This window comes from Rhinoderma darwinii, chromosome 10 (assembly GCF_050947455.1).
Source record: "Rhinoderma darwinii isolate aRhiDar2 chromosome 10, aRhiDar2.hap1, whole genome shotgun sequence".
Lineage (NCBI taxonomy): Eukaryota > Metazoa > Chordata > Amphibia > Anura > Rhinodermatidae > Rhinoderma > Rhinoderma darwinii.
The window spans coordinates 79,937,794-80,081,972 of NC_134696.1; positions in this window are offsets into that span (position 1 = coordinate 79,937,794).

Below are 144,179 nucleotides of genomic sequence, written 5' to 3' on the forward strand. Positions count from 1 at the left end.
GTCGTAGGCTTAGATTCAGTTTAATGTGTGATACTGACTGTTATACCATGTATAGAAGCCTGCCGCGAAGTTGACTTAGATACAGGGCGCCAGCAGACAGTATCATACATGGCCATACATACATATATACAAACATACATACAAGCATGGACATATATACATGCAAATATACATACATGCAAACATACACACATATATACATGCAAACTATCATACATACATGCATACACACACACATGAAAACATACATACATACATACAAACAAACATGCAAAGATACATACATATATACAAGCATGCACAAATATACATGCAAACATAAATACATGCAAACATAATTACATACATGCACATATAAACATACATGCAAACATACATGCAAAAATAAAAACATGCAAACATACATACATGCACATATATACATACATACATGACAACATACATACAAACATACATGACAACATACATACATGCAAACATACATACATACATGCAAACATACATACACACATGCAAACATATATACATGCAAATATACATACAAACATGCACATGTATACATACATGCCAACATACATGCAAACATACATGCACATATATACATACATACATACATGACAACATACATACATGCAAATATATACATGCAAATATACATACATACACACATGCACATATATAAATACATGCCAACATACATACATACATACATGACAACATACATACATACATACATGACAACATACATACATACATACATACATATATATATATACACACATGCAAATATACATACAAACATGCATACATACATACATGCAAACATACATTCATGCAAACACACATACATGCAAACATACATACATTCATGCAAACATACATACATACATACATACATACATACAAATATACATACACACATGCACATACATACATACATACATACATACATACATACATACATGACAACATACATACATACATACATACATACATGACAACATACATGCAAAAATACATACATGCAAACATACACACATGCAAACATACATACATACATGCAAATATATACATGCAAATATACATACAAACATGCACATATATACATACATGCCAACATACATGCACAGATATACATACATACATACATGACAACATACATACATGCCAACATACATACATACATACATACATACATACATGCCAACATACATACATGCCAAAAAAAAATACGTTCATACTTACTTTCCTCCTGTCCGGCCTCCAGCGATGAAGTTTCATCCATGTCGCCGCTGCAGCCTGTGATTGGCTGCAGAGGCGGTCACGTGGGATGAAGCGTCATCCTGACGTGCGTGATCGCCACTACAGCCTGTGATTGGCTGCAGCGGCGAAAGGGATGAAACGTCATCGCTGGAGGCCGGACAGGAGGAAAGTAAGTACGAACGTATAATTTTTATTTTTTTATTACATTTAAATTGTATTTTCCGCGCGCCGAGCATGTACTGTGAAGGTTGCTGAAAGAGTTAGTGCAGCCCATTAACTCTATCAGCACCCCGGACAGTAGCATGCTCGGCGCACGGAAGTGACAGGTTCGGTCAGAACTAGTTCGGTCCGAACTAAACTTTTTTGTGAAATTCGGCGAACTAGCCGAACCGAACTTTTGATAAGTTCGCTCATCTCTAATAATAATAAAATACATAAAAATATAAATACAGTGTACCCATACAGATCTAACCAAATACATAAATACAAATATACCAATACAGATCTGGTAGAAGTTTTGATATTGATTACATGTAGATGTTGTTAGCTAAAAAAAAAGTAGGAGGTTACCTTGCAGGTATATCTTACAACGTTATATAGTTAATAAGGTTGAAAAAAAGACACAGATCCATCAAGTTAAACCTATAAACCTATCGTGTTGATCCAGAGTAAGGCAAAAACGCCCATGAGGTGCCAATTGCCTCACTAGAGGAAAAATAACTCCCTAATTCCAAATACGGCAATCAGAATAAATTTCTGGATAAACGTCCCATCTCCAGAATCCAATACTCATTAGTTGTAATATTTTATCATTCAAGAAAGGCATCAAGGCCTTTCTGGAACTTGACCAGAGAATCAACCATCACAACATCCTGTGTCAAAAAGTACCATAGTCTCACTTCCCTCACAGTAAAGAATCCCCATTTGTGATTAGGGTGAAACCTTTTTTCCTCTAGACGTAGAGGATGTCCCCTTGTCATTGTTACATGCCTAGATGTAAAAATATAATTAGAAAGATCTCTGTACTATCTAATTATACACAGTCGAGTCACATTATTATGACCACCAGCTAATATCCAGAGTAACCACCATGTGTAGCAAGGACAGCAGCTACAGGGGCTGGGAGTGACTCAATAAGGTGCTGGTAGGTTGTCCCAGGTTTCTGGAGCCATGCTGACTGCAGTGCATCCCTCATTTGCTGGAGGGTGCATGGGGAAGATTTCATAGAGCGAATAAGACCATCGAGGTGGTCCCACAAATGCTCAATTGGGTACAAGTCTTGCGAATTTGGGGGCCAGGGAAGTACTTGGAAGTCTTGGTCGTGCACTTCCAACCACTGTCGGACATTTCTAGCTGTTTGATGTGTCGCATTGTATTATTGGAGGATTCCATCTGCCCCAGGGAAGACAAACAGCATGTATGGGTGGACGTGATCTACATCGCTGGATTCATACTCAGATCGGTTCATGGTGCCTTCTACATGGATGAATGGTTCCAGAGAATGCCATGAAAAAATTCCCCAGACCACAACGCTGCCGCCACCAGCTTGTGTTCTTTCATCAATGGTTACAGGGTGTTTGTTCTCTGATGTTTCTCGCCTCACACGCCAAAGTCCATCCGTTCAAAGAAGCAGAAAATGTGACTCATCGGAGAAGGCAACCCTTTGCCAATCATCGGTGGTCCACTTCCGACACTACCGTGCAAATTAAAACAAAAATTTAAATTCACTTTTGTTAGCTTAGGAGCAGTGACCATCTGTCTGCTTCGGAGCCCCATACGCAGAAGGGTTAGCCAAACTGTTGTTTTAGACACATGCAGGGGTGGGATCCGGCCGGTTCGCCCTGGTTCTCCTGAAGCGGTTGCTAAAATGACAGCCGGTTCCCAGAAACGGGTGAATCGGGAAGCCGGAACCGGTCTCCTGCACTCAATTGTATCCACGTCCTTAGGATGCAGATACAATTGAGTTGACTAGCGCTGCCCTGGCAAGGCACGTGATGCCTCACCATTCATCGCTTTAGTGATGATGCAGTCGACGCGATGGCGATGACGTCATTGCGCCGCTGCATCGTTCCCATGGAGGAGGACTGACGTCGCTGGAGGATGGCACGGCAACGGGACATGTAAGAAAATGTGTTTTTTTCCTTCTACTGTGAGCACTATAGGGCACTACATAAGGGACTACACAGGGAACGAGAACTACAGAAGACTATAGGGAACCAACTACAGGGGACTATATATGGGGATATTCTAAAAAGAATGAAGAAAAAGAATGAGGAAAAATAATTAACATTATTACTAATGGGAAGAAAATATAAAAAAGGGCATAATGATTTTTTTATGTTTGGTAGACATGGCATGAACAGATTTTCTTTGTAGTTAATGAGGAAATAAACACAAATTCCATATAAACAGATGCCTTAGGAAATTACTGTGCTTGATAGACCTGGAATGACACGATATATGTGTAGTTTATAAAGGAATGTGTTCATTCCAGGTCTATCAAGCACAGGAAAATAATTATGCATCTGTTCCTATGGAATATGTGTTCATTCCCTTATAAACTGCACTTATATCCTGTTCATTCCAGGTCTATCAAGCACAGTAAACATTTTTACACATCTGTTTCTATGGAATTTGTTTTTATTTTCTCATTAACTACAAAGAAAATCTGTTCATTCCATGTTTTCGAAACATAAAAAACTCATATCGTTTTTTATATTTTCGCCCATTACTAATATTGTTCATTCTTTTTCTTCATTATTTTTCTTCATTCTTTTTAGTATGTCCCCTCCCTATATTGGGGCCCTTATCTACAGGGAACGCCTCAGGGGGCCCATATCAACATGGAATGCCACAGGTGGCCCTATCTACAGGGTAACGCCACATAGGGCCCCATGTTGCGTCCCCAGTAGATAGGGCCCCCTGTGGGGTTTCCTGTAGATAGAGACCCCTGTGGCATTCCCTGTAGATAGAGTGCCCTTTTGCGGTCCCTGTATATAGGGCCCCATGTGGCATTCCCTGTAGATAGGGCCCCATGTGGTGTTCCCTGTAGATAGGGCCCCATGTGGTGTTCCCTGCAGATAGGACCCCCTGTGGGGTTTCCTGTAGATAGAGCCCCCTGTGCCCCTGTGGTGGTCCCTGTAGATAGGGCCCCATGTGGTGTCCCTGTAGATAGGGCCCCATGTGGCATTCCCTGTAGATAGGGCCCCATCTACAGGGAATGCCACATGGAGCCCTATCTACAGGGACCGCCACAGGGGCACAGGGGGCTCTATCTACAGGGAACACCACACTATTATTACCACCTCCTACTTTCGACATTGGCAACATGGAGCCCATAAAGGCAGTGATGTGTCAGGCAAGAAACATCAGAGAACAAACACCCTGCAACCATTGCTGGAAGAACACAAGCTGGTGACGGCAGCATTGTGGTCTGGGGAATTTTTTCATGGCATTCTCTGGAACCATTCATCCATGTAGAAGGCACCATGAACTGATTTGAGTATGAATCCAGCGATGTAGATCACGTCCACCGATACATGCTGTTTGTCTTCCCTGGGGCAGATGGAATCCTCCAATAATACAATGCGACACATCAAACAGCTAGAAATGTCCAACAGTGGTTGGAACTGCACGACCAAGACTTCCAAGTACTTCCCTGGCCCCCAAATTCGCAAGACTTGTACCCAATTGAGCATTTGTGGGACCACCTCGATGGTCTTATTCGCTCTATGAAATCTTCCCCATGCACCCTCCAGCAAATGTGGGATGCACTGCAGTCAGCATAGCTCCAGATACCTGGGACAACCTACCAGCACCCTATTGAGTCACTCCCAGCCCCTGTAGCTGCTGTCCTTGCTACACATGGTGGTTACTCTGGATATTAGCTGGTGGTCATAATAATGTGACTCGACTGTGTATAATTAGATAGTACAGAGATCTTTCTAATTATATTTTTACATCTAGGCATGTAACAATGACAAGGGGACATCCTCTACGTCTAGAGGAAAAAAGGTTTCACCCTAATCACAAATGGGGATTCTTTACTGTGAGGGAAGTGAGACTATGGTACTTTTTGCCACAGGATGTTGTGATGGTTGATTCTCTGGTCAAGTTCCAGAAAGGCCTTGATGCCTTTCTTGAATGATAAAATATTACAACTAATGAGTATTGGATTCTGGAGATGGGACGTTTATCCAGAAATTTATTCTGATTGCCGTATTTGGAATTAGGGAGTTATTTTTCCTCTAGTGAGGAAATTGGCACCTCATGGGCGTTTTTGCCTTACTCTGGATCAACACGATAGGTTTATAGGTTTAACTTGATGGGTCTGTGTCTTTTTTTCAACCTTATTAACTATGTAACGTTGTAAGATATACCTGCAAGGTAACCTCCTACTTTTTTTTTAGCTACCAACATCTACATGTAATCAATATCAAAACTTCTACCAGATCTGTATTGGTATATTTGTATTTATGTATTTGGTTAGATCTGTATGGGTACACTGTATTTGTTTTTTTATGTATTTTATTATTATGGTAGAGGTTTTGATAATGGGTATATGCCTGTATTTGGAAGAATGGAAATACATTTGAATAACATGGTCTTGGAAGCAGAAATGAAGAAGGAACACGATTAATCAGATTCTGCAAATACAATTACCTTTATATCACCAATACATTCTTCAAGCGGCCAAAACAAAATCTTTACACCTGGATGTCGACTGATGGAGCTCACTAAAACCAAATAGATTACATTCTGTGTGGCAGAAGACGAAATAGCTCAATTTTAACAGCAAAAACATGGTCCGGAGCAGACTGTACAACAGATTACAAACTTACAATGTACAAACTCCAAATTAAGTAACAGAAAAACAACCAAAACATCAAAGTTACAAGATATGACTTGGAGAACATACTCAATGCGTTCAATGAAAATATAAGAAAACTTTTTCAGACTCTAGACCTCATTCATAGAAAACCAGAACAACTGTGGATGAAAGTTAAACAAATTCTCAAAAGAGGAATCAGAGAAAACCTTGGGGAAATGAAAAAAAACAAAGCAATCTAGGAAAAGTTGCAAAAAAGAGAAGACAAAACAAAGTAAAAAATTAGATCAATTTGAATAGTGAATTCCAATTAGCTGACAGGAGAGGTAAATATAAATTCTACAACAACATCTGTCAAGATGTTTAAGGTGGAATTGGAAACAAACAAGGATTGTTTTCTGGAAGATCAATTTGTATGCTGAAAGATGAAAATGGACAAAACTAGTTGAGACAAAGCTAAAGCAAAGGTGGAAGATAGTAAAACTTTACAGAATAGACATACAAAGTTTAATGACCAGCGGGATGTGGACTCACTGGGCTACTCCACCAGTGCGGGCAGTGGCTGGCAGCGGATAACAGGAAACAGGCAGGAACCTTGCCTAAATAACTAGGTTGTTCCAATATTACTAATATACCTGGTGATTGAAAGGGATAGGTTGGGGATGGATTTGGGTGTGTGCGCTGGCCCTATAAGATGTAGGAAGTGAGCGCGCACCCACCCTATGGTCAGACCCAGCAACACCAGCAACAAAAGGAAGTGCATGTGCAAGGCAGTGTGGAGATCCAGGAACCGTACAGCGTGTACCAAAGGTTACCTGGCTGTTGTGCATGCTGAGAGCGGTAGTCTCTAACATCTACCTTTATGAGAAAAGTGCTACAGGAGGAGGAAGGAAGATCAGGTACAGGCAAAAGAGACAGAGGACTGACAGTCTTGGATCCAGCAGAATTATTTTTGGTATCAGGTATACAGGATGAAACAACATCAAGAACCTCCTTAGACAGCTTTCACATGAACTTTGGTGAGACATCTGGATAAACAGCAAGGTCCCAACTGCAGTATTTGACCTGAGTCGCAATCAAAAATTTGGGCGTGCATGCGAAGCCAGGGTAAACCCAAGAGCAGAGGAAATACAGAATCTGGCAGGACGTACAGGGATATCTTCTCCAAGTGTGAAGCCCTCACTTGGAGTTCTAGGGGTGCCATGACAAATTGAACTGGTTCAGAGAGAGGTTGTTCATTGACAGAGGCCACCAGAACAGGTCTCTGCAAACGCACAGTAGGTATCTGATAACGATCAACTAGAGCTTGGTGTATGAAATTTCCATCAGAACCTGAGTCCAGGAAAGCCATTACAGGTACATGGGTTTTACCAGAAGACAGACTACAGGAAGAAATAGCTTTGGAGAGGGATCTTCTTCACCTAGAGTTAAGACCCCGATAACCGCCAGCCTCTGGGAGCTTGGCTTAAAGGGACAATTGCGGGCATAGTGTTTCTTGCCAACATAGTAGAGACACAGGTTGTTGTTGCATCTACGCTGGCATTCCACAGTTGAGAGTTTCAGACGATCAACATGCATGGGTTCCTCAGGGACTTCAGGAGCTGGGACCAGAAAAGAGTCTAGAAATGAGGATGCCACCCATGAGGATGTGGTACTAGTCAATACAGGTAGCCAGGGCAATGAGGACATTCAGGGTAACATGGATTTCTCTGCCAGGAAGTTTGTCTTTGATTTGACCAGCCAGACCCTCCCAGAAAGAAGCTACCTGGACTTCATTTTTCCAGGCCAGTTCAGAAGCCAATGTGCGGAACTGTATAGCATACCAGCCTACAGACAATTTTCCGTGGCGTAGACTGAGTAGGGCTGATGCAGCAGAGGATACATGGCCGGGTTCTCCAAAAACAGGATGAAAGGTAGCAAGAAAAGTCTGTAGGTTAGTGGTTACAGGATCATCTCATTCCCACAAGGGGTTAACCCAGTCCAAAGCTTCACCAGAAAGCAGAGCCACAATGAAAGCCACTTTAGCTTGGTTAGAAAGAAACAGACGTGCATGCAGGTTAAAGTGGATTATACACTGATTCAGGAAACCCGGCAGGATTTGGAGCTTCCATCATAACGAGGAGGCAGAGACAATTGGATACCAGAACTTCTGCAGTATGAACCAGTTGCGAGTGGTTGTACAGGCTGAGGAGTTGCTGGAGAAGGATTAAAGCCTATGTTCACCTTCGATAGTGATTATATATATGATGTGATTTATTTGGATTTTGCAAAAGCATTTGATACTGTTCAACACAACAGTCTTGTTCTGAAGCTACAGACACAGGGACTGGGGGACCGTGGATGCAAGTGGGTAAACAATTGGTTTAGGGACAGAAAACGAGTCGTTATAAATGGAACTTACTCAAAATGGGTTGAAGTCAGCAGTGAGGTACCACAAGGATTGGTATTAGGCCCAATTATTTTTAATGTCTTTATTAATGACCTTGTGGATGTGAGTGATAGCAAGGTGTCCGTTTTTGCTGACGATACAAAACTTTGTAGGATACTTAAACTCAGCTTGACTTTAAAATATTACAGAAAGACCTGGATAAGCTGGCAGCATGGGCAAAAACATGGCAGATTAAATTTAATGTTAAAAAATGGAAAGTAATGTACTTAGGACGCAATAATAGCATTAATTCATATACATTAAATGGAATAAAACTTGGGATAATGGATCAAGAAAAGGACCTGTGTATTCTGGTAACAAATAAGCTGCAATGTCAGGCAGCAGCTGCAAAAGCAAATAGGATTTTAGGGTGTATAAAAAGAGAGATAAAAACCCGGGATTCAAATGTAATATTACCACTCTATAAATCCCTTGTAAGGCCACATCTAGAATATGGAATTCAGTTTTGGGCTTCACATTGTAAAAAGTGTGGTCAATACAAAGAACTAGCACATGATCTGTTCCTTCCAAGGTCTCTACAAAGAACCAGGGGACACCCATTGCGTGTGGAAGAAAGACATTTCAGACATCAATATAGAAAAGGGTTCTTTACCGTTAGAGTGGTCAAGCTATGGAATGCCCTTCCCCAAGAGGTAATGATGGCAAATACTATGCCAATATTTAAAAAAAGGTTAGATGCTTATTAATTTACGAATGGCATTGAGGGTTATAGTAAATCAAGCAAAGAATGACGGGTAATTTATTGAGAAAGGTTGAACCTGATGCACCTATGTATTTTTTCAACCTATGTAACTATGTAACATATATATGTCATTCGGTGTGCTTGGTGCAACTTTCAAATTAGTTTTTATTAACAATTATTTTTACTTTTTGAGATACAGCTGCTCTGTATCCTGTATACAGAGCAGCTGTATCGTTCGCTGAATCCTGTACCCGTCAGGTCCGCGGGACACGCAGAGCCGGTTTTAAATTAACCCTTCAGTCCTGCGGACCTGATGGGTACAGGATTCAGCGAACAATACAACTATACAGGATACAGAGCAGCTGTATCTCAAAATGTAAAAGGAATTTTTCATAAAAACTAATTTGAAAGTTGCAACAAACATACTGATTGACATATTTATATATTTAAAAAAAATCACTTTCAAAGGCTTAAATAGCCTTTAACCACTTTTTGTGCAGACAAAGTGTTCATAAACTGCAGAATTTGATCTTGACGATAGCTGATTTCCTTGATGGCATCATAGAACACCTGTACTGTAGATTTGGGATTGCCAGCAGGTTCCATGGCCTGAGCAAACGAACGACCAGCGGGATGTGGACCCACTATTCCACCAGTGAGAGTAGAGGCTGCCAGCGGATAAAAGGACACAGGCAGGTAGCGAGTAGCTGGACACATGTGTAAAGCAGGTAACTGGATACAGGCTAGTAGCAGATCACAGATATCAAAAGCAGACAGGATATAGACTTATTAAGGACAATTGGATACAGGCTTATAACTGTTAGGAATAGCAGACAGAATACAGGCTGATAATTGATAGCAATAACAGACAGGATACAGGCTGACAACTGGTAGCAACAAAAGACAGGCTGATAACTGGTAGCAACAGCAGACAGGATCAGGTGCATACAGGAACCTTAGCTAGATAATTCTAGGTTGTTCCCTGAGGCAGGGTGTGTCCAGTGAAGCAGACTAATATACCTGGTGATTGACAGGGATAGGCTGGGGACGGATTTGGGTGCAAGCGCATAAGATGCAGCAAGAGAGCAAGCAACCGCACAATGTAGCCTTTGTAAAATATAAAGAGCTTAATAAAATCTGTAAAAATGTAATAAAATTAGCAAAAATACAAAATGAAAGGCAGGTGGCCAGGGATAGTAAAACAAATCCCAAAAAATTCTTCAAGCATATAAATGCAAAAAAGCCCAGGTCTGAACATGTAGGACCCCTAGATAATGGTAATGGGGAGTTGATCACAGGGGATCAAGAGAAGGCAGAGTTACTAAATGGGTTCTTTAGCTCTGTATATACAACTGAAGAAGGAGCAGCTGATGTAGCCGGTGCCAGTGCTGTTAATATATCAGTTGATATACTGAATTGGATGAATGTAGAGATGGTCCAAGCTAAATAAAATAAAATAAATGTGCACAAGGCCCCGGGACCAGATGGGTTACACCCTAGAATTCTTAAAGAGCTTAGTTCAGTTATTTCTGTCCCCCTTTTCATAATATTCAGAGAATCTCTAGTGACTGGTATAGTGCCAAGGGACTGGCGCAGGGCAAATGTGGTGCCTATTTTCAAAAAGGGCTCTAGGTCTTCCCCGGGTAATTATAGACCAGTAAGCTTAACATCCATCGTGGGGAAAATGTTTGAGGGGCTATTGAGGGACTATATACAGGATTATGTGACAATAAATAGCATTATAAGTGACAGCCAGCACGGTTTTACTAAGGACAGAAGTTGTCAAACTAACCTAATCTGTTTTTATGAAGAGGTGAGCAGAAGTCTAGACAGAGGGGCCGCTGTGGATTTAGTGTTTTTGGACTTTGCAAAGGCATTTGACACTGTCCCCCATAGACGCCTAATGGGGAAATTAAGGACTATAGGTTTAGAAAATATAGTTTGTAATTGGATTGAGAATTGGCTCAAGGACCGTATCCAGAGAGTTGTGGTCAATGATTCCTTCTCTGAATGGTCCCCAGTTATAAGTGGTGTACCCCAGTGTTCAGTGCTGGGACCACTATTATTCAACTTATTTATTAATGATATAGAGGATGGGATTAATAGCACTATTTCTATTTTTGCAGATGACACCAAGCTATGTAATATAGTTCAGACTATGGAAGATGTTCATGAATTACAGGCAGATTTAAACAAACTAAGTGTTTGGGCGTCCACTTGGCAGATGAAGTTTAATGTAGATAAATGTAAAGTTATGCATCTGGGTACCAACAACCTGCATGCATCATATGTCCTAGGGGGAGCTACACTGGCGGATTCACTTGTTGAGAAGGATCTGGGTGTACTTGTAAATCATAAACTCAATAACAGCATGCAGTGTCAATCAGCTGCTTCAAAGGCCAGCAGGATATTGTCGTGTATTAAAAGAGGCATGGACTCGCGGGACAGGGATGTAATATTACCACTTTACAAAGCATTAGTGAGGCCTCATCTAGAATATGCAGTCCAGTTCTGGGCTCCAGTTCATAGAAAGGATGCCCTGGAGTTGGAAAAAATACAAAGAAGAGCAACGAAGCTAATTAGGGGCATGGAGAATTTAAGTTATGAGGAAAGATTGAAAGAATTAAACCTATTTAGCCTTGAAAAAAGAAGACTAAGGGGGGACATGATTAACTTATATAAATATATTAATGGCACATACAAAAAATATGGTGAAATCCTGTTCCTTGTAAAACCCCCTCAAAAACCAAGGGGGCACTCCCTCCGTCTGGAGAAAAAAAGGTTCAAGCTGCAGAGGCGACAAGGCTTCTTTACAGTAAGAACGGTGAATTTATGGAATAGTCTACTGCAGGAGCTGGTCACAGCAGGGACAGTAGATGGCTTTAAAAAAGGGTTAGATAATTTCCTAGAACAAAAAAATATTAGCTCCTATGTGTAGAAATTTTTCCTTCCCTTTTCCCTTCCCTTGGTTGAACTTGATGGACATGTGTCTTTTTTCAGCCATACAAACTATGTAACTATGTAACTATGTAACAATAGTAAGATACAGGACAAGCTTCAGGTTTATGTAGTTACACCGCCTCCTAGACAGCGGCTCCCTCTAGAAGCAGAATCCCTGGCAAGACTCTGGCCGGGGATTCTACTCCTGGAGGAGCCATGACGGCAGCATCAGCACCCGGCGGCCGAGTTGGCCCCCCCAAGGGTAGTGGGTCCTGGCACTTGCCCGGGTTCACTGGGTGCTGACGCCGGCCCTGGTTAGACCCAGCAACACCAGCAGCAGAAGTGTGGAGAAGTGTGGAGACCCCGGAACCGTACAGCGTGTACCAAAGGTAACCTGGCTGTTGTGCTTTCTGGGAGTGGTAGTACAACAACGAGCGCAGTGTGCCGGCGTTACACAAAGCGACCACTTAATGATATCAGCTACAATGATATCTGTGTTGGAAGATGTAGTCAGAATGGCTCTGAATTCTTAGCCATAAAGAAAAGCCACTGGAGATAACATTGCAGCAGATCTACTCCAAGCAACTGAAGAAGAATCAAGCAAAGTGCTGGCAAAATATGGCAACAAATCTGAAATAGAATAGAAGAAGTCCATTTATATCTCGATTCCAAAAAAAGTGGACTCGAAAAAATGTGCAAACTGCCGTATGATCTCACTCATATCACAGCAGACCGGAACCATACATTGAATGGGTATATACAATACACCTCACCAATCTACGTTGTCCAGATAATTGAAACAGATCAATTTCATGTGAGAAGTTGTGCTCCTAATACCACAAAGTGAAAGCAAAGTATCTCAGTTATAACACAATATTGCAATGGTTATGGTGATCTTTATAATTCTACTTTTGGAAATGTAAGGGGATTCACAAATCTCCACTCTGCAAACAGCAGACAGGATCTAAAAGCCACAATATTGCAAAGATTATTCTAATCTTCGTGGTTTTCTTTAGAGAAATGCCAAAGAGTGAGACAGTACCAGAACAATGAATAAGGAAGTGCACAAATGGCCCCTGGGATTTGGCAATAGAGTATTGTGTCCAGTCATGAGGACATCGGGCTGAGTTTCTAAGAACAGTCGAGTGAAATGTGGACGATTGGCTGATCTCATGGGGTGGCTTTGATACATAGCAACTCCAAAAATTAACAGCGACCACAGACTGAAGGACCCTTTTATGGACACACAGCCCCTAAAGAGTTGAACAAAGATGCTAATACAAGGGACTGAGCTTTAGGAGGGCACCATTTAGACATGTAAAAGGGTATGTATACCTTGGTTGTAAACAGCAAATCCTATAGATGTGATCATCGGGAGTCTAGGCTTCTCTCTGAATTTATCTGTCACGATGGGTGTGTGGCCCTATTGGGTCATACCGCTGTAGCGGGATAGCAGCTGGTCAACAGGATACCAAGTCAAAGTCTATAGTCCGGATAAGGGTACCTGTAGTAACTTCAGACAGTAGCGATGGTAGGCTCGGATGGGACCTTGGCAGCAGACAGACACAAGATGCGGTGTAACACGGAATGCGTAGTATACAGTACAACACGACTCCAACTCTTTATGGCAAAGGAACAAGGTAGCACGGGATACAGGTAGCAGGAACGGGAACACTGGGAACTGGAAAACACTAAGGGACCATTTGCAAAGACTTACACAACAAAGCTCAGGTAATGAAGGAAGGGGCAGGGCCCTTCTTATTATCCAGGGTGATCATGGGAGCAATCAGACAATCTAAAACATGTGTGTGCTCTGGCTCATTAAAGAGGCTCTGTCACCAGATTTTGCAACCCCTATCTGCTATTGCAGCAGATAGGCGCTGCAATGTAGATTACAGTAACGTTTTTATTTTTAAAAAACGAGCATTTTTGGCCAAGTTATGACCATTTTCGTATTTATGCAAATGAGGCTTGCAAAAGTACAACTGGGCGTGTTGAAAAGTAAAAGTACAACTGGGCGTGTATTATGTGCGTACATCGGGGCGTGTTTACTACTTTTACTAGCTGGGCGCTCTGATGAGAAGTATCATCCACTTCTCTTCACAACGCCCAGCTTCTGGCAGTGCAGCACTGTGACGTCACTCACAGGTCCTGCATCGTGTCGGCACCAGAGGCTACAGATGATTCTGCAGCAGCATCGGCGTTTGCAGGTAAGTCGATGTAGCTACTTACCTGCAAATGCTGATGCTGCTGCAGAATCAAGTGTAGCCTCTGGTGCCGACACGATGCAGGACCTGTGAGTGACGTCACAGTGCTGCACTGCCAGAAGCTGGGCGTTGTGAAGAGAAGTGGATGACACTTCTATACACAACGCCCAGCTAGTAATAGTAGTAAACACGCCCCGATGTACGCACATAATACACGCCCAGTTGTACTTTTACTTTTCAACACGCCCAGTTGTACTTTTGCAAGCCTCATTTGCATAAATACGAAAATGGTCATAACTTGGCCAAAAATGCTCGTTTTTTAAAAATAAAAACGTTACTGTAATCTACATTGCAGCGCCTATCTGCTGCAATAGCAGATAGGGGCTGCAAAATCTGGTGACAGAGCTTCTTTAAGGCCAGGAATGAGCTTGAGTGCGCACCCTAGTGGTCACTGCAGGACAGGACGGCCGCATGTTCTGACATCTCTGGGGAGGAAGACGTCTGCAGGATGAAAGGAGTTTGCGGTCTGCGACCGCGGATGTTACATTATCCTCAAGTGGCTCCAAGTAATGTTTGCACATTGTAATGAGCATCTACAATCGAGTGCAGAAAGTTTTCTATCATATAACTGCACCAAAGTGCATCCTTTGAAAAGTATTTAATTGGTCAACATATTGCAAAATAGCAATTTTACAAGCAAATTGGAAAAATATCTGTCATTTGTGATTATTATAGTTGTTATTATTACCACAATATACTGTATACATTCACTTAACCCCTTAATGACCGGGCCTGTTTGGGCCTTAATGTCCAAGCCAGATTTGTTAAATCTGGTATGTGTGACTTTATCAGAGAATATCTCTGCGAAAGTTTTGAATATCCAAGTAATTCTGACATTGTTTTTTCGTCACATGTTGTACTTTATTTTAGTGGTAAAAGTAGACTGATACGATTTGCGGAAATTAATAAAAAAATAGAAAAAATGAAGAAATTTTGTAAAAATTATAATTTTTCCCTATTTTTAACGGCAATATGTCACATATGTACATACATACAATACAATTTTTTTTATTAAATATATATTTCCATCTCTTTACTCTATTTTGGCAGCACTTTTGAAAAAAAAAAATTTTTTTTGGAGCAATTTAGAAGACTTACAAGTTTAGTAATAATTTGATACATTTTGAAGTACATTTGGTTTTCCTGCACCAAGCCAGGTTTTCAGAGGCTCATAGGTGACAGAATGGTGGAAACCCCCACAAGTGAACCCATTTTGCAAACTACACCCCTTAAGGTATTTATTAAGGGGTGTTGTAAGTATTTTGACCCCACAGTTTTTTTGTAAGAATTCATGCAAAGCAGGCGTAAAAAAATATAATCTCACTTTTTTCATAAAAGTATCACTTTGAAGACCGATTTCTTTGTAAAGCGACCATGAGAATGAAGAAACACACCCCAAAATCTATCACCCTGTTTCTCCGGTTTTCAAAAATGCCCACATTGTGACCCTAATGCATTGCCTGGACACACGGCAGGGCCCGAAAGGAAGGGAACACCTGGAGACTTTCAGGTCTCATATTTTGCTTGAAAATGTTTTAGGCCCCACTGTATATTTGGAGAGGTTTTGAACTACCAGAACGATAGAAACTCCCCATAAACGACCCCATTTAGAAAACTAGACCCCTTAAGGTATTTATCTAGGGGTGTACTGAGTATTTTGACCCCACAGTTTTTTGCTAAATTTAATGCATAGCAGGTGAAAAAAAATAAAAAATCACTTTTTCCATAAAAGTATCACTTTGAAGACCGATTTCTGTGTAAAGCGACCATAAGAATGAAGAAACACATGCCAAAATCTATCACCCTGTTTCTCCTGTTTTCAAAAATGCCCCCATTGTGACCCTAATGTGTTGCCTGGACACACAGCAGGGCCCGAAAGAAAGGGAGCACCCGGAGGCTTTCAGGACTCCTATTTTGCTTGAAAATGTTTTAGGCCCCAATGTACATTTGAGAGGTTTTGAGCTGGCAGAACGATAGAAACTCCCCATAAACGACCCCATTTAGAAAACTAGACCCCTTAAGGTATTTATCTAGGGGTATAGTAAGTATTTTGACCCCACAGTTTTTTGCTAAATTTAATGCATAGCAGGTGAAAAAAAATTAAACTTCACTTTTTTCATAAAAGTATCAGTTTGAAGACCGATTTCTTTGTAAAGCGAGCATGAAAATGAAGAAACACACCCCAAAATCTATCACCCGGTTTCTCCTGTTTTCAAAAATACTCTCATTGTTGCCCCAATCTGCTTATTAGACGTGTGGCTGGGCCAAAAAGAGAGGGAGCACCCTTTGGCTTTCAGGGCACAATTGAATAAATTCTAGGCCCCATATCATGCATTTAGAGGCATTGAGCAGCCTGAACAAAAAAAAAAACCACGCAGAAATGACCCCATTTTAAAAACTAAACCCCTAAAGGTATTCATCTAGTGGTGTAGTGGGCATGCGGAGCAAAAAATTTTTAAAGGAGGAAATAATGGGTATCATTTCGGACACTATGGGTATATAATGTTTTCTTCAAATTCTTATTACGTTTCCAGATAAAATAGAGGAGACGTGGTAGAAGGTTATTTTGTTAGAAATCTGCCACATTAATAAATTTGTGCGGCATACAGAAGAGAAGTGAAGCCATGTATTCATAATGGATACATGTCGCTATAGACGTATTTGCCTGTACTTATGACTATGTCTTGCTGAAGAAGCAGTTGGTGCCATTATGATGTCATTGTGGACAGAATTCTGTCCTAATATAAAATCAGTCAGAGAGGAAAAAATAAACTGTACTGGAGTGACGGGCAATATCTTCAAACAAATGGAGGAAAATGTATCCAACTATGTTGCAAACTCGAGTCTGTTCACTAGATAGAAGAACACCTGCAGGGCTGCCATGACAAGGTTTTTTTTTTCAGTGACTGGTTGTACAACGTCTCTTTAGCTCCATCAATCCTTATGAGGGACGAATGTGCCAAGTGACGCGGTACACCATAACAGGCCCCTGCCCGGCAAGGTAGAAACCGCTATGTGCACAAAACAACCAATCACCTACAGAATATATAAAGGGACAGTGTCCAAAACCATCTATAGGAACAGTAAAGGATCACTGATCCCCAAAATGATGTCAGTATTTCCAGAAGAACTGTAACAAAGCCCATGGTGTATTGATAAGGAACAGCTCGATTATTAGAGATCCTCCAAAAAAAAAATATCATGCCCGTATCACGGTACAGAATTAGGAATGTAACAGCTGTATGTGGCAGGACATAGTCATAAGAAAAAGGAAATACATCCCCAATTTATTCTTGTAACCATTGCTAAAATGCACGACTTCCACTAATTCAGGGGCGGCACGGGCCGCAGGTGTTGGATTTATCTACTAATAAATGCAATGCCCACATTTATTTTTTATTTCAAGAACACTTGTGGGGTCCATGTTCTGAATAGACAGATGTGGGCTCCTGCACAATAAACAGTATTCATTTTTAAGTGATCAAGTCCTGGATTTAATTGTCCAAGAAATGTATAAAAAAAAAAAAAAAAAAGGGGAAAATTTGTTTTACAGTCTGAAATTAATAATTTACTACCTCCCCGTGAGAATCCCTCCCTCCCTTGGAAAGCTCAGAAACGAAAAATAAAATATGAATAAATGAAATTGACTCCCTAAAAAGAATCCCCCACCCCACCCTTTTTGGTGTTTCCTAAATTATAGATAAAATTAATAATTAGAAACGGTGTGGTAGGTCTCAAAACAGGGGTAGTTGCACAGGCCTGGATTTGAAGGGCACATGGGGCAGTAAAACCGGGTATCCCTCCTCCTTCCGTGTTTACTGCACACCCGGCATCTCCTTTGGGGGTATTCCTTACTCTCAGTGGCAGGGACGGGGTGAAGGAAGTGGCGCTCAGTGAGCCTTTTGACATTCTCTGACTCAAAGGAGTCTCCAGGTGCGGGGGAGTCAAACAGGAGGTGCTCTATAATTTTCTCCTCATACTGGAGGAAACTGAGCGTTCCCTGGGTCTTGTACAGCACATAGCTGTTGTAAGTGGCCATCTGGATAAGGTAGATCGCTACCTTTTTATACCAGGCCCTAGTTTTGCGCTTGACCAGGTACGGTTGTAGGACCTGGTCAGATAGATTGACTCCCCCCATGAACTTGTTATAGTCCACCACGCAGACCGGTTTCCTCTTATCAGAGGTAGCGCCCCTCTCTCTCACTGCCACTGTGGTGTCCTCGTGCACGGTGGAGAGCATGTACACGTCCTTTTTGTCACTCCATTTGATTGCGAGCAACTGGTCACTGGTGAATGAGAGTGACGCACCCCTTACTAGTCGCCTGGACACCAGTTGTTGAGGGAAGCCGACTCTATTTTTTCGTACCGTCCCACAGGACCCTGTATTCGCAGCATGGAGGGACTTATACAGGGGGACACTGGTGTAGTAATTGTCGGTGTACACATGGTACCCTTTCTGTAGGAATGGCACCATGAGTTCCCAGACAATTTTCCCACTAATGCCAATATCCTCTGGGTATCCTGGGGGATTAAGGTGGCGGTCCCTGCCCTCATATATAAAAAAGGCACAGGTGTAGCCCGTTGTGCTCTCGCACACCTTATAGAGTTTCACTCCGTATCGGGCTCTTTTGGAGGGGATATATTGGCAAAACGATAGACGGCCCTTGAAGGACATAAGGGACTCGTCTACCGCTATTTTTTGGCCTGGGGTGTACAAATTTAGAAAAGACTCAGATAGGAGGGAGATGAGGGGTCTCAACTTGTTGAGGCGATCATGGCCTGTGTCACTTCTTGGGGGGATTTGGGAGTTGTCCGAGAAGTGCATGAAGCGCATTAGTGTCTCATAGCGCGTTCGGGCCATGACAGCAGCAAATACAGGGGTGCTATGGATAGCGCTAGTAGCCCAGTAAGGCTATGTTCACACGGGGTCTTTTGCCGAGTTTATTGACGCGGAAACCGCGTCGCAAAACTCGGCAGAAACGGCCCGAGAACGCCTCCCATTGATTTCAATGGGAGGCGTCGGCGTCTTTTTCCCGCGAGCAGTAAAACTGCCTCGCGGGAAAAAGAAGCGACATGCCCTATCTTCGGGCGCTTCCGCCTCCGACCTCCCATTGACTTCAATGGGAGGCAGGAGAAAGCGTGTTTTCTGCCCGCGGCGCTCAATGGCCGCGGGCGAAAAACGGCGCGATCATTGCTATTCACACGGAGTATTTTGGGGGAGGAATATCTGCCTCAAAATTCCGTTTGGAGCTTTGAGGCAGATATTCCTCCCCCAAAATACTCCGTGTGAACATAGCCTAAGAGCGGATAGAAGGTTTTTTTACTATCCCCATATTTAGTGTAATTCCCCCAAAAAATTTCATTTCACAGACGGTTGTGGGGATCCATCCTCTGGAATAGTAAGAACTGGGATTTTGGGTGACAAATTGCCTGGCGTATAAATTCGTCTGCTGGACGATTAGTTCCAGGACCTGATCGCCTATAAACAAATAAAAAAAATTATAGTGGGTAAAATTTGTGACATCAGAGTTGATGCCTGGAGTCGCTGTAAATGGCGGAATTTGGGGGGAGAAAGAAACTGCAGGATCCCACATTGCGGGAGGGACTGCAGTACTAGGCCCGGCTCCTGACGCTTCACCGGTGACCGCTGCGTCCACCACCATAGGGCTGGGGGGTCCAGTGGCAGAAGCAGAACTTGTGTCGCTTTCTGAGCCAAGTTCTGCTTCTGACGCAGTGTCCGTATCACTGCCGGAACCGCTAGAGCATAGCATGGCGTATGCCTGCTCTGCAGAGAACATTCTGCGGCTTCTGCGGTTCATAATTTTCTAACACTAAACTAACAAGTAAATTTTTTTTTTTGGTATTTTACATTTTTTGGGGATTTTTTTTTTTTTATATAATATAGACACAACACTAACCGAAAAATTTAAAAAAATACGGTAAACCGCAGTTAATTACAGCAACTAAAACTAATTCAGCGGAAAAAAAAGAATTACGGAGATAACAAGTAATTACCGGTAATCTGGCGTGATTACGGGTAATCTGGGGTAATTACGGACAATATCGGAACACTGGCGAGTAAGTATGTGGTGTATTTTACATTATAATACAGCACAAGATTTCTATAGTATTTCTCTCTCTCCTCTCACAGATCAACTACAGTGAGAGGAGGGAGGGAAAGAACACAAATTTTGTGCTGTATTGTGAAAATATGGGACTATGGTCACTGTGATAGGTATATCACAGTGACCATCTGATCAGGGACCAATTATCAGGGTCCCTGATCAGTTTCTATTTACAGGCAGAATAGCTGCCTTAGACTCACAGCGCATGCGTGCACCATTTTTATTTTTTTCCCGGCAGTTAGGGACGGATGGGGCATGGGGGGGGGGGCACGGGGGACACGATCGGTGGCAGCAGGGGGCCTAAAAAGCAGTTTTTTTATCTCCTCTCACCAAAACATACATTGTGAGAGGAGATAAAATCATCATTTGCTGAGGCACATTTATTGTAACGGCGGTCGCCGGTATGGGGACCGCAAACAGCGGTCCCCAGTCACTGCTCCAAGCCCTCAGCTACCTCCGGCAGCTGAGAGCAGGGAGGTAAACCTCCCCCCGGCGGCGCTATTTTATTCCGATGCCGCAACGTAAAAAGTCTATGGCATCGGAATAAAGCCCGTTAGTAACCGACGTAGAAACACGATGGGCCGGTTACTAACGGGTTAATTAGATAATGTGAACCCTCCTCTAAAAAATCATCCTCCATCTAGACCAGAATTTTCTGTGAAAGATTTTCAATTCCCCTATATTCTGTGTATATTGGCCCTCTACTTTGAAAGGACCACCCTCGAAAAGACAATTCTTCTCTTCAATTTTGGGTGGTCGGCTCAAAAAAGTTTCACTGTATTTATCTACATATGAAGAACAAATATTGTTCAATGGTTAGTGATATCAATGAGATAAACGTTAAAATACGCAGTACTGTATATAGAAAGTACATTTATAAAATATATTGTAGATAGTCTTTAGTTGCTTGTTTAGTTGTTGGAGCAATATAGAATTTAAAAGCACACAAATTCGTGAGTGAATATATTTTACTATTTGTATGTGGGCTTTGCCATTTACTTTGGAAGGGAATGTGGAGATCAAAGCATGTTCAGAAGATCTATTGTTGCTCTATGTCATAACAAAAGCTCTGTCCCTGAGAGCTTGAGGTAAGTGACAGTCACGAAGACAAAGACATCTTATCGTTCAAACACGGATCAAAAGAAAAGTGTCAGTGACCCCAAAAAGATACTATGAGCACTCAGAATAATCGACGACTAAAATGATATTTTAAAGATACTATTACATATGAAAGAATATAACAAAAGCCTTGTGACCACTATTAAGTTCTGACCTTGAATTTTTCATACTTTGAAAGTTGCATTTTTATTTGAGAATCATATCAAGAAAATATGAATCTAAGAACTTTAGAAGAATCGACAAAATAATTAATGTGAGCTATGTATGTGGTGAGCAGAAATAGAGATCAGATTAGTCTATTGGCTGTGCTGGACTGATAAATAATGAGACTGATGTTGCCATGCAGCAACACGTTTATGTGATTAAACAGACTATTTTAATTAAATGGCGAAGAGAGATGAACAAACAAGATTTTCAAAGGAAACGCTTCCAACTTTCCATCATAGAATACAACGAATATGTCTATTCTTCATTTTCTGTGTTATATGGACACAAATACTATTACTCTGTAACCCATGGCAGCATACTCTGCTATTTGGTAAGTTCTCTGAACCTCAGCTACCAGTGGTGTATCAGTAGTGGGTGCAGAGTTTGCTATTTGACATGGGAAATTCCAGGGGGCTACATGCTAGACCAGTACCTTAAAGGGTCTTTCCCACAAACACATTTATGCCCTTTCCACAGGATAGGTGATACATGTGTGATCGCTGAGGGTCCGACCGCTGGGAACCCCAGTGATGAGGAGAAGAGAAAACTGAAAGTCCCCCATGAGAATGGAGGGCTGGTGCTCATGCTCTACTAGTGCTTCATTGATTTCCATGGAGCTGCCGGAGACAGCAGTTCCAGAAGTCCCATTAAATGGATGGAGCGCTGGCCGAAGAGGTACACCAGCGCACAATTCTCATGGAGCACTTCGGGGATATTCTGTCCCCCTCATCGGTGGGGGTCCCAGCGGTTGGACTCCCAGCGATCACACATGGATTCCCTATCCTGAGGATAGGGGATACATGTGTTTTATGGGAAAACCACTTTTAGTGAATATGAGCACTATTATTGGGCGTTCCAAAGACTTAAAGAGGTTGTCTCACCATAGACAATCCCTTTCAGATGGGAGCCGCACAGAGATTAGGTGATCTCTACAGGCACCCACAGCAAATAGCTGACAAGCCATAAATTCCCCCTACAGTGACTAGTTTTAATTACAGGGGTAATTCGGTTTCAGTGAATAGATGTTATTTTTTGTATAATTAAGTTATAGAATTTTCAATAAATTATGATTTACAAACTCACTTCTAGCTGTCTTGCTTTTTTGCTTAAACCAGAATACCCCTTTAAAGGAACAGTGTCACGAAAAAAATAATTTTTACATCAGTTTGATTTTAGTGTTTTATTAAAAACTTTTAGATTTATTTGTGTGTTTGTGTTTTACTTTTTTTTATTTTTTCACTTTTTCTTCCCTATGGGGGCTGCCATTTTTTTTTCCATTTCTGTATGTGTCGATTAACGACACATACAGACATGGAATATGGCAGCTACAGTCCCATAGTGAATGCAAACAGGGCCCGTTCCATCCACTATGCTGTACGCCGTCTGTGTGGGAACGGCGCATGCGCCACTCCCACACAGTCCAAGTTGAACTGTGCGCCGTCCGGCGCCATTTTCCTGTAGACCGGAAGTCGCGGCCGGACAGTAAGATTACTACTTCCGGTCGCGGCTTCCGGACTTGTGCACTTGGAGCGGCGGTAGCAGACGGAGCAGACGGACCGAAGGGAGCGATGGCGACTGGCGCAGGTAAGTTATTTCTGTGTATGTAAGTGTTTTACTGTGTGTTTACTAGTGTATGTAAACCTACTACACTGTGTGTTAGCTAAAAAATGGCGACACACAGTGTAGGAGGTTTGACCGTTCAATCCCCTCGTTTCTCCCGGCACTAGCCAGGATAAAGGAGGGGGGATTCTGAGAGCTCACTAGAGCGAGTGAGTTTTCTCAAATTTTGCAGCATAAAGCAATGTGGTTGCTTTACCACATGCAATGCTGCAATTTTGGGAATTGCTCCATCTAGTGACCAGCACTGGGAAATATTATAAATTAGAATCTAATTTATAATATTTCCTGACTCGTGAAAAAAATTAAAAAAATTAGAACAGTGTTTAATCACCTATACACTAATTGTTTAACTAAAAAAAAAATACATTTTTTTCTAGCGTCACATTCCCTTTAAGCCTGCAGTCACTTTAAAGGGAATGAGTCATCAGAAAATGACATATTGTTTAAATAAACATTTTATGTTAAACGTATATTTTAAGAATTTTTTGTGTTTTTTTTTTTTTTTAAATGAAACATCAGATTTTTTTTGTATGCAGATGGAAAACAAGGTTTACAAGAATGATTCTATAGCAAAAATTACAGTTCACTTAAACTGATAATTTTAAAATAGCATATTTTGTAAAACTTTGTATCATGGAGTTTCACCAATGTGTCTGGTGGAGGGTTAATCCTTTACAATAATCTTATTGAGAGGAGAATCCAGCCATACAGACCAATTTTTTTTTTATAAATAGTGTTTTTGTTGAGAGAAAGTGCGATCATTTTTCCATATAGGCAATTTTCATTAAGCATGTTAACAATTTCTGCTAAAGGAGGTGGTGGGGGGGTCTTTTCAATGTTTTGCTATCTTATTTCTTGCCGCAATGATAGTGTGAGCTATCACTTTTCTATGCTCAGAAATGAAAAGATCCAGCGAGAAGAGGCTTTGTTCGGCAGATAGCTTAACGCCTTCCCCCTGCATGCATTCTGGGTCCTAACGACTACATTTTTTTTACGTTTTTCCATTCTCAAATTCAAAGAGCTATAACTTTCTTATTTTCACGTGGACATGGCTGTATGAGATCTTGTTTTTTGCAGAACGAGTTGTATTTTTCAATGGCATCATTTTCGGGTATATAGAATTTTTTGTTAACTTTTATTAACTTTTTTTGTGGGGATATAAAAAACCCACAATTTAGCCATCGTCCTATTTATTTTACATTTACGCCGTTTACCTTGTGGCATAAATATCATGTTACCTTTATTCTATGGGTCGGTAAGATTACGATGATACCCCACATGTATAGTTTTTTTTATGTTCTACTACTTTTGCAGAATAAAAACTCTTTTTAACTTAAATAATTTTATTTTGTATCGCCGCTTTCCAAGAGCCGTTTTATTTTTCCGTTAATGTCGCCATATGAGGGCTTGTTTTTTGCGGGACTTCATTGCTATCATTTTGGGTGCATGGGACTTATTGATTAACCTTTTATAAATAAATTTGGGGGGAATGGAAAAATATAGCAATTTTGCCATTGTTTTTTTGCATCTTTTTTTTAACGCCATTTACCTTGCGGTTTAAATAATACACTAACTTTATTTTTTGGGACATTATGATTGTGGGGATATCATATATGTGTAGGTTTTATTTTATTTTTACGCTTTTACTAAATAAAACCTTTTTTAATGGGGAAAAAATGGTTTTATTTTTTTTAATGTGTGCCGTTTTATTTATTTTTATTTCACATTATTTTTTCAGTCCCACTAGGGTACTTCACTATGCGATCTTTATATCGCAGATATAATGCTTTGGTATACTTCGTATACCAGAGCATTATTGCCCGTCAGTGTAAAACTGACAGGCATCTATTAGGACGTGCCTCTGGCACATCCTAATAGGTGTATAGCCAGGGCAGACCTGGGGTCCTTTATTAGGCCCCCAACTGACATTACACCCCATCGGAGGCCCGCAATTGCATTTGTGAGCCGCCGATGTGTGGGAGAAGGAGCCCCGTCCCTCTGTAAACACCTCAAACGCAGCGGTTGCTAATGACCACGGCATTTGAGGGTTTAAACGGTCACGATCGAAGTAGACTTAGATCGCTACCGCTGGAGCAAGAGCCCGGCTGTCATCGGACAGCTGAGCCCCAGCTCCAGCTTGCATGGGACACCTGTGCAGGTCGTTTATTAGGCCACCGTGAAAAGACGACGGCCTAGAATAAAGCCCATTAATGACCGTTAAAAGGCGTATCGGCGGTCATTGCGGGGGTTAATTGGGTATTTGCACATTTGAGATAGGAGAGTTCCTATGGCTGTCCATAATGCATTAATCACTTTACAATCCCACCAAATATGTTTTATACCTGCATAATGAGCCTTGCAGCCTTTAGATGATGCATTCTCGCAAATTTTTGATCATTTAAGTGGGGTGAGATACCACCTATCTATAATTTTCCTTGTATTTTCAAGGTGGTTAGAACATTTGGAAATCTTAGAAATAGTGCGAAATGACTCATTCCATTGATCAGTAGAGATGAATACTCCCAACTCTTCCTCCCACTTTGGAGAGAAAGATAGCGAGGATGGAACATGGGCCTCAATTAGTGTATGGTATATTTTAGAAATACCTTTAAGTTGGGGTGAGGCGTTGTGTAGTAATTTAGATAGTATAGTGAGGGTACAGGTATTTGGGAGTTGTAATTATGAGAGTGCTTGTCTAATTCGCAAGCATTTGTAAAATTCTTTATGTGGAATATCAAAATCTTCCTTTACTGAAGAAAATAAATTTAACCCACCTTGGTCAAATAGATTAGCTAAATTCAATATACCATGCTGTTTCCACACTTTCAGATTCAAATTAGGAATGTGCATTTCTAATTTGCTTAATGGAATATGAAAGAGTGAGAAATGTATCAATAATCTCTTGGATGTGTACAGTTTCCATCTATTCAGTGCTGCCTCGATTGTGGGGGGGGGGGGGGTGTAGATTTGTCTTTGAAGATAGTGTTAGAATATATGTAAGACGAGAAGGTTTCAGCGTCAAGAAGAAGATTTTCTATTTGATCCCAATGTATAGTGGAGTCACCATTCCAGAAGTATCTAATTTGGTCTAGGATGCAGGCTCTGTAGTATTGATCTGTAGAAGGAAGTACCATTCCGCCTTTCAAGATTGGTTGGAAGAGGAATTCTGCCTGATCATCCTAGGATGTTTGTCCATCCAAATAAATTTAGAGATGGCAGATAGCATTTCTTTAAAATATTTGATTGGGAATCTAATCGGAAGATTCTGAAATAGATACAATAACTGTGGGGCAATCATCATTTTGACCCCAGCAAGAAATTCCAAATTGTTTCATGTACAGAAGATCTTTTTTTGAACTTGTTTAAGGTGATGGAGTAATTTGTGCTTAATAATTCTGAAATAGGAAATGTCAGGTGTACACCAAGATAAAGGGGCAGATTAAGGGTACCATGGGCCCCGGACACTTTTTTTAAGTCTGCCCCCCCAAACTCTTAAGACAGAACTCTGATGACACTGTACAGTATATATTTGCAGATTTCTGTTTAGATGGCCACAGATCTGGCACGGTTTTGAATTTGCTGTAAAAGCAGAATGAGCCTTTCAGAAGAGAGAAAGAGACCCTAAAGAGGTCAGGAGCTTTAAATTGTTTGTGGTTTCCGGGAAAAAAAAAATCTGCTGTGCGTGAATATAACCTTAAAGAACCTGTCTCTGTTGTTTAAACCCTTAAAGTCCAAGTAATTTGCCATTTTTCACACGCCGCCTTCCTAGAGCCATAACCCTTATCTTGACTTTTTCAATGACTGTTCAGTGGCTTTTGTTGTGTGATATCATGCTGCAATAATCATGTTAAAGATGGCTGCATCAGTAATAGCACCATACTCTGTCCCCATTAATTAAATTGTGTCAAACACTGTAAAGTAAAACACCACACACACTAACAATGCCCACTGTAGATAGCACCAGTTGCAATGCCCTCTGTAGATGATGCCAGTCACAATGCCCTCTGTAGATAGCGCCAGTCACAATGCCCCCTATATGTAGCGAGAGTCACAATGCCCTGTGTAAATAGCGCCAGTCACAATGCCCTCTGTAGATAATGCCAGTCTCAATGCCACCTGTAGATATTGCCCAGTGTAAATAGCGCCCCTATAGATATTGCCCCCAACGCTGTCCACAGAAAAAAATAATTCTCACATGTCCTTGTGCCCGTGCCTTCCTCCAGCGACATAGCATTGGTCAGCAAGCAGGCAGCATCATCCGGGGGTAACTGCGCAGTCGGTGTGATGAGGTCATCACGCCAACCGCGTCATTGTTAAAGTGCCGAATGGCGAGGCGGGAACTGATAGTTCTCATCTCGCCTGCGCAATAGTAATCAATTGTATCCGCGTCCGAAGCACGCGGATACAATTGGCTGAGGGGTCCCGCTTCACCCCAGTTCTCTGAACTGGCTGTAATTTTAACCACCGGTTCGGGAGAACCGTGTCGAACTAGGCCCCCCTCTCAGCCTCGGGCCCGGGCACATGCCCAGATTGCCCTCATTGTGATCTGCCCCTGCCAGGATGCATAATGGATATGTTTCCCCATTGGAAAGGAAATTCTTTACGTAGTAGATTGGGAGATATACCCATTTTCAAAACTTGGCACTTAGCGGAGTTGAACTTGTAAAAGGACACTTTCCTAAAATTTTGCAAGACTTGCATAACTGCCTGAGGAGATTTTATAGGGTTAGAGATTGCCAAGACAATGTCGTCAGCAAAAAGTCCTATTTTATGGTCTGTGTGCCCAATTTTAATTCCTGAGCTCATTGAATGAGTTCTTATACTTTTAGCTAAAGTTTCCACCATGAGAGAAAAAATTAATGGAGATAATGAGCACCCCTGTCTTGTTCCATTCCTAATGAAAAACTGGTTGGAGAGCATTTCCGATGCAAGAACCTTAGCTGAGGGTAATGTATACAATGCTGATATTGAACCGTATATATTCCCCACAAATCCAAATTCAGTTAAAACGGCCCGCAAGTAACCCCAATGCACCAGATCGAACGCCTTCTCCACATCCAAGGAAAGGAGCAGAGAAAGCGATTTTCTTTGTCATTTATTATGTCATTATCTATATTAAAAAATAATCTTAAAATCTTGACGTTTTCACTCTGGCCACTGAGCCTGACAATAGACTGATCCTACCCGTTCTGTAGAATTCGTGTCTCAGCAGTCATCTCATTATCGTCACAGGAAGAATTACAATAACAGGTAACGCCTCTATATAGATAACACAGGATCCACCATTCATAATATATTGACCCTCCCTGTGCTGTAGAGATCACTTCTCAGAAGTCATCTCCTTTATCATCACAGGCAGGATTACAATGACAGGTAAACCTATATATAGATAACACAGGATTCACCATTCATAATAGATGGACTCTTCCTGTTCTGTAGAGATCACTTCTCAGCAGTCATCTCATCATCACAGACAGAATTACAATGACAGGTAACACCTATATATAGATAGCAAAGGATCCACCATTCATTATAGAGGGACTCTTCCTGTTCTATAGAGATCACTTCTCAGCAGTCATCTTATTATCATCACAGTCAGGATTACACTGACAGGTAACACCTATATATAGATAACACAGGATCCACCATTCATTATAGAGGGACTCTTCCTGTTCTATAGAGATCACTTCTCAGCAGTCATCTTATTATCATCACAGTCAGGATTACAATGAAAGGTAACACCTCTATGAATCTAACATAGGTTCCACCATTCATAATTGACTGATCCATCCTGTTCTGTAGAGATCACCTCTCAGCAGTCATCATATTATCATCACAGGCAGGTTACAATGAAAGGTAACACCTATATATAGATAACACAGGATCCACCCATGACAATAGGTGATGTACACAGCTCCCCTCCTAACCCTTCCTGCACAATGACCTCTGCACGGGTCACAGAGCATGACTAGAAAACATTCCCATAGAAGTCAATGGGTCCCCTCCTGTTCACAGCTTCCTATGGTCCATGTGGCTGCTGTAAAGCATATTTCTAAATGCTGTTAACAGCAGGTTAGGCAATATGGCTGTCACCATTAGAATATAGAACAATGAAATCTACAATCAAAAAATAAAAACAGATCAGGAAAAATAATTATGTTTCACTATCTGGTTTTAGTTTGGAAAATAATATATAGGTAATACATTACCTTCAAGTTTTCCAGGAGAGCAGGGTGTGCATGCAAGTTATCTTCCTATCAAAATATATGGAAGTTAAGAAAATAGCTGAATAAAAACAGTGGGTAAACTTTTACATGTGTTCAAATAACCCCTATGGTTTCAATACACAATTAACTCTAGAGAATATAATTATTGTAATCTGAGCAGTTTTCATTATTCTATGTCCTTATGGGGTCTTATAAAATGTAAATTATAAACATAATTAAATATTTCAGTGAAACTATACTGGCTGTCAGGTCTACACAGGTAAAATCCCATTCTGAGTGACCTCTAGTTCTCTTTTCCTGTAAGCATTTCTTGATGTATTACTGACCTGCCATTCATACCCCTGTGTTCACATACTTTACACAGAAAGTCTATATTTTTACTCAGGGAACATGAGTATTAATATTTTACTGTACTTGTTTCTTAGTGCACAGGGGAGCTGACGCAATTGGGAAATTTTTTCTCCCTGTTTCTTCCACCTTTATATTTCTCTGCTTGTCCTTCTGCTGCATGTTGACATTGATTAATGAGACAATCCACAGCTAATCACAATTTCTGCCCGGGTAAGCAAAATTTGTGGATCAGCTTAGAACAAGGCAAACATGCACATTAACAGAAATAAAACGAAAGTATCTATTGGCTATTGAAGAAATGTTATTAGAAAGACCTTAATTAGCTAGAACGAAAAATATTTTCTTGCATTTTTGTCAAATACTGTACTTCAGAGTTAAAATTAATCATTCTATTTATATGAGTGTCTTGTATAAAGAGATGGTAAAGTTAAAGTATTTTAAGATATCAATATCCACTAAACATCATGAAACAAGCTTATTAGTGAACGCATAGTACCGGAGCTGAAGAACTTTTTTCTAGAAGTAATAACGGGGCAAAAAGGTGATTAGTAGCAAAATGTAAAATGCCATTGTATCCCAATATTGTATAATGTGTACCTAAACACATTGTCACGATCTTGGGGTATGTGGATCCACTAGGTTGCTCTGCCGTAGCGGAGAGGCAGCTGGCCAAGTCACAGTCTATGCAAAGTCTATACAAAAGGGTACCTGAGATAACCCTCAGAAGGGTACCTGAGGTAATATGAGGGTATATGAGATAGTCCAGATAGTAGCAGAGGCATAGGCATGGATGGGGCTAGATGTGGCAGGTTGCGCAAGACATGGAGAATGATACCTGGGATGGCAGATGACACCAGACGTGGTGTATACCAGCAGGCATGGCAGGTTGCGCCAGATGTGGCGGATGATACCAGGAGTCGCAAATGACACCAGACATGTTGTGTATAACAGCAGGCGGCACAACACGAATCCAACATCAGACAGGCTCAGGAACCAAACACAGCACGGGATACAGGAAACAGGTAGGAGGGCACGGGAAACACTGGAAGCAGGATAACACTAAGGGACCATTTGCAATACAAACATTGGAAAACGACAACAATGCTCCGGCAAGGAGTGAAAGGGCAGAACCCTTTGTATAGTCCATGTGCGTGCGCTGGCCCTTTAAGGCCGGGCAAGAGCACGCGCACGCACACTACAGGACACTACAGAGCGGAGTGGAAGTGAGTGCTGGTGTCTCCTAGGAAGGAGATGCTGGCCAGCACTCACAAGTCCATGACCGCGGACATTGAGGGGTGTGTAGGAACGACGGTCCGTGGCCGTGGACTTTATACATATTAGTTGTTTTCTATCGAAGACAAATAAATATTTATTTTTATGCAGCATTTGCAGGATTAAATTTGTGTAAACCAAACAAATATGTTGTTTTCATTTCTTAATTTATATGCTGTACATAAAAGAAATAGATTTTTTGTTTTTACATATTAGGTAGTTGTGGAAAAATGCTGCAAAGTGAGAATGATTTAAAAAATAGAAGTGTTAATAGTTTTTTTTTATCAATTAACAAATACAAAGTGAATGAACAGAAGAGAAATTCAATTAAAATCAATATTTGATGTGACCACCCGTTTCCTTCAAAACAGCATTAACCCCTTCCCGATATTTGATGTATGGGTAAGCCATGAAAAACTAGTGCTTCCCGCATTTTGCCGTATCCATACTCCAAATGCTTGGCACCGGCTCAGAAGCTGAGTCGGTGCCATCATCGCCGGATGTCAGCGGTATCTTACAGCTGACATCCGGCTGTAATGGCGGGGACCGAAATGAGCTTCGATCGCGATCGCTGCATTTAAGGTGTTTGCAGTTTATCGGAACCCCAGCAATGAAATTGTCGGGGTTCCGGTGGCTGCAATGGCAACCGGAGGCCTAATACTGGCCCCCCGGACTGCCTAGCATGGAAAACTTCAAGCCACGCGCCCGGCGGAGGAGCATGAACGACTTCTGTAGCCGCCGGCAAGATGGCGCCGGCTCAGGAGCTGATCCGGCGTCATCAGCGGTGGAAGTCAGCTGTATGTTACAGCTGACATCCACCTGTAATGGCAGGAACCGGAGCTAGCTCCGATCCCTGCCATTAACCTCTTGATGCCTACCTAGGCTGCGTAATGTATTAGAAAAAAAAAATGTGACAGTTGGACCTTCAAGTCCCCTAGTGGTACTTGAAGAAAAGTGTATAATTTTGAAAACATAATAATAATAAACCATGCGTATTTTGTATCTCCAAGGCCGTAACGACCTGAGGTATAAAAATATTATATTATTTATTGCACGCGGTGAATAGCGTAAAAAAGACCCATAAAAAACTATACCAGAGTTTTCTGTTTTTTGGTCACTTTGCCCTATAAATATTGGAATAAAAAATGATCAAAAAGTTGCACGTTTCCAAAAATTGTACCTATAAAAACTATAGCTCGTCTCGCAAAAAACAAGCCCTCATATAGCTCTGTCGGCGAAAAAGTTAAAAAGTTATGGTTCTCACAACTTGGCAACAGAAAAAATACATTATTTTTACAAAAGTAATTTTATTGTGCAAAACATTGTAAAACATAAAAATGTGCTAGAAAATATGTATTGCCGGAATCATACTGACCCGCAGAATAAAGGTAACATGTAGCTTATAATGCATGGTGAACACTGTTTCAAAAAAAAAAAAAAAACTATGCCAGAATGGCGGTTTTTTGGTTATCTGGCCTCCCAAAAAATAGGATAAAAGGTGATCAAAAAGTCGCATGTACCCCAAAATGGTACCAATAAAAACTACAGCTCGTCCTGCAAAAAAACAGCCCTCATACCACTACGTCTATGAAAAAATAAAATTAGTTAAGGCTCCAATAAGTCAGGAAATAAAAAATATGCAGTTGTGCAGCCCGAGGGGAACATTTCTTCTGTTTCAAGAGGCGATTTATCAAGGCCCTAAAATTCGGGAACCAGGAAGGGGAGAGCCCAAACATATCTGCTGGAAGTGAGGGTGCCCGTATTATACCAGGACACAGGGTGCCGGCCGCCATGCTGTAAGGGGGGCACCAGCGGGTACGAGCCACACATTAGTGAGGAGAAATGTTCCTTCCTCTCCACTGCTGTGTGAAGTGAGCGCTAATTGGCGGAGCAGCAGGGACCTCTGTCTGCTCCACCAATCAGCACAGCCTGTACTGCACAGTGACACAGACTCAGAGCCTCACGTAGCTCCTTCCTGCTGTGCTGCTGCCACAGTGAAGACTCCTCCACGGAGCTCCGGTGTCAGGTAAGAGCAGCAGCTTTAGGTTAATCCATGTTTATTTATGTGCTGTGTGAGGGAGGAGGAAAGAGGGAGCTTTAAGTGATGTGTAACAGGATGTTTTTTGTTTTTTTTGCAAAGATCGATTTTGTGGGGGAGGGGAGACCAGGTTATATAGGTGCTTTGTGTGTGTGTATTTTTTACAGATCGATTTTGAAGGTGAGGGGACATTGCCCTAAATGCTATAGGAAAGTGGGGGGATTCTTTATAAATGTATTTTGTGAGGAGGGGGACTTCTGTATAGTTTATTTTGTGGTGTAGGAGCTTATTATGAATCATGGGGGAGGGGAACTTGGCATTATGTATGGGGAGAAAGGATTCTTTAGGGTACGGCCACACGGAGCGGCCCTCACACTATCGCAACACGGCCAACAACCGCGCTGGCACTATGTAGGAGCGGCTGTCAAATACCTCGTTATAGGGTATTCCGGTCCCATTCGCATGCGCCCTGCCGCTCTATTCATTCTCTAAGGGAGCGCCAGAGATAGCCGAGTGCAGTGTTCTGCTTTTTCCGGCGCTCCCATAGAGAATGAATAGGGGGTAAGTTGTTGTAATTTGCAAAATCGTGCGGCCATAAAGGATGTATTAATTCATGGCCGCACGTTAACGCGGGTAAACTGTCCCTTTATCTGCCAAATAGTGCGGCCATTAATTAATACACCCTTTATGGGCGCACGATTTTGAAAATTACAACAGCTTACCCCCTATCCATTCTCTTTGGGAGCGCCGGAAAAAGCCGAACACTGCACTCGGCTGTCTCCGGTGCTCCCATAGAGAATGAATGGAGCGGCAGTGCGCATTCGAATGTAACTGGAATACGTGCGGCCACTAACAGGCTGTTTGACAGCCGAACCGAACATGGTGCCGGTGTGGTTGTTAGCTGCGTTGCGACCGTGACAGGTCTGCACCGTGTGGCCTTACCCTTAGAGATAATATTTGTCGGGGAGAGCAACTTGATTATAATGGTAGGAACACACAGGGTGGATACTTAAAACTACACAGTGTATACGTCCTGAGAACAGCAGGGAATTTAACCTGAAAAACGGCACCAAATTTTGGTGCTGTTTTTTGGACGGAAAGGCTGCAGAAATAAATTTTAAAAAAAGCTAATACTCCCAGCCGTAGTCCCTCTCTCCCTCTGAGCGTAGCCCGGCCTCCTGCGATGACGCTGTAGTCCATGTGTCAGCTGCAGCCTTTGATTGGCTGCAGCTGTCACATGGGATGCATCATCATCCCTGGAGGCCGGGCTACGCTCAGAACAGAATACGCATCGCTATGACTACGGCCGGGTGTATTACCTTTTTTTTTTCTCATTTGAGATTAACGATAAGCAAAGTTTTCATCATTGATCTTCCCCTTTGTTAACACTGACCAAATATCATTATAATTGGTCAGACACTAGCGAATCATGATGATAATTGGCTAAACTAAATAGGCCTTTAATGGGGGTATATTCAGGGTTAGTGCCTAGGGCAAGCGTGAGTTGTAAATACGGCCCTGCTAAAGACGCAGATACTATTGAACACTATAGCAGAGCAGGGAGGTATCTCCCTGCTCTGGGATCTACTAGGCTGGTGGTTCCCAACATGAGGTTCCCATGAGAACCCTCCAGGGGTGCCGCGACACTCCTCTGGACAACTGCCACGGAAGTGCTTTCTCTCCTCCTCCTCATAGCGCGAAGTGGATGTGAGGAGGAGGAGATTTTTTTGCGGAACCCCTGTAGATAGCACCCCCCGACTAAATGGACAGAGAGGTGGAATCCCCGGTCACAGCGTCGGCAACGCTGTGGACAGGGATTCCGCTTCAGGAGTTAGTTGCCCCTGATGTCACTGTTCATATATGGACAGAGACATCAAGCACTCCGTCAAGGAGCGGAATCCCCAGCCACAGGGAGCTACTGTGGCGCTATCTACAGGAAGGGAGTGCTGTCTACACGGGGCTGTGTGGCACTACCTACAAGGGGGTGTGTGGCACTACCTACAAGGGGGTGTGTGGCACTACAAGAGATCTGTGTGGCACTACCTACAAGGGGGCTGTGCGGCAAGGGGGGGGATTTGTGGCACTACTTACTAGGGATGCACAATTCATCGAAACTTCGATACTGTTTCGATACTGTGCATCCCCAAATGGTTCGATACCATTGTTTCATGTATTTCGATATTAAGCTGTGCGGCCACACATCTAAGTATAGTAATACATGATGAATGAGAGCGGGGCTGCGCTGTGTAATACATGTGTAATACAGCCATTGCCCTGCTCCTGAGTCCTGACAAGTGCGCGCCGTCAGAATGATGCGATGCAGCCAGCGCTGCACTAATGAGCGGCGGCACTGAAGACAAAACATGGCGGCCGCACCCCCGTGTTCTGTCTTCGGTGTCTGCGCCGCCGCTCATTAGTGCAGCGCCGGCAGCATCACCTCATGCTGACCGCGCGTGCACTTAATGTCAGGAGCGGGGCAATGACTGTATTACACATCCGCAGCCCCGCTCTATAACGGCGGAGATCAGAAAAACCTCTTATCTCCGCCGCTATTCTCCTGAATGCTGCGATCAAAGCTGACTGCAGCATTCAGGGGAATGTGAGGAGGGGGGATGACCTTGGATCACGTCACAGGGAATTCCTGTGACGCGATTGAGGGACATACCATATATGGGCAGACAGCCCAGGGCTGTCTTACCATATTTCCTGTTGTTAGGGCATACTTAGGTATGTCCTAACAACTGCCTGTGTACTATCCATACACAGGCTAATGTACTGGCATGTATCTGATATATTCCAGTATATTAAAGTTTAAAAATAAAGTAAAAACTTAAAGTAATATTAAATTTAAAAAAATACACATATCCTTTTTTTTTACAATAAACATTAAAATAAGTCTCAATATATAAAATATACACATATTTGGTATTGGCGCAATCGTAATAACCTGTACAACATTTCTTTTGCATAATTTATGATGTGTACGCTGTAAAAAAAATAAAATAAAAACTTCTTTAAGTTATTAATGTGAGGCACAAGGTGTGATGAATTTAACCTCCATGTGCCTCACATTAATAATAATTAACCCCATCATGTACCTCACACATTAACCCATTATGACTAAGAAACATGGGGTTAATTACTATTAATGTGAGGCAAATGGAGGTTAAATTCAGCATCACACCACGCGCCTCACATCAGAAAATTGAAGAATTTTTTTTTTATTACTGTTGGCAAAGTATCGTTTTGGTATAGAAATCGCAAATACTACACAAAGTATCGGTATCGAAGTCCAAATTCAGGTATCGTGACATCCCTACTACCTACAAAGGGACTGTGTTGCACGACCTACAGGGGGCTGTGTGGCACGACCTACAGGGGGCTGTGTGGCACGACCTACAAGAGGGCTGTGTGGCACGACCTACAAGGGGGCCTTGTGGCACTACCTACAGGGGGCTGTGTTGCACTACCTACTAGGGGGCTGTGCAGCAAGGGGGGATTTGTGGCACTACCTACAAGGGGGTTGTGTGGCACGACCTACAGGGGGCTGTGTGGCATGACCTACAGGGGCTGTGTGGCACGACCTACAGGGGGGCTGTATGGCACGACCTACAGGGGGCTGTGTGACACTATCTGCAGGGGGCATCTGTGAGTGGCACTACCTTCAAGGGGGCTGGGTGGCACTATCTACAGGGGGCATCTGTGAGTGGCGGGCTGATGGTAATTTTCCTGTGAGTGGGGGCTTATGGTCGTTTTACTGTGAGTGGGGAGCTGATGGTTGTTTTACTGTGAGTGGGGGGCTAATGGTCATTTTACTGTGAGTGGAGGGGCTGATGGTCACTTTACTGTGAGTGAAGGGGCTGATGGTCATTTTACTGTGAGTGGAGGGGCTGATGGTCATTTTACTGTGAGTGGTGGGCTGATGGTTATTTCACTGTGAGTGGGGGGGGGCTGATGGTCTTCAAGTGGTTTCCACCTCTGACCTCCAAATTAAATTAATAGTAGGAAGAAAACAGCTGTGGCGCTCGTTTGGAGCTTTGTTTGCTGCGTCTTTTGCATTCGCTTCAACGGCTTAAAAAAAACGCAAAAAAAAACCCATCAAATAACGCTGACAATTCAAAAGCAGATTTTTTTCTGCCTTACAAAAAACGCTGTGTAAACATACCCTAAGAATGTAGTGCTTATTTTTAGCTATTTTCTGTCTTTCTCTAAACAATTTTTGGTAGGGGAGCCCTGAGGATTTTTTTTTTTCATGGGGTGCCTCAAGTTCGAAAAGGTTGGGAAACTCTGTACCAGGCTACAGAGGCGCCTGCAGCCAATGAGGCGCAGGGACAGGATCCCTGCGCAGTCGGCATGATGACATCTCTGGATCAAGCCAGCCTACGCAAGGATCCTGTCATTGGCATTGTGTATCAGCTCCATTCGTCGTGGGAACGGGGCCTAGATGAGTAAAAATTTTTTGTTTGGGGGGGCACTGTCTACAAAGGAGAGGTGGGGGCTGTATGGCACCATCTACAAGGAGGTGGGGCTGTATGGCACTGTCTACAAGGGGGAGGTGGGGGCTGTATGGCACTGTCTACAAGGAGGTGGGGGCAGTATGGCACTGTCTACAAGGGGGATGTGGGGGCTGTATGTCACTCTCTACAAGGGGGAGGTGGGGGGCACTGTGTACAAGAGGGAGGTGGGGCTGTATGACACTCTACAAGGGGCAGGTGGGGGCTGTATGGCACTGTCTACAAGGAGGAGGTGGGGTATTATGGCACTGTCTACATGGAGGCTGTACAGCACAATCTACAGGGGGCACTTTCTACAAGGGGGGCTGTGGGGGCATTATACTCTGTGGAGGCAACTAAGCGGACATCATACTGTGTGGGGGCACTACAGGGGGCAATATAAAGTGTGTGGCACTTAGGGGGCATAACACTGTGTGGGCACAATTAGAGGACAAAATACTGTGTCCTTGAAGGCGTTATAATATATTACATTATTAAATATTATTATACTGAGTGTGGGGCACTAAAGGGGCATTACACTGTGAGGGGGCACTATATAGGGCATTATACTGTGGGGAGGAGTTATGCTTTTTTATGGGGCATTTTTTAAAATGGTGTGGGGCGCCGAAAGATAATTTCGCACGGGGCACCATCTACCCTAAGGCTGGCCCTGCCAGGACAACACTTCCCAGCAAAATTCCCAAAACTGCAAAGATGCGGAATTTGGACCAAACGGGGCAAAAGAAAGGACGCCATGTATCAGTACGACACTGGCCTGTGCAGCAAGGATTGCTTCACAGAGTAACACACATCTATGGATCATTTTATTGTTTTTTTGCCCCATTATTATACCACCTAACTCTGCCCAGCTTACATATGCCCCACATTATAAACGGAAACACCAGCAATTCTCAAACATATCTACTAGCAAGCAAAATCTGCCCTCCAGAAGCCAAATGGCGTTCCCTCCTCTCTGAATCCTACAGAGTGCCCAAACAGCAGTTTACTTCCACATATATTGCATCGCCATGCCCGGGAGAGCCCTTTTAACAATTTTTGGGGTGTGTGTCTCCAGTGGCATAAGCTGGGCACGGCATATTTGCCACTGAAATGGCATATCTAGGGAAAAATATTTATTTTTAATTTGCACCATCTGCAGCGCATTCATTTATGGAAAAGACCAGTTGGGTGAAAATTCTCACTACACCTCTTAATAAATGCCTTGAGGGGTGTAGTTTCCAAAATGGGGTCACTTTTTTTATTATTTCACATCAGAGCCTCTGCAATTGTGAACCAATACTTTGTAAATCGCCAAATTAGGCCTCAATTTTACATGGTACTCTTTCACTCCTGAGCCTGGTCGAACGTCCAGGCAAAAGATTAGGGTCACATGTAGAGTGTTTCTAAAACAGGGAAACACTGTATAATAATTAGAGAGCTGTCTTGTTATGGTGGTACAAGCTGGGCACCACATGTTGGCATATCTATGGAAAAAATCCCATTTTCACTCTGAAACATCGAGTGCACACTAATTTTTCCAAACACCTGCAGGGTTAACATGCTCACTACACCCCTAGGTGAATGCATTGAGGGATGTCGTTTCCAAAATGTGGTCACTTCTGGGGTGTTTCCACTGTGTTGGTCCCACAAGCACGCAATTTATGACCACATATGGGGTATTGCCATACTCAGGAGAAATTTCTTTACAAATGTTGGGTTTCTTTTTTTCCTTTATTTGTTGAGAAAATGAAAAATTTGAGCTAAAGCTAAGTCTTATTGAAAAAAAAAGGATTGTTTTTATTTTCACTGCCCAATTCTAATAAATTCTATGAAACATCTGTGGGGTCAAAATGCTCACTACACCCCTAGATTAATTCTTCAAGGGCTGTAGTTTCCTAAATGGAGTCACTTTTTGGGCGTTTTCATTGTTTTGTCCCCTCAGAGGCTTTACAAATGCGACATGGCATCCGCAAACCATTCCTGCTTAATGTGATCTCCAAAAGCCAAATAGCGCTCCATCCCTTCTAAGCCCTCACGTGTGTTCGAACAGTCGTTTATGACCACATGTGGGGTATTATTTTACTCGGGAGAAACTGCTTTCCAAATTTTGTGGTGCTTTTTCTCCTTTAGTCTTTGTGGAAATGAGAAAAAACTAGCTAAACCTACATTTTCTTTGAAAAAAATTTAGATTTTAATTTTCACGCCCGAATTCCAATAATTTCTGCAAAAAACCTGTGGGGTCAAAATGCTCACTATACCCCTAGATAATTTCCTCAATGGGTGTAGTTTTCAAAATGAGGTCACTTGTGGGGGTTTCCGCTGTTTTGTGTCATGGCCTCCGCAAACCATTCCTGCTAAATTTGAGCTCCAAAAGCCAAATAGCGCTCTTTCCCTTCTAAGCCCTGCCCTGTGTCCAAACAGCCATTTATGACCACATGTGGGGTATTGTTTTACTTGGGAGAAATAGCTTTACAAATTTTGTGGTGCTTTTTCTCCTTTAGTCCTTGTGGAAATGAGAAAAAAAATCGCTAAACCTACATTTTCTTTGAAAAAATGTCGATTTTAATTTTCACGGCCTAAATCCAATAATTTCTGTAAAAAAATCTGTGTGGTCAAAATGCTCATTATACCCCTAGATAATTTCCTTATGGTGTGTAGTTTCCCAAATGGAGTCAGTTTTGGGGGATTTCCACTGTTTTGGCACCGCAAGGGCCCATCAAACCTGACATGGTGCCTAAAATATATTCTAAGGAAAATAAGGCCCCAAAATCCACTAGGTTCTCCTTTGCTTCTGAGGCCGGTGCTTCAGTCCAGTTGCACGCTAGGGCCACATTGGGGATATTTCTAAAAACTGCAGAATCTGGGCAATAAATATTGATTTGCATTTTTCTGGTCAAACAATGTGTTACAATTTTTTTTTAATAAATATGAATTTCTGCAAAAAAACAACTACATTTGTTAATTTCACTTCTACATTGCTTTAATTCCTGTGAAACGTCTGAAGGGTTAAGAAACTTTCTAAATGCTATTTTGAATACTTTGAGGGATGCAGTTTTTAAAACGGGGTGACTTATTGGGGATTTTAATATATAAGGCCCTCAAAGCCGTTTCACAACTGAACTGGCCCTTGAAAAAATAGTCTTTTGAAATTTTCTTGAAAATTTGAGAAATTGCAGCTAAAGTTCTAAGCTTTGTAACGTCCTAGAAAAATAAAAGGATGTTCAAAAAATGATGCCAAACTAAAGTAGAAATATGGGGGATGTTAACAATTGTGTGTGGTATAACTGCCTGTCTTACAAGCAGATACATTTAAATTGAGAAAAATAAAAACATTTGCAATTTTTCGCTAAAATTTGGTGTTTTTTACAATTAAATACTGAACATATCGAGCAAATTTTGCCACTAACATAAAGTCCAATGTGTCACAAGTAAAAAAATCTCAGAATCGCTTGGATAGGTGAAAGCATTCCTACGTTATTACCACATAAAGTGAAACATGTCAGATTTGAAAAATGAGGCTCTGTCAGGAAGGTCAAAAGTGGCTAAAGAGGGAAGGGGTTAATTCTTGTAGGTACACTTGCATACAGTTTGTGAAGGAACTCGGCAGGGTTGTTCCAAACATCTTGGAGAACTAACCACAGATCTTATGTAGATGTAGGCTTCCTCAAATCCTTCTGTCTCTTCATGTAATCACAAACAGTTTCGATGATGTTAAGTTCAGGGCTCTGTGGGGGCCGGATCATCACTTCCAGTGCTCCTTGTTCTTCTTTACGCTGAAGATAGTTCTTAATGGCATTGGCTGTATGTTTGGAGTTGTTTTCCTGCTGCAAAATAAATTTGGAGCCAATCAGATGCCTTCCTAATGGTATTGCATGATGGATAAGTATCCGCCTTTCTTCAACCATTAATCCTGAACAAATCTCAAACTCCATTTGTTGAAATGCAGCCCCAAACTTGCAAGGAGCCTCCACCATGCTTTACTCTTGCCTGCAGACACTTATTATTGTACCGCTCTCCAGCCCTTCGGCGGACAAACTGCCTTCTGTTACAGCCAAAATGTCAAATTTTGACTCTTAAGTCCAGAGCACCTGCGGCGGCCATTTTTCTGCACCCTAGTTAATATGTTTGCATGCATAGTTGAGTCGCTTGGCCTAGTTTCCACATCAAAGGTATGGCTTTTTGTCTGCAATTCTTCCATGAAGAACACTGCTGTCCAGACTACTCTGAACAGTAGATGGCTGTACCTGGGCCCCACTGGTTTCTGCCTGTTCTGAACTGACAGCACTACAAGACAGCTTCTGATTTCAAAGGGAAATAAGCATGATTGATCTGCTGCACTCAGTTTCTTTGGCCGACCACATCGTCTACAGTCCTCAATATTGCCCATTTATTTGTGCTTCTTCATAAAAGCTTGAACAGCACATCTTAAAACCCCAGTCTGCTTTGAAGTTTTTGCCTGGGAGAGACCGTGCTGATGCTGACACTACCTTGTGTCTTCTTGCTGTAGTGGACCTGTGACATAAAACTGTCTTCTACAACCTCACCTTTGTAGCAGAGTATTGCTGTTTCTCATCCAGTTTTAAGCCTCCTACACAGCTGTTGTTTTTTTACAGTTAATGACTGTGTTTCAACATACTTGTGAAAATTATGATCATCACCTATTTGGCATGATTGGTTAATCTGACTATAATCCTACAAAATCCATTACTTTGTGGAAGTGTACCTAGAAGAATTGATTTTGTTTTGAAGGCAAAGGGTGGTCATACCAAATATTGATTTGATTTAGATTCCTCTTCTGTTCATTCACTTTGTATTTTATTAATTGATTTAAAAAAAACACTAACACTATTTTTTTAAACCATTCTTACCTTGCAGCATTTTACTACAACTGCCTAAAACTTATTCACAGTACTGTATGTAAGTATATAAATATAATAATTTTATATATACATATATATATATATATATATATATATATATATATATATATATATATATATATATATATATATAAATATATATATATATATATATATATATATATATATATATATATATATATATATATATATATATATATATATTATAGTGCAAACAATCAGTGGGTGAAGTAGTTGATGGCAGATGTGTGTCATTGAGGCTTCCTGTCTCAGAGGTGTAAGTAACTGGAGTTTGGGTCCTGGTTTTATGGGTGACTGAATATGTAAGAAGGTCGCTCCATACTCCATGCCTGGTGTTGTCTACCTGAACCTGGAGTCCAGGTGTATCGAGAGAGACTAATAAAGAAGACTGCCAGAGAATAGTGTGTGCAGAAAGACCAGACTGGGAGTGAAAAGCCTGAATTTACCAGGGTGCAAAGAGCAAGCACATTTGAACTGAACCTACAAAGCTTAGTGAGAAGCACTGAACTTGAGTTGTATGTTGTCCTGAAATTAAGGACCTTTTATTTTCTACATTTCCTGCTAAAGCAACCCTGTTTAAATTGCTGTTTGTGACTGTGCACAATAAACTCTGGGCAACTGTACATGTAAATCTGCCAGTTTCTGCCTGTTCATTTGGCTTTCCAAAGTGATGAAAGAATTATGTAAAATCCTTAAGATCAAGCAGTTAAGAACTTCTGTGTACCATCCGCAAACGGACAGGCTGGTAGAAAGGTTAAAAAAAAGCTGTTGAAAAAGATGGTAAAGATTGATATTGTCTTCTGCCGTATTTGTTATTCTCAATCAGGGAAGTTCCACAGGCCTCTACAGGGTTTTCCCCATTTGAGTTGCTATATTGTAGGCACCCTTGTGGTTTGCTTAATGTAGCTAAGGAGACATGGGAGTCTAAAGCCACCCCATAAAAAAGTGTAATTGATCATATTGCACAAATGCAGGAAAGTATTTCTAAGGTGATGCCAATAGTAAAGGAACACCTACATAGCGCGCAAGAAGCTCAACGAAGTATATACAATGGCTCTATTAGAGGGTTCAAGCCAGGTGACCGGGTCTTAATACTAGTGCCTACCGTTGAGAGCAAGTCCTTAGCTAAGTGGCAGGGACCTTTTGAGATCCTCAAAAAAGTTGGAGGTGTCAATTATAGAGTGCATCAGCCAGGAAAAAGGAAACCAGTACAAATATATCATGCAAACTTGATTAAAGCTTGGAGAGAAAGGGAGTCACTGCCGGCACTAGATTGCTCTGCCCCCGGTCCTGACACAGAATTCCATATGGTGAAAATTTCTGATACTTTGTCTTGTTCTCAAAAACAGGAGAGTAAGAAATTTTTGCAACACATTAAGGACATGTTCTCTAGCTTGCCGGGTTGCACTAATGTTATTGAACATGATATCATTACTGAGCCATATGTAAAAGTGAAGGTAAAACCATACAGAATTCCAGAAGCCCGTAGGGGGGCTATCTCACAAGAAATCCAGAGAATGTTAACGTTACAGGTAATTGAAAAATCCAAAAGTGAATGGTCTAGCCCAAATGTATTAGTCCCTAAACCAAATGGAAGCTGGCACTTCTGTAATGATTTTCAGAAACTCAATGAGATGTCAAAAATGGATGCCTACCCTATGCCCCGGGTGGACGAACTAATTGAAAGCTTCGGACCGGCTAGATACATAACAACTCTAGACCTCACAATAGAGTATTGGCAAATACCTTTGGCAAAAGAGGCTCGAGAAAAAAATGCTTTTTCTACTCCTGATGGGTGTTTTCAGTATGTCAGGATGCCTTTTGGGTTGAAAGGAGCTCCTTCCACGTTTCATAGGGCAATAGATGAAATATTGATTCCACACAAGGAATTTGCAATGGCCTACTTAAATGACATTGTGATCTTTAGCCTAGATTGGAAAAGCCATTTAAGTAAGGTTCAGGCTGTGTTAGATTCACTTAGAAATGCGGGGTTTACTGCCAACCCAGAAAAGTGTGACATTGGCCTGGAACAGGTGAAGTACTTGGGCTACATTGTAGGAAGAGGTATGAATAAACCAAGTCAATAGGGTAGAGGCAATACAAGCTTGGCCACGTCCTCTTACAATAAAGCAAGTGAGGGCTTTCTTGGGCATTGTTGGATATTACCGACGGTTTATTCCTAACTTCGCCAGTATAGCAGCTCCTTTGTCTGATCTTACAAAACGTAAAAAGTTGGTAAGGATACAATGGTCTGCTGAGGCAGAAAAAGCATTTAGAGAGTTGAAAATGGCATTATGTAGACAGCCAGTGTTGACAGTACCAGATTTTTCAAAAAAGTTTATAATACAAACCGATGCATCAGAGGTTGGGTTAGGGGCTGTTATGTCTCAGAAAATTAATGGAGAAGAGCATCCAGTCATGTACATGAGCAGAAAACTCAACTCGTGAGAAAAATTACTCTATTGTAAAAAGAGAGTGTCTGGCAATCAAGTGGGCACTAGACTTTTTAACCCCTTCCCGACTTTTCTCGTATGGGTACGCCATGGAAAATTATGACTTCCCGCAAATTGCTGTATCCATACGCCAAATGCAGAAGGGGTTACAGTGTCAAAAATAAAAGTTACAAAGTTAAGATGGCTGCTGTTCATAACAGCAGGCCATCTTTACACGAGGGCTAGGGGGGAGTCTCACCCGTCCCGCATCGGTGATCGCTGCAATTGGCCGGTCAATTTAGACCGGCCAATTGCGGCCGTTTGCGGCTTGCGCCAATCACTGTGCCACAGGGCACAGTGATATGGTGGTGATTGGTGCTGCCTAGGACAGCACCAATCCCTGCCATGTAGTGATGATGAGTTGGCAGTCATGCCATCCTCCCGATCGCTACGATTGGTCGGTCTGCACCGACCGACCAATCGCAGCCATCAGCAGCCATCCCACCTCATTCCGGTTAGGAACGGTGAGCAGAGATGGTGTGACCGTCTGTGAAGCCATACATACCGATTCTGAGGCCTTCTGTGCTGCGATCTGTCTGTGACGTCTTCATCCGACTGCTTCCTGCAGAAGAGTGAACCGTCATCATCATCATTTGTGCTGCTGCTGAGTTGTTTTTTTTTAGCAGCAGCACTTGTTTTTTTCTTAAACTTCTTATCCCTGTACCCTTCCCCCCCATCCCCCCTTTCCCTTTTTATGTCCTGCGGCCGCTGAGTGCGGATCAGTGACCGCCATCACTAACCGCCAATTTTTGGCACAAGACTTTTCTTTTTTTGTATTTTTGCACCTCCCTGTGTGCACCCTGCGGCCAGTGAGTGCTGATCAGTGACCGCCATCACTGATCAGCATCCGTGGTAATTTTTTTGGGCGCAAGTTTTTTTATTTTTTGGCCTTTTTTATTACTGCATCTTTTTTTTGCGTGCGCCCTGCGGCCACTGAGTGCTGAGTCTAATAATCAGCCTTTGGTAAATTGTTTACGCAGGTTTTTTTTGGCCTTTTTTTTTTTTCTTATAAAACTGTAAAAAAAAAAAAAGAGTAGCATTAGAGTAGTGGACGTTTACTGACGTCTGTTTTGTAAAAAAAATATATGGCAGAAGTTATAGCTATATATTTTTTATACAGTTTGAATAAATTTACATCTTCTAGTTGGCATCCATTTAGTGACGGACATTCAGGTTTTATTTAACTGAAGTTCGGTCACTAAATTTTAGCGACAGTTAGTATAAATTTATATCGTTATAGTCAGCGTCCGTTTAGTGATGGACATTCTGTTTTTTTTTACTGAAGTTCGTTCACTAAGTTTTTGATAGCGTAGCGACAGTTAGTATAAATTTATAGCGTTATAGTCAGTGTCCGTTTAGTGACAGACATTCAGTTTATTTTAACTTGAAATTTGTTCACTAAATTTTTCATAGCGTAGCGACACAGTTGTAGCTCAATTTTTTTGACAGTTCTATATTGAACGTTCAATAAAAAATGTTCTCCTAAATTTTTCTTATTCTTCTCTTCTTTTTCATATTACACGTGTAAAAGCACAACATACACAGCCACCTCTATAAGGAGTATTACACGTGTTGAAGCACTACATACCCCCTAATAAAAATGTCCCAATCATCTCAAAGGGTCTACTCAACTGAGGAGGCATACGCCATCCTGGCCTCTGACACTGAATCGGCCAGCGAGGGAGAAGAGGAAATGGCACCATTCCTCTTGACCTCATCATCATCATCCAGTGATGAGGAACCCCCGCAAAGACGCCCCAGGACCTCAGCTGAGGCAACCACCCAAATGAGTGAGACCCTGTGGAATCCACCCCCTGATAATTATAAGCCTCACATTCCAGATTTCACAGGGAGCTCAGGAATTCGATTTGAGACTGTAGGCCTCGCAGAAATTGACTATTTCAAGCTCTTTTTCTCTGAGGATTTTGTTAATTTCATGGCGGCCCAGACAAATTTATATGCCCAACAATTTTTAGCCCAAAACCCCACGTCATCATTTGCTAGGTGGACCCCCATAGAGGCAGCGGAGATGATTCAATTTTGGGGCCTTGTCCTACATATAGGCCTAGTAAAAAAAACAGAGATTAGGCAATACTGGAGTGGGGACATTTTATACAGCACCCCATTATACCGCATGGCAATGACCCGGACACGTTTTGAAATTATTATGAAATTTTTGCATTATAATGATAATGCACAGTGCCTGCCCCGTGATTACCCCACATACGACCGCGTATTCAAAATCAGGCTAATGATTGATTACTTCTGCACTAAATTTCAGGAAGTGTACACCCCCGAAAAGAACATAGCAATAGACGAGTCCCTTGTACATGTTAAGGGGAGACTAACATTCCGCCAATACCTGCCAAGCAAGAGGGCGAGGTATGGAATTAAAATGTACAAGCTGTGCGAGAGCAGCTTAGGGTACACTTACAAGTTTGGGGTTTATGAAGGGAAGGACACCAGGATAGAACCTCCAGAATGCCCCCCTGTCCTGGGAGTTAGTGGAAAAATAGTGTGGGACTTAGTGTACCCACTGCTGGACCAGGGTTATCACCTTTACGTCGATAACTTCTATACCAGCATACCACTATTTAAATGCCTCTCCACCAGAAGTACTGTAGCATGCGGCACCGTGCGCAAACATCAGAGAGGCCTCTCTAAAAATCTGATTGGGCAACCCCTAAGAAAAGGAGAAAGCAGGGCGCTACACAGCGATAACATGTTGCTGGTTATGTTGACCACAATACACGGTAGTGGCAGCACCCCTGTCCCTGTCCGAGGTAGCACCACAATGAGCCCCAAGCCAGACTGCAACCTTGGCTACAATTAGTACATGGGAGGGGTTGATCTCTCTAATCAAGTACTGAAGCCGTACAGTGCCATGCGTAAAACAAAGGTGTGGTACAAAAAGCTGGCCGTGCACATGGTTCAAATGGCATTGTATAACTCTTACGTGCTATACCAATGTGCAGGCTGGACAGGGACATTTCTTCAGTTTCAAGAAGCGTTTATCAAGGCCCTTGTATTTGGGAACCAGGAAGGGGAGGGCCCCAGTACTTCTAGATGCGATGGTCCACGTATTGTACCAAGGCAACACTTTCGTGGCGAAATCCCCTCCACTGGTACAAAGGGAAGGAGCCAAAAAAGGTGTAAAGTGTGTTACAAAAGGGGGAGAAGACTAGACACAACTTATCATTGTGAAACCTGCCCCGACAAACCTGGCCTGTGCATAAAGGAGTGCTTCAAAGTTTATCACACATCCATGGATTTTTAATTGAAACATTTTTTTAAATGCTCACTATACCCCTAGATAAATTCCTTGAGGGATGTAGTTTCCCACATGGAGTCACTCTTGGGGGTTTCCACTGTTTTGACCACTCAGGGGCTTTGCAAATGTGACATGGCCACCGCAAACCATTCCAGTTACATTTGAACTCCAAATGGTGTTCTTTCCATTCTGAGCCCTGCCGTGTGTCCAAACAGCCGTTTATAACCACATGTGGGGTACTGTTTTACTCAGGAGAAACTGCTCTACAAATGTTGTGGTGCTTTTTCTCCTTTAGTCCTTGTGGGAATGAAAAAAAATTAGCTAAACCTACGTTTTATTGGTTAAAATTTAGATTTTCATTTTCGCGGCCTACTTCCAATAAATTCTGCAAAAAGTCTGTGGGGTCAAAATGCTCACTATACCTCTAGATAAATTCCTTGAGGGGTGTAGTTTCCCACATGGAGTCACTCTTTGGGGGTTTCCACTGTTTTGACCACTCAGGGGCTTTGCAAATGTGACATGGCCACCGCAAACCATTCCAGTTACATTTGAATTCCAAATGGTGTGCTTTCCCTTCTGAGCCCTGCCGTGTATCCAAACAGCCTTTTATGACCACATGTGGGGTACTGTTTTACTCGGGAGAAACTTCTCTACAACTGTTGTGGTGCTCTTTCTGATTTAGTCCTTGTGGGAATGAAAAACAATTAGCTAAACCTACGTTTTATTGGGAAAAATGTAGATTTTCATTTTCACGCCCTACTTCCAATAATTTCCGCAAAAAACCTATGGGGTCAAAATCCTCATTATATCCCTAGATAATTTCCTCAAGGGGTTTAGTTTCCAAAATGGGGTCACTTGTGGGGGGTTTCTACTGTTTTGTCCCCTCAGGGGCTTTGCAAATGCGACATGGCCTCCGCAAACCAATGTTGCTAAATTTGAGCTCCAAAAGACAAATGGCACTCCTTCCCTTCTAAGGCCTGCCGTGTGTCAAACAGCAGTCTATGACCACATGTGGGGTATCGTTTTACTCGGGACAAACTGCTCTACCAATTTGGTGGTGCTTTTTCTCCTTTAGTCCTTGTGGGAATGAAATAAAATTAGCTAAACTTACATTTTATTGGGAAAAATGTAGATTTTAATTTTCACGTCCTACTTCCAATAATTTCTGCAAAAAACCTGTGGGATAAAAATGCTCACTATACCCCTAGATAATTTCCTCAAGGGGTATAGTTTCCAAAATGGGGTCACTTGTGGGGGGTTTCTACTGTTTTGGCACCGCAAGAGTCCTTCAAACCTGATATGGTGCCTAAAATATATTTTAATAAAAACAAGGCCCCAAAATCCTCTAGGTGCTCCTTTGCTTCTGAGGCTGGTGCTTCAGTCCATAAGCACACTAGGGCCACGTAAATATTGAGTTGCATTTTTCTGGTGAAACTTTCTGTGTTACAAAAAAAATGGATTCAAAATGAATTTCTGCAAAAAAACACGAAGTACAGTAAAAAATTGTGTAGTACCGTGTTAGCCAGAGACAATATGAAATGTTAAATACTTTTGTGTCAAAAAAGACAAAAGTATAATAGGTATGATACCTTTATTGGCTAACCATAAAAGTTCTATATGCAAGCTTGCATATAGAACTTTTATGGTTAGCCAATAAAGGTATCATACCTATTATACTTTTGTCTTTTTTGACACAAAAGTATTTAACATTTCATATTGCAAAAAAACACGAAATTTGTAAATTTCCCCTCTACTTTGCTTTAATTCCTGTGAAACGTCTAAAGGGTTAAGAAACTTTCTAAATGCTGTTTTGAATTCTTTGAGGGGTGCAGTTTTTAAAATGGGGTGATTTATTGGGGGTTTCTAATATATAAGGCCCTCAAAGCCACTTCAGAACTGAACTGCCCCCTGTAAAAATAGCCTTTTGAAATTTTCTTGAAAATGTGAGAAATTGCTGCTAAAGTTCTAAGCCTTGTAACGTCCTAGAAAAATAAAAGGATGTTCAAAAAATGATACCAAACTAAAGTAGACATATGGGGGATGTTAGTTAGCAACAATTTTGTGTGTTATAACTGCCTGTCTTACAAGCAGATACATTTAAATTGATAAAAATGCTAATTTTTGCAATTTTTCACTACATTTTGGTGTTTTTCACAATTAAATACTGAATGTATCGACCAAATTTGACCACTATCTTAAAGTCCAATGTGTCACGAGAAAATAATCTCAGAATCGCTTGGATAGGTAAAAGTATTCCGACGTTATTACCACATAAATTGAAACATGTCAGATGTGAAAAATGAGGCTCTGTTAGGAAGGTCAAAAGTGGCTAAAGAGGGAAGGGGTTAAGATATTACTTGGCAGAAAGTTCAGGCTTGTCTCAATCCATGCACCATTGAAGTGGATGGGCAAAATAAGGGAAATAATGCTGGGGTGACACATTGGTTCCTAGCATTACAGGACTTTGATTTTGGGGTGGTACATAGGCCAGGTAAATTACATGTAAATGCAGATGCACTGTCAAGGGTCCACTGTTTGTTTGCAGCAGGTGTCGAGCCCCGTGGCTACCGGCAGAGGGGGGGATATGTAAACAATCAGTGGGTAAAGTAGTTGTTGGCAGATATGTATCATTGAGGCTCCTTGTCTCAGTAATGTAAGTAACTGGAGTTTGGGTCCTGGTTTTATGGGTGACTGAATATGTAAGAAGGTCGCTCCATACTCCATGCCTGGTGTTGTCTACCTGAACCTGGAGTCCAGGTGTGTCGAGAGAGACAAATAAAGAAGACTGCCAGAGAATAGTGTGTGCAGAAAGACCAGACTGGGAGTGAAAAGCCTGAATTTACCAGGGTGCAAAGAGCAAGCACATTTGGACTGAACCTACAAAGCTTAGTGAGAAGCACTGAACTTGAGTTGTATGTTGTCCTGAAACTAAGGACCTTTTATTTTCTACATTTCCTGCTAAAGCAAGCCTGTTTAAATTGCTGTTTGTGACTGTGCACAATAAACTCTGGACAACTGTACATGTAAATCTGCCTGATTGTTTGGCTACAAGACTGACTGGAAGGTCCCGTTTTACAATATATATATATATATATATATATATATATATATATATATATATATATATATTGTGATGCTTCAGGGAAACTCCTTTTGTTTTACTTATACTGGAAATCCAGGAATTTGCAATGCGGGTGGTGTGGCCATATACTATGTAACTTAAAATATTAAATATTTAACTTTGTAAAATCAATTCTGAAACTAATGACCACAAATATGACTAGTTTGTTTTTAATTTTTCATTTCTAAATTATTTAATTTACAGGAGTCTGCAGTTTGAATTTTTTTACAGTAATTGTTGCTAGCTGGTATAATGGGAGTAGTAGTTGTGCTCATAAAAATATCTCTTAGTTATAGCTCTCTGTTGAATTATCGTGCAGTCCAAATAAAATGTAATTAGGTATTATGTCAAGCTTTGTATGCAAGTGTTAATACATTAATAAAATTAGATAACAATATATAGTCCCCATAATATAATTTTTATAATGATTATTTTTATAATAATTTTTACCTCCATGCATTTTAATTAAAAATACAGAGGATATAATGTGTTTTTCCATTTGCAACAACTCTTACCGTGCTCTAGAAGGCAATTTTCGCTCACTGTCTTGTAAAACCCATTAGAATTGCCAGCCGTATTAACATATATATCATTTTAATGAAGGCAGAATACACTATCAAGCTCCTTGTTAAATTAAAATCATGACCTACTAGTCCGATCTCACAATTGGGTGTAAATTTGCTGATTAACTATCCTGAAGAAAAAATATTTACAAAAAACCCTCAGAGACTGATTGTTAATGATGAATCACTTCAGCAGAGAGAATCATAATACTGTATATGTAATGGTCTATAAGTTCTGCTGGTTGTAGCATTATACACAGTAATGTTGTTATAGTCAGAATACCATGAGAAGATAATCTCAATTTCAAATGCAAGAAATATATCCAGGGCATACTAGATTCAATGGGGGGAATTTATTAAGCACACTATGGCATTTTTGTTGCGTAGAAAAGTCAGGTCTGTTGCCCACGACCATGGTGATTTTTTTGGTGTGCAAAACATTGGATTCGTTGTCTTTTTATCTGTGGTCTATTTGTCTGCAAAAAAACCTTCTGGAGTATATGCGTGTGTCATCAGCATTCATGGATCCGCAAAAAAAAAGGAAGGCTGGAATTGATGTCACCAGTTTGTCCCAACCCCCTGACTAGGTCACATGATCCGCAAATGCGGACAGTAAAATGACATGTCCTGAGGTTTTGCGGCCCGGACATTATAGCCCTCTGCATGCCTCCAATTTGATACAGTGCCAAACAGCGGTTTTTCATCCAGATTCTGTATGAATCTAGCAAAAAAAAAAAAGAAAAAGTGCTCCATCGGAATTTGTATAACATACTGTATGTATCTTCTTGAGTAGAACATTTCTGTAATTTTGCGCTCTGCAGAAGCATCATATGGCAACACACAGACTGCTTAAAGGGGTACTCATGGCATTTTAGTTTGATGAACTATCCTTAGGATAGGCCATCAATATCAGATCAGTAGGGTTACGACTCCGACTGACTGCAGGGGCCGTGGCATTCCTTGCCGCAACGTCTTCAGTATTTACCAGGTACAGCTCCGTACACAAACGTAGCGGCTGTGCCTTGGATTGCTTCTTGAATGCCGCAGCCCTATAAATCGCTGATGGCAATCCAAATTACCCAGAAAATCCCTTTAAAGCTCCATAGACTGGAGCCACAGGGACTCTGTGAGACTCTGTAAAGTCTTTGTGCAATGTGCATTAGACCTAAGTCTTATTTTACACCAGGGGTCTTAAACTCGGCCAGGTAAGTGGGCCACATATAGAAAAAATGTTAAGTTGATGGGCCGCATTACTTGCAAATTTGATACAACACAAAATTATCGTTAATAAATTAGTTATTTGAACTACTATAACAATACTACATTACTATAATAATACTGCATTACTATAACAATACTACATTATATAATAATACTGCTAGGTTTAAACTTAGCGAGTTTTCTCCACGTGCTTCTTTTAATAATCCAGTTTTCCAGTTTAAGGGTCGCTAAATACAGTCTGGTAGCTCAGTTGGCAGCTTTTGGCAGACTCACGAATGTCAGCCCCTTTTTAGGTAGTGCCACAGAGCCCTCTGTAGATAATGCCACAGAGCCCTCTGTAGATAATACCACAGAGCCCTCTGTAAATAATGCCACAGTGCCCTCTGTAGATAATGCCACACCCCCTAGGTAATGCCACAGTGAACTCTGTAGATACTGCCACAGTGCCCCTGTTTATAATGCCACATACCCCTTGTAGATAGTGCCACACCCCTCCCCTCCATTAGGGCTCCCTTTAGGAGTGGAATCCCAGCTAGAGCGCTGACACTTTGGCCGGGGATTCCTCTGCTGGAGGAGCTCCTGACATCACTGTCCATAGATAGTGAAGTTAGGGGTTCCTCCTGGACCAGAAAGTGATGTCAGGGGCGTGCCCAGAGCTGGAGTCCAGGAACAGAGCCGCTTCTAGCACTCTGTCTGGGATTCTAACTCTGCTCCTGTCATCACTGTCCAAATATTGACAGTGATGTCAGGGCAACCCCAGACCCGGAGTCCCAGGTAGAGCGTTACTAGTGCTCTGCCTGGGACTCCAGCTCTGCTTCTGACATCTGTCCATATATATGCACAGTGATGTCACGGGCAACCCCAGAGCCAGAGTCCTGGGCTAATAGCACTCTGCTCTGGGACTCTGGCTCTGGGGAAGCCCCTAACATCACTGTCCATATATGGGAGTCCCGGAGCATAGCCTGTACTAGCGGCTCTGTGTCCCGCGGGCCGCAGATGACGGCCGCATGCGGCCCGTGGGCGGCATGTTTGGGGCCCCTGTTTTACACTATATAGAATCTGCTTACAAAAGATGAATTTAAAAATATTTTGCATGAAACCCATAGATCTTAATCTTCCTCATCCTCAGACATTATTTAGATCTTAATTTTAGTGGTTAAGACGCATTGTGTCAGATCCCATCCCCAGACTTGCAATGGGGTTCCGCTTATCACATACCTACTAGCAATTTCCTGTTTAAACATATACTATTCGCAAGTACCTATTATTTACTTATCCCAAAAATATACCAATCTATTCATCCCCACTGGAACATACTTAATAGAGCATATGTCCATACTGTAGAATTTCAATTCTTACCGCTACTTTGTCATAAATGCCCCTGCAATTTAAGATGACATTGGTAGTCTAACAAAAAGAAGTCACTAGAAGTTATGACTTGTTCTTACTTGCATTGTGCTCAATGCTCAGATATTATCTGTGATACATTTTACCGCACATAAAAGCATTTTCTACCTGTAACTTATCCTTTGTCAAATGTCCGCACAGTTTCGTAAATGTCAGGGAAACCACCCAACACATACAAGAAAGCAATTTACATCACAAGTGTTGATAAAAAAAAAAAAAAAATAGACTTCCTATATAATGACATTTTCAAAAGACTGAACACCAATATATAATTTTCAACAGGCACAATGCATAATATGCAAGGCCTTTGTTAAGGCCTTGTACACACCGATTTTCAAACGATCTGAGGTTTAAAAAAACAATTGAGGATCTGATGGATGTTTCCATTATTACTATCCTTCTACTGGCCCAACGAGGAGCAACCGCAATGGCTCTTGAGGGAGCTGTGCACTAGCCAGCAATAGCTTGTATAAACCTGAATGTCACTGAGCAACATTTACAGATCAGGCAACCGATAAATTCATATATTTTTTTTTTTTTTTTTATAGTTGATTTTCTGCTGTAGTCACACTGGGCAATTATTGTTATGATTGCTCAGAAATGAGAAAATGTTCTCAATATATTTTTATACCGGTAAAAGCTTGCTTTTTCATATACAGAGCTCCAAAGAGATAACATACTGGCTACTGGCAGCCGCCACTAGAGGAGCTTACTGCATATTGTCTCATCATTGAGTTCAATGCATAACAGTTTGTAGTAAACTTCTAGGCTTCCTCCTTATCTCTATCTATGCAGGGCATTTGGAGCTCTGTATCAGAATAACAAAGCCATGACCACTATAAAAACGTATCAGAACTTTAAAAGGGTTGTCCAGTCCCTAAAAATTTAAGGCCTATCCCTAGGGGTCCGACTCTCAGGCCCACCTGCCGATCAGCGGATTTGAAGGGGCGGTAGTGCTCATACGAGTGCTGCTCCCCCTTCATTCCTGATCTACTCGTACTGTGAATCGCCAAGTCTCACTTTTAGCGGCAGTTCACAGTACTACAGCCTTCTCCCATTGAAGTGAATAAGAGAAGGCTGGAAGCGGCGGTCCACATTATTACAAAAGACCGATCAGATATTGATGTGACCTATCCTGAGGAAAGGCCATCAATTTTTAGGGACTGGACATCTCCTTTAATCAGCCAAAAATTTTGAGCCTATTTAGATTTAAAAAAAACAAAACACAATGATATTCAAGGGAGGAAATTCACTTTATATGGTTAAACAAGTATTAATAGGAAAGGTGCAAATTATTTCAAGACAAATTTGAAGACATGATCAATAGTTGGCCTTGATTAACCCCTTAATGACCAGCCTATTTTAGACGTTAATGACCAAGCTTTTTTTTAAGTTTTTCCATCGTCGCATTCCAAGAGCTATAACCTTTTTATTTTTGCGTCGACATAGCTGTATAAGGTCTTTTTTTTTGCGGGACAAGTTGTATTTTTTAATAGCACCATTTTGAGGTACATATTATTTATTGATTAACTTTTATTAACTTTTTTTTGGGGGGGAATAGAAAAAAATCTGTAATTTCGCCACTCTTTTTTGCGTCCTAAATCTACGCCGTTTACCGTGTGCTATAAATAACACAATAAATTTATTCAGCGGGTTGTTACGATTGCAACGATACCAAATTTGCATAGTTTTTGTATGTTTTACTACTTTTACACAGTAAAAACGCTTTTTTTTCAAAATTATTTGTTCTTGCGTCTCCATATTTGAGGAGCCGTAACGTTTTTATTTTTTTGCTGATGCAGTTGTGTGAGGGCTTTTTTCTTGCGGGACGACTTGTAGTTTTTATTGGTACCATTTTTGAGTAGATGCGACTTCTTGATCACTTTTTAATCACATTTTTTTAAAGTCAGGACTCACAGAAAACAGCAATTTTTCCATCTTTTTTTATTTATTTTTTTACGGTGTTCACCGTGCGGGTTAAGTAATGTAATAGCTTTATAGTCGGGGTCGTTACGGATGTGGCGATACCAAATATGTGTAACTTTTTTACTTTATTTTGTTTTTTTAATACTGAAGCAGTTTGTAAGGGGAAAAAGTGGGTTTTTAATTTTTTTTTTCAAATTTTTTTTTAAATTAACTTTATTAAACTTTTTTTTTAACTTTTTTACTAGTCCCACTAGGGGACTTTGATATGCGATTCTGCGATCGCTATTATAATACACTGCAATACTTCTGTATTGCAGTGTATTATGCCTGTCCGTTTAAAACGGACAGGCATCTGCTAGGTCATGCCAGAGGCATGATCTAGCAGGCATTCGCTCCAGGCAGACCTGGGGGCCTTTATTAGGCCCTCGGCTGCCATCGGACACACTGACACTCGGCGATCTTATCACCGGGTGTCGGTGGGATGAGAGGGAGCTCCCTCTCTCTGTCCAAAACTACTCAGATGCGGTGCTCGCTATTGCGCACCGCATCTGAGGGGTTAAACGGGTGAGATCGATACTAATATCGATCTCACCCGGCAGAGCAGGGACGCCCCCAGCCCTCAGCTGCCTCTGGCAGCTGAGAGCAGGGAGATTTGACAGCTCCCTGCTCTGTTTACTTATTCCGATGCCGCGACGTAAAAAGTCTATGGCATCGGAATAAGGCCCGTTAGTGACCGACGTAAAAAGACTATGGGCCGGTCACTAACGGGTTAAACAATAGCTAGTATACAGTCACACTTATTCCAGAAAGCAAAGTATCACGTGTTCACTAACATTTTATGATTTTTATGATCATTACATGAATAAAAAAGTAAAATATTTAGCATTATTTGATATATCAGGTTCTCTATATTTTCATGATTTAGATTTAGAAAATCTTGTTCTGCATGTATTGGACAAGATTAATAAAAATAAGGATATAAAGGTACAGTGTAATATCATTTTATTCTTGGTTGGGTCAATCCTCAATTTGGATGAATGTTTCTACATTTAAATAGAAGAATATCTAATTAGAAACATAAAATACAGTGTTTAAATTCATGGCAAATGTTTACAAGCTAAAAAAAAAGGTGTTTTTTTAACTTTTCCCACTGATTTTAAAAGTTTTATCCACTCTTTATTGCCTCACGGACAAAAGACAAGCTGGATGGCAAAATAAGGATGATAAAATGTTCCCCAACTCATTCGCCCCCACAAAGTATGTAGCTTAAAATAGCAGTAGTAATTTACGACATTCAACATGAGATTCCTGGTATTCGAGGATAAATGTAATATCTAGCTGCTCGTAATAGAACATGTCAGTGGTTTATTTAGTTTCTAGATAATGATGATCAGTGTTAAATTCAGCATCTCATAACTAATGGTCAATGCAGGGACATGTCACGTATGCAATCTTTACAGATGCAAAGGGGCCCAGTGGGTAAGGCCAGGTTCCCACGGGTCGGATACACTGCATAAAACTACTCAGCGTATTCGACCAAGAACCCACAAGAAATTCCGCCAGAAAAATCACACCAAATTGTGGTGCAGGTTTTCGGGCAATATCTCCACTGCAGAAAGGAGTGGCAAAAATAACACCACTCCTACTTACACCTGGCGGGTACATCTGTTCTAAGTGCAGCCCAGCCTCCTGGGATAAAGCTGCAGCCCATGTGACCGCTGCAGCCTGTGATTAACCGCAGGAGCCACATGGGATGAAACACCACCCCAGGAGGTTGGGCTACACTTGTCAGGTCCGTATTTCAGGGTAGCTTCCTTCTCCATGTTATTTCACACCGAATAACCACCTCTGTAAATTGAGAGCTGAAGGCATGCCTGGAAAGAAGTAAACCAGCCAGAGATGTTGGCACACAGCTTTCCCCAGATCAGACAGGAAGAGAACTGAACTTTATTCAGAACAAAGAAACACAGAAAAAGACACATGCCCCCTCCCTAGAGATGTGGGACTTGCTTAAGCCCCCATTGGCTCCTCAGCTGTAAGTTCTCCTGTACATTCTTCTGCACACTCCTCTTGCATTCCAGGGGGCGGTGTCTTCCATAGGCGTGTTATGCAGGCTCTTTGTGCTCCATGAATCCAATCTCTTTGTGTAATATACTGAATATATATATAAGGATAATATTTTTCAAACAATATACATGGTAATGATCCCTGACAGTCCCCCCTAAAAATATTATTACTCTATCCCTGAGTCTTGCCTATCAACCTACCACTGACCACTCGAACCAGGCGGGTAGGGGTTTTGATTTCTTCACCAGCTTGAGACGAGCTACTCCTGATGAGTAATCCCCCTTTGTACCTGGACTTCCAAGGTTTCGGAGTGGTCCTGACTGTCCCTATTCTCCTCAGGATACAGGATGGTTGTCTTGGTATAATCTACAAACAGCTGCTGGTTGTAATATATATATATAATTAATCCAGTCTACATTTTTGTTAATGGTAATAATTGTCGCACTGTCACTTACTGTCCTAATGGGACTTTTACCCCTGCAGATATAACAGGTCATGGGCAGCACAGTGACCTTCACCTCACACCTTCACATAAACTCCTCAGATTGTAATTTGCAGCACCGTGGCATATTTACACACATTATAATTATAAACCTCAGACATTATAAACAATAGGTATTAACCAACAATTTAAAAACAGGGTTTACTGCAAGGAAAAAGACCCTAGTAAAAAAGGTTAGGAGCGGTTACTGATGTATTTTACATTTGAAATGAGTAGTAGCAAAGCTGTCCACTAGTCAAATATAATAAATAATACAGACTTTAATTATACGAATTCCCCTTCAAAATCTAGATAAGTCCATTAGATAGAGAGACTACTAAATCTAGATTTAGCATACAAGTGATCAGAGAAAAAGTTCTAAATAAAGTGCTAGTGCAATTGATTCGCAAAAATAAATGACAGCAGCTTACCCATAGTAGATATGATAGTTCTCAGTGTTCGCTCCAACACAATGACCCCAACGCGCGTTTCGCTGGTAAATTGCTTCCTCAGGGGGAGATGTGTGACCCCTTGAAAAAGCCATCCACGCGAAACGCGCGTCGGGGTTTCTCGTCACTTGGAAAGCTACTAGATCGTAGGAACCACATGGGTTAGTAATTTTACTTGCTGCGCTCTACATTAATCTACTTAGTTCCCACACCTATATTTATACTCTGGGAATATCTATGTGCCTTACTTAGGTTTAGTGACTTTTTGAACTTGCTATTTAGTGCTTTGTATACAAGCAAGCATGACTGTTGTTATTGATAATGTCTAGTTTATACTTTGCTTCTTACCAACGTTACTATAAGCCTGACTGTGGCGGTTATGCGATCTACTTAAATACCGTATTCTGGCCTCCTGCTTCTGCTTTATTCATTGCCACTTAACTTTTGTCTCAGCAACAGTTCACACTATATCTTTTGTTGGAAGTTTTCTTCCTTTTACTGTGCTATATAGAAGTGGTTCCTCCTTGTTCTCCTACGTTATTTGGAGGTATACAGTTGTCTGATTTGTAGTCTACTTTTTAATCTATATGTAACCTGTATTGTCAAATAAAATTTATTTTTCTATGCCTTTGGCAAATTATATTCTAATAGTGCATGACTCCTTATTCTCTGTGTTTTCTAATACTAATGTATTGCAGTATATTGTTGTTTTTACAGGCTTCTGAAACAGCACGATCGCTGTTCCTGTCAGTTAGTCCCGGGTGTCAGCTTAGCACGTGAGCCCGCTCCATACATCAAGCCCCGCACCTTGACGTGCTATTAAGTCATAGTGCGCAAAGGGGTTAATGCACAGACGATGGTGCAAAGTGAAAATTGCAATTTTCCAGTGATATGCCATTTTAGTGCATAATGTGCTGTGCCCAGTTTGTGCCACTGAAGACAAATACCTCATAAAACGTTAAGCGGGTTCTCCCAAGTAGGGCGATGCTATATATGTGGATGCAAACTGCTGTTTAGGCACGCTGCAGGGATCAGAAGGGGGGGGGGCGCCATTTGGCTTTTGGAGAGCAGATTTTGCTTGGTGGTTGTTCTGTTTGGGGTTTTACTGGTATTTCATTTTATAATGTGGGGGCATATGTAATCTGTGCGGGGTACATCAGGGTATATGTAATCTGTGCGGAGAACATCAGGGTATATGTAGGCTGTGCGGAGAACATCAGGGCATAAGAGGGTACCATAATGCGGTAAATAAATAATTCTTAGATATGTGGCCAGTGTCGTACTGATAAATGACGCCCGATCTTATCCGCTTTTGGAACACTGCACATTTTGTATCGCCATATTCTGAGCGCCAGAACTTTTGTATTTTTTCACCGATGGAGGGAGCTTTGTGAGGGTTAATTTGTTGCGGTACGATCTGTAGTTTTCATTGGTACCATTTTGGGGCACATGTTGTTTTTTTTTTTATTACATTTTTTTGCAAGCCAGGTGACCAAAAACAAGCATTTGTGCTAATGATTTTTAGTTTATTATTTTTTTTTTTTTTTACAGCGTTCACCATGCGCTATAAATGCCAATTTTACTTTATTCTGCGGATCGGTACGATTATGGCGATTCCTTATGTATATCGTTTTTTTATGTTTTGCCGTGTTTGCACAGTAACATCACTTTTTTATAAAATAATTTATTTTCTGTATCACCCTATTCTGAGAGCCATACTTTTTTTTATTTTCTCAGTCAAAAGAAGCTGTGTAAGGGCATGTTTTTTTTTTGCAAGACGGGTTGTAGGTTTTATTGGTATTATTCTAGGGCACATGCGACTTTTTGATCACTTTTTATTCTATATTTTAGGAGGGTTGGTGACCCAAAAATATAGATTCTGGCACAGATTTTTATAGATTTTTTTTTTTTGTTTGCGGTGATCACCGTGCGGGAAAAATAACATAGTTTTATAGTTTGGGTCGTTACAATGGTGGTGATTCCAAATATGTGTACTTTTTTAATGTTTTTATTATTTTACTATAATAAGACTTATTATAGGAAAAAAATAAGTTCTTGTTTTTTTAACATAACTTTTATTTTTACACTTTTATTAACTTGTTTTTACTTATTTTTTTTTGGCCCACTAGGGGACTTGCAACTCTGATCGCTGCTAGAATACATTACACTACCTAAGTAGTGTAATGTATTCTAACTGTCATTGTGACGTGACCGTCACTCTGACAGGAAGCCTAGGAGGAGTAGCCTCCGGCTGCTCCTCCTAGGCTTCCGTACATGGCAACCCGGAGGCCATTGTCTGGCCTCCGGTGCCATGACGAGCATCAGCAGCCCCCCTTAAGCACTGATCACCCTTGTAAATAATGTTGCTGCAAAATGTTTACCCCTCTCTGTATTTTATTGTATTGATAATGTGTGCCCTAAATTATTAAATGCACACCTGCAAGGAGGAAAGCTATACTGCAATACATCCTTCTTGGTGAACATAAGAAATGCTTTGTTAATACCAGTGGTGTTCAAATGTGAAATGGTAATGTGTCACAGACTTCTCTTCCCTGCTCTGTTTCATGGAGAACTTAGAAAATCATAAAATAATTGCATTTAAAAAAACAAAACAAAAATACAGGCACTCAAAAAAACATCCCTTCTCAATTTTACACTAAATATTTCCATAAAAATAAATATTGCTCTGAAAATAAGTATTCTACTTACTATGGGAAGCAGGTCCGAATGGTCTGTAAAAGGATTAATGTTCAGATACTGTAAAATATAAAAAAGAAAGTCCGATACCCTTGCCACATAGTGTAGTAATAGGCCTCAAATATCATCCGGTTTAGTTCACCTGTCTAGGCGATCTTCTGGTGCTATTTGATTCCACTAGCGTGTCTATCAGGTCTTGAACTTATTTCACATTAGGGAGGACACTCAATTGCATGTTTTGTCAGCATTCAAAAAAAGGCTAGATGCTTATCTAATGGCAATTGGCATTAAGGGTTAAAAATAATTTAGCAATGAATGATGTATGATTGACCTGAGAGAGGTTGTACTTGATGAACATGTATTTTTTTAGCCTACGGTAAGTAACTAGTTCATGGCCCACTTTGTTCCTCTGACCGGTCTTCCTTCTGCTCCTCAGTTGGCCAAGTTATTTATCCAACACATCTTCTGCCTGCACAGCTTGCCGCAGCATATTGTGTCTGATCGGGGGGTTCAGTTTACCTCGAGGTTCTGGAGAGCCCTCTGCTGACTTCTTGGCGTGAAGTTGGACTTTTCCTCTGCCTAACATCCTCAGTCTAATGGTCAGGTTGAGAGGATCAACCAGATTTTGGAGAACTACCTACGCCACTTCATCTCCAAGCAGCATGATGACTGGGTGCAGCTGCTTCCATGGACAGAGTTCTCCTACAATAATCACACCAGCAAGTCTACTAGGAATACACCAATCTGCATTGTCTACGGCCAGCACCAACGAATTCCTTTCCTGGTGCCTGATACTTCCTGCAGCTGACTCCACGTTTAGAGACTATTTGCAGATATGGCAGCAGACTCGATCCTCCATCCTAATGGCAGTGGACCGCATGAAACGGATGGCTGACACAAGGAGAAGAGAGCCTCCTTGGTTTCTTCCTGGCAATAAGGTCTGGCTGTCATCCAGGAATATCCGACTGTGGGTGCCGTTATGTCAATTTTCCCCCAGGTTCCTCGGACCGTTCGAGGTCCTGCAGCAGATCAACCCTGTCGCCTACAAGCTTCGGCTGCCTCCTACCCTCACGATTCCCAACTCCTTCCATGTCTCCCTCCTGAAACCTGTGATCCTGAACCGCTATTCCAAGACTCCCAGCCCTGCGGTTGCCTCCAGCGACCCTTCGGAGATCTTGGACACCAAGAGAGTGAGAGGAAAGACTGGATAGAAGGGGGTTTGGCCCTGAAGAGAAGTCCTGGGAGCCAGAGTAGAATCTCAATGCCCCTACTCTTCTGAAGAAGTTTCTCTCTCGCTCTGGTCCCAAGAAGAGGGGGCGTAAGAGGGGGGATACTGTAATGTCCGTGACTGAAGGCTACAGCTACAATCCCCCCTGACAGCCGCAGCCACGAGTCGGCAAGTGCTGGCCCCAGCCTCCTCAGGAGACGCCAGCGCTCGCGTCCACTCACCTCAGCCGGATCCCGTAGGGTGTGCGCGCACACTCATGTCCGCTCTTATAGGGGCAGCGCGCGCACCGGACCTCATTGATTAACTTTGACCCGTGAGTACCCTGGACTATAAGAGGGGTCCAGCCCCCTAGTTCTATGCTTGAGTGTTGTTGTGTTCCCTAGTTTGTCTATGTGATGGCCTCCTAGTGTGTTTCCTGTTCCAGTCCCTGTACCTATACCTGTTTCCAGTTCCTGTTCCTAGCAAACCATATATCCCTGGTTTAGCACTGAGCTGTGCCAAAGTTGTGCTGTGCTGCAACCACGTCTGACCTGCTCCACCTCGCCTGACGTCCGCCTGCTATCTAGTCCCAGCCGAGCCTGTCCTGCTGCTGTCTGAGCTGCCACAGGTACCTATAGTCCTATAGACTCTCACCTGCTCCCTGTTGGCCAGCTGCCTTACCTCCAAGGTGGTAAGGCCCAGTGGGTCCACAGACCCTTCGTGACAGGAGTCTTGAGTGTATTCATGCATATGTCGAGGGCTCCCTGTGAAGCTGGAAGGCAAGATAACCATCTGACCAACATTGCTTGTGTTTCCAACGTTGACGACAGCATCTCGAAGGTGGATATAGCTTTCAGTACAAAGTGCATTCTGATTGAAACTGATGAAGCGAAGTCGATCCGTTTCGATTTTGCCATACATATCAACCAAAAACTGATGGAAAAGATTTAGGCACATCAACAGGTGATTTGAATGGCTCGCCCGCATCATAATTCGATAGGCGTGGAAGGCCATGCACAAAACTTTTTTCCCGGCGGTAACATTTCCGGTACTTGGATTTTTTTGGAAGATTTAAATATCGTATCTGTCTTCGCCTTGACAAAAGATCAGTGGGTACTGAAGTGCGTCATATGATCGATGGGTTACAGAAACTCTGCAGTTGATTATAACGCTTCTGCAGCACAATATCCCAATTTTCAAATTCCCCAACGATCACGACAGCAACTTCATTGACAGTTGGTGCGTTGTATTGCCGCTCATGCTCTGCTGTTGGCCTTCGGTCAGCCTTGATGACCACCTTTGTAGTTATCCGAAGTCATCATTTCCAAAGAGCTCTTTAATATCTTGACATAACAGTGATGTTCGTGAAGCATCTGCTGCAGTTCCAGCAAAATGTCGGCCCCAGTTCCAAGGATGTTGCTCGGTGTTTGCTGAACTTGAAGCTTTTCATCACCCATTAAATAAATCTGCAGAAACTTTGGTGGTTCATTGGGCAATAGCAGGAGAAATCCAAGTCAATGGCAAACTTGACCCTGAGTTTTGAAGGTGGGCATGAAGCCTCTCTCTCGAATTTCGTTCACACCAAATGAAGTCATCTGAAAGCAAGAGTTGTAGCGCCTCAAATTTCCCAGAAAGTGCTTTGGTTTTGGGAGTGTTCGCAGTCATCAGTAACTTGAGTGGTTCTGGTGGTGCAGTAAGTGGGGGTAGTTGAACCTTGCCAGCAGAACAGCACACGACAGGTGGCTCTGACTTCCACTTCTGGGCTTCACAATGTTCACAGGTCGTGTCCATGTTTCCACTATTGACCAAGTTGTGCAGATCATATTCAATTGTTGGGTCGTATTGCATAGCAGCTTTGTTCATGCAATCCCAAGATGTTTGTCGAGAAACAATATTTCTTGCGCCTTGTGCTCAAACCTGACGATCAGTCGCTTGAGGTGTTTCTTCAGCTCTTGCGGTCGCTTGTCGCAATCTTTGATCTTCAAGCCGAGCATTGGTCATTTCTGGCGTTTCTGCTGCTTGACGTATTCTTTGAGCCACGCGTCGACCTTCTCTTTGTTCAGGAGTTTTTATTTTTGTAGCCATGGTCAGTGAAAAGTAAATTTCAGTAAAAGTGGCTTTTAAACCAACCAAAAGTGGCAAAAAGAGGCAAACTTTGTGAAATGTTCAATCCAATAAAAAATCACGATCAGGCAAGTGTGCACGTCGATGCAAATTGAAAAGTGAATGGCAGTGAAAAGTACATTTCAGTAAAAGTGACTTTCAGTAAAGCGATTTTTAATCCAATCAAAAATCGCAAAAGGAGGAAAACTTTGTTCAATGTCCAATCAAAAATAGCTATTCCCTGATTTTAAACCAATGAAAAATCGGGCTTTACACAAACTTGATATATTTCTATCCAGTACCTTTTGACTGTAACAAGATGACCGCTGTCACCATAGTAACCAGCACAGCACATTGAGCTGCATTTATTAAAACTGTTTAATAGAAAAACATATCCTGTGGCCCATAGCAACCAATCAAAGCTGCACTTTCATTTTTTTTTTCTTCCACTGCGCTGGAAATATGAAAGCTGCACTGTGATTTGTTGCTATGGTCAACAAATCCAGTTTTTCTATTAGACAGTTGTGTTAAATGAGGTTCAATCTTCTCCCATAAGTTCCAAGATGTCTGCCATTGCAACCAGCACAAAACATTGTTCTCATACAAGGCACAAGATGGCTGGTATCACCATAGCAACCAGCACAACACATTCTTCTCATATAAACTACAGTGGCTCTCATTATGAGACATGTATAACATTGTAATTTTCAGTAAATACTAACATTGAAAGTCTAATTTATATCAATAATCAAAAGAATTGTCTTTAACATGGATATAAAAATGAACGTTATCGATTGTGTCCATAATAAATCTGGAGACATTTCCATTACAGAGACGTCCCGTTACTGCACAGAGCGTTAGTGTGTGGATGAACAAATAGGTTATAATCTCACTCATACCCCTCCCCCATACTATTTATAGTAGCAAAGCATTGATGACTGACACCCTTTCTGCCTGAAAACACAACTTTGCATAAACACCACCTTTCCTAACCCAGCTTGCTGGACTACATAATGTGATCTGCGCTGCAATGTAGACTATAGCAGTGTTTTTTATTTAGAAAAATAGTCATTTTTGACGCGGAGTTATGACCTATTTTAGCTTTATGCTAATGACTTTCTTAATGGACGTGTTTTACTTTTTGACCAAGTGGGCGTTGTGGGGAGAAGTGTATGACGCTGACCAATCAGTGACCAATCAGCGTCATACACTTCTCTCCATTCATTTAAACAGCACATAGTGATCTCGCTAGATCATTATGTCAGTCACATACTCATACATTAATGTTACTGAAGTGTCCTGACAGCGTATAGACATCACTTCCAGCCAGGACGGGATGTCTATTCAGAATCCTGACACTTCGGTAACGTTTGTGTGAGATTTACAGCACAGCAAGCGTAATCTCGTTTTAAATGACAGTTTACAGCGTAATCTGGCGAGATTACGCTTGCTGTGCTGTAAATCTCACACAAACGTTACCGAAGTGTCAGGATTCTGAATAGGCATCACGTCCTGGCTGGTCGTGATAGCAATTAGGCCTATAGCATGAAACTATTGTAATTCAGATCGAAAAACAGTTTAATATACTAATAGAAAATACATTTAAAAACATGTTACTCACCAAGTCGATATCCACGTTGGCTCAAACTTAAAAAGAGTTATGTGATCCATTTTTTCAAACTGATAGACAATTTAAACAGAAAGAGAAAGACGGAGCATGAGAGCCGTATATATAAAAAATATAACAATTTTTATTGATCACATAAATGAGACAGACATAATTGTAAAAAGTACAAAATGGATAAGAAGACTCTATAATATTCCAGTTTAAACATGAAAGGCAGACTTCCTATATCTTTATAGCAATATATTCTGCATCCTGAGGGCGGATTCAGACGAACGTGAGCGTTTTGCGCGTGTGGCAGCAGCGTGTCAGCTCCGTGTGTCCTGTTCATATGGATGCGCGGCTGCGTGCTTTTCGCGCAGCCACCATCATTATGACACTCCGTTTGGATGTTTGTAAACCGAAAAGCACATGGTGCTTTTCTGTTTATATTCATTCTTTTATAGCAGTTGCGCGAATAACGCTTGTCCCACGGAAGTGCTTCCGTGGGGCATGCGTGATTTGCACGCACCCATTGACTTCAATGGGTGCGTGAGGCTCGAAAAACGCCTAAATATAGAACATGTCGTGAGTTTTACGCAGCGGACTCACGCTGCGCAAAACTCACGGACTATCTGCACTGCCCCATAGACTTGTTTAGGTCCATGTGACCCGCGTGAATACCATGCGGGCTGCACGGACGGAAATCACGTTCGTCTGAATCCGCCTTAAGAGTAGGGATATAAGGAATGGGTGGTAGGAGACTCGGTAATCACTAAATCTTCATAAAATGCTGATCAAGTGTAGACATAATGGTCATAGATAATTTTTTGAAAGATTTATAAGAAAAACGAGTAGTCACAGAAGAATTTCCAAGAACCTTACCCATATTGGTACTCATGGAAGTCTGGATACCGTGTAAAAGACCCCAACGCACGTTTCGTGGTGTGTGCTTCCTCAGGGGCTGCATAGTGTCTGAATGCAGTCATGACTTAAATAGAGCCAGACCCAGGTGTACTTAGTTGTTTTCTCTGCCCAGCGAGATTCCGGCGCACATCCGCTGTCGCAACCGGAAGTGAGGCATGCCCCACTTCCAGCCTCCAGCGCCGTAGAGCACATCCGGATCCCCGACGCGTACAGGGATCCCGAACATGCGCAGTGCGCTAAAGGAGGCAGGAACGGGGCAGGCCAAACACCGGCAACGCACAGACGGACTGCGCTCCTCATTGGGCAGCCAAAACAGGGAGGATACAGGTAAGTATTTGTCCCGATCGTCACATATAATGTTTGTCACCAATTTCAAAATATAAAAAAAAAAAATGAAGGTTATAAAACCAAAAATAGACTAGCAAAAGTGTGGCAATTTAAAACGAGTGTTATATGCATTCCTATACGTTTATGTATTCGAAAGGAAACACACACAAGGAAGACTAAGGCCTCATTCACACGAGCGTGGCGTTTTTGGGCACGCAAAAACGCGGCATTTTGCGTGCGCAAAAGCCACTTAACAGCTCCGTGGGGCAGCAACATATGATGTAGTCGATGTAGCTACTTACCTGCAAACGCTGATGCTGCTGCAGAATCAACTGTAGCCTCTGGTGCCGATGTGTCCTCACTCGTCCGACACGATGCAGGACCTGGGGCAGGAAGTGACGTCACAGCGTGATCTCTCGAGAACACGCTGTGTGTCTGTGCACTGCCAGAAGCTGGGTGGTAACGAAGAGAAGTGGATGATGCCGATTCGTCAGCATCATACACTTCTATTCACAATGCCCAGCTAGTAAAAGAAGTAAAAACGCCCAGATGTACATACACAATACACGCCCAGTTGTACTTTAACTTTAAACACGCCCAGTTGTACTTTAGAAAGCCTCATTTGCATAAATATAAAAATGGTCATAACTTGGCCAAAAATGCTCATTTAAAAAAAAACAAAAACGTTACTCTTATCTACATTGCAGCGCCGATCTGCTTCAATAGGAGATAGGGGTTGCAAAATCTGGTGACAGAGCCTCTTTAAAGTGTCTCCTGGATTAAATTCTGGTTTTGGCTTGAAAATGCAAGCAAAATTTGTAGCAATTCTGCACTGTATGAACCAGGCCTAAAGCTCATGAGCCGATGACCAACCAGTAAAACCCTGATACACTTGGTTTATGTTATTACATTGCATTTGAGGAGCACTTATCACTTGCTTTTTTCTCCATTTTATTTTGTTGCAAAAAAAAAGGGCTTTGGACCTTCACATACTGCCCTTATGTCTGAATGTTGAGTTTGCCCCTGGCTTGTAGTTTTACTGTATAATAGATTATTTTTTTCAGTTTGATTGCTTAGCAAGTTTTTGTTCTACCTTCCAAGGAGAACATAAGAATTGCAGTGTTTCTCTTCTTCCAACAGAATACTAATGATGTAAAAAGCTGTATGGCACCTGACTGATTCATTGTTGCTTTTTCGTTTTGCCAGCGTAGACACATGTCTTCCTCAGGTCTTTATGTCCCGTTGTTCTATTATTATTATAGTCATACTATAGTCTTAAACTACTGTCAAATGCTCCATGCAACATGAAAGCAAAATCAACACAATAAGAACTGGTTTTATTACATTCTCCAGCTTTAAAAGACACAGATGTTTGTGCATTATGTTTGTAATATCTTAATTGGTATACATTTTATATGACCTAAGACCGGTAACTAACCTACTACAAACCATTAAATATATAAATAACCAATTTGTACACATGCAGCAACAGTATGATCACTAGCCCAATGGAAACAGTGTATATATCTCTTTTATGTGTAAAACAGTCTAATGGTATGTGTATAACCGAGACTATATACCGTTGGAAGATCATACAAGTAAACCAAGTGTAACTTGGTACTTTGAGCGAACACATACAGAACAACCTATAGAGGAAATGGTCAAGTACAACTCAAGCATAATATGTAATAGAAAAAACATCTTTATTAATGGACAGATACAAGAAGAAATTAAAAAATAAGTCATACAATGTAAAAAGGCGTCAGACCATGCAGGATATATGAAATACTAATGGGACATGAACATCTATAGAAAGACCCAATTAAATGGATGCTGATGTTAAAAGTAGTAGGCTAAATACACATGACTTGTAGAAAACGATATGTATATAAAGTGCTAGTGCGCAAAGGCAATGTGCTTCCTATAGAAAGGACACAATACATTTGTGTCAAAGTGTAGCAAGTAAATGCAGGTTACATAGCAATAAATGCAAAGGGCTCATATGCACAAGATATAGCCTAAATGCAGTCAATAAGCAGCCAAGAGTCAGATAACAAGAATGATGGTACGTACCCAGATTCATATCACCGCATGGGGGAGACGCCAGACCCGACGCGCGTTTCGGCAGCCTGCATTCGGTAACCTGCATTTACTTGCTACACTTTGACACAAATGTATTGTGTCCTTTCTATAGGAAGCACATTGCCTTTGCGCACTAGCACTTTATATACATATCGTTTTCTACAAGTCATGTGTATTTAGCCTACTACTTTTAACATCAGCATCCATTTAATTGGGTCTTTCTATAGATGTTCATGTCCCATTAGTATTTCATATATCCTGCATGGGCTGACGCCTTTTTACATTGTATGACTCATTTTTTAATATGTTCTTTATCTGTCCATTAATAAAGATGTTTTTTCTATTACATATTATACTTGAGTTGTACTTGACCATTTCCTCTATAGGTTGTTCATTAAATATATAAGCCAGGCTGGTTCAACCTGATGGAAAGTGCCAGTAACTCAAATAACTATGTATTATAAGAGAACTATGCAGAAGAGCATCTATGAATGCAGAGCACATCAATTCTCAAAGACGGGGTAGAGATACCAGGCTCCACAATTGTGAGCAGCGGTAGAAAACTTGGACAACAGTGGGCACAGGCCAACCAAACTGGTAGATAAAGATAGGAGAACATTGCCTGGCCTCATGAATTTTGATTTCTGCTGCACCACGCAGATAATAGAATCATAATTTGCCATAAATCTTATGAATCCATGGTCCTTCCTGCCATGTTTTAATGGTTTAAAAGGGTTGTCCAGGATTAGAAAAACATGACTGTTATTTTTTTTTCAGAAACAGTGCCACACCTGTCTATGCATTTTGTCTGGTATTGCAGTTCCTCTCCATTGAAAAGAATAGTGATGAGCTGCAATATCACAAACCACCTGTAGAAATGTGTGCCACTGTTTCTGGAAGAGAGCAGCCATGTTTTTTTAATCCTGTACAGCTCTTTTAAAAACAGTAATTACACTTTCATCAAACTTTTTGAATTATTTGGACAGTGACACAAGTTTTGTCATTTTAGCTGTTTACCACATCCTCTGTAAAACATGGTGGAGGCGGTGTGATGGCATGGTGGAGGCAGTGTGATAGCATGGGCATACATGGCTGCCAAAGGCACCGGGTCACTAGTGTTTATTGATGATGTGACTGAAGACAGAAGCAGCCGGATGAATTCTGAAGTGTTCAGGGATTTACTTTCTGCTCAGATTCAACCAAATGCAGCAAGGTTGATTGGACGTCGCTTCACAGGACAGATGGACAATGACCCAAAACATACTGCGAAAGCAACCCAGGAGTTTTTTAAGGCAAAGGAGTGGAATTTTCTGCAATGGCCAAGTCAATCACCAGATCTCAACCCGATCGAGCTGCATTTCACTTGCTTAAGACAAAACTTAAGGCAGAAGGACCCACAAACAAGCGACAACTGAAGACAGCTGCAGTAAAGGCCGGGCAAAGCATCACAAAGGAGGAAACCCAGCGTTTGGTGATGCCCATGGGTTCCAGACTTCAGGCAGTCATTGCCTGCAAAGGATTCTCTACAAAGTATTAAAAAACCCATTTTATTTATGGTAATGTTAATTTGCCCAATTACTTCTGAGCCCCTGAAATGAGGAGGCTGTGTAGAAAAATGGTTGCAATTCCTAAACGTTTCACAGGATATTTTTGTTCAACCCCTTGAATTAAACCTGAAAGTCTACACTTCAATTGCATCTCAGTTGTTTCATTTCAAATCCAATGTGGTGATAGCAGAGCCCGAATCATGAAGATTGTGTCACTGTCCAAATAATTCTGGACCTAACTTTATGCTGAGACTCCCAATGAGTGCTTCTGCACCTTTTGTTTTAGCAAAAGTGGGGGTCTCAGCACCCGGACCCCCACCAATCCAAACTTTTAATATGTTTCAATGACATATCAAAAGTTTGACAGGCCCGTATACCCATGTGCCCGCTGCAGCAAATAAGTTGCCTCAAACGTCTTGTGCTATACACCGATAAGGTGTAAGCTTTTTTTATTTGTCATTTTCTACATGCATGTTTTTCTGGTGTTTAAAGTACTATTGAGTAACCTATGAATAAAATAGCTTAAAACGCCATACCTTCATCATTCTGCATTCTTATAAAAACACCACTTACCCTAAAAACACCACTAAAACACCACAAGCCAAAACGATGTGTGTGCAGACCTTTTTATATTTTACTAAAGACTTTCAACTAACATCTGGCCACAGTGTTTTAGCCCAAGAAACAAACCGTAAAAAAAAATGCTGTGAATTTTTTGGGGAAAATACCAAATATGTGGGTGTTTTATTTTCTGTAAGTTCGATCACATAAAATATATTATATTTTATTAATTTTTATTATGCGAGACTTTTCTTACTTTCATTATTTTCCAAAGAAGGGACTTTAATTTTATACTTTCTTTTTAATATACACTATATGCATGATAGTACATTATGTCTGTGCATTTACAAGAGTCATACCCAAAAATGTTGTCAGGTCCTAGACTGTCTCCATAGTGATGTCAGCCCTGGCAATCATTTCACCAGTACTGGCAATCACTGGTGCACGGGGGTCCATGATCGATCAGTATCACAGCTGTACTAATACCTAATAGTTTGTCAAGGCGCACAAACTACCTCAGGCCCTTGACGCATTGTCATGATGAAGGATAGGTTTAACCCCTTAATGACCAGCCTATTTTAAACCTTAATGACCAAGCTATTTTTCACGTTTTTCCATAGTCTCAGTCCAAGAGCTATACTTAATTTTTTATTTTTGCGTCGACATAGCTGTATTAGGACTTGTTTTTTGTGGTCAAGTTGTATTTATTAATAGCACCATTTTGGGGTACATATAATTTATTGATTAACTATTATTAAGTTGTTTAGGGGGTAATAGAAAAAAACAGCAATTTTGACGGTCTGTTTTTTTGCGTCCTTAATTGACACCATTTACCGTGTGGTATAAATAACATAACTTTATTCAGCGGGTGGTTATGATTGCGGTGATACCAAATTTATATAGGTTTTTTATGTTTTCCTACTTTTACACAGTAAAAACAGTTTTTTCAAAATTATTTGTTTTTTTGTCTCCATATTTGAAGAGCTATAACTTTTCTATTTTTCCGCCGATGCAGCTGTATGAGGGCTTTTGTTTTGCGGGACGACTTGTAGTTTTCATCGGTATAATTTAGGAGTACATGTGACTTTTTGATCACATTTTATCACATCTTTTTGAAGGCAGGATGCACAGAAAACAGCAATTCTGGCATTGTTTTTATTTTATTTTTACAGCGTTTGCTGAGCGGGTTAAATAACATAAAAGCTTTATAGTTGGGGTCATTACAGATGCGACCATACCAAATATGTGTAACTTTTTAACCCCTTAAGGACGCAGCCTAGTTTGGGCCTTAAGGCTCAGAGCCCATTTTTCAAATCTGACATATTTCAATTTATGTGGTAATAACGTCGGAATGCTTAAACCTATCCAAGCGATTCCGAGATTGTTTTCTCATGACACTTTGGGCTTCATGTTCGTGGTAAAATTTGGTCGATATATTCAGTCTTTATTTAAGAAAAATTGCAAAATTTAGAGAAAATTTAGAAAAAATAGCATTTTTTAGAATTTAAATGCATCTGCTTGAAAAACAGACGGTTATACCACCCAAAATAGTTACTAGTTCACATTTCCCATATGTCTACTTTAGATTGGCATCGTTTTTTGAACATTATTTTATTTTTCTTGGACGTTACAAGGCTTAGAACATAAACAGCAATTTCTCATATTTTTAAGAAAATTTCAAAAGCCTTTTTTTTAAGGTACCAGTTCAGTTCTGAAGAGGCTTTGAGGGGCCTATGTATTATAAACCCCCATAAAGCACCCCATTTTAAAAACTAGACCCCTCAAAGTATTCAAAACAGCATTTAGAAAGTTTTTTAACCCTTCAGGCATTTCACAGGAATTAAAGCAAAGTGGAGGTGAAATTTGCAAATTTCATTTTTCTTTCTGAATTTCAATTTTATTCTATTTTTTTTCTGTAACAAAGAAGGTTTTATCAGAGAAACACTACTAAATATGTATTGTCCAGATTCTTCAGTTTTTAGAAATGTCCCACATGTGGCTCTAGTGCGCTCGTGGACTAAAACACAAGCCCCAGAAGCAAAGAAGCACCTAGTGCATTTTGGTGGTGCTTTTTTATTAGCATATATTTTAGGCAGCATGCCAGGTTTGGAGAGGTGTTGAAGTGCCAAAACAGTAGGAATCCCCCAAAACTGACCCCATTTTGGAAACTGCACCCCTCAAGGAATTAATTTATGGTTACCATTTTGACCCCGTAGTTTTTTCACAGCGCGTATTTGAATTGGGCTGTGAAATTAAAAGAATGACAATTTTTCCAATAAGATGTCATTTTTTATCAGAATTTCTTATTTTCACAGGGAACAAAATGCCCCATTTTGTTGCCCAATTTGTCCTGAGTGCGGCAATACCCCATTTGTGGTGATAAACTGCTGTTTGGGCCCATGGGAGGCCTCAGAAGGAAAGGAGCGCTGTGTGTTCTTAGGAGTCCAGATTTTGCTGGACTGGTTTTCGGGTGCCATGTCGCATTTGCAGAGCCCCAAAGGTATCAAAGCAATGGAAACCCACCAGAAGTGACCCCATTTTGGAAACTACACCCCTCAAGGAATTCATTTATTGGTGTTGTGACCATTTAGACTCCACAGTTTTTTCACAGAATTTATTTGAATTGGGCTGTGAATTCAAAAAAATGTATTTTTTTCCAATAAGAGGTAGTTTTGGCTCAAAATTTCTTATTTTCACAAGGAATAAAATACCCCAATTTGTTGCCCAATTTGTCCTGAGTGCGGCAATACCCCATTTGTGGTGATAAACTGCCGTTTGGGCCTATGGGAGGCCTCAGAAGGAAAGGAACGCTATGTGTTCTTTGGAGCCCAGATTTTGCTGGATTGGTTTTCGGGTGCCATGTCGCATTTGCAGAGCCCCAAAGGTATCAAAGCAATGGTAAACCCACCAGAAGTCACCCCATTTTGTAAACTACACCCCTCAAAGAATTTATTTATGGGTGTTGTGACCATTTAGACCCCACAGTTTTTTCACAGAATTTATTTGAATTGGGCTGTGAATTAAAAAAAATATTATTTTTTCCAATAAGAGGTAGTTTTGGCTCAAAATTTCTTATTTTCACAAGGAATAAAATACCGCATTTTGTTGCCCAATTTGTCCTGAGTGTGGCAATACCCTATTTGTGGTGATAAACTGCCGTTTGGGTCCATGGGAGGGCTCAGAAGGAAAGGACCACCATGTGGCCTACTGGGAATTTTCTGGTGCTAAGTCGTGTGTGCAGAAGCCCCTGAGGTATCAGTACAGTTGAAACCCCCGAGAAGTGACCCCGTTTTAAAAACGACACCCCTTAAGGAATTCATCTAGAGGTGTAGTGAGCATTTTGACCCCACAGGTATTGTGTAAAAGATAATGCGCAGCAGATGGTGCAGAGTGAGATTTGCAATTTTCTATATATATGCCATGTCAGTGTCCGATATATTGTGCCCAGCATGTGCCACCGGAGACATACACCCCATAAACTGTAATGTGGGCTCTCCCGGGTACGGCAATACCCTACATGTGGCTGTTATTAGCTGCCTGGGCACACGGCAGGGCTCAGAAGGAAAGGACCACCATTTGGCCTACTGGAGCTTTTCTGGTGCTAAGTCTTGTACGCAGAAGCCCCTAAGGTACCAGTACAGTTGAAACCCCCAAGAAGTGACCCTGTTTTAAAATCTACACCCCTTAAGGCATTCATCTAGAGGTGTAGTGAGCATTTTGACCCCACAGGTATTGTGTAAAAGATAATGTGCAGCAGTTGGTGTAGAGTGAAATTTGCAATTTTCTATACATATATGCCGATTCAGTGTCCGATATATTGTGCCCAGCATGCGCCACCGGAGATATACACCTCATAAACTGTAATGTTGGCTCTCCCGGGTACGGCAATACCCTACATGTGGCTGTTATCAGCTGCCTGGGCACACAGCAGGGCTCAGAGGGGAAAGATGAGGAGGGGTAAGCTGTGCGAAGTGGATCAGAGCGAGTAAAACTGGGGTAAATTAAAAATAAAGGGATGGATGATAAATTTTAAAACACTCTTTCATACAGAGCTCTGGTTTTTCGGGACACGCGTCACATTGATATATTGTGTCCTTCCTTATCCCCCTCTTATAGCAGACTCTGCACCTCTTTTGACTTTTTCCCTTCTTGCCAGTTTGGGGAACTTCTCCTAAAAAGTGTTGCCCTGGTACGATGCCTGTGGCCCCGCTTCCAGAAGTACTGTAAGGCTTCAGGACTTGATCTGACAAGTCCACCCCTCCCATGTACCTATTGTAGTCCAGGATGCAGTCTAGTTTGGGGGTCCCTGTACTGGTACCTTGTACAGGTACATGGGTACTGGTGTGGCATCTCCCTGGTCTTGTACTTGACACACAATATGTTGCTGCTAGATTGTGCCCTGCTCTTACCCCTTCTGAGTGTTTGCCCAAGCAGAGTCTCTCAGGTTTCTTCTAGCAGTGCCGCATGCCGCAGGACTTCTGGAAGCGAGGCAGTTGAAGAGTGGGACGCTGGTATAAAAATTATCCAGGTAGAGGTGGTAACCCTGGTCCAGCAGTGGGTGCACCAAATCCCACACAATTTTTGTATTAACTCCCAGTAAGGGGGGGCATTCTGGGGGCTGAGTACTGGTGTCCTTCCCTTTATATATCCTAAATTTGTAGGTATACCATGATGCACTCTAGCACAGCTTAGACATCTTCACGCCATACCTTGCCCTCTTACCTGGCAGGTACTCGCGGAATTGAAGCCTCCCTTTCAAATGTACCAGGGATTCATCTATAGAAATACACTTCTCGGGGGTGAATGCTGGGAAAATACAAACGGTCAAAACTGGGGTCATCTCGGGGTGGGCACGGCTAATTATCAGTATAATGTAAGAAGCGAAGTATTGCCTCATTTTTATTTTATTTTTTAGTTTCCAGCTCAGTTCTGAAGTTGCTTTGAGGGGCCTATATATTAGAAACCCCTATCAAACACCCCATTTCAGAAACTAGACCCCTCAAAGTATTCACAACAGCATTTAAAAAGTTTATTAACTCTTTAGGTGTTTCACAGGAATTTAGAGCAAAGTAGAGGTGACATTTAATTAATTTAATTTAATTTATTAGGCACCATGTCCGGTTTGAAGAGGTCTTGTGGTGCTAAAACAGTGGAAACCCCCCAAAAGTGACCCCTTTTTGGAAACTAGAGACCTTGAGGAATCCATTGTAGCTTTCTTGGGGTGCATGCGACTTTTTGATCAGTTTTTATTCTATTTTTAGGTGGCGTGGTGACTAAAAAAACAGCAATTCTACTATTGTTTTTTATTCAAATTTTTTTACAGCGTTCACCGTGCGTTATAAATGACATATTCACTTTATTCTGCGCGGCGATACGATTACGGCGATACCAGATGTTTATAGTTTTATTTTATGTCTTATGGCGTTTGCACAATAAAACACATTTTGTAAAATATAATTTACTTTTTGTGTTTCCTTATTCTAAGAGCCATAACTGTTTTATTTTTCCATCAGGAAAGTCGTGTGAGGACTTATTTTTTGCGTAACGAACTGTAGTTTCGATCAGTACCATTTTTAGGTACATGCGACTTTTTGATCTCTTTTTATTCCATTTTTTGGGAGGTGAAGTGACCAAACAATTGTGATTGTGGTACGGTTTATTATTATTTTCTCTTACGGCGTTCACCGCGCGGGATAAATAATGACATCGTTTTGTTGTTCAGGACGTTACAGACGCGGCGATACCAATTATGTATAGTTTATTTGTTTATTTATATATTTTTATTAATAATAAAGAACTGATAAGGGAAAAAGGGGGACTTTTACTTTTATTACTTTTAAATCTTTTATTTTCTTATTTTTACACAACTTTTTTTTACTTTTTCACACTTTATTTACTTTGTCCCACTAGGGGACATGAGGGCAGGAGGCTCTGATCGCTATTCTAATACACTGCACTACTTACGTAGTGCAGTGTATTAGAGCTGTCAGCTGTTCGCTGACAGCAAGCATAGTGGGTCCTGATTTTGTCGGGACCCACTAGGCTTTTTGTCGATGGCGTAGCCAGAGTCCATTGTTAGGATTCTGGTTGCCATCGTAGCCATCACGGCCCGCTATCGTGTAGCAGGCCGGCGATGGCAGCTTAACCCCTAAGAAGCCGCGATCGCTATTGAACGCGGCTTCTAAGGGGTTAATCGGCGGGGACCACCGCGATCAGTCCCTGCACACTAAGCTGTGATAGCCTGCTGTCAGAAACAGCAGTTATCACAGCTCAAACACGCGCCGGGATTAAATGGCGCCGTGTTTACTCAGGTCAGTAATAGTACTGACCTGAGCGCGAACGTTCTACTTAGCAGGACGTACTATTACTGACCTGAGCGCGAAGGGGTTAACATCAATTTTTTTTCTTTAATAAAGCATTTTGTAAGGGAAATTTTTTTTTTTCATGTTTTTTTCTTTAGGGTTTCTATTTATTTAACTTTATTAAAGTTTTTTTTTTACTTTTTTTATTAGTCCCATTAGGGGACTATTCTATGCGATTGTTTGATCGCTTTTATAATTCACTGCAATACTTCTGTATTGCAGTGTATTATTGTTTTTCAGTGTAAAACTGACAGACACCTTCTAGGTCATGCCTCTAGCATGAGCTATCAGGCATTAACTAAAGGCAGACCTGGGGGCTTTTCTAAGGCCCCAGCTGCCATATAAATTTCGATCCGCCAGCTACCAGATGTAGCTGAGTGCATGGAGTTTTTTCTTATCAAATTATTCTTGTATGTGTCACGAGGCGGGTGTGGACAAACTGGGCCATACCGCGTAGCAGGATGGCAGCTGGCCAAACAGGTATGGTACAGAGTCTAGAGTCCAGAAAGTGTACCTGAGGCAATGTAGACAGTAGCAAGGCAGGCTCGGCTGGGACCAGGCAGCGGGTAGACGACAGGCATGGAGTAGTAAAACAGGCGTGGAGATGCAGCAAAACACAACAACAGCTCAGCACGGCAGTAGACCAGGATGGTACTGGATAGCACGGGAAACAGGATACAGGTAGCTGGGAAGCTGGAAGACACTTAAGAGACCATTTGCAAGACAGACTTTGGGAAACAACAACAACGCTCAGGCGAGGATAAGAAGGGCGGTGACCTTCTTAGGGTATGTGCACACACACTAATTACGTCCGTAATTGACGGACGTATTTCGGCCGCAAGTCCCGGACCGAACACAGTGCAGGGAGCCGGGCTCCTAGCATCATAGTTATGTACGATGCTAGGAGTCCCTGCCTCTCCGTGGAACTACTGTCCCGTACTGAAAACATGATTACAGTACGGGACAGTTGTCCTGCAGAGAGGCAGGGACTCCTAGCGTCGTACATAAGTATGATGCTAGGAGCCCGGCTCCCTGCACTGTGTTCGGTCCGGTACTTGCGGCCGAAATACGTCCGTCAATTACGGACGTAATTAGTGTGTGTGCACATACCCTAATAGTCCAGGAATTCATGAGTTGATGATGATGAATTTCATGTGCGCGGGCACGAGCACGCGCGCAGCCTCGAAGAGACAGGCTCGATACACGGAAGTGAGTGCTGGCGCCTTACAGGGGGACGACGTAGCAAAGCAGCAGGACGTCCATGGCCGCGGTCATCGAGGGGTAAGTTAGAGCGACAGACCGCGGCCATAGACGTTACAGTATGTTTCAGAATAAAGCTTGTTAGTGGCCGCGGTTAAAAGGTGCATTGGTGGTCAATAATGGGTTAATGGTGAGAAAACACGGTGTCAGCATCACGTGGCTGAAAACACACTGACATGCGCTGGCGAATGTCCTGCATAATTTTACTGGTAACACAACGTTTTTACTGACAAAATCGATCGACCATTTGCCATCCATGTAAGCCTGGTTTCAGCCACGTGCGCAACCGATCCCGAAGAGTTTTACTCATAACCTACAGGTGCCCTAACCAGTCAATAAATTGATGCTCACTTTTATAATCTTATGGTATTTTAATAATTTTAATTTAATAATACCCAAAATCTGTTTTTTTGTTAAATTTTTAGATTTTTATTCAGAGAGTCTATTTATAAACATATAGGCTTCCTTAACACACAGACATCTTGTGACAGAGTACCACAATTTTTTTTTTCCCAAAGTTTGGTTCGGCTGGTTCGCCGAATTTCACGGAAAAGTTTAATTCGGACCAAACTAGTTCTGACCGAACCTGTAATTCAAGAAAGCCCCTAAAAATCGTGTATAACACTGTTTAAAAGCCCTAGAAGCCCTGTATAACACTCTTAGGTCACCCATGAGTGTATCCAAGTACTTTTGAGCTGTCTTTAAGGCAAAGTTAGTGTCAAAGTTACGCCAACATGTATGGCTATAGGAAAATGGATGGGACACGGTGATAACTAACAGAAACCACTGCACTTGTGCATGTTGTATGCTTAATGCATTGTTAAAAAAGGTACAAAAATTAACCATTTTTGGCGGCAGATGCCTGCCAGGGTTCATACATATAAGGTGGTAAAAGAAGAAGCAATGGCTTTTGACAAGCCCTCCAAAAATTAACCATTTTTATTGGCAGATGCCTGCCGGGGTTCATCCATACATGGATGTAAAAGCAACAAGCAATGGCTTTTCACAAGCCCTCCAAAAATGTACCCTTTTTATTGGCAGATGCCTTCCCGGGTTCATCCATACAGATACATGGATGTAAAAGCAACAAGCAATAGCTTTTGACAAGCCCTCCAAAAATTTACCCCTTTTATTGGCAGATGCCTGCCGGAGTTCATCCATACATGGATGTAAAAGCAACAAGCAATGGCTTTTCACAAGCCCTCCAAAAATGTGCCCTTTTTATTGGCAGATGCCTGCCGGGGTTCATCCATACAGATACATGGATGTAAAAGCAACAAGCAATAGCTTTTGACAAGCCCTCCAAAAATTTACCCCTTTTATTGGCAGATGCCTGCCGGAGTTCATCCATACATGGATGTAAAAGCAACAAGCAATGGCTTTTCACAAGCCCTCCAGGCCTGCTTGTAGCAGACGGCAGTGGAGGTGTATTGGTGGTAGTAGAGGTAGCCAACGGACAGCAAGGGTGGTGGTAGTAGTAGTAGTAGCAGCACATTAAAACAGACTGGACAGTCACAGACAAAGCCCTGTGGTGGGGCTGGCCTCAGGACTGCTTCTAGCAGACGGCAGTGGAGGTGTATTGGTGGTAGTAGAGGTAGCCAACGGACAGCAAGGGTGGTGGTAGTAGTAGTAGCAGCACATTAAAACAGACTGGACAGTCACAGGACAAAGCCCTGTGGTGGGGCAGGCCTGCTTGTAGCAGACGGCAGTGGAGGTGTATTGGTGGTAGTAGAGGTAGCCAACTGACAGCAAGGGTGGTGGTAGTAGTAGTAGTAGCACATTAACAGACTGGACAGTCACAGACAAAGCCCTGTGGTGGGGCAGGCCTCAGGCCTGCTTGTAGCAGGCGGCACTGGAGGTGTATTGGTGGTAGTAGAGTAGCCAACGGACAGCAAGGGTGGTAGCAGTAGTAGCAGCACATTAAAACAGACTGGACAGTCACAGGACAAAGCCCTGTGGTGGGGCAGGCCTGCTTGGAGCAGACGGCAGTGAAGGTGTATTGGTGGTAGTAGAGGTAGCCAACGGACAGCAAGGGTGGTAGTAGTAGTAGTAGTAGCAGCAGCACATTAAAACAGACTGGACAGTCACAGACAAAGCCCTGTGGTGGGGCTGGCCTCAGGACTGCTTGTAGCAGACGGCAGTGGAGGTGTATTGGTGGTAGTAGAGGTAGCCAACGGACAGCAAGGGTGGTGGTAGTAGTAGTAGCAGCACATTAAAACAGACTGGACAGTCACAGGACAAAGCCCTGTGGTGGGGCAGGCCTGCTAGTAGCAGACGGCAGTGGAGGTGTATTGGTGGTAGTAGAGGTAGCCAACGGACAGTAAGGGTGGTAGTAGTAGTAGTAGTAGTAGCACATTAACAGACTGGACAGTCACAGACAAAGCCCTGTGGTGGGGCAGGCCTCAGGCCTGCTTGTAGCAGACGGCACTGGAGGTGTATTGGTGGTAGTAGAGTAGCCAACGGACAGCAAGAGTGGTAGTAGTAGTAGCAGCACATTAAAACAGACTGGACAGTCACAGGACAAAGCCCTGTGGTGGGGCAGGCCTGCTTGGAGCAGATGGCACTGGGGGTGGATTGGTGGTAGAAGTAGTAGCACCAACAACAGCAGCGGCACATTAAAAAAAGAGTGGACAGGACAGAATCCCGTAGTAGCAGGCGGCAGTAGCAGGCAGCAGCAGCAGCAATGTCAGATCTAAAGAGTGGTATTAGGCACAGGGGTTTTAAAATCCTCACCGATCCACGCTTGATTAATTTTCAGAAACGTGAGATTTTCCAAGCTGTTGGCGGACAATCTTGTTCGCTTAGGGGTGACGAAGCCCCCTGCCGCGCTGAATACCCTCTCTGACGCTACACAGGAGGGTGGACAAGACAGTACACCCATGGCAAACTGGGCCAGTTCTTGCCAATGATCCAATCTGCTGACCCAGAAGTCCATGGGGTCTGGGATCAGGATTTCTGACGGAGAAAGGGCACAGTCCAGGTACGAGTGAACCTGGTTGGTTAGGTGCTGGTGATGGTGAACATCCCTTTGGTGACTACGATGTGTGTCAGGTCGGGGTATTGGATGTAAAAATGTTGTTATCATATTTTCCAAACTGAATTGGCTGCTGCTGCCGCCTATTACAGAGGTAGCTCTGCCAGAGGCGGTGGAACGATGAGACAGTTGGGAGCAGAGAGTGGCCCCCCGGTCAGACATGCTTGCAGCAGGTGTTTGCCGTTTGAAAGCCGTGACAAGCTGGCTGCATAGCTTCTCTCGATAATAAGCCAATTTTGCCTCCCTCTCGGAAGGCGCAAGAAACTCCCCCATTCTGGCTTTATACCGAGGGTCTAAAAGTGTGGCTATCCAGTACTCATCTCTTTGCTTCATGCTAACAATACGAGAGTCAGCTCGCAAGTAACGAAGCATACAGCTCGCCATCCTGGCCAGCGTTTCAGAGGGCCCGGTTGGTTCCATCTCCGCCCCATACTGCCATGGTTGTCCATCATCAAGGTCGTCGTCAAACTCGTCATCAACATCACTGTCATGTTGTGCGGCTGTCTCGTCCCCTATCCCTTCCTGTGATTCCATCTCCAAATCCAGCTCTTCTTCAGGTCCTGTTTCCTCATCCTCATCCTCCTCCTCCTCAACATCCATAGCCAGATGTGATCCTTCCTCCATACTTTGCTAAATCATCGCTGTGAGCGTTTGCTCCATAATGAATATCAGCGCCATAAAATCGTTCATTCCGCTAGCGTCACGGCTCACAAATTGTGTGGCCTCTTCTAAGGGCCTCAAAACGCGACATGCGTCTCTAACCAGCTGCCAGTGCCTGAGCTCGAAATTACACTGGCTCCATACGCTGCCCGTCTGCTGCATCAGGAAATCATTCATGGCTTTCCACTGTTCATACAGACGGTCCAACATGTGCAGGGTGGAATTCCAGCGTGTTGGAACGTCGCAAATCAGGCTGTGTTCTGGGATATTGTTTTGACGCTGCAAGTCCAGGAGGGCGTGCTTAAATGCATACGAACGTCTAAAGCGAACGCAAACCCTCCTGGACATGGCCAGCACACCCTTCAAACCAACATATGACTTTAAGAAGCGTGTTATGACCAGATTGATCACGTGTGCCATGCAAGGAGCATGTGTCAGGTGACCTAGACGCAGTGCAGCCACAACGTTCTTCCCGTTATCTGAGATAACATTGAGCTGTGTGAGTTTCAGAGGAGACAGCCAGCGTGCGATTTCCTCCTTGATGCACAGCAGCAGCTCCTGCCCTGTGTGGCTTTTCTCGCCCAGGCTCAGCAGGTGTAAGACAGCATTGTGGTGCTTCACCTTGCACCTATGAAAAGAGGAGGGAGGAAGAGAGGAAGATACGCTGTGTCCTGTCGGGGACGGGAAGACCTCCATTGAGGAGGGCAAGGAGGAGGATGGTAGGCGCCTGGTGTCCGGAGTTGAACCAGAAAGATACAAGCGTGGAGGTGGTAATGCCTGGCATTGCTGCGGTGGTGCATCGGACTGCAAAATATTGACCCAGTGAGCCGTGAAAGACATGTACTGTCCCTGCCCATAGTTGCTGCTCCACGTGTCGACGGTGGCATGTACCCTGCTGCAAACGGATAATTGCAAGGACTGGCACACCTTTTCCTCCACGTGCTTGTGCAAGGCAGGGACAGCTGTTTTGGAGAAGTAATGGCGGCTAGGTATTCGCCACCTAGGCTGAGCGCACGCCATCAATTGCTTGAAGCCGGCGGAGTCGACCAGGTGGTACGGCAGCGACTGCACCACCAACAACTTAGCCAGGTGTGAATTAAGCCGCATGACAAGTGGATGACTGGGTATATATTGTTGCTTATTGGACAACGATTCCGTAATGGATAACTGACGGGACGTAGTCCTCCTATCGTTGCACTAGATGACAGTAATGATGATGACAACGAGATGGTGGATAAGGCCTGGCTACTACTTAGATGACAGGGACTCGGAGCAGCAGCAGCGGCAGAGGGGTGTCGATTGTCCCACATGGCCTTGTGATGCCGCTCCATGTGTTTACGTAGAGCGGTAGTTCCTACATTGCTGTCCTGCCCACGCGTTACTTTCTGCTTGCAGATACGGCACTGTGCCATGTTTTCGTCCTCCGGGAAGGTACAGAAAAATTGCCACACGGCAGAGTACCGTAAAGAGGTAGTACCACGTCCACCACCACCACCCGAGCTTGCCCCTTTTCTGGCAGGCTTTTTTCGGGAGCCTACACCAGTAGCAGCAGTGTCGCTGTCACCGGCTCCTGAGCTGACACTACCGCTGCAACGTTTTGCAGATTGACTTCTGCCCCTACCTCGGCTTGGCTGTTTATCACTGCCAGTGCCGCCACTACTACCCTCTACCCGCCGTCATCACCTCGTCACCTGGTTCCCACGTCCTGTCTAAAACAACATCATCATAGCCCTCCTCATCATCCCCGCCACTTCTGTCACTGTGTTGTGAATGTGATGTGACATCATGGCGGGCTCCATGCCCCCCTCATTACTGCATCTGCCACCACGGCTACCACCAACACTCCCACTACCACAGCTATGCATCTCGGACACCGCTTCCACCTCCACCACCGCCGCAACACACTCCGTTGGCTGACTCGCGGAAAACAAATCATCATCACTATGTTGTTCAGTAATATCTTCCTTCGCACCCGAGGAGATGTCTCTTAGGACTCTCAGGAAAGATGACTTCCCGCTAGGAAGGCGAAGTGAAGACATAGATGATGGAATGGAAACGTTAGAAATACCCATATTACTACTGTCACTGTGCCAAGGAACTGTAGAGGATCTGGAATCCAACGAAACCTGGCTTGAAGCCAGATCATCAGAGTCTTCCTGCTGAGATGACCGCGAGTCAGCCAACCAGTCCACAATGGCCGTATTGTCTAAAGTAACCCGCCCACCGGAGGAGTTGGACAAGTCTGGCTTGCTGATACTGCTACTACTACCAGCAGGCACATGGCTGCTGCTACTAGTGGAACTGGGCACATGTCTTGTGCCACAAATGCTGGTACTGGGTCTGGCACCAACAGATCCAACATTTGGACTGGAAGAGGACATGGCATGGGTGTTTTTTCCTCTACCCCGTCCTTTCACAACCTTTTTTTTACCAGACATTTCACTGCTGGAGTGCAGCAAGTTGAATCAAAACCCCCGGGATGAGCCCCTTCTAAAAGCATATTCACACACTGGCTTGACAAATGGCAATGAATGAGAATTTCTATCAGCCACTGTGCACTGACTCAGGGAATGCTGGCCCTGGGCGTTGTAGTACTACTACGAAAGCTGCCTCAGCTGCCTGTATTGCAAGTTGGATGCAACGGGGATGAGCCCCTTCTAAAAGCGTATTCACGCACTGGCTTGGCAAATGGCAATGAATGAGAATTTCTATCAGCCACTGCACTGACTCAGGGAATGCTGGGCGTTGTAGTACTACAAAGGCTGCCTGTATTGCAAGTTGGATGCAACGGGGATGAGCCCCTTCTAAAAGCGTATTCAGACACTGGCTTGGCAAATGGCAATGAATGAGTATTTCTATCAGCCACTGCACTGACTCAGGGAATGCTGGGTATTGTAGTACTACAAAGGCTGCCTGTATTGCAAGTTGGATGCAACGGGGATGAGCCCCTTCTAAAAGCGTATTCAAACACTGGCTTGGCAAATGGCAATGAATGAGAATTTCTATCAGCCACTGCACTGACTCAGGGAATGCTGGGCGTTGTAGTTCTACAAAGGCTGCCTGTATTGCAAGTTGGATGCAACGGGGATGAGCCCCTACTAAAAGCGTATTCACACACTGGCTTGGCAAATGGCAATGAATTAGAATTTCTATCACCCACTGTGCACTGACTCAGGGAATGCTGGGCGTTGTAGTACTACAAAGGCTGCCTCAGCTGCCTGTATTGCAAGTTGGATGCAACGGGGATGAGCCCCTTCTAAAAGCGTATTCACACACTGGCTTGGCAAATAGCAATGAATGAGAATTTCTATCAGCCACTGCACTAACTCAGGGTATGCTGGGCATTGTAGTGCTACAAAGGCTGCCTGTATTGCAAGTTGGATGCAACGGGGATAAGCCCCTTCTAAAAGCGTATTCACACACTGGCTTGGCAAATGGCAATGAATGAGAATTTCTATCAGCCACTGCACTGACTCAGGGAATGCTGGGCGTTGTAGTACTACAAAGGCTGCCTGTATTGCAAGTTGGATGCAACGGGGATGAGCCCCTACTAAAAGCGTATTCACACACTGGCTTGTCAAATGGCAATGAATGAGAATTTCTATCAGCCACTGTGCACTTACTCAGGGAATGCTGGGCGTTGTAGTACTACAAAGCCTGCCTGTATTGCAAGTTGGATGCAACGGGGATGAGCCCTTTATAAAAGCATATTCACACACTGGCTGAGTAGTGAGTAGTGGATGAGCGCCTTCGATTGCTGGATTCCTGCCTTTTAGATTCCTAAAGCTTTCCCTTACTGCACAGAGATGCTATCCCTACAGCTCCTGTCTGTAAAATGGCTGCTGAGCTCCGTGCATAGACTTTTATTGCAGGCTTGAGCCCGCCCCTATGCTGCCTCCCAATTGGCTGGCAGAGCCGTTTGCAAGGCATTATGGGGTAGCCTGATGTCAGGTGATATTGTGAAATCCTCCATTTTACATCTAACATGTGGCAGGCGCCAAAATGCAGCCGGGTTCGGTCAAAACGGGTTCGGCCGAACCCGGTGAAGTTCGGATTCGCTGCGAACCGAACTTTTCCCGATGTTCGGACCGAAACCGGGTTCGGTTGTCCTGGTTCGCTCATCTCTACTCAGGATATGTTGAGATAAGAGAAAAAAGGTATGGAAGGACACATCTATCACTTGAGATATGTATTTTTTTATTTTAGCAGTTTTGTCTAATACTGAGTTTTCTCTGAGCTGGTGGGTGGAGCCTAACTACTATTATGTCTTCTATCCACTACACACATAGAAGAGGACAATCCTGCTCTCCTATCAATATTTATATTTACAGGGACATCATTGCGCCACTTGCGTCAATGTATGGAAAGATACCCTGCCAATCAGCGCCTTTCAAAAACGCAAGCGGCGCGATTACGTCATGGTGGCGCTTGCGTCATTGAAAGGTGCTGATCAGCAGGGCAGAATGACTTGCCCTGCCATTCAGCACCCTTTAACAATGCATGCGGCGCGATGACGTCACGACGCTTGCGTAGTTTAGCCCCAGCAGACCTGCTCAGAAGAGAGTAGACCTGCATTGCAAGAGGGGGGCGCGGGAACGGGATCAGGTGAGTAAGCAACGTTTTTTCTCTTAAAAGTGTGAGTGGCATTACCTTCAAGGGGCACTATCTACAGGGGGACTATAGATGGGGCACAATCTACATGGGGCTATATGTGGGGCACTATCTACAGGGGGGACAATATGTTGGGCACTATCTACAACGGCTATTATCTACAGGAGGATCTCTGGGGGCCACTATCTACAGGGAAATATATGTAGGGCACTATCTGCACGTGCTCTATGGGGGCCACTACCTACAGGGGATCTATCTACAGGGGGGCTCTATGGGGGCAATATCTACAGAGGGCTCAATGGAGACACGATCTACAGTGGCTCTATGGGGGGCACAATCTAAATGGGTCTCTATGGGGAGCAATATCTATAGGGGGCTCTATGGGGGCACTATATATGTGGGGCATTGTCTAGAGGGGGCTTTATGTGGGGCACTGTCTTCAAGGGGGCTTTATATGGGGGACTGCATTTAGGGGCTCTATGTGGGGGCAATATCTACAGGGGCACTGTGTGTGTGTGTGTGTGTGTGTGTGTGTGTGTGTGTGCGGCTCAGTGTATATAGCATTTATAGTCAGGGACAGAGTATGGTGCTATTATAATTAGAGGTGCAGTGTATGGCACTATTATATTTAGGGGGCATATTGTGTGGCACCATGATAATTTTATGTTCGTTTATAGGTGCAGAAATGTTTGAAAAGTGGGAAGCTGAAGACATCTGAGTGGCAAACTGCAGAAATGGGCTGTGGCCGGGACAAGTCATCATAGATGTCTCGACTGGATGGAGAAGAAAGAGAAAAATAACAAATAGAATCTGGGAAGAGGGCACATGTGAGTCACTTAATGTAAATGTTTATTATGCCGCTAATCCGTACTGTAGTCACTGTATGATCTGCAGAGAGGATGATGAGTGGTGACTTTTCTTTTTTTGTGTGACACAGAAGATCCCAGCATGTCCTTACCATTGTTCAGGCCATGCTGGGAGCTGTAGTTTTACGCTGTACAATCCTATACGTCAGGGGTTTCACTAAATTGAGCTGTATTTATGATGGTGCTGTATTTATGTACTGAGCTTGGTTCTAGTACTGTATATTTGTACTGAGCTTGATTCTGGTACTGTATATATGTATGAGCTTGGTTCTGAAGGTGTAATTATTTAGGATATATAACTAGCTTTTATACCCGGCGTTGCTCGAGAGGTTGACTTACGGTATAGATGGTGTCCGTCAGAGCGCCATGCGCATGCGTCAGACACCGGCTCTATGTTGCATGACGCGGGACTTCACGCACGCCCAGTGCAGCACGAGAACACCCCCTGCCCGTGTACAACGTGCCAGGGCCGCCCCGCATCGCGGCCCTTCGCGCATGCCCAATGTGACGGCCGGGGGCAGGACCAAGCACCACACCACCCGTATCCAGTGCGCGTGCACCGGGGCCGACACCAGGAGAAACACGGCGCGGCTCCCTGGGCATGCGCAGTACGACTGGCACCGGACGCTTCAAGTCCAATAACAGAGGAACTATGCAGCTCCAGGGAAAGTGAATGTGTGTAGTGGTGTATGCGATAACCGTAATGTGTGCCCCGCTTATAATAGTAATAACTGGTACATAAGAAGTGTGTGTTATTAGAGGTTGGAGATGATAGGAAGAATCCATAACCATCAATATTATGTAGGAATAAACACAACTTCCCCCTTGGCACATCCTGTTAGTATGCTGGCCTCGATGACGTGATCCATTTTAAACCAATGAAAAATCGGGCTTCAAACAAACTTTCGAAAATATATATAAGATAACAAAATTGCAGGGCCGATGGAATTGTTGTAAATTCCTTGTATATTTAATGGGAACCTGTCAGGTAGTTTTAACCCCTTCAACTGCCACCATGCAGCAATACATGAGCTGACAGTATTTCCAAACATTCCCTTGTATGTTTCATACAGATGCAGCAAAATTTATAAAATCAACTTTTAAAATGGTGCACACTATATGATAATTTGATTATTAAAGGGTCATGAAGAGTCACATAGTCCTGCTTCCAAACCCACCTTTGTATGCTTGATTGTCATCCCCCTGGCTGTTATACATCACTACCACCCTTCTCCAACTTTCTCGGATGTGCCATTGAGTTGTATTATTTAGACACGCACCATGTAGCGATTTGTACTCTGCCCGTCTTCATCGCTTTACCGCGCATGCCAGGCGAGTACAAGGCAACATCGAATCTGCAAGGGTTGGAGGAGGCTGGTAGTGATGTAGAAAAGCTTGGGTGATGTCAATCAAAATCTAGGGGGCACCATTCCAATTTTCACCTCAGGCAGCAGCAAAGCTAGAAGTGTGTGCGTGTGTGTGTGTGTGTGTGTGTGTGTGTGTGTGTGTGTGTGTGTGTGTGTGTGCGTGTGTGCACGTGTGCACGTGTGTGTGCGCGTGTGTTTTCACCATAAAACGGCCTGAAATTGTCTGATGGAAATTTGGCACAAAAAAATGAAAATGTAATTGGAGTTGTAATACAGCTCATGCATGATTTGTTTACAGCTACAGTAACTGATCTTTGACATACAATATGCACAGGTTCTACACTGTCACAAAGAAAATAAATTACAGTTTAACTCCCACGCCGACTGACTATTTCTAATTCAATTACTAATTCTCTGTTATTAAGTAGCAGCTCCAGAATTGATATTTAACCTGAACATTATTCTTCAAGTATTATCATTATCAAAAAATTGGACTGGAAAAAATTACTCTGTACAGAGTACATATACACTAAATTGCATTGCACAGAAAAAATAAAAACATAAAAAATATTAAACCCTCCCCAATATCCGTCATATATATAATAGATAGAGGAAGTCGGGTGGGGGAGTATAAAACAGGCTAAGGGCGGATTTACACGAGCGTGTGCATTTTGCGCACGCAAAAAAGCGGCAATGTAACCTAACGGGAAGATTCCCGGTGGGCCGGTCAGTCAGTGGCACTTGGAATTGCATAGTTGGCAACATTTGAAAAAACATTTCCAGGGACACTTAGGCCTTGTTCACATGGCGCTAAAAAATATGATGTGTAAACATGGCAAAAATGCTAGCGTTTTTGTAAAGCGCTTTTTAAAATACAGGCGTTTTTTACATGTTCTTGTCGCATTTTTTTACGCATTTTGTGCGCTTTTTTGGCGCGTAATTAGGATGTTTCGGCGCATTTTCAGAGCGTTTTACGTGCCAATAATTGACTTGACACTTCTCTTTTTTGCGCTTCGCGTTTTTTTAACATGCGCGAGTAAAACAAAACGCATCGTATGCACTACAATGCATTTTCCCATTATCAATTGGAAGCTTAAAACATGCGTTTTTTACGCGTTTCTGACATCTTTTTTGTGTGTGCGTAGAACACGTCAAATACGTGCCGTGTGAACAAAGCCTTAGGGTGTGGCATCTTTGGTGGGTATGTCTTATGGGGTGTGGCTTATGTGGTGGGTGTGGCTAGTGGGCATGTCTTTCTTTCCAGAATTTCTGCATACAAATAAACAAACAAAAATGTCTGCACTAGTTTGGCTGACCACTAATATGGTGGCCAGTATCTGTCTGGTTATTTGGTTGTTTACAGGCAGGTGATGTCTCACTTTATCACTGGGGCTAGGCGATATGTGCTGACCACTGCTAGTAGCATAAAAACCAGTGTAGATAGTGCCCCCTGTAGATGGTGCTCCACACTGCTTCCTGTAGATATTTCCACACACTACTCCCTGTAAATAGTGACACATGACCCCCTGTAGATACTGCCACAGTGCCCTCTGTGGAAAATTCCACAGTGCCCTCTGTGGATAATTCCACAGTGCCCTCTGTGGATAATTCCACAGTGCCCTCTGTGGATAATGCCACAGTGCCCTCTGTAGATAGTGGCACACAGCACCCTTGTATATAGTGGCACACGGCACCCCTGTATATAGTGGCACACGGCACCCCTGTATATAGTGGCACACGGCACCCCTGTAGATAGTGCCACAAAGCCCCCTGTAGATAGTGCCACACAGCCCCTGTAGGTGATGCCACACAGCACGCCTGTAGATGATGCCACACAGCCCCCTTGCAGATGCTGCCACACAGCCCCCCTGTAGATTATGCCACACAGTTCCCCAGGAAGCTGGACTGCAGGAAGAAGGAGAGCATTCCGAGTAAGAATGATTTTATTTATTTTTTCTGGATTTGCAATTTTTGCAGCGTAATCTCTGCGATTCCGCCGCAAAAGTCGCAACACTTTGCTGTATGTTGGGGAGGTGCATCCACATTGAATTCAATGGGGAAAACTCGCAACAGTGAGGGCTTGTCCACACAACGGAATTGCTGTAGAAAATTTCTGCAGCAATTACATTGAAAGTAGCAGACATTCCACTGCGGAAAAAAACAACCCATTTCCTGCGTTTTTTTTACTGCAGAAAATGGTGTAGATTTTTCTTCGTTTTTCTCAATGTTGGGAGATGGAGAGATCTCCACTGAAAAAACGCAATAATTCAGTCCACTTTCCACAGCAGAAATTGACATGCTGCGGTAAGAAAAATATGCACTGCAGTTCAATTTCTGGTCTGAATTTTTACGTAGCGTGTGGATGAGATTTGTTAAATCTCATCCACTTTGCTGCTACTACTGTATTCTGCTGCGTATTTTCCATGCACAATTCCGGTCGGAAAATACGCAGCAATACGTGTGGGCAAGCCCAAAATAAACAAACGCATCAATTGACATGCTACAGATTTTAATTTCACACCGCAGGTTTATTTATTAATGTTTACACTGCTATTTTTCGCAACGTGGGCATGAGATTTTCTAAATCTCATCCACTTTCCTGCTACTGTAAATGCTGTTGAATTTCCACACAGAATTCCGTTGCGGAAATTCCACAGCATTTACATCACGTGGAAACCAAGCCTAAAAGATGTCTTATCAGTTAATCCTGCAGACACTATGTGTGGGCAAGAGAAGTCGTCATGGCGGTCTAGGCCCAATGGAGAAGAAAAAGGAAAGTGAACAACTTGGTAAAGATGTCACCTCTAAATCACTGAATGTAATTGTAATCTACTCTGACGCTGACTGAGGTGGATCAGCCCTGTATTCACTTGTATAGTGTGATAATACTCTGCAGACTGCATGGTGGTATTATTTAGCCTCAATTTGGTGGTAATTAGAGATAAGTGAATCGATTCTGCACAAATCAGTTACAAATTTGTTAGGAATTTCCCAAAAGTTTCGGATTTTAGCGAATCCAAAAGTTTCAAGCGTCATTCCACACATATTGCAAAAAAAATAATCAAGTAAATAGATTTTAATTAAAATTGAAATCCTGGTGCTGATAGCGTGCTGATGCCTGCTGATACTCAATTAGCAACAAATTTATTCTGCTCAAATCTGGTGGCCAAAAAGGAATTTTGTGAAATTCACTAATCTCTAGTGTTAATATTGATCATTGTATAGGATTTTTTTTTATTCAGTTACAGTATTATTATTCAGTCACTATGTTGTGGTAATATTTCTTTATAGTTTACTTGCTAGGACTGATGACGTCCTGTTCCGGTACATGACCGCTGCAGATAGTCACTGGCTTGAGCGATGATGCCAGAATGTGCGGCATGGGACTGCTGAGGTCAGTGATTTGGCTGTTTACTCCACCTACTGTTTTGTAGCATTTGCCCTGTCTACCAGTGCAATGCCTCGCTTAATAGTGTGTTAGCCCCCTCCCCTACTGTAAATGCTGCGACCTAGTATTTTTGCATTGGCTCAACCTACCCCCAATGTGACCATTTATTTTTTTCCTGCCTACTTGTGTTGGATCCAGGCCACTTTCGATTTTTTTCCAGGGCCACTTTAAGTTACCAATCCGTCCCTGGATGCTGCTCATTTAACTCCTTAGATACCGTGATCAATAGCAACATCCGCATCTAAGCCGTTAGTATGAGGGGGCAACCCTCTAATGAAGGTACCCAGGTCTGTCATCTTTGTACTTCTGTTAAGTCCTACCGGAGCCCGGAGGCAGGGCTTAGGGTGCGTTCAGATATATCAGTTCATCAACATCAGTTTTTTTTTTGTCTGTCAAGTGATTACAACTGATACATTTTTGCATCAGTTGCCTTCAGGCTTTTCACAATTTTTACTACAAAACCATCAGTTGTCGTTAGTTGTCATCAGTTTTTACCATCCATCTTTAACATCAGTTGTTACCACAATGGTCCACCAAAAAGGTAGTCTACGGTCTGAAAATGTGCCAATTTTATAAGAGTGGTGCATAGTTTGTGATAGGTTGGATACATGATAGATTAGATACTTGTTGTGTATCATGTCAGGGTTCTCCTTCTCGGCTCTGGCATTGGCACTACACTGAAGTCTGACACACACATTGTAATGTCACGTGTGTCAAATTCAGTGCAGCGCAAAGGCCGGCGTCAAGAGAGAGAGCCCAGAAGGCAGCTGCTGTCCACTGACCTTAAATCAAATCTTCGAAGCAGCGATGGGAGCCTGAAAAGATGCCAAACACTAGCCATAACTTCTAGTAGATCATTTTTGGCGCCTTTACAGCTACCCAATACCACCCTGCATCTCTTACCCACCCCAAACCACTCAGAGATTCACACAACAGGGTTCAACGGTCTGCTGTTAAAAACCGCAATCTAGGTCCGTTTTTGACGGCCGTTTTGCATCCACTTTGTATCCGTTCTGTGTTTTCCGTTTTTGACAAATTCTTAACAGATGAATTTCATGTGTAGATAATGCAGCAGTGCCCTCTGTATATAGTGCCACACACCCCCTGTAAATAATGCCACGGTTTCCTCTGTAGTTAGTGCCACACACGCCCTGTAAATAATACCGCAGTGACCCCTGTATATAGTGCCACACACCCCCTGTAGCTAATGCCACAGCGCCCTCTGTATATAGTGCCACACACAACCTGTAGATAATACCGCAGCACACCCTTTAGATAGTACCGCAGCACACCCTTTAGATAGTGCCACACCCCCCTGTATATAGTGACACACACACCCTGTATATAGTGCCACACATGCCCCTGTAGATAATGCCACAGTGCCCCCTGTAGATAATGTGACACAGTCCCCCTGTAGATAGCACCACACAGTGCCCCCTGTAGATGCGGCACACACATGCCCCTGTAGATAATGCTGCAGTGCCCTCTGTACATAATGCCACAGTACCCCCTGTGTCTAATGCCACAGTACCCCTGTAGATAATGTCACACAGCCCCCTTGTAGATGGTGCCACACAGCGCCCCCTGTAGATGGCGCCATACAGTGCCCCATGTAGATTGTGCCACATTGTGCTCCATGTACATGGTGCCACTTAGCGCCCCTCAGTAGATAGCTCCACGGCCACTGTATATAGTGCTACCCCCTTCCCCTGTAGATAGTGCCACTGAAGTTCCCTCTAGCAGAGGAATCCTCGGCCATATATGGACAGTGATGTCAGGGATTACTCCCTGAACGGAATCCCCAGCCACAGCATTGTCGATGTCGTGTCCGTGAATTCCCTCATGAAGGAACCCTGATGCCACTGTCCATATATATGGACAGTGACATCAGTGGCTACTCCTTGAGTGGAACCCCGTTGCCGACCCTGGCTGGGGATTCCGCTCCAGGAGGAGCCCCTGACGTCAATAACCATATATGGACAGTAACCTCGGAGGTTTCCTCTAGGAGTGGAATCCCCGGCCAGATCATCGGCAATGGGGATTCCGCTCTGGAGAGTGATGTCAAGGGCTTCCTCAAGCACAGCGCTTAAAGTAGTGATGTGCCCGGGGAATTCTCGGAAAGCGGAGAAGCTCTCTCTGCTCCTTTGCTCTAAACTCATTCTGAAGCAAGGACCCGATCATTCCCTGCTTCAGTATTAAGTTCAACTGTGTCTGGGGCCTGAGGATGCAAACACAGTTTACAGCGGGACATAAGCTCGGCTGTACGGAGCAGCGGGTCACCGCCCAGAATCCGGGACGGTAACGCCAGGGGCTCCTCCTGGAGCGGAATCCCCGGCAATGCTATAACCGGGGATTCCGCTCCTAGCTCACATCCACCTTCCCGCCGAGTGCTACCAGAAAGTGGATGCGGGAGCACCCGGTGTTCATCCGGCCACAATTAAAATAGATAGGATACGGTGCCGGACCTCCCTGGGAGCCGGAACCAAAAACGCAGCAGGTAAAGTTTTAGGATCTGGCTCCCAGGGAGGTCCGGCGCTGTACGGCACCACGACTGATGTCCACTGTGCCAGAACAGATTCCAATAGAAAGCTATGGAATCCGTTCTAGCATCAGTTTGCCTCCGGCTTTTCTTCAACACACCGGAGGTAAACTGAAGTGGACGCCAGACATATGTGAACGGCCCCTAAATAGGTGCTTGTCAGAATCATAATATACTGCAATACATTAGTATTGCACTATATGGTTTTGAGCGATCCAACCAGAGATCGCTGGTTCAAGTGTGTGTGTGTGTGTATATGTATGTATGTATGTATATATATACATATATATATATATATATATATATATATATATATATATGTATGTTAAAAGTAAAAAAAAAATATTTTCCCATTTTCCCCCGATAGCAATGTAAAAAAAAATTATAATAATTGATATCACCGCGTCCTTAAATGTCTGAACTATTACAATATAACGTTATTTAAGACGCGCTTTGAAAAATTAAATGCCATATTTGTTGTTTTCTGGTCACTTTATCTCCCACAAAAAATGAAATAAGGCTTTTCTATAAAAAAAAATTATGTACCCTAAAATAGTACCAATCAAAACTAAAGATCGCCCCGCAAAAAATAAGCCCTCATACCGCTGAATCGACAGAACAATAAAAAAGTTATGGCTTTCAGAACATGGCGACACAAAACAAATGTTATTTTTAGCTATTAATTTTTTTTATCTAAAAGTAGTAAAACATAAAAAAAACTATATAAATGTGGTATCGCCGTAATCGTATTGATCCACAGAATAAATTTAACATGTTATTTTTACCACACGGTGAATGCCATAAAAACAGAAACCCCTAATAAATGGATGAATCAGTGTTTTCCAGTTCCACCCAACAAATATTTTTTTCCAGTTTCCTAGTACATTACATGGTACAATAAATGGTGGCATGAAAATTCACAACTCATCCCGCAAATATTAAGCTAATTTATGGCTTTTGGAAGATGGGGAGGAAAAAACGAAAATGACAATCAAAAAAATGGCTGTGTCGGGAACGTGTCCTAAAGTTTTTTAGGTCTTATCAATACAGCATATTTTATTATTACGTTTAAAACGACTTTCCTATTCATCTGATTGGGCCTACAGAAATTGGCATTCACATGCTGTAGAAACGACCCCGTTCAGATGTATGTGACAGATTTTCAGTCCGTGAAATTTCTGTAGCAAATCTGACAGGTGTGAACATAATCTAACAAACTGTGGACCTGTGTCAGTTGGACATGATCTGAACAGGGTCTCTATCAGAAATCTCTGGGCCCCATAGAGTCAAGTGTCTGGCCACCCCAGCACCAGGGATGTAGGAGGGGCAAAGGAAAGTGCCTTCAGGGGGACAGGGGGTGAGACGCAAACTGACAGTGGCTCTGTGGAGGGTCCGGGCAAAGACACTGTGTGGGGGGGCAGGCTAAGAGAGCTAAAAGTCGGAGGGGAGGAAGTGAGGCCAGGGGTGAATGCGCACCCTAACAGGAACTCTGTGGAAAGCAAGGCGGAGAGACAGGTGGACAGGGGCGCTGTGAGACCAAGGCAGAGAAAGTTGGTGTATAGGGGGCAACATATAATAAAAATCATTGATGCTGCTTTTACACAGAACAATCACTCACTGAAATTTAGTACTGGGCACTCCTTCTGGATTCTGCAGGCTCTATAATCTTCATGGGCTACAGCATACCTGGACGAAGTCACTACCTCCCCATGTCACCTGAGTAGACACCAAAATTTATTCAGACCCCCGACCAGACCCCTAAATTAACTAAGACCACCAAGCAGACCCTAAATTATTCAGATTTCCAGTCAGACCCCTAAATTAATTCAGACCTCAGGCCAGAGTTCTAAACGAATACAAAACCCCAATCAGACCCCCAAATTCAGACCCCAACCAGACCACTACATTATCTCAGACCCCTAAATTAAGACCCCAGACCAGACCCCTACATTAATCCAGATCCCAGACCAGACTCCTAAATTAATTTAGACTCCCAGCCAGAACCGCACATTGATACAGACACCAGACCAGACCACTACTTTAATTCAGACCGCAGACCAGATCCCTAAATTAATTTACACCCCTAATCAGATCACTAAATTACTCTATACCCCAAACCAGTTTTCTAAATTAATCTAAGCCCCAGATTAGACCCAAGAAAATGCATTCAAATCCCAGTCTAGACCCCCTATGTACTTGGGGCCTGTTCACATTCGCGTTGCCCTTCCATTGAGGGGTTCCGTTGGAGGTTTCCTTCGGGTTAACCCCTCAACGGAAAGGCAAAGGGAAACCTTAGCTTCCATTTGCATCACCGTTGATCTCAATCGTGACGGAAACGGTTTCCGCTTGTCACCGTTGTGAAGGGTTTCCTTTGTTTTGACGGAATCAATAGCATAATAGACTGCGTTATTGATTCCGTCAAAACAACGGAACCCTGTCACAATAGTGACAAACAGAAACCATCAGCAAAGTTTCCGTCACCATTGAGATCAAGGTTGATGCAAACAGAAGCTAAGGTTTTCATTTGCCTTTCCGTTGTGGGGTTAACCCGATGGAAACCTCAGACGGAACCCCTCAACGTAAGATCAGCACTGATGTGAACATGGCCTTACTGTTCCCAGCTCCTCTTACTTCCACTGTCGGCTGTTCACCTCTTCACTTCTGGCACCTCATGATCATGACCCTGGGGCCTTGCTGCATATGTTCCTGACCATAGGACGTTGTGTGCAGTGGCACATACAATGTGTCAAGAAAGCAATAGTTACTTTGGAGAAGGGAACGGGCCTTTCAATATAATGAGGCTCGTTCCTTTCTCCAAAATAACAGCCACTGGGAAACACTTTAAAGGGCAGTGGAGGTCGGCTGGTTGGCCTCCTTTTTTTTTTTTTTTTTTCCGTGCCTGGGCCCCTGACTGGAGTACCAGCACTGCTGCATTTCTGATAACAGCCTTGGGTCTGGACAGGTCATTTACACACACCAAACAGAGATATTTAAAATAGTGATACAAACACAAATTATATACGAAAGTGTCATAAATAAAGTTTTAGTTAAAAACTTTTGGAAAAACACCTAAAGGGAGCAGTCACATGTGGCATAAAAATATACCACAAAATACACAACACTTACATTCTGCAGCAAATTCTGCAGTGAAATTACATTTGCAGATTTTGTGGTGAATTTGCTACATTTTTGTGTTGCGTATTTCGATGGGTAATTTCGCATAGAATTGAAGTGTATTATAAAATTCTGAATCCGAAATATGAAAGACATACAGAAAACGCTACGGATAGTATTTCCGCAGCGTAAAAATTCTACACACAGATTTAAACCATGTATGTGTTGCAGATTTTGTTTCCATCCATAGGAATATTTAGTGAAAATATTTGCATTGGATTTTTCAGCTATGGAGAATTACGCCACGTGTGACTGCACGCTTAGACTCCTTCAGACAGAGATTTTTATGCCTTTTCTACATAGAATTTATGCACAGAAAATGCTCAGATAATCGTCACGAAAGCCGCATGAAAAATGTATAATGCGGAAAAACACTTGGAGAATCTGAGAGTTACTTTTTCTACCTGGGAGCACTGTACAGTGCCTATTGAAAGACTTAACTTGCCTGAAGGCAATTAATCAGAGCAAATTCATGTTCAGACACTGAATCGGAAGAGAGTACTTTGAGATGCGGGCTCAATTGCTTGAAAAATTATGAAATCTATTATACGAGTTACATCTCAGGATCGATAAAAGTTACAAAATGCAATATATATTTACAAAGATACTCAACTTCTTATGAGATTGTATTTAAACAAAACTGTAAATTGCTCAGATCTACAAAATAGGCAGATAAGTGCTTACATTGTGTGCATCTTCTAAATAAAATATGTTGTATAACATTTGCTTCAGAATTTTACATTTCTTGTAACCTAAGAGACCAGATATAATTACTTGAAATCTATAAAGGGCAAGACACTGAAGATTTAAAATCATCAAACTCCAGAAATAACACTGTATACAAATACTTGTATGAACAGACAATTGCTTCATATTAATTTATTGAATTAGCCTTGGACAAGACTTTAACCTTGTACAGACATCATCTGCCAGTCGATGCCTGCATTGTGCAGTACATGCATATTTACACCTAATCTGATCCAAGGTTACTCTGACAAATGAGAATGCCTTCTGTGAATATTTAGACTTTTTTTTTATTTATTTTTTGCAGATTTCCTTGGTGGTGCATGATAAATTCACATTTTAATGTTGGTTTAAAATAAACCTTAAAGTGTAATTATAAAATGAACCTGCTGTGTGAACAAGTTGGCCCACTGAAAAATAAATGGTAAATTTACAATGTACCCATTAAGAAATGGCAAAAAGACAAGTTTTACCTCAAAAGTGAAGGATGAAAAATAACCACACAGATAGTGAAAAATTTGTATTTTTAATTTTCAGGCCTTTTGGGCAAGGTTCTCTATCCTATCGTATTGGTGACCAGACTATTTTTGGCCTTAATGAAGTAACAATTTTTTTTTAGTATTTTAATCGTTCAGAGTAAGAACTTTTTTATTTTCATGTCGACATAGCCATACGAGGGATTATTTTTTTGCTGGATTAGTTGTATTTTTCAATTACCATTTTGAGGTTCATATAATTTATTGATTAACTTTAGTCAACTTTTTGGGGGGAAAATTGAAAAAAAACGTTTTCAATTTTGCACCACCCACTTACCTTTATCCTATGCTTTGGTACGATATGGGCAACATGTTATTTACATAACGTGTTCTCTTTATCCTCTGGGTTGGAACGATTACAGAAATACCACATATGTATAGGTATTGGTGGTCACTAATAACCAAATTAGTTGTACAGGAGATGCATAAGCAAAATCAAAACATCAATCCCATGGTGGACATAGTATATGCATCAACGTATACATATCATCATAGAGTTATACTCCATAACCAATATTGTCCTATCTTAGACAAAAATTAGTCTAGATTGCCAACAAATACAGAAATATCAACATTATATTGAATCAATTATTGCAAGAATTGAAAGTGAGTCACCCACGGATAAGGCAATATCACCTGGGTGACCACTACAAAATTGGAATAAAGAGTGCACATAGGCATATAGAAAGTTCATGTAAATACTGATAAAGCGCATCAGTGCAAATACATAAATAAATAACGTTGAAAGGAAATTTTAATCGACAGAGCGAAGGTTGTGCATGGGATGGTATTGGTGAATAATAAAAAAATGTAGCATGGAGCACAGTTGGATTGTCTGCAACATATAACATAAGTTCCATACATCATTAGATGGTTTGTAGACTGGCATGCATGTAACCTCTTGAGTCCAACTAGGACAATAAAAGCTAATTGGTTGTCAAACTCATGCTGTGCAATGGATGCTTTTTGTTCCAAAGACATCGACTAATGCTCATAGAAGTATAATAATACATTTAATAAACTCTGTTTTGAACCTTTGAACAAAGTTCTATGAATCAGAGCATTGTTCCAAAAGTTGTACGAAGACAATCAGACATTTAAACCTGTAGAAAAGACATTGGCTTTAATATCTTTGCGTGTTTTCCTAAAGTGCATACCATGTATTACATGCAAGGACATTGGCATCAGTGTCGGAATGTTGACACCAACACAGGTAAAATAGTCAAGAATTTCCAACAATCCAGCACCTTGTTGGTCTCGAGGTTGCTGGATTATTGAGCTCTAACTGTGCTTACATTTCATTAATTGCTTCTGGAAGTCATCTTCCAATGAGAATTCCTGGGATCGCCACATTGAATAAAGTGTCTCTGTTTATTTTTAGTTAAAGAAGGAGGCTGATGGCACCATCCTACAAAAATCTTTGAAGTGATTGCTTCACATAGTAAACTAGTTTTCATGTCACCTATGAAGTCCATGACCATGATAACCGTGTTCTTTAAGGTGAACAGCAACTACATGTAAGAAGAATTGGGTCTTGGGACACACTCCCCTTTTCAAAATGAGTGTCATTGCAACCTCTGTACAATTTTAACAATGATTTAAAAGGCTGGATTCATTTTAAGGTGGCTTTCACACTCGCGTTACTATAAGTTAACCTCTCTTCCATCAGAGAAAGAGAGGATCGATACATTAAATGGAAAGCAAGAGTTCCGTTAGAATTACCATTCTATGGTAATTATTTTGTGTCAGTTGCTTTCCATTTGTTTCCGTTCACTAGGTTTACGTTTTTTTGAACGGAAACAAAAGTTCTGAAGACTTTACTTTTGTTTCCGTTCGAAAAAATGGGAACCTAGTGAACGGAGACAAACGGAAAGATACAAAAGAATTACCATTGAAATCAATGGTAATTCAAATGGAACCATTGCTTTCCGTTTAATGTATCAATCCTCTCTTCCACTGACGGAAGATAGGTAAACTTATAGTAACGGCAATGTGGACTTAGCCGAAGACTAGAGCTCAATGGCAAAACAGAGGTTCACCGATTGGCTTTACCACAACTCACGGGCTGCTTGGGAACTGGCCATCGAAAAGTTGACTCTCGACTTTTCCTTTCTGTATCCCGATTCGTACATATACAGTGGACCTGCATCTTGAGCACCAGCTGAATGTATTGCCACAGACACTTGATACTCTTTTTACCCATTTAAAAAAAAAGCCTTTTGGAAGATAAAGTACCATGGCACTGGAAAAAGTGCCAGAAACCTCATGTAAGTATGCCTACAAGGAGCATGCTAATTTTATATTTGTATATTTTCTCATTTCTAGATCCTAGATACTTCTTAAAATGGGGTGTCCAAAACTCAACCCAGTAACCAAGATGATGTCTTACAAAGTATTTAAAGAGAAGCAATATTATATTTTGTCTCTTGTTTTTCGCCTCAAATCTTTGTTTGCATTTTCTGCTTCGCTTACTGGTAACCAGAATATCCACCAGGGCCTTCTCTGGCTGTTCTCCGAAGTTGTATTTAATTTAATGTGTATGTAGCGTTAATATTACTGTCACCTAGGTGCATTACTTTATATTTCTCAGTATTACATTTTAATTGTTCATTTACATGTCCAGGCTGCCAGTTTGTCAAAGTCCTTCTGTAAAATAAAGCTGAGTTCAAAGAAACACTACACCTACTGTAGAAATTATTAATAAAAGTCAACTGGAGACAAACCTGCCTACATTCTGCAGGGCCTTCTGCATGTTCCCTAAATAAACAGTTTTGTAAAAATCCTGCAGAGAACACATGGGTTCATGTGCTACAGATCTGTTCCATTTTCGGTTGCTGTCCATCTAAAAAAGGAGTGGTGCAGAGGAAGGAGTCTCCTGCTGCAGTCAGTTGCCTTACAGCTAAATGCTGGATGGTTAGGAGAAAGAGAGGGGAAATGGCTGATCTCCTGGGGCACGTACAGAATATTTCATTATATACAATATGAGGCAAAATAGGATAAAAAGAGATTAAGAGAGGAATAGCTGGGATATTATTATTTTTTGTGTGAATTTTGCATGTTTAGTGTTCCTTTTTAGAATTCCCCATAGATTTATATCAAGAGCAAATATTGTTACTTTAATTTCTATCTCTCCACAAAGTATTTTTTTACAGAAGTTGATTCTAAGCAACAGATTCAATTTTTGAGTTTAACTAATGTTTTCTTTCTGCTTAAAAGTTTGGACTTGTATATACTGATTTTCATATAGATCTAAATATGCAGCATTGTTAAAGAAAAAAAATATTTTATTTTTATTTGCAAGAAAACTTTGCTTCTATTGTTTGTGCTTTGAAAAATGTTGGTATTTATAAATAAATGGTAACAATAAAAATTATAATGGTGCAGCAAATGTGCAGAACAATGAACATCATCACATTAAAATGCTTTTCAAAAGAGTATGACAGACAGTAGTGCTAAAATTAATGGTAAGAGCAAAGAGAAAAATAGCAATACTTAGCAGTTATCTAAGCGATGAGTATTTAAGGCATACTGATATGACATGGTTTCCAAATTTTACAAATATTATTTATGCACAAAATAAAATGGTAAAACTATATTTTGTTTCAGGAGTTTTAAGAAAGAAGTTGAAATCTTGGTGTTGATCATGCTGTTGATATGATATATTTGGATTTTGTGAAAGCATTTCCTACTGTTCCTCAAAATGCATGGTGCAGATGGTGCTGATGCACGGACAATTGGAGAATGTTAGTACATCAGCTAATAAAAATGACTGAGGGATAGAATGAAAAGGGTAGGTGAACAGAATTCATTCAAATTAGGCCAGTGTTAGCTGTCTTGTGCCACATGCAGTAGGTTGGTATAGGGTCTTTTACTTTTCAGACATTTCAAAAATGAAGATGCAATTGTTTGGTGTCTTTTTTGTCTTTGTGGTATTACTTTTTGCCAGAAAAGGTTTCCCAGGCTGGGCATGGTTAGCCAATAAGGCCCCCATTCAAGGCCATTTGTTATCTATACATGATGTTATATAATCGTTTCTGTCTGCCCTTCACACCTAAAACTCTCCAGAAACTACAGGTGGACTCATAAATAAGTGTATGTAACATTAATGCATACCACACTTTTCAGATGACTTTTCAGAATAAGTTGTTACATATCTATACATGAGTCTTGATGACTAATGACTAACATTATACAACCAATTTCAAGAAATGTAATTGTAGTCAGTATAAACTTCACATGAAACATTAAGTAGAAGGACACGAGAGCTGCTGCAGGAGGGACCATAGAGGTAAGAACATGTTCCCACACAGGCACATAATAAGCTATGTAAATCACCCAATTTATCACTGAATAGGGGATAGGTATCTACTGAGAAAATTCCCCAGACTCCGATGCCCTATCAACTACCTATTATGGTAAATTCTTATCAGATGATCGTAAGAGCTTTTTAGGTTGGGTGTAATTGGTATACCTAATCTCTCATTCTGACTTGTAGTCATAAAATGGACACAATATAAAAAAAGCTATCCTTCCTAAAACTCTTATGCTCTATTCATCACACCCTGGGTTGCCGCCCACGCAATGCAGGGGGTCTTGCCCTTACTGTGACACCTACCCAATAGAGTTAAAGAATTAAAAAAACATACCATTTAAAATTTTAGACAAAGTTAGAAACCCCTTAGGGTATGTGCACACGGCAGCGTCCGATACGGCTGAAATTACGGAGCTGTTTTCAGGAGAAAACACTCCGTAATTTCAGACGTAATTGCTCGTACTCGCATTTTGCGAGGCGTCATTGACGGCCGTAATTTAGAGCTGTTCTTCATTGAATTCAATGAAAAACGGCTCAAATTACGTCCAAAGAAGTGTCCTGCACTTCTTTGACGAGGCAGTCATTTTACGCGTTGTCGTTTGACAGGTGTCAAACGACGACGCGTAAATTACAGGTCGTCGGCACAGTACGTCGGCAAACCCATTCAAATGAATGGGCAGATATTTGCCGACGTATTGGAGCCGTATTTTCAGGTGTAAATCGAAGCATAATACGCCTCGTTTACGCCTGAAAATAGGTCGTGTGAAACCAGCCTTAAATGATTTTCCAAAACCCCCTTATGTTTTCACAAAATCACTTGGAAACATTACAGGGGGAATTTGCCAAGCACTCTACGCCAGTTTTCTGAGCCGAAAAAATTGCACATATTGTGCAAACCTTTTGTAACATTTGCATTTTTACGCTACCTCTGCAGCTTTTTAAAAAAAGAAAAAGAGTATGGGGTTTAACGAAGGAGAGTGGTATCCGCAGAACAATAATTTATTATGATTTACACTCAGAGCCGGCCTTAGGGGTGTGCGACCTGTGCCATTGCACAGTGTGCATCACTCCAGCAGGTGGAAGGGGGAGCTGACTGGCTCCCTTTCCCTGCTTGTTTCAGAAGCGCTCGGTCCCGGTGATTCAGCAGCCGCCTTTCCGCCTGGGCGCTTCTTCACTCTGGTGTCGCTGCCGCAGAAGCAGCCATAGCGGCTGCCAGCGGAGACACCGGCATGAGGGCGGCCGTGCCGCCTGTTTGGCTGGGGAACTCCTGAAGCGGAATACCCGTCCAAAGCGTTGCTGACTCTGTGACCGAGGATTCCACTTCAGGAGAAGCCAGTGACACCACTGTCCATAAATGGACACACACGACAGGATCTTCTCCTGGAGTGGAATCCCCGGTCACAGCATCAGCAACGCTGTGGATGGGAGTTCCGCTTCAGGAGTTGCCCCTGTTGTCACTGTCCGTATATGGACAGAGACATCAAGCGGAGCGCTCCAGGAGTGGAATCCCTGGCCACAGGAGGATTCCACTCCTTCTGGAACTACAAAGTCGCTATCTACAAGGGGGCTGTGGGCTGTGTGGCACTACCTACAAGAAGGCTGTGTGGCACTACCTACAAGAGGGCTGTGTGGCACTACCTAAAAGGTGGCTGTGTGGCACTACCTACAAGGTGGCTGTGTGGCACTACCTACAAGGGGGCTGTGTGGCACTACCTAAAAGGTGGCTGTGTGGCACTACCTACAAGGGGGCTGTGTGACACTACCTACCAGGGAGCTGTGTGGCACTACCTACAAGGGGATTTGTGGCATTATCTACAGGGGGCTGTGTGGCACTACCTACAAGGGGGCTGTGTGGCACTATTTACAGGTGGAATCTGAATGGCGCTACCTTCTAGGGGGCTGTGTGGCACTGCCTACAAGGGAGCTGTGTGGCACTACTTATAAGGGGGCTGTGTGGCACTATTTACAAGGGGACTGTGTGGCACTACCTACAAGGGATGGTAGCAGTGTGGTGGGAAGTCCCAAAAATCAGCCCTACAAATGGCACTGTTCCCATTTTAAAAGGAAGTGAAATTGTTCCTTGGTGCCGCATGGCAAGGAAACAAACAATATAATATCTTGAAAGTTATTTAATGATATGTATGGATACAAGCAACATGTTTCAGAGCTGGACTGGCTCCTTCCTCAGGCAGTATCACAGAGTATCCATCCATATCATTAAAGAACTTTCAAGTTATTATAATTTTTGCTTCCTTGCCATGCGGCACCAAGGAACCAATTTCACATTGTTTTAGTTTCAAAAGGTATTTATTGGTATATCGGTTCATAAATGTGATATACAATTACATTTAATCAATCCTCGCGCAGGAGGATACGGTAGAAAGTGCTTGTATCAAACAGGGAGACATTTACAGGGAAATAAGGGATTTGGAGGGACATAGGATGGTAAAATATAAACCAACCAACTGAGCCATAAAATTATACATATCAGTCATATGACTGTAGAGCGAGCCTAGTGTCACATTGTTGGACCACAAATTATAGGGTAATAGTATACCGAAAATCAGGTAAATGAGGGGAGGAGAGCCATGGGTCCCACACCGCACGATAGATGTGGAGTGAATTAGTTCTCACAGCCTCAAGTTTTTCAAATATAGCTATACGATTGTACGCCACTTGGACGCTATATAGATTCGAGCCGCTAGGAATATAAACTGGGCAAGCTTAAATTTAGAATTCGGCATTCTGGGAGGAGTGGCTCCTAGTAGACCTGTAGGAAGCCATTTTGGGACGGTAAACTGGCAGATATTAGAGATCAAAGTACAGATACCAGACCAAAAAGTTGAGACTCGTGGGCAAGACCAATTTCACATTGTTTTAAAAGGGAACAGCGCCGTTTGTAGGGATGATTTTTGGGACTTCCCATCACACTGCTACCATTTCTGGAAACCGGACAAAGAACTTTAAATACGGCACAACCCGTGGCCTGCAGTTCCCTGGATAATCCATATATCAAAGACTCAATCTACAGGAGTGTCGTGCCCCTAGCACAACACCACCAGGTGAGCATATCACTACAACACTTTCCATTCCACATTGCTTGTGGGTAATGCCCTATGTTTGCACTATTTTTTTCCTTTCAGTTCCACTACCTACAAGTGGGTTGTGTGGCACTACCTACAAGGGGGTTGTGTGGCACTACCTACAGTGGGCTGTGCGGCACTAATTACAAGGGGGCTGTGTGGCACTACCTACAAGAGGCTGTGTGCCATTATCTACAGGGGGCTGTGTGTCACTACCTACAAGGAGGCTGTGTGGCACTATCTACAGGGGCAATCTGTGAGTGGGGGGGCTGATGGTCACCTTAGTAAGAGTAGATCAAATCTGTGGCACTCTGCAAGTTGTCTGGGTGCTGTAGGTAGGGTTTCCACCCCGTAGATACTTGCAATGAAAAACTCAAGCACTCCTTCGGTTGAAATATGCAAAATAGGTTTATTTTAAATAAGGCAATATAAGAGAAAAGGTGTACCCATGGTACAAGCTACCCATCTTCACAGCATAATTTCCTATTAGGTTTTTTCTATTGACCAGCGGCAATAGATTTTGATAAAGGCCAGATTGTGGCCGAAAAGTTACACCTTTTCTCTTACATTGGCTTATTTAAAATAAACCTATATTGCATATTTCAACCGAAGGAGTATTTTACTGTGAGTGGTGGGCTAATGGTCATTTTACTGTGAGTGGTTGGCTGATGGTCATTTTACTGAGTGGGGGGCTTTCAAGTGGTTTCTACCTCTGAGCTCCAATTGAAATTAATAGGAGGCAGAAAATACCTGCGGCGCTCATTAGGAGTGCTTTTTTGCCTGCGTCTTTTGCATTAGCTTCAACGGCTTAAAAAAAAGTAAATAAAAAAAGGTCAAACAACGCTGTCAATTCAAAATCTGCTTCAAAATTCCTGAAGGTATTTTGCGGCGGATTTTTTTGCCTTACAAAAAATGCTGTGTGAACATAATCTACGAATGTAGTGCTTGTTTTTAGCCGTTTTCTGTCTCTCTCTAAACAATTTTTGGTAGGGGTGCCCCAAGGATTTTTTTTCTCTAGTGGTGCCTCGAGTCCGATAAGGTTGGGAAACTGTACTAGGCTACAGGATCACGCCGGCCTATGCAAAGATGCCGTCGTGGAGCAGCTCAGTTTGTCTTGGGTATGGGGCCTAGGTGAGTACATTTTTTTTTTTTGGGGAGGGCACTGTCTATAAGGGGTAGTGTGGGGCTTTATGGCACTGTCTACATGAGGGAGGGGGGCTTTATGGCATGATCTACAAGGGGGAGGTGGGGGGCTGTATGGCACGGTCTACATGAGGGAGGTAGGAGCTGTATGGCACTGTCTACAAGGGAGAGGAGGGGGGCTGTATTGCACTGTCTATAAGGAGGAGGTGGGGGCTGTATAGCACTGTCTACATGAGGGAGGTGGGGGGGCCTGTATGGCACGATCTACAAGTGGGAGGTGGGATGTATGGCACTGTCTACAAGGGGGAGGTGGGGTGATATGGCACTGTGTAAATAAAGGCCGTATGGCGCAATCTACAGGGGGGGCACTATCTACAGGGAGGCTGTGTGTGGCAGCCAGGGGAGGGGGGGCATTATACTGTGTGGGGGCCACTAAGCACACATTATACTGTGTAGGGATACTACAGGGGGCAATATACTGTGTGTGGCACTGGGCATAAAACTGTGTGGGCACAATTAGAGGAAAAAATTGTGTACTGGAAGGGGTTATAATATATTATATTATTATTATACTGTATGGGGGGCACTAAAAGGGCATTATACTGTGTGGGGGCACTATATAGGGCATAATACTGTGGGGGGCATTATACTTTTTTTATGGGGCATTTTTTTATGATTGGGTGGAGCGCTGAAAGATCATTTTGCACGGGGCACCATCTTTCCTAAGGCCGGCCCTGTTTACACTAGAAACTGGAGTGCGCCTCTTAGTAAGTTATGCGCATTTTACTCGTGCTCTTTAGCTTAAGACAGGTGTATGAAACGGCAGTCTTAATGAATCTTCCCCATGTGTTTCAATTGGAACTTTATGGAAATAGGACGAGCATGAAAACAAATAGTTACGTACGCTATCTGAACTTTTTATTTTTTTATTGCGAGCAAAACCGTACTAATGATGTATATTTAACTCTTTATTTTACTGGTTCAAACAGACAGAACACAAATATTAAAGTTTTTCGTGAATGTGAAAGGTATGATATGTCAATATTTGAGGTTCAAGATGCAAAATATCTCTTTACTTGCTGTTTCGGATGTTGAAAAGTGATTTATATTACATTGTGTAAATCCTTTGTGACATTCCTATAGGTTTTACATATATAATACTACTGACAGAACCATCCACCTATTCCTGGTGTTTGATCCATAGTCAATACTGATCACAGTAGAAGGGATCGCTAATGCACATATTGGTAAATAAAAAGAAACTGAAGGAGAGACGGAAGTAATCCAGATGCTTGACCCGAGAGGCTAAATGTCTGCAGCTTGATGGATTTGGCCTCGCAAATTGAACGTTTATTGTGTTTCTCAACTGGAATGATTTTCTGGTGATCAGCGAGCTTGTAGCAAATTCAATTTATAGGAAGTGTGAGAAGATATGAGATTAAATAAAGTGTTTGATTATAAGTGTGGACTATAAAAGGCGTACAGCAAAACCGTTTTCTACTTATAGCAACCATCATTAGCAGTTGTTAAGAAGGTGGTCTCCTCGTGTATATTTACAGGCAGGTAATTTGGTGCAGAAATCTGTGCGACTGTACTATTCATCTGCATAGGTATTGCAGAAATCCATGTGCCTGCTGTTGAAATAACCCCATTCAGATGTATAGAACTGATTGTCAGTAATTTCTGCAACATATCAGCCGCGTGTAAAAATACCCGTAGTGTGCAAAAAATAGAAGTCTTCACATTCATGGTATCTAGATAGTTAAATAACAAAACAACATTTTTGTCCTTGCCTGCTTATTTCCCTGCTCTGTGTCTATTTGTCAACTTCCCGTCCTCTTACTCCCTCCTTCCAGGCTGAGGTGCCCTCATGTCTTCTCTGCACGAAGGGCACGACTGAGTGATGAGCACACCAGTGTATGAATCATGTCCCCTTCCTTTTTCCATTTACTCCAGCGAGCAGTAATGCTGAGAAGATTAATCTTTGCAGATACACCTGCTCCCTTGAATAATTTGCCCCTTTAAAGAGGCCACTTACCAGCAATTCATTATAAAAATCTGCTATCACAAACAAGTCTATATGTACATATGATGAAATCTGGAGAAGAGATTTCTAAACTCTGTTCGCCCTTGTCCCCCCCATTTTTTTTTTATTATTACTGTTCTGTCTGTAGTGGAAACTACTTTAATTCCCTGCATTTTCATCTAAGTGCTGACATCCTTCTTTTTGCTACTATGGAGATGAAAAAGATTGAACACTTGACAGGGGTACGTCTAACGCAATTTCCTATCTCTATTATGTAATCATAAAAGCGGGTGGTACTGAAAGTTGAGAAATTATTATGTTCAAAGACAGTGTGAAATTTATTGAATTCTTGGTCTACTTTATTCGTTCAACAAAGAATTTGTTATTTTAATTTGCATCTGGAAGAAACTCAAGAAGTAAAATATTCTTATATATTTCTATTGTTTTGTACAGGTATCTTCATTCTGTCCTATATGAAGATGAGCAAATTGATTCTACACAAATTTAATTTTGTTATGAATTTCCCAATATTTTGGGATTTTAGCAAAATGGCTCAAAATGGCAGCTGTTATTTTACAGATCAGAGGAAGACAAAAAGAGTAGAAGAATCACATGACCTTGAGAAGCGGCCTGGCCTCGTTCCCTATAATGTCTTGCAGGTAGCTCTCAATCTAGCACAGCCAATCATAAGGGGTATAGGTGTGAGTCACTGATGACTGAATGAATGACACTTATATGAATCAGAGCCATTTGTGGGGGTATAGATAGGAGAGAGAGGACGTCAGATAGAGAGTGGGATATAGTAAAACAAAAACAAAAAACAGATAGATAGTGGATTAGTGTCAGTAAGGGTGTTTCATAGTGAGGAGAATAGATAGTTAGGTCTAGAATAAATTGATAGTGAGATAGATTTTAAAAAGTGATAGGAGACAGTCAATGTCAGTGTGTTATTTAGACAGGCACAGGCAGCAGTTGCTGTGAGTGAGTGCTGCTACAGCTATACAATTCTTACATTAGTTTGTGAATCACCAATCTTCATCGCATAACTCACAAATATTCAATAATATTAATCCTAGTGCTAATAGCGTGCCGCTGCCTTCTGCAACAGACGCCACGGACGAACATCACTCATTGTTTTGCATATATCTTATAGTGCCACAAAAAATTAATGTACTATTCTGCGACAAGCATTTATACAGCACCGTTATAATTCAGTCTGTGTTCAAGTGACAAATTGTTTTTACAAAAATTGACTTTAATTGAAATTTAGATCTTGATGTTGATAGCGTGCCACTGTGTTGATACCGACGTCACGGACGGAACATTACTCATTATTTTGCATATATCTAATAGTGCTATTAAGAATTGGTGGATTGTTCTGCAACAAGAATATATACAGTGCAATTATACTTCAGTCTGTGACCAAGTGACAATTGTTTATCAAATAAATAGTGCTGATCGTGTGCCACTTCCTGCTGACATTGACGTCACAAATGTGACGTCACTCATTCTTTTGCATATATCTAATTGTTTATAATAGACAACATACATAATACTATAAAAATTCAAATTCCTAAGTCATTATCATACCGGGCTAGGCTGTTTTCCAAAAAACACCCTCCCATCATTGATGAGTGGACAACTCCATAAATTATACTATACAGAAAAAAACGGAGTGTATAGCCATATATATAAAATTATAACAGATTTTTTATTATCACAAAAATAAAACAAACATAAAAAAAGAGTTTAAGGTAAAGAGAAGACTAATAATGTTACATTCTATGACAGAATAAAAACAGACATCATATGAGCTGAATATGGATGGTATACTATGATCTCTATAATATAATTATAACAAGTGGGTAGTTGTTCATCTAAAAGTAGCAAAGCCCTATTCAATAGTCATGTAATATTTGTTTTAAGACATGTAGTCCCTCTAGTAATGGGGGATGCCTGGATGTCAAGAAATATTTTAAAGCGCAACCTTACCCATCTCAGCAGTCTTAGAGTCCTGCACACCATGTACAGAACCCCAACGCGAATTTTGCGGTGATATGCTTCCTAAGGGGGTGCATAGTGTCCTGTCCCAGCTTAGCCCTTAACCCGCCAATACGCCTTTTCACGGTGGCCACTAATGTGCTTTATTCTGTTGCATAAGCCTTTTTACGGCACTGCATCAGAATAAATCAACAGGGCAGGGAGCCGTTAAATCTCCCTGCTCTCAGCTACCAGATGTATCTGAGGGCTGCGGGCATCCCTGTTCGAACAGGTGAGATCGATATAAGTATCGAACTCACCCGTTTAACCCCTCAGATGCGGCGCTCAATAGCGAGCACCGCATCTGAGTGGTTTTGGAGAGAGGAAGGGAGCTCCCTCTCATCCCATCGATACACTCGGTTATCTTATCGCCGGGTATCTCTGATGGCAGCCGGGGGCCTAATAAAGGCCCCCAGGTCTGCCTGTAGTGAATGCCTGCTAGGCTATGCCAGAGGCATGTCCTAGCAAATGCTTGTCCTTTTTAAACGGACAGGTAGTAATACACTGCAATACAAAAGTATTGCAGTGTATTATAATAGCGATCGGAGGATCGCATATTAAAGTCCCCTAGTGGGACTAGTAAAAAAGTTTAAAAAAAGTTGAATAAAGTTAATTAAAAAAAATGAAAAACCCACTTTTTCCCCTTACAATCTGCTTTACTATTAAAAAAAACAAAATAAAGCAAAAAAGTTACACATATTTGGTATCACCGCGTCCGTATCGACCCCGACTATTAAGCTATTACATTATTTAACCCACATGGTGAATGCCATAAAAAAAAAAACAATGGAAAAATTGCTGTTTTCTGTGAATCCTGACTTAAAAAAAATGTGATAAAAAGTGATAAAAAGTCACATCTACTCCAAAATGGTACCAATAAAAACTAAAAGTCGTCCTGCAAAAAAAAAGCCCTCATACAACTGCATCGGCGCAACAATAAAAAAAGTTATGGCTCTTCAAATATGGAGACACAAAAACAAATAATTTTGAAAAAACAGAGTTTTTACTGTGCAAAAGTAGTAAAACATACAAAAACTATACAAATTTGGTATCGTTGCAATCGTAACAACCCGCTGAATAAAGTTATTGTGTTATTTATACCAGACGGTAAACAACGTAGATTTAGAAGTTAATAAAACTTAATTAATAAATAATATATACCCCAAAATGGTGTTATTAAAAAATACAACTTGTCCCGCAAAAAACAAGACCTTATACAGCTATGTCGACGCAAAAATAAAAAGTTATAGCTCTTGGAATGCGACGATGGAAAAACTTAAAAAATACCTTGGTCATTAACCCCTTAACGCACCTTGACGTAACTGTACGTCGAGATGAGCAGTAAGTTCGCGCACCTTGACGTGCAGTTACGTCTGTGCTTTGACAGTTAACCGCCGCGCGGCGCTACACCGCAGCGGCTGTTAACTGTGCAAGGTGTCTGCCCTGCATTCCCCGTTGCCGATCAGCGGCCCATCGCCGCTGATTTCGGCAGTTAACCCCTTAATTGCGGCATTCGATTTTGAACGCCACAATTAAGGTGTTTAGCGCCGATCGGCAGCCCCCACGTGAAATCACGGGGGCTGGCGATGGTACCCATGGCAACCGGACGCCGGACAATGGCTTCCGGGCTGCCATGTACAGAAGCCTGTGAGGACCAGCAGGAGGGTGGTCGTCGTAGGCTTCCTGTCAGTGTGACTGTGACGTCACACTGACAGTTGGAATGCATTACACTACGTGTGTAGTGTAATGTATTCCAGCAGCGATCAGAGCTGCAAGTCTAAGTGTCCCCTAGTGGGACAAGTGAAAAAAGTAAAAAAAAGAATAAAAATGTTTTCAAAAAAGTGTCGAAATCAAAGTTATAAGTGATATAAACAAGAACTGTTTTTTTCCCTATAATAAGACTTTTATTATAGGAAAAAAATTAACATTTAAAAAAAAGTACACATATTTGGTATCACTGCATTCGTAACGACCCCAACTATAAAACTATAATATTATTTTTCCCGCACGGTGAACACCGCAAAAAAAATAAACGAAAAACAATTCCAGAATCACTATTCTTTGGTCACCACCCCTCCCAAAATATGCAATAAAAAGTGATCAAAAAGTTGCATGTACGCCAAAATAGTACCGATACAAACTACAACCCGTCCCGCAAAAAACAAACCCTTACACAGCTTTTTTGACTGAAAAATAAAAAAGTTATGGCTCTCAGAATATGGTGACACAGAAAATAAATTATTTTCGAAATAAGTTATTTTATTGCGCAAACGCTGCAAAACATATAAAAACCTATATACATATGGTATCGCCGTAATCGTACTGACCTGCAGAATAAAGTATAATGGTCATTTATAGCCCAGGGTAAACGCCGTCAAAAATAAATAAAAATCATTGTCAGAATTTATGGTTTTTGGTCACCTGGCTTGCCGAAAAATGGCATAAAAAGTGATCAATAAAATCGCATGTACCCCAAAATGGTACCAATGAAAATTACAGATTGTCCCACAACAAATAAGCCCTCACGCAGCTCCGGTGGTGAAAAAAATAAAAAAAGTTCCGGCTCCCAGATTATGGTGATGCAAAATGTGCAGAGCGTTCCAAAAGCGGATAGGATCAGGTGCAATTTAGAAGTGCGACACTGGCCACATATCTGTGGATTATTATTTATTTACCCCATTATTATACCCTCTTATTATGCCCTGATGTACTCTGCCCAGCCTACATGTGCCCGCACATTATAAACTGAAATACCAGCAAAACACCAGAGCTACTACCAAGCAAAATATGCGCTCCAAAAGCCAATGGCGTCCCTCCCTTCTGAGCCCTACAGCGTGCCCAAACAGCCGTTTACGTCCACCGATATGGCATTGCCATACCCTTGAGAACCCGTTTAATATTTTATGTGGTATTTCTGGCACAAACTGGGCACAACATATAGTGCACTAAAATGGCACATCAGTGGAAAATTTTAATTTTCACTCTGCACCATCCTCTGCACATTAAACCCTTAGCGCACCATGACTTAATAGCATGTCGTGGTGTGGGATATATGGAGCGTCTCAGATACTAGGGGACCCTAGCAATTGGCAGGTATATGTTCAATATAGAAAGAACAAGATGTGCCTAGAGCACATTGAAACCAATTTCCCAATTGCTAAACAGTGTAGTTAAAATATAACTTTTATTATTTTGCTATTAAAGATGTCCATGGGGACATAACACTCAGCACGAACGGTTAAAATTAGTAGCCAATATTGCTTCAGCACACGCTCTGTATTCACTCGGTCTGCATGTGTTGCCAGACGGAGTGTAAAATACTCAGTTGCCAAGTCTCATGTCAGCAGCTGCAGACTGCCGAGCTATAGTGGATACGATGTGGTATGCGTGCTCAGAATTGCCAAGCAGGTTAGGCTTTTTAAAATAATAGATTTAGCCCCCCCCCCCCGACATGTTTCACTGTCAACACAGCGTCCTCAGGGGATCAAAACGGGGCTAGTGAGCGCGCGTGTAGATCGTCAGTCCCTTTAAAAGTTTGCGATTATCCTCACACAGGGTTCACCTGTGTAAGAACCAATCGGAGCTCAGTACAAGGACCGAGCCTCCACAGTGAGAGATTGACACATGTATTGGCCAATATGTGAGCCGTATGTGTGACCAATAGGGCCGTGCTAAGTGCGCATGGGCACTAGCAGCACGGCTGGACTTAGTAAATTTTCCTGCTTTGGCACTGTTTTCGGCGCCTGCGTACAAGAGGCACCGAAGATCTTAGCCGATTTTCAAGGTTGGTAGCGGCATGTGCGCACGTCTAGGCACTTAGAAAAAAGATCACTAGATGAATCTCTGTAATAGAGATATATCATCTAGTTTGACCACTATAAAGAAAGTATAAATGGCCTACCAGGATGCAGATCATGTTTACAGATAACATGACCACGGACAGGCTTGGTGGAACGTCCAGAGATGACTTGGACAGTATCTGAAATAGGGGTCTGAGTGTGTTAGGAACACAATGGTACCGTATTCGCAGTCATATTTAACTAAGTACTCCGAAGTTTTAGTGCGGATGTCTAGGCACTTAGTGAATACATCAGCAGGGAGTTCTCCTACCGATGGGGTACGTAGTATAATAAATGCATATATTGTCTATATTACAAGTCCACCTATACATTGTCACTTCCACAAGGAATACGGCTCAGCCTCACTATATTTGTTCAAGTAAAGGAAAGAGGGGAGAAGACGACAGGGACGGACAGTTAGTCCAATGGACATAATAGACTACTTGAATAGTCAATGTAGAAATATATTGTCTCTTTTTTTTCCAATGGAGATAAGCATTGGTCTTAATGACCAGATCACAGCTGTCAATATATACATATATGTGTATACCAAGTGTGGCATTAGAGATTAGGGCGATTATAAAAAGGCTGCAAAAGTGAATCCTTCATTTAGCCCATTTGGGCTTAGGGATCTGAGCCTATGAATCCATTTTGCTTCTTCTTGCAATAGTTTTTTATCAAGATTCCCAGCTCTGGGACCCAGCTTGACTTGGGTGTTGCCCCAAAATTTAAGAGCATTGATGTTTCCTTGGTGGTGAAGTCTAATATGTTTAGAGAGAGGTGTATCCTCCTTCATATTGATCGTACTTTTGTGCTTCGAGATCCTTCTGCGGAGTTGTTGAATGGTCTTGCCCACGTATAATTTTGGGCAGGGGCACTGTGCAGCATAAACGATACCACTACTTTGACAATTAATGAATTGTTTTATGGTAAAGATCCTCCCATCAACTGGGTTGGAAAAGGTTTTGGTCGTCGGCATCAAAGGGCAAAAAGAGCATCTGCCACAGGGAAAGGAGCCCTGTATTGGGGGCGGAAGCCACGTTTTTTGTTCAGTTAATGGTCTCGAATAGTGACTATGTGTTAGATATTCGCGGAGGTTCTTACCTCTCCGATAGGTGATGTTGGGAATATCAGAGATTGTGTCACAAATGTCACTGTCTGTTAATAAAATAGACCAGTGTCTCTTTAAGAAATGTGCACCCACTTACGCAAATTTATTTTTGGGGTGGTGGGAGGACACTTTAATTTTTAACGACGATCTACTCCCCTTCACTTGTCACATTTCTTTCTGGGGTAGATATATAGATGACATACTTATTTTTTGGGAGGGGGACACTGCTCTTTTCTCCGACTTCATGGATATCATCAACAATAATCACATTGGGATAAAATTCACTTACACTATACATACAAATGAAATTAACTTCTTGGACTTAAAAATTTCCCTGGATCCTGGTGGGGCAGTACAAACTAATATCTACAGAAAAGAAACTGCAACAAAGAGTTTCCTGCATTGGGGAAGCTTCCATCCGCCGGCCCTCAAAAAAGGTATTCCTATCGGACAGTACTTGAGAGCAAAAAGAAACTGCTCTGAAGAAATCACCTTCCAATTAGAATGTGATACACTATATAAAAAGTTCCTCGCGCGCGGATACCCAAAGAAAACCCTGCATAGAGCCTATACTAGGGCTAGGGCAACATCGAGGGATGATCTACTACATGGAAAAAAGGAGAATGATAAATCCATTCCGGCTGTTAATAAACCATCTTCCCTCATAAGATGCATAGGGAATTTTGATAATTGCTCATATCAAATTAAAAATATCTTAAAGAGACACTGGTCTATTTTATTAACAGACAGTGACATTTGTGACACAATCTCTGATATTCCCAACATCACCTATCGGAGAGGTAAGAACCTCCGCGAATATCTAACACATAGTCACTTTTCGAGACCATTAACTGAACAAAAAACGTGGCTTCCGCCCCCAATACAGGGCTCCTTTCCCTGTGGCAGATGCTCTTTTTGCCCTTTGATGCCGACGACCAAAACCTTTTCCAACCCAGTTGATGGGAGGATCTTTACCATAAAACAATTCATTAATTGTCAAAGTAGTGGTATCGTTTATGCTGCACAGTGCCCCTGCCCAAAATTATACGTGGGCAAGACCATTCAACAACTCCGCAGAAGGATCTCGAAGCACAAAAGTACGATCAATATGAAGGAGGATACACCTCTCTCTAAACATATTAGACTTCACCACAAAGGAAACATCAATGCTCTTACATTTTGGGGCATCACCCAAGTCAAGCTGGGTCCCAGAGCTGGGAATCTTGATAAAAAACTATTGCAAGAAGAAGCAAAATGGATTTATAGGCTCAGATCCCTAAGCCCAAATGGGCTAAATGAAGGATTCACTTTTGCAGCCTTTTTATAATCGCCCTAATCTCTAATGCCACACTTGGTATACACATATATGTATATATTGACAGCTGTCATCTGGTCATTAAGACCAATGCTTATCTCCATTGGAAAAAAAAGAGACAATATATTTCTACATTGACTATTCAAGTAGTCTATTATGTCCATTGGACTAACTGTCCGTCCCTGTCGTCTTCTCCCCTCTTTCCTTTACTTGAACAAATATAGTGAGGCTGAGCCGTATTCCTTGTGGAAGTGACAATGTATAGGTGGACTTGTAATATAGACAATATATGCATTTATTATACTACGTACCCCATCGGTAGGAGAACTCCCTGCTGATGTATTCACTAAGTGCCTAGACATCCGCACTAAAACTTCGGAGTACTTATTTAAATATGACTGCGAATACGGTACCATTGTGTTCCTAACACACTCAGACCCCTATTTCAGATACTGTCCAAGTCATCTCTGGACGTTCCACCAAGCCTGTCCGTGGTCATGTTATCTGTAAACGTGATCTGCATCCTGGTAGGCCATTTATACTTTCTTTATAGTGGTCAAACTAGATGATATATCTCTATTACAGAGATTCATCTAGTGATCTTTTTTCTAAGTGCCTAGACGTGCGCACATGCCGCTACCAACCTTGAAAATCGGCTAAGATCTTCGGTGCCTCTTGTACGCAGGCGCCGAAAACAGTGCCAAAGCAGGAAAATTTACTAAGTCCAGCCATGCTGCTAGTGCCCATGCGCACTTAGCACGGCCCTATTGGTCACACATACGGCTCACATATTGGCCAATACATGTGTCAATTTCTCACTGTGGAGGCTCGGTCCTTGTACTGAGCTCCGATTGGTTCTTACACAGGTGAACCCTGTGTGAGGATAATCGCAAACTTTTAAAGGGACTGACGATCTACACGCGCGCTCACTAGCCCCGTTTTGATCCCCTGAGGACGCTGTGTTGACAGTGAAACATGTCGGGGGGGGGGGGCTAAATCTATTATTTTAAAAAGCCTAACCTGCTTGGCAATTCTGAGCACGCATACCACATCGTATCCACTATAGCTCGGCAGTCTGCAGCTGCTGACATGAGACTTGGCAACTGAGTATTTTACACTCCGTCTGGCAACACATGCAGACCGAGTGAATACAGAGCGTGTGCTGAAGCAATATTGGCTACTAATTTTAACCGTTCGTGCTGAGTGTTATGTCCCCATGGACATCTTTAATAGCAAAATAATAAAAGTTATATTTTAACTACACTGTTTAGCAATTGGGAAATTGGTTTCAATGTGCTCTAGGCACATCTTGTTCTTTCTATATGGAGCGTCTCACGCGCTGAGCCCGCGCCATACGATGTGGGTGTCAGCTGTGTATTACAGCTGATACGCGGGACTAACGGACAGAAACAGCGATCACGCTGTTACAGGAGCCTGTAAAATTAGTATTGCAGTGTATTCTACCAGTGATCTAACGATCGTTGGTTCAAGTCTCCTAGGGGGACTAATAAAATATGTAAAAACAAAAGTAAATAGTTATTATTAGTAGAAAAAATGTAATAAAAATTTAAAGCCCAAAAAGAAACCCTTTTCACATTTTTTCTCTAAAGTAATGTAAAAAAATAAAAAATACACAAATTTGGTATTGTTGTGTCCGTAAAAGTCCAAGCTATTACAATATACCATTATTTAACTCACACGGTGAAGGCCGTGAAAAATAAAGAATTTTAAATGGCAAAATCTCCGTTTTTTGGTCACCTTGGCTCTACCAAAAAATGTAATAAAAAGTGCTCAAAAAGTCTTATGTACCAAAAAATGGTACCAATAAAAACTACAGCTCGTCCTGCAGAAAATAAGCCCTCACACCACTCTATTGATGGAAAAATAAAAAAGTTGTGGCTCTCGGAAGCGGGGAGGAAAAACGAAAAAGAAAAAAGCAAAACATGGATCAGTTCGGAAAGGGTTAATTACTTTCTAATGAAAAAACATTTATGACCACATGTGGGGTATTGCCGTACTTGGGAGAAATTGCTTTACAAATGTTGGGCAGCATTTTCTCCTTTATCCTTTGTGAAATTGAAAAAATTCTACATTTTAGTGGAAATAATGTTGATATTAATTTTCACGTCCTAATTCTAATAAATTCTGCAAAAGATGTGTGGGGCCTAAATGCTCACTATACCCCTAGATAGATTCCTTAAGTGGTGTAGTTTCCCAAATGGGGTTACTTTTGTGGGGCTTCCACTGTTTCGGTCTCTCAGTGGCTTTGCAAATTCGACATGACACCCAAGAACTATTCCAGCCAAATTTGTGCTCCAAAAGCCAAATAGCGCTCCTTCCCTTCTAAGCCCCGGTGTGGGTCCAAACAGCAGTTTATTACCACATGTGGGGTATTTACGTAATCAGGAGAACTTGTTTTACAAATGTTGGGGTGCTTTTTCTCCTTTATTCCTTGTAAAAATTAAAAATGTCTAAGTTCTTACAGAAAAAAAGTAGATTTTTACCTTTACAGACTAATTCCAATGAATTCAGCAAAACAACTGTGGGGTCAAAGTGCTAACTTTACCCCTAGAAAAAATTCCTTGAGGGGTGTAGCTTCCATAATGGGGTCACTATTGGGTGTTTCCACGGTTTTCATCCCTCCCGTGCATTGCAAACGCGACACGGCACTGAAAACTATTCCAGCAAAATCAGAAAACCAAAATCCAAATGGTGCTCCTTCTCTTCTGAGGCCTGCTGTGGGTCCAAACAGCAGTTTATTACCACATATGGGGTATTGCTATAATCGGAAGAAATTGCTTTACATATGTTGGGGTGTTTTTTCTACTTTATTCCTTGTAAAAATTAAAAATGTCTAAGTTTTTTCACAAAAAAAGTAGATTTTCATCTTCATATACTAATTCAAATAAATTTAGCAAAAAAACTGTGGGTTAAAAATGCTAACTATAGCCATAGATAAATTCCTTGAGGGGTATAGTTTCCAAAACGGGGACACTTTTGGGGGGTCTTTACTGTTTTGGTACCACAAGACCTATTCAAACCTGACATGAAATATATTCTAAAAAAAGGAGGCCCAAAAATCCTCAAGGTGCTCCTTTGCTTCTGAGGCCGGTGTTTCAGTCCATTACCGCACTAGGACCACATTTGGGATATTTCTAAAAACTGCAGAATCTGGGCAATAAATATTGAGTTGCATTTCTTGGGTAAAACCTTCAGTGGTACAGAAAAAAATTATTACAAATGAATTTTCGAAGAAAAAAAATGAAATTTGTAAATTTCACCTCTACTTTGCTTTAATTCCTGTGAAACGCCTAAAGGGTTAAAACACTTTCTGAATGCTGTTTTGAATACTTTTATGGGTGCAGTTTTCAAAATGAGGTGACTTTCTAATATATAGGGCCCTCAAAGCCACTTCAGAACTGAACTGGTCCCTGAAAAAATAGCCTTTTGAAATTTTATTGAAAATGCGAGAAATTGCAGCTAAAGTTCTAAGCCTTGTAACGTCCTAGAAAAATAAAAGCACGTTCAAAAAACAATGCAACCATAAAGTAGACATATAGGAAATGTTAACTAGTAAATATTTTGTGTGGTATTACTATCTGTTTTATAAGCAGATACATTACAATTTAGAAAAATGCAGATTTTTGCAAATTTTCTCTACATTTTGGTGTTTTTGACAAATAAATATTGAATTTAACGACAAAATTTTTTCAGTATCATAAAGTACAACATATCACGAGAAAACATTCTCAGAATCGCTTGGATAGGTAAAAGCATTCCAGAGTTGTTACCACATAAAGTGACACATGTCAGATTTGCAAAAATCGGCTGTGTCCACAAGGCCAAAACAGGCTTAGACATTATGGGGTTAAGGTTTAAAATAGGCTGGTCATTAAAGAGGCTCTGTCACCACATTATAAGTGGCCTGTCTCCTATATAAGAAGATCGGCGCTATAATGTAGGTGACAGTAATGCTTTTTATTTCGAAAGACGATCTATTTTAAACCAATTTATGGGCGATTTTTAGCTTTATACTAATGAGTTTCTTAATGCCCAAGTGGGCGTGTTTTTACTTTAGACCAAGTGGGCGTTTTTACAGAGGAGTGTATGACGCTGATTAATCAGTGACCAATCAGCGTCATGCACTTCTCTCCATTCATTTACACTGCACTAGCGATATACAGGGTGGGCCATTTATATGGATGCACCTAAATAAAATGGGAATGGTTTGTGATATTAACTTCCTGTTTGTGGCACATTAGTATATGGGAGGGGGGAAACTTTTCAAGCTGGGTGTTGACCATGGCGACCATTTTGAAGTCGGACATTTTGTATCCAACTTTAGTTTTTTCAATGGGAAGAGGGTCATGTGACACATCAAACTTATCGAGAATTTCACAAGAAAAACAATGGTGTGCTTGGTTTTAACGTTACTTTATTCTTTCATGAGTTATTTACAAGTTTCTGACCACTTATAAAATGTGTTCAAAGTGCTGCCCATTGTGTTGGATTGTCAATGCAACCCTCTTCTCCCACTCTTCACACACTAATAGCAACACCGCAGAAGAAATGCCTCCCGATCTGACCCCCTTAGACTTTTATCTTTGGTGCCATCTGAAGGCAATTGTATATGCTGTGAAGATACGAGATGTGCAGCAACTGAAACTACGGATACTGGAAGCCTGTGCTAGCATTTCTTCTGTGGTGTTGCTATCAGTGTGTGAAGAGTGGGAGAAGAGGGTTGCATTGACAATCCAACACAATGGGCAGCACTTTGAACACATTTTATATGTGGTCAGAAACTTGTAAATAACTCATGAAAGAATAAAGTAACGTTAAAACCAAGCACACCATTGTTTTTCTTGTGAAATTCTCGATAAGTTTGATGTGTCACATGACCCTCTTCCCATTGAAAAAACTAAAGTTGGATACAAAATGTCCAACTTCAAAATGGCCACCATGGTCAACACCCTGCTTGAAAAGTTTCCCCCCTCCCATATACTAATGTGCCACAAACAGGAAGTTAATATCACCCACCATTCCCATTTTATTTAGGTGTATCCATATAAATGGCCCAACCTGTAGTTATATCGCTAGTGCAGTCACTTACACAAACACTAACTTTACTGCAGTGTCTTGATAATGAATATACATCACTACCAGCCAGGACGTGATGTTTATTCAGAATCCTGACACTTCTGAATCTTTTCTGTGAGATTCCAGCAAGGCAAGTGTGATCTAGCGAGATTACGATGTAACCTGTCATTTCAAACGAGATTACGCTTGCCTTGCTGGACTCTCACAGAGACGCTACAGACATGTCAGGATTCTGAATAAACATCACGTCCAGGCTGGTAGTGATGTATATTCATTATCAGGACACTGCAGTAATGTTATTGTTTGTGTATGTAGCTGCACATAACTATATAACTAATCCAAAAAAGCAACATGAATCTACAAATGAAGAGCCTATCAAAAGTGAGATATATGTATAGCTCTGTGGGTTGATCCCAGGGTGTTATACCCTAACAGCATCAAGTTTAAATAGATAAAACGAAAAGAGTAAATGAATGCTGAGAGACAAAGAGGTAATGAAAAATACAAAAATCCATGATAAAAGAATCCATGAACCAACAATAAAAACACGGAAACTCGGCTGGAAATTTGGTTAAATATGTATACACGGTACATGCGGATTCCCTAAATGAATGTTTTGAAGAAATATGTACTGCCTTGATAGATAAACCAAGTATATATATAGATTCAAATAAGTATAGATTAACTAGTACCATAAGCAAGGGTCGCAGCCCACAGATAGTTAAATAATGTTGATACTACAATCTTGGTCTACTGACCTCAACATTATATATGTCATTGTACATTCAAAGTAGATTTAGACATATAAAGACAAAGATTGGATTGCATCAGAGGGAAAAACTCACGTACCCATAATGAACAAGCACGATAAATACAGCCGGAGTCCTCCCCAACGCGCGTTTCGGCGCTAATGTCTTCGTCTGGGGGTGGTGTAAGGTTGAGGTCAAAGGGTCTTTATGTGAACATGAGCCAATTGAATATGATTTGGCATAGCTGCTGTACGTAATGGATAATTAAACTGCGCCTCGTGTACATCTATTGGTCGCTGTCTGTCGGAGGTCGAGGAGACCGCGCCACGTCGACGTCAGCAGCGGCGAGCCCGAACCAGAAACACGAGACCGAGTCGAAATGACTTGGTCACGTGGATCAGGCAGCAGACACGCCGCGGACGACGAGGACGGGGTCCGGACACCGGCCGCCAATCAGAGAGCGACACAGGAAAATCAAGCCGCACCTACAAAAGTAAGTGGAGTATTGAAAAAATATAATGTCTACAGATCTATGTGAGTGCACGGAACATCTCGGAAAAGTGGAAACCACAAAATGTAACCAATACAGCAATTGCAAATATATATGTATACATGCAGCTTGAGTGAGATTGGCTGTATTAACCCATGCTGTATATGGGTACGATCATAAAAGAAATAACGGAATATAGTTGCACTTAAGAGCTGACTCAATTGAAAATATAATTGTACAACGAAATAAATGTATGTGTAATATTCAAGACATACATAATTAAAGGGTAACAGGCCATGGAGACATAAAAAACAACAGAAGTGAATGAAACATTTTTTATTATGATAAAGAGTGAGTATAAGTGCGTAATATAAAGTGTGAACAAGGCCATATTGATACTACATGTGTAAAGATATGGATAGATTGGAATCAACGTAATAAAATTTAGGGATATAAAATATAAGCATATGTATTGATTTAATATAAAGTGCAACAATAATGACACAAAGAGTGAGTCAGTGATAACAAAATGTAAAGTAAATAAAGCAGTTTATGACTCATTTACTAATTATATATGTGCATTAAGTGCATGTGTAAATAAGACGGCAATTGATAGGAGTCGATTATTTGACATGTAATTATTAATATATATATGTATATAAAACAAGCATATTGTATTGTATGTGTATATAATTTATATTAATGTGTATAATAATATGGACAAAATTGATGTGTATGATAATATGGAAAAAATAAGTGTGGTATCAGTAACCACCTACTGAATAAATATGTAATCAAAACCGATGTTGGATCAATATAGATAAACAATAATTAATTGAATGATTACTGTACATATGTATATGCACATATATAGAAAACTAGTCAAATATCGATACAATATAGTTATGTAGTATTTATGCAATAACCATATGTCGGTACATAATGAGAGATGTGATAGAGATAATAGAAAATAATAAATATATATAATAACTTAATAGATGAAAATGAAATATGAAAAAATGAAAAATGATAAAAATAAATAACAAAAATAAATATATAATACAAAGTAAGGGTTTAAAGATAATATGTTTGCACAGGAGCACTCGAAATGACTAAAGATAATCATCGAGTGCACAAATGCAAAAGTAAAATAATAATGCATTGTAGTAGGTGTCGACGGGCACAGTTGATGTCCGAATTATCCGTGATGATCCAGAAGAAGAACAAAAAGACCTCAACAGTTAGGGTAGCAAATATTGATATACGTCTCATCTGTATAATGAGAAATATAATAGATTAAAATCATAAATTAATAAAAGACAATTGATAATACACTTCAAACCCCACACCACTAAAATTAGGCAGGCAATCAGAGGAATGCAGAGAAACCGGTGGTTTCATTAAAACCCTTAGGGGACATCGTTTGGAGTTTCCAAATCCATTTGCATTCTTTTTGTAGGAGAAGTTTTTTAATATCACCTCCCCGCATATTGATGTTAATGTGATCAATGCCGCATACTCTGAGGAGTTTAGAGTCACATGCATGATGAAGTAGAAAAAGTCTAGGGATTGTTTTTAATATCTCTATATTTGGCTCTGTTTTGGCATTTTCAATGTCTCTGACATGTTCTCTAACTATAACTCGAAGTTCTCGAGTAGTCATGCCAATATATACAGTGAAGGAAATAAGTATTTGATCCCTTGCTGATTTTGTAAGTTTGCCCACTGTCAAAGACATGAACAGTCTAGAATTTTTAGGCTAGGTTAATTTTACCAGTGAGAGATAGATTATATAAAAAAAAAACAGAAAATCACATAGTCAAAAATATATATTTATTTGCATTGTGCACAGAGAAATAAGTATTTGATCCCCTACCAACCATTAAGAGTTCAGCCTCCTCCAGACCAGTTACACGCTCCAAATCAACTTGGTGCCTGCATTAAAGACAGCTGTCTTAAATGGTCACCTGTATAAAAGACTCCTGTCCACAGACTCAATTAATCAGTCTGACACTAACCTCTACAACATGGGCAAGACCAAAGAGCTTTCTAAGGATGTCAGGGACAAGATCATAGACCTGCACAAGGCTGGAATGGGCTACAAAACCATAAGTAAGACGCTGCGTGAGAAGGAGACAACTGTTGGTACAATAGTAAGAAAATGGAAGACATACAAAATGACTGTCAATCGACATTAATCTGGGGCTCCATGCAAAATCTCACCTCGTGGGGTATCCTTGATCCTGAGGAAGGTGATAGCTCAGCCGAAAACTACACGGGGGAACTTGTTAATGATCTCAAGGCAGCTGGGACCACAGTCACCAAGAAAACCATTGGTAACACATTACGCCGTAATGGATTAAAATCCTGCAGTGCCCGCAACGTCCCCCTGCTCAAGAAGGCACATGTACAGGCCCGTCTGAAGTTTGAAAATGAACATCTGGATGATTCTGAGAGTGATTGGGAGAAGGTGCTGTGGTCAGATGAGACTAAAATTGAGCTCTTTGGCATTAACTCAACTCGCCGTGTTTGGAGGAAGAGAAATGCTGCCTATGACCCAAAGAACACCGTCCCCACTGTCAAGCATGGAGGTGGAAACATTATGTTTTGGGGGTGTTTCTCTGCTAAGGGCACAGGACTACTTCACCGCATCAATGGGAGAATGGATGGAGCCATGTACCGTCAAATTCTGAGTGACAACCTCCTTCCCTCCACCAGGACATTAAAAATGGCTCGTGGCTGGATCTTCCAGCACGACAATGACCCGAAACATACAGCCAAGGCAACAAAGGAGTGGCTCAAAAAGAAGCACATTAAGGTCATGGAGTGGCCTAGCCAGTCTCCAGACCTTAATCCCATCGAAAACTTATGGAGGGAGCTGAAGATCTGAGTTGCCAAGCGACAGCCTCAAAATCTTAATGATTTACAGATGATCTGCAAAGAGGAATCGGCCAAAATTCCATCTAACATCATCATCAACTACAAAAAACGTCTGACTGCTGTGCTTGCCAACAAGGGTTTTGCCACCAAGTATTTAAGTCTTGTTTGCCAAAGGGATCAAATACTTATTTCTCTGTGCACAATGCAGATAAATATATATAATTTTGACTATGTGATTTTCTTTTTTTTTTATATATATAATCTATCTTTCACTGGTAAAATTAACCTAGCCTAAAAATTCTAGACTGTTCATGTCTTTGACAGTGGGCAAACTTACAAAATCAGCAAGGGATCAAATACTTATTTCCTTCACTGTATTTTTGGACATGGGCAAGTGGCATGGTAGATTATTCCCTTCGTTCTACAAGTAATCGGCCAACAGATTTTAAATTGGCTCTCACCATTAAAGTCAGTAAAGGACTGGGAGCATTCGATATTTGGACAGCTAAGACAATCTCCACATGGTTTGCAGCCCCATTTTGGGCCTTTGGTGCCAAAGATTTTTCCTGGTTTAACTGGTGTTAGGTAGCTATGTACTATAGAGTCGCGCAAATTGCGCGCTCTGCGAGGTGTCATAGCTGGATAATCAGGTAGTATCTTTTGTAATGTTGGATCAGTTAAAAGTATTGGCCAGAATTTGTTTAAGATATTGCACATTTCTGCCCAACGTGAGTTATATGTTGTTATAAACCTCACCTTATGCTCATGTTGATTTTTGATAGATGTTTTTAGAAGTTGATCACGTGGAGTTTGTTGGGCTCGATAATGAGCTTTGTGGATGTTTCGGTGGCTATATCCCCTCTGGGCAAATCTCTCTTTCAATTCATTCGATCGGATCTTGAAATCTTCAGTGGTTGAACAGATTTTTTTTACGCGAAGAAATTGACCAGTTGGGATTGCTTCAATTACATGTCGTGGATGTGACGAAGTTGCATGTAGCAAGGAATTGGTTGATTGGTTGTTTTGCGGTAAAGGTCAGTCTGCAAGAAACCGTTGGTATCTTGTTTAATAATTATATCCAAAAAATCTATACTTTGATAGCTCCATTTGTACGTAAGGTTGATGTTGAGAGCGTTTTTATTTAGTGTTTCAATGAAAGAGGATAGTTCGTCTTGAGTGCCCTGCCAGATCAAAAATATATCATCGATGAATCGGGCCCAAAAAAGCACTTGACTCATCGATGATACCCGATCTGACATGAACAGGTCTCTTTCCCACAGCCCCAGGAATAAATTGGCATACGATGGGGCGCATGCTGCCCCCATTGCCGTACCCTGGAGCTGTAGGTAGAATGAATCATTAAAGGTGAAAAAATTGTGTTTAAGGACGAAGTCCAATAGAGTTAGAATTAATTGGGAAATCTCGCTCTCGATATTACCCATGTGTAAGAAACTCTCTACTGCATGCAATCCATCATGATGATGGATGCTTGTATAGAGAGATTCGACATCACATGTGACCAAAATGTGGTCAGGCTCTAGATGAATCCCATCAATTTTTAACAAGAGATCAGCAGAATCTCTGAGGTATGAGGGAAGTCCTTCAACCAATGGTGTTAAGTGAAAGTCAATCCATTTACAGATTCTCTCTGTTAAACCCCCGGAACCTGAAATGATGGGCCTACCTGGAGGATTTTTGATGTCTTTGTGGATTTTCGGTATCCAATATAGAGTCGGTATAGTTGGTTCAATTACGTATAGGGAATCTTTCAAAATTTTAGAGATAGTCCCGCTATCCATGGCCGCTTGTAAAATCTGCATAAGTTCCGAGCTAAAAGATAATAGAGGGTTAAATGTGAGTTTTTTGTAGCAAGCTGATTGTCTTAGCTGGCGGTTTGCCTCACTCACATACATTTGTCGTGGCCACAAGACCACATTACCCCCTTTGTCTGCTGGTTTTATCACTATATCGTGCCAAGATTTAATCCGTTCTAAACTTTCTCTTTCACCTCTTGTCAAATTATCATTTTTTATTTTACTAGAGATATTTGCCCATTCATTTGAAACCAATTTAACAAAAAGGTCCACAGCAGGACAGATCGTAAGTGGAGGAAATTTAGTGGATTTTCTCCTTACGCAATCAGGTATCTTACCTCCATGCGTGGGCTCATCCTGATTATATAGTTCTTCTAATATTTTCAGAGTTTCCCTTTCTTGAGTTGTTGTAAATATGGCATCTTCTTCCTTAAAAAAACACTTTTTGAAGATCAAAGACCTTCCAAATAATTGTAGATCTTTTACTGCTAGTAAGGGGTCAAATGGAGAAGCAGGAGAAAATGTCAGACCTTTTTCTAGTAGGGAGTAATCATTGTTAATTAAGGTATATTTGGATAGATTAATTAACTTCATGCCACGTTGGCCCGAGCTAGAGTCGTTATCATAATATCTAGGTACGGGTTCAATGCCCTTATTGGTTTTTCTTTTGGGATAGATGGAGTTGTTGTAGTTGGCTTTCCGTTTCTGTCTATTGATAGTCTGTCTACCCCCGTACTTCTTAGGGTCATTTCGTGATGATCACTAAGTGATGATGTGGAGGATATAGATGAAGAGCGGGTAATTGGCATGTGAGGTGTCCTTTGATTTCACCGATTACATTTTCTTTTGGATATAATCATCATTATCACGACTGAATTTTTTAATTTTAACAGACTCAATTTCCTTTTCCCACATTATACATTGTTGGTCTAACTGTCTATTGAAAATTTCAAGATTGTCCGTAGACCTTTCTGATTTTAACCACAATTGAATTTTTTCTAGTTCACCATCCATGTGGTCTAGAGATTTGCGGTTTATATCTATCAATAATTCCATCATGCGACGTGAGCAAGAGTTACAATTATCTTCCCATGGGGATGTGACATTTTCATCGTCAATAGGAAATGATGGAAAAACTTGTATTCGTAAACCTCGCGGGATCAAACTACGTGAAAGATAGTTTTCTAAAAAGGCCCGATTCCACCAGACCCTCATCCGCTTAAGGATGAGGTTTTTAAACGTATTTTGTAATTCTCTAAGGATACTCTGATTGCCTGCCCCTGTGGTTATGGATTCATTTTTAAAAACATTAGAGATTAACCCCTTCCCTCTTTGGCCGCTTTTGACCTTCCTGACAGAGCCTCATTTTTCAAATCTGACATGTTTCACTTTATGTGGTAATAACTCCGGAATGCTTTTACCTATCCAAGCGATTCTGAGATTGTTTTCTCGTGACACATTGGACTTTATGTTACTGGCAAAATTTGCCCAATACATTCAGTATTTAATTGTGAAAAACACCAAAATGTAGCGAAAAATTGCAAAAATTAGCATTTTTCTCAATTTAAATGTATCTGCTACTAAGACAGGCAGTTATACCACACAAAAATGTTGCTAACTAACATCCCCCATATGTCTACTTTAGATTGGCATCGTTTTTTGATCATCATTTTATTTTTCTAGGACGTTACAAGGCTTAGAACTTTAGCAGCAATTTCTCACATTTTCAAGAAAATTTCAAAATGCTATTTTTACAGGGGCCAGTTCAGTTGTGAAGTGGCTTTGAGGTCCTTAGATATTAGAAACCCCCAATAAGTCACCCCATTTTAAAAACTGCACCCCTCAAAGTATTCAAAACAGCATTTAGAAAGTTTCTTAACCCTTTAGACATTGCGCAGGAATTAAGGCAAAATAGAGGTGAAATTTACAAAGTTCATTATTTTTTTCCAGAAATTCATTTTGAATCCATTTTTTTTGTACCACAGAATGTTTTACCCAAGAAATGCAACTCAATATTTATTGCCCAGGTTCTGCAGTTTTAGGAAATATCCCACATGTGGCCCTAGTGCGGTAATGGACTGAAACAAGGCCTCAGAAGCAAAGGAACACCTTGTGGATTTTGGGCCTCCTTTTTATTAGAATATATTTTAGGCACCATGCCAGCTTTGAAGAGGTCTAGTGGAACTAAAACAGTGGAAACCCCCCAAAAGTGACCCCATTTGGGAAACTACACCCCTCGAGGAATTTATCTAGTGGTACAGTGAGCATTTTGACCGGCCAGTTTTTTTGCAAAAATTTTTGGAACTAGGCCATGAAAATGAAAATCTACATTTTTTCAAATAAAATGTAGGTTTAGCTAATTTGTTTTCATTTCCAAAAGAACTAAAGTAGAAAAAGCACCACAACATTTGTAGAGCAATTTCTCCCGAGTAAAACAATACCCCACATGTGGTAATAAACGGTTGTTTGGACACACGGCAGGGCTTAGAATGGAAAGTGCGCCATTTGGCTCTTGGAGCTCAAATTTAGCAGGAATGGTTTGCGGAGGCCATGTCGCATTTGCAAAGCCCCTGAGGTGACAAAACAGTGGAAACCCCCAACAAGTGACCCCATTTTGGAAACTATACCCCTCGAGGAATTTATCTAGGGGTACAGTGAGCATTTTGACCGGCCAGTTTTTTTGCAAAAATTTTTGGAACTAGGTCATGAAAATGAAAATCTACATTTTTTCAAATAAAATGTAGGTTTAGCTAATTTTTTTTATTTTCCAAGAGAACTAAAGTAGAAAAAGCACCACAACATTTGTAGAGCAATTTCTCCCGAGTAAAACAATACCCCACATGTGGTAATAAACAGTTGTTTGGACACACGGCAGGGCTTAGAAAGGAAAGAGCGCCATTTGGCTCTTGGAGCTAAAATTTAGCAGGAATGGTTTGCGGAGGCCATGTCACATTTGCAAAGCCCCTGAGGTGACAAAACAGTGGAAACCCCCAACAAGTGACCCCATTTTGGAAACTATACCCCTTGAGGAAATTATCTAGGGGTATAGTGAGCATTTTGACCCCACAGGTTTTTTGCAGAAATTTTTGCAAGTAGGCTGTGAAAATGAAAATCTACATTTTTTCAAATAAAATGTAGGTTTAGCTAATTTTTTTTCATTTCCACAAGGACTAAAGGAGAAAAAGCACCATAAAATTTGTAAAGAAATTTTTACCGAGTAAAACAATACCCCACATGTGGTAATAAACGGCTGTTTGGACACACGGTGAGGCTAAGAAGGGAAAGAGCGTCATTTGGCTTTTGGAACTTAAATTTAGCAGGAATGGTTTGCGGAGGCCATGTCGCATTTGCAAAGCTCCTGAGGGGACAAAACAGTGGAAACCCCCAACAAGTGACCCCATTTTGGAAACTACACCCCATGAGGAAATTATCTAGGGGTACAGTGAGCAGTTTTACCCCCCAGGTGTTTTACAGAACTTATTGTAAGTAGGCCGTAAAAATGAAAATCTACATTTTTTCAAAGAAAATGTAGGTTTAGGTATTTTTTTTTCATTTCCACAAGGACTGAAGGAGAAAAAGCACCGCAACATTTGTAAAGCAACTTCTCCCGAGTAAAACAATACCCCACATGTGGTCACAAACATCTTTTTGGACACACGGTAGGGCTCAGAATGGAAGGAGCACCATTTGGATTTTGTAATGGTTTCTGGGCGCCATGTCACATTTGCTGAGCCCCTGTAGTACTAGTACAGTGGAAACACCCCAAAATTGACTCCATTTGGGAAACTGCACCCCCTGAGGAATCATCTAGGGGTATAGTGAAAATTTTGATCCCAAAGGTTTTTTGCTGAATTAATTAGAATTAAGCCATGAAAATGAAAAATAATTTTTTTTTCCAACAAGATGTAGTTTTAGATACACATTTTTCATTTTTACAAGTAATAGAGAAGAAAATGCACCCCAACATTTGTAAAGTAATTTCTCCCGAGTACGGTAACACCCCATATGTGGTTATAATCAGCAGTTTACATATATGTGAGCATTCAGAAGAAAAGGAGCGGTATATATCTTTTGGAGCGTAGATTTTGCTGGAATGGTTTGCGGACGCCATGTTGCATTTGCAAAACCACTGATGTACCAAACAAAAGTGACCCCGTTTTAGAAACTACACCCCTAAAGGCATCTATCAAGGGGTGTAGTGAGAATTTAGACTCCACAGGTGTTTTTCAGAAATGAATACGCAGTGGATTGTGCAAAGTGAAAATTGCAATTTCGCCACTGATCTGCCCATTCACCGCACAAGATGTTGTGCCCCTAGAGAATCTTACCACATAAATTGTTAAGCGGGTTCTCCCGGGTATGGTAATGCCTTACTTGTGGCCATAAATTGCTGTTTGGGCACGCTGTAGGGCTAAGAAGGGAAATACCGCCATTTTGAGCATGGATTTTGCTTGGTAATAGTTCTGTTTGGGGTTTTGCTGGTATTTCCGTTTATAATGTGGTGGCATATGTAATCTGTGCGGAGTACATCAGGGTATATGTAATCTGTGTGGAGTATATCAGGGGTATATGTAATCTGTGCGGAGTACATCAGGGGTATATGTAATCTGTGCGGAGTACATCAGGGTATATGTAATCTGTGCGGAGTACATCAGGGCATAATAAGAGGGTATAATAATGCGGTAAATAATACAATTATCCATAGATGTGTGTTACGATGTGAAGCGATCCGTTATGCGCAGGCCGGTGTCGCACTGATAAACGGTTTTCTTTCTCACTCCCCTTCTGTAACGCTCTGCACCTTTTGGGGACTTTTTCTCCTTCGTAGTTTGGGAAATATTGCTGGGAAAGTTTTGCGCTGGTATAATACGGGCGCCCTCGCTTCCAGCGGCTGTGCTGTGTCCATTCCCTTTCCTAGTTCCTAAATACTAGGGCCCTGAAACTGAAGGAATGTTCCCCTTCGGCCTGCGCTTTGAGATGTTTTTTCATCACCGCATTACTAGTGCCATAACGTTTTTATTTTTCAGTTGATTGAGCGGTGTGCGGGCTTGTTTTTTGCGAGACGGGCTGTAGATTTTATTGGTACCATTTTAGAACACATACGACTTTTTGATCACTTTTTATTTCATTTTTTGGTAAAGGAAGTTACCAAAAACAAGCAATTCTGGAATAGTTTTTTATTGTTTTTTTTATCGGCATCCACAGTGCGCCCTAAATTACATGTTAGCTTTATTCTGCGGGTCGATACGATTACGGCGATACCAAATTTAAATAGTTTTTTTTATGTATTGCGGCTTTTGCACAATAAAATCACTTTTTTTATAAAATCATTTGTTTTCTGTGTCGCCATATTCTAAGACCCATAACTTTATTATTTTTGCGTGCACAAAGCAGTGTCAGGGATTATTTTTTGCGGGACGGATTGTCGTTTTTTATTAGTAGTATTTTGGAGTAAATGTGAATTTTTGATCACTTTTTATAGCATTTTTTGGAAGGAGATGTGACCTAAAAACAAAGATTCTGGTGCTGTTTTTCATGTTTTTTTTTTACCGCGTTCACCGTGCGGGATAAATTACATAATAGTTTTGTAGTTTGGGTCGTTACGGACGCGGCAATACCAATTATGTATAGTTTTTTTAATTTTTACGGTTTTTTCCATAATAAAAGACTTACTATGGGAAAAAAAGTCAGTTTAGCTTTATTTTTATTTGAAATGTGTGTGTTTTTATTGTTTTACCACATTTTTATTATCTTTTTTTTACTTTTCTGACTTGTCCCACTAGGGCACATGAGGGCCTGATGGCCCGATCGCTACTCTAATACACTGCACTACATACGTAGTGCAGTGTATTAGCGCTGTCAGTTATTCACTGACAGCAAGCCTATGAGGACTCGCCGCAGGCGGGTCCTCATCGGCTCCCGTACAAGGCAGACTCGGACGCCATTTTCTGGCGTCCGATTGCCACAGCAACCCAGCGATTGCATCACTGGGTTGCCGATCGGGTGAAAACTCTATTGAGCGCAGCATCTGAGGGGTTAATCTGCCAGATCGGAGAATAGCTCCGGTCCTGGCAGTTACAGGAGGGTGCCAGCTGTATAATACAGCTGTCACCCCACGGTGATGGTGCCGGCTCTGCTCCTGAGCCCGCACCATCACTGCGCCGTACATATACGGCGCTTTGCGGGAAGCACCTCCCGACAGCGCCGTATATATACGGCGGATGTCGGGAAGGGGTTAATGATAGCCAGGATTGTTCTCTGGCCCGAAAGTCAATAGTGGAGTTGCTGGTACTATCTGAAAGAAAGCAGACACCAAACATATAATTAGAGATGAGCGAACTTTTCAAAAGTTCGGTTCGGCTAGTTTGCCGAATTTCACAAAAAAGTTCGATTCGGACCGAACTAGTTCGGACCGAACCTGTCACTTACGTGCGCCGAGCATGCTACTGTCTCGGGTGCTGATAGAGTTAATGGGCTGCACTAACTCTTTCAGTAACCTTCACAGTACATGCTCGGCGCGTGGAAAATACAATTTAAATGTAATAAAAAAATAAAAATTATACGTTCGTACTTACTTTCCTCCTGTCCGGCCTCCAGCGATGACGTTTCAGCCCTTTCGCCGCTGCAGCCAATCACAGGCTGTAGTGGCGGTCATGCACGTCAGGATGACGCTTCATCCCACGTGACCGCCTCTGCAGCCAATCACAGGCTGCAGCGGCGACATGGATGAAACGTCATCGCTGGAGGCCGGACAGGAGGAAAGTAAGTATGAACGTATTATTATTTTTTTGGGCATGTATGTATGTTTGCATGTATGTATGTATGTTGTCATGTATGTATGTATGTTGGCATGTATGTATATATGTGCATGTGTGTATGTATATTTGCATGTATATATTTGCATGTATGTTTGCATGTATGTATGTTTGCATGAATGTATGTTTGTATGTATGTATGTATGTATGTATGTTTGCATGAATGTATGTTGTCATGTATGTATGTTGTTATGTATGTATGTATGTATGTATGTATGTTGTCATGTATGTATATATGTGCATGTATGTTTGTATGTATATTTGCATGTATATATTTGCATGTATGTATGTTTGCATGTGTGTATGTTTGCATGTATGTATGTATGTTGGCATGTATGTATATATGTGCATGTATATTTGCATGTATATATTTGCATGTATGTATGTATGTTTGCATGAATGTATGTTTGCATGTATGTATGTATGTCGTCATGTATGTATGTTGTCATGTATGTATATATGTGCATGTTTGTATGTATATTTGCATGTATATATTTGCATGTATGTATGTTTGCATTTATGTATGTTTGCATGAATGTATATTTGCATGTATGTATGTATGTTGGTTGGCATGTATGTATACATGTATGTATGTATGTATGTATGTTGTCATGTATGTTTGCATGTTTTTATTTTTGCATGTATGTTTGCATGTATGTTTATATATATGTGCATGTATGTAATTATGTTTGCATGTATTTATGTTTGCATGTATATTTGTGCATGCTTGTATATATGTATGTATGTATCTTTGCATGTTTGTATGTATGGTTTCATGTGTGTGTGTGTATGCATGTATGTATGATAGTTTGCATGTATGTATGTGTGTATGTTTGTATATATGTATGTATGTATGTATGTTTGCATGTATGTTTGTTTGTATATATGTCTGTATGGCCATGTATGATACTGTCTGCTGGCGCCCTGTATCTAAGTCAACTTCGCGGCAGGATTCTATACATGGTATAACAGTCAGTATCACACATTAAACTGAATCTAAGCCTACGACATGTTTTATTTCATTATTTTTTTTTTACAGGTTTGTTGTTTGGACTACGTCGGTTTCGAGGACTACTTCGATGAAGTTTTTTTTTTTCTACAATAAAATGGTTAATGAGGGTTGTGTTGGGGGTGCTTTATTTCAATAAAATATTTTATCTATATCTTTGTCTTTTTCTTTTCAAATTTTATTACTACCACTTTAGTAATGGCCGCTGTCTGAGTGACAACATCCATTACTAAGGCGAGGCTTAGTGTTAGCCGGTGCAGAGGCTAACACTAACCACCATTATTACCCCGGTACCCACCACCACCAGGGGTGCCGGGAAGAGCCAGGTACGATCCAGTACCCGACCATCTGTTGTGATGGTCGGGCTCTGGGGCGGCCGCAGGCTGGTATTATGAGGCTTGGAAGGGCCAAAAACAGTGGACCTTCCCACCCTTGTAATGCTAGGCTGCTGCTGCTGTGTTGTATCTGGCTGGTTATAAAAGTGGGGGGGACCCCCACGTCATTTTTTTTAAATTATTTATTTATTTATTATTTTTTTTTAAAAAAGACATGGGGTTCCACCCAATTTATCATAACCAGCCACATACAACACAGTGTTATTAGCCTGGGAATGGACAAAACCAGTGGCCCTTCCCACCCATGTAATGCCAGACTGCTGCGGCCTTGTATATTTTTATAAAACAGCCCGATACAACACAGCAGCAGCAGCCTAGCATTACAAGGGTGGGAAGGTCCACTGTTTTTGGCCCTTCCCAGCCTCATAATACCAGCCTACGGCCGCCCCAGTACCCGACCATCACAACAGATGGTCGGGTACTGGATCGTACTAAGCTCTTCCCGGCACCCTTGGTGGTGGTGCGTACCGGGGTAATAATGGGTGGTTAGTGCTAGCCTCTGCACCGGCTAACACTAAGTACCGCCTTAATAATGGACGCTGTCAATCAGCCAACTGCCATTATCTAGACACTAATAAAGTTTTAAAAAAAACACAAAGACAATTCTTTTTTATTGAAATAAGAAATCCCCAACAAAACCCTCGTTAACCATTTTATTAAAATTTGAAAAAACTTAGATCTACGCAGTAGTCCAACGAATCGAAGATGTAGTCCAATCGGTACATCATAATCTGCAACAACATCAAAATACAGTTATCAATGTGAACAATAACAATACTTCTACTCACCTACACACATATATACACGCACACACACACAAACAACCATACACAAACACACACATATAAACAAACACACCCATATATACACAAACACACACACATAAACACACACCCATATACACAAACACACACATATACAAAAACACACACACACACACACACCCATATACACTAACACACACATATACAAAAACACACACACACACACAAACATCTACACACAAACATATATACAAACACACCCATATATACACAAACACACACATAAACACACACCCATATACACAAACACACACACACAAACATCTACACACAAACATATACACATACACCCATATATACACACACATATATACACAAACACATATACACAAACACACCCATATATACACAAACACACATAAACACAAACACACATATAAAAACAAAAACAGACAAAGACACATACCCAAACACACACACTGTTTCTTTTAAATGCTGCTGGGGAACCCGCTCGATCCACTATATAAGGCTGCACTATAGTGCAGCATTTAAAAGAAACAGGATCCTGACCTGTCCATAGAGTTTAAGGCAGCACATAGTATTTCAGGAGATGAGCGTGCAGATTCAGTACTGCTGTGAACTCTGCTCTTACCATTACGTAGCTCTCAGTCTGTTACCTCTCCTCCACTCCTGTCCTCAAGAACACTTTCACATGATTGGCAAGTCACCACGTAATGGTAAGAGCAGAGTTCACAGCAGCACAGAGTATTTCAGGAGATGAGCGTGCGGATCTTGTGCGGGGTGGTGACTTGCCAATCATGTGAAGGTGTTATTGAGGACAGGAGTGGAGGAGAGGTAACAGACTGAGCTACGTAATGGTAAGAGCAAAGTTCACAACAGCACAGAATCTGCACCTCCTCTCCTGAAATATTCTGTGCTGCTGTGAACTCTGCTCTTACCATTACGTAGCTCTCAGTCTGTTACCTCTCCTCCACTCCTGTCCTCAAGAACACCTTCACATGATTGGCAAGTCACCACTGCGCACAAGATCCGCACGCTCATCTCCTGAAATACTCTGTGCTGCTGTGAACTCTGCTCTTACCGTTACGTGGTGACTTGCCAATCATGAAGGTGTTATTGAGGACAGTAGTGGAGGAGAGGTAACAGACTGAGAGCTACGTAATGGTAAGAGCAGAGTTCACAGCAGCACTGAATCTGCACGCTCATCTCCTGAAATACTCTGTGCTGCCTTAAACTCTGTGGACAGGTCAGGATCCTGTTTCTTTTAAATGCTGCACTGTAGCGCATCCTTATATAGGGGATCGAGCGGGTTCCCTAGCAGCATTTAAAAGAAACAGGATCCTGACCTGTCCACAGAGTTTAAGGCAGCACAGAGTATTTCAGGAGAGGAGCACGGCCGGCCACAGGCAGCCGGTCGTTTTTCCAAGCCGTGCTCCCATTATGCACACGACCGTAAAAACACCCGTTATTGCGGGTCGTAATTACGACCCGCAATAACGGGCTCATAGACTTCTGTTACCCACGGGTACCTTCCCGTTTTCTCACGGGAAGGTGCCCGTGCCGTTAAAAAAATAGAACATGTTCTATTTTTCTATTTTACGGGCCGTGCTGCTATAAAATTTAGGGTATGTTCACACGACAGCGTCCGTAACGGCTGAAATTACGGGGATGTTTCCGCCTGAAAACATCCCCGTAATTTCAGCCGTAATGGCATGTGCAGGCGCTTGAACGCCGCGTCCATTACGGACGTAATTGGCGCTGCTATTCATTGGAGTCAATGAATAACGGCTCCAATTACGGCCAAAGAAGTGACAGGTCACTTCTTTGACGCGGGCGTCTATTTACGCGCCGTCATTTGACAGCGGCGCGTAAATATACGCCTCGTGTGAACAGACAAACGTCTGCCCATTGCTTTCAATGGGCAGATGTTTGTCAGCGCTATCGAGGCTCTATTTTCGGGCTTAATTCAGGGCAAAAAATCCTGAATTACATCCGTAATTAGTGCGTGTGAACACAGGGTATGTTCACACGCACTAATTACGGACGTAATTCGGGCGTTTTTGCCCCGAATTACGTCCAAAAATAGCGCCTCGATAGCGCTGACAAACATCTGCCCATTGAAAGCAATGGGCAGACGTTTGTCTGTTCACACGAGGCGTAATTTACGCGCCGCTGTCAAATGACAGCGCGTAAATAGACGCCCGCGTCAAAGAAGTGACCTGTCACTTCTTTGGCCGTAATTGGAGCCGTTATTCATTGACTCCAATGAATAGCAGCGCCAATTACGTCCGTAATGGACGCGGCGTTCAAGCGCCTGCATATGCCGTAACGGCTGAAATTACGGGGATGTTTTCAGGCGGAAACATCCCCGTAATTTCAGCCGTAACGGATGCTGTCGTGTGAACATACCCTTATAATGACAGCACGGCTCGTAAAAGCGGCCGGCTGCCCGTGGCCGGCCGTGCTCGTAATTACGAGTCGTAATTACGAGCACGACCCGTAAAATAAAAAAATAGAACATGTTCTATCTTTTTAACGGCACGGGCACCTTCCCGTGAGAAAACGGGAAGGTACCCGTGGCTAACAGAAGTCTATGGGCCCGCTATTTCGGGTTGTAATTACGACCCTTAATAACAGGTGTTTTTACGGTCGTGTGCATGAGGCCCCATAATGACGGGTGGCTACATGTGTGCACCCGACATTACGGCAGCGTTGCTAGGCGACGTCAGTAAATAGTCACTCTTCAGGGTGCTGAAAGAGTTAACTGATCGGCAGTAACTGTTTCAGCACCCTGGACAGTGACTACCGATCACAATATAGAGTACCTGTAAAAAAAAAAAGACGTTCATACTTACCGGGAACTCCCTGCTTCCTCCAGTCCGGTCTCCTGGCCGTTGCCTTGGTGACGCGTCCCTCGCGACATCCGGCCCGACATTCCTTGATGACGATGTAGCCCATGTGAGCGCTGCAGCCAATCACGGGCTGCAAAGGCCTCTGCAGCCAATTACGGGCTGCAGAGGCCTCTGCAGCCAATCACAGGCTGCCGCGTCAGAAAAGAAGGTCGGACTGGAGGAAGAAGAGGGACTCGTCCGCAAGACAACGACCAGGTACGTATGAAATGCTTTTTATTTTTAATCAGCAGCCTCTTTTCTCTATCAGTGATTGATAGAGACAAGTGGCTGCCGATTTGTATAATATTTTTGACCGGGTTCGGTCAAAACGGGTTCGGCCGAACCCGGTGAAGTTCGGATTCGCTGCGAACCGAACTTTTCCGGAAGTTCAGACCGAAACCGGGTTCGGTTGTCCCGGTTCGCTCATCTCTACATATAACCAATCCGAAAAAGCAACATGAATCTACATACCCAAATGAAGAGCCTATCAAAAGTGAGATATATGTATAGCTCTGTGGGTTGATTCCAGGGTGTTATAACCTAACAGCATCAAGTTTAAATAGATAAAACCAAAAGAGAAAATGAATGCTGAGAGACAAAGAGGTAATGAAAAATACAAAAATGCTTTATTTGACACAAAATACACTATATAATGATAAAAGAATCCATGAACTAACAATAAAAACACGGAAACTCGGCTGGAAATTCGGTTAAATATGTATACACGGTACATGCGGATTCCGTAAATGAATGTTTTTAAGAAATATGTACTGCCTTGATAGATAAACCTAGTATATATATAGATTCAAATAAGTATAGATTAACTAGTACCATAAGCAAGGGTCGCAGCCCACAGATAGTTAAATAATGTTGATACTACAATCTTGGTCTACTGACCTCAACATTATATATGTCATTGTACATTCAAAGTAGATTTAGACATATAAAAA